The sequence below is a fragment of the Clarias gariepinus genome, chromosome 27, assembly GCF_024256425.1.
Source record: "Clarias gariepinus isolate MV-2021 ecotype Netherlands chromosome 27, CGAR_prim_01v2, whole genome shotgun sequence".
NCBI lineage: Eukaryota > Metazoa > Chordata > Actinopteri > Siluriformes > Clariidae > Clarias > Clarias gariepinus.
Window position 1 is genome coordinate 16,858,160 of NC_071126.1, and position 144,179 is coordinate 17,002,338.

Consider the following 144,179-nt stretch of genomic DNA (forward strand, 5'->3'; position numbering starts at 1 on the left):
GTGTGCATGGAGTTTGCATGTTCTCCCCGTGCTTGGTGGGTTTTCTCCAGGTATTTCGGTTTCCTCCCACAATCCAAAGACTTGCAGGTTAGGCTAATTGGTGTTCCCAAATTGCCCGTGTGTGCCCTGTGATGGATTGCCACCCTGTCAAGGGTGTACCCTGCCTAATGCCCAGAGCCTTGTAGGATAGGCTCCAGGCCCCCCTGGATCCAGGATAAAGCAGTATGATGAGTAAGTGCTTGAATATTAAGGTTTAGAAATCGAATTTATTGTTTTACTGGAAGCAATTTCCCTCTGGGATTAATAAAGGTATTTGAATCTTGAATTGAATTGAATTTTGAAAATAAAGTCATAGAACAAACATGTACAAACAAATTAGGTACTAAAATAATAGGGTGCCTAAGACGTACTGTTCTTAATTGTATATTTAAATGTGAGCATTTTGTGTGCTCTATAAACACATAAAAAGGTATATTATTAATAGTGGGTTGGAAATTCCATCACTAAAAGAAATGAAGATATTTTTAAAGAAATGCCAATGCTTCATGCATTGCTAAGGTTCCTGGATTCTGGATTGAGAACTTTTGCTTTAATAGATTAACTGCTGTTTCTTTCTGGAAGCCATATAGGACTCTCGGACCAACCCCTGGATGATTAAAAAAAAAAGATTTACTACATTTTACTAGCTTACTAGCTTGTTACTACTACAGTAGTAACTATGAAAACTGTAGATTCAACTAACTTGAATACAGTTTCCTTTAAGTACTCTAAAGTTAACGATCATCTTAACTGGTAGAGAGTGTGTTCAGTTTGATGCTCTGGTGGTAGCCTAGTCAATAACATGTCATCAGTGGGTATTGTGCCAAGCATAACCACGGGAGGATTACCTATGCTTAATTATTGAAGTTAATGATTAAAGTAAGCACTAAATGAATTAAAAAGAATGATTAACTTGGATGTTATTTTTACAGTCAGTTATTTTTGTTTTTCATTGATCCATCAGGACACAGATGAAGAGACATATAACACAAAAATGAAGCAATCTAAACTTAAGGTGGTAGTCTAAATTTAAGCTTAATTTCTTTTTTCCAGGTCTATTTTAAACAGTTAAACCGTATGTGACTTTTTGAATAGCATATCCTGATGTAGTACTCAGGAAACAGAGCTCCTGTTAACTAACGAACACAATATATTTCCTCTCCAGGTCTTTTTGCTGTCGTCTGCACCAACTACTGTTGAACCAAAACTGAAAAATGTAAAACAAACTCTATGTCAACATTTCCATGCTATCTTGGCTGTAGCCATCATCATAATTGCCAGTTAAATCAGTTTGTAGGATCATGCTCTATGGTTTGCACTTTTTCCTCTCTGGCTCCTGAGGACGAACACGATTTCGGCAAAACTGAATGGTTGAATTGTTTGAATTTATCCATATCTTAGAAGGTTATGATCCTTGTGTGATACTGTTGTAAGCCAACAGGGAAATTTGGAAAACATGACAAGTAAGACTTTGAACTTGGGCTCCTAAAAGCTCATCACTAAGAGTACCAAATTGAACAAAGGAAGCCTAATAACTATAAGTCAAATTGGAAACTTACACATTTGACTAGCAATTCAATTTAAAATTTATAATGGACTGGTGTCCCATCCAAGGTTTGTTCTACAACATAAGTCAATGCTTGAGAATCTGGGATTGTTACATGATTCATTTAGTTTTAGAAGGGGGGAAAATATTATTTTGCAGGTTGGCATTTGTCCTAATTATAGTTAGTTAGTTAGTTAGTTTAAATCTAGTCTCAAAACTCATCTGTTCAGCTATGCATTTATTCAATGAGCACTGTGCTACGTCCGAACTAACTGCACTATTTTATGTTTATCTAATACCCTAAGCTGTTTTATTTTTATTTTAAATTATGTTTTATATTAGTTTTAATAAGTCTTTTTTTTTTCATAAAATTTTAATTTGTTTAAAGTTTTGTTGCAAACTGTTTTTATTTTTATTTTAACTGAAATGTAAAAGTTTTCGTTAAAAAGTCTTATTGCTATTATCTTTTATTTCATTTCATGATTATTTTCTTTTCTTTTATGTAAAGCACTTTGAATTACCATTGTGTATGAAATGTGCTATACAAATAAACTTGCCTTGCCTTGCCTAGTTAAGACACACAGCTTGATAATTATCGGCATGGTGGCTTAGTGGTTACTTAGTGGTCACTGTCGCCTTGCACCTCCAGGGTCCAGGTTTATATCCCACCTCAGGTCTGTGTGCATGGAGTTTGCATCGCAGTCTCCCTGCGCTCGGTGGGTTTCCTCTGTGTCCTCCGGCTTCCTGTCTCAGTCTAAAGACTTGCAGATTAGTCTAACTGGCGTTCCCAAATTGCCGATGGAGTGTGATAGAGTGTGTAAATGTTGACCTGAGGTCTTACCACAATCAGAAAAATGGGAATACATACAATGGTCACCATTGGCCTCCACAGTCCCTAGTCGGACTACCGAGGTTACTAGATGGATGGATGGACAGTTTGATAATCAAAGCTGAAATCTTAGCAGTGATGCTTTGTTTTAATTATTGGTGTAACTTAAGGTGACAAAGGGGGCCAATATGCAAAATTTACTTTTTAGTTACTTTTTAGTAATAAAATATGGGACCTTTCATGTTACTGAACACTTTAAATAAGAAAGCAGTTTATGTGCCCAGCATCATTGCAAAGCCTTTCTAATTCAAGCATCCAGCCAGTTAAGCTTTATATCAATAACAATATGTATACCACTGGGCAGTGATTTCACCTTTAATTAATGATTCATGATATTTACACCTAGGATCCATTTATAATGATTCATGATCTGCATGATTTGGTGAGGTGAAGAGAAATCAGAGAACACAGACGAAACCCATCAGGACACAAAGGGAACATGTGAAAAGTGACTCAGACAGTAATCTGATCTCCGGATGAAACTCTGGACAGTATGCGTCAGTCATACACTGTCCCCAATTATTACAATCAACACTAAGAATGTCTTGGCTTGTCGGGAAAAGGAACATTTCGTGTGGTATTTTTTATTTTGTATTTATTTAGCTTTTTTTTTTTTTTCCCTTAAGTAGCAAAAGAAGTCATTAAAAACACAAAAGCAGTACACAGCTGATGTGCCAGGAATGTTGTGCATTTTATAGTCACACAAAGAGCTGGCAGTTTGCAAGCAATCCTCTGAGGCAGCAATGAATATGATGAATAATGGCAACTCATCAAGCTTAATAAACGCTACAAGATGCTCTTCAAATAGTTTGGATGAGCTTCTAAGAGCAAACTCTTCCTTAAATCAGGCCAGAGGAATTCCATTCAGGGAAGAAATGCCCCTTGAGACACAGACACACACACACACACACACACACACAACAGAGGCATGTGCATGCTGTGAATTTGAGTGCTGATAAATATATCACAGTCATTCATAGCAAAAAGATGTCTAGCAAATGTGGCAACTAAAAATACATTTTTCTTCTAATGGGTTACTAATTGTACTGTTTTGAAGGCCGGTCCAGTCGTTTGAGGTTTGCTGATATTAAATGAAAAGGGAAAAAAAGATCCTTGAGACAAAACAGAGAGAACGAGAACTGGTTATTAAGATTTACTCCAAACAGCAGGCTCACAGTTGGAATATATTCCTGAGGGAATTTTTAGACCACATCCATTGCATCCATGCAGATGTGCAGATGTGAACGTTGCACGTGATCTTGATCTAGTCAGTTTAGCACAAACAAACATCTGGAGCGAGTGATGGATATCGTGTTTGCGGGAAAGAAACACGCTGATTACTCACGTGGAACGGCCGACTTTAGGAAATCTAATCAAAATGGTTAATAAACATTTTTATTATGTTGTGGAACGCAAACTACACACACACTTGTCATATCAGTTCAGGTGACCTGACACGTGATCCAATGATTACACTTAACATCTGGAAGACATTCCGAACTAAGATTTCTACAAACATTTATCTGAGAATTAACCTAGATTACCGAATTGCCATAAATGCACCATGTCAATACGTCATCGTGCTGAAATATGCTGAAGTGTGTAACATCTGATAAGGTCAAGTTCTCTTCGCTGCCCTGTTAGGAGGTGGAGAAAAGGGTAGCGTTCAATTTGACTGTTAATTTCACTAGCATGTTGCCAGGCATGTGTTAAAGTGGAGGTTTAAACACTCCAATGTCTTGAAGCCCAGCAACTTACATCTGGCTGCCAAAACGGTCCATTTGGCTGACAAATGGAGTGTAAGTGGGTGAATAAATGCGTGATGTAATTTCCATAAAATGCTGGTCACGGTTATGTTGAAGCCAGAGACTTCTGTAAATGTACAAAAATTAAGCAAGCCCTTATTATTGCAATGCAGAATGATATTTTTCTTTAGATATACTACGATTACACAATATATAATATTATTAAGCCTTTAAAGCTTTTAATTCCTAAATATTTCATGAAGAAGTGTCATATAAATATAATTTTGTGTTATTGCAGGTGAATTTAATTACTGCTAAATTCAAGACACTTAAAGTCTATTACATTTCAAGAGGAAACAACAGTGTTGGACCAGCCAGTTTTGGACAGTTGTCAGTTTTCGACTTTATGTTTGTTAAAACTACTAATACTTTTCTAATTCTAACACAATTTCATTTCTATAGTACGGGGGATGTAGCAATAACTTCCAGCTGAGTTGCTGTAAAGTGAAAGTGTTGGCGATTGATTGTGTGTACAGTTCCTACAGACAGATGCGTCGCTTCTGCAACTTAACCGAGGATCAGGCGTTCCACTCGATGAATGTTTACAGGAATGACTGCAGGGTGTCACCTCGGTCCTGAACGTCATTCACATGTGTGTACAGTCTTCTTTAAAACTTTTGCACCATTTAAATGAAATTCTGATGTTAGGGGGCGTTAGTGTAGCAGGGGACTATATAGAGGAAAAAAACAGAGTTTTTACTCTCATAAATGTGTTCTGTTGTTCTGCACAATAAAAAGTCCCAGTCTGACCTGAACATCCATCACAGTTAAGTTGAGTCTTTTAATTTAAAGTTCATTTATTTTTGGTGCTTTGCCTTTCTGGCCCACCATAATTATCTTAGTCAAACATCCACCCACTCAAAAACTCTTACAGCAGTGGGGAGACGGGCGTAAGTAGAAGAAATGGGAGTGAGAAAATAAAACAAGCTAAAACCAGAAGAAATATTTTGTCAGCTTTAGCAAATGGCTAAAGTAATTCTGGAGCTCATGTTTTATGTTCATGGCATTTGGCAAACGCCATCATCCAGAATGATTTGTATTTGTAAGATAACATTTGAACAACTAAAATCATATTTAAATAAAATATATTGTTAATAAACAATCAATCAAGCCTCTTTTTTTTTTTTTTTTTGCTTGTCATCCAATTCATCATTGGTATTGTGAGTAAGGATTTTACAAGATCTTCTTTAAGGATGTAAAAAGAATAATATTATTTAACCCACACCCATGACCATGGACTTTATGTAAATACTGTATGTGTATGTTTCCCAGTGGGTAGTGGATGATGAGCTCCCTCTACTGAGAAATGGTTACTATTAAAGTTTCTTCTCCTATTTCAATCTTTTAAACTGCTTACACACTGAGGATTTCCATAAAAATGATAGGATCCCTTCTAATCTATTTTATTCTGGTATAAATGCATAGAACAGAAATTCCAGGCAGTATAACTGCATTACTATAACATATAAATATAATGCTCTCTCTTATGCGTGCTACATGTGTACAGGTTAGATTACTTATTAATGTTCGTACGGGATGTGATTACGTTTTATGCTCTTTGTCAGGTCTTTCTGCAGAAGTAAAATGATCATGACACAGTATAACCCTTAACAGTGAGCAGCCATGTTTGTTTTAAGTATGAAACACTGACATCTAGAGGATATGATGGGGAAATCTATCTATCTATCTATCTATCTATCTCAAAAGGAACCCATGTGGGCAAACTGATATTGGTCCAAAATCACTGTATTATTTATACACTCACCTAAAGGATTATTAGGAACACCATACTAATACGGTGTTTGACCCCCTTTCACCTTCAGAACTGCCTTAATTCTACATAGCATTAATTCAACAAGGTGCTGAAAGCATTCTTTAGAAATGTTGGCCCATATTGATAGGATAGCATCTTGCAGTTGATGGAGATTTGTGGGATGCACATCCAGGGCACGAAGCTCCCGTTCCACCACATCCCAAAGATGCTCTATTGGGTTGAGATCTGGTGACTGTAGGGGCCATTTTAGTACAGTGAACTCATTGTCATGTTCAAGAAACCAATTTGAAATGATTCGAGCTTTGTGACATGGTGCATTATCCTGCTCGAAGTAGCCATCAGAGGATGGGTACATGGTGGTCATAAAGGTGATCAGAAACAATGCTCAGGTAGCCCGTGGCATTTAAACGATGCCCAATTGGCACTAAGGGGCCTAAAGTGTGCCAAGAAAACATCCCCCACACCATTACACCACCACCACCAGCCTGCACAGTGGTAACAAGGCATGATGGATCCATGTTCTCATTCTGTTTACACCAAATTCTGACTCTACCATTTAAATGTCTCAACAGAAATCGAGACCCATCAGACCAGGCAACATTTTTCCAGTCTTCAACTGTCCAATTTTGGTGATCTCGTGCAAATTGTAGCCTCTTTTTCCTGTTTGTAGTGGAGATGAGTGGTACCCGGTGGGGTCTTCAGCTGTTGTAGCCCATCCGCCTCAAGGTTGTGCGTGTTGTGGCTTCACAAATGCTTTGCTGCATACCTCGGTTGTAACGAGTGGTTATTTCAGTCAAAGTTGGTCTTCTATCAGCTTGAATCAGTTGGCCCATTCTCCTCTGACCTCTAGCAGTTCAGGAGATTGTATTGACCAGGACCACACCCCTAAATGCATTGAAGCAACTGCCATGTGATTAGTTGATTAGATAATTGCATTAACGAGAAATTGAACAGGTGTTTCTAATAATCCTTTAGGTGAGTGTACATCACTGTATTATTTCCTCTTTCTAATTTTAATATACTGTATTGATCAGTCAACTTCCTGGAAGAACATGGGATTTTTTTATTGACTTATTTTATATTCTTTTATTTTATTTTTACTCAACATTGTCAGGATGAATCTAAAATAAAGTGACATTTACTTCCAGTGTGTTTTAAACTAAATTTCTCATTTACTTTTGCCTAAGTCATAAGTAATGTCTGAGTATTGTAAAGTCTCCAAAGGTTACCCCATATGTGAAAAGGAAGGAAAATGTATTTAAAAATGGTATTCTGACTTGAGTGAAAAGCTGGCATCTAATACCACACAGTATTAGTTAGTTTGTTTCACAGGGTGGAGTACACCCTGGATGGGATGCCAGCCACAGGGGCACAAGAACACACATAATGAGCAATAATGAAAACATGCAAACTCCACGCACACAGACCCAAAAGAAGGTGGGACTCAAACTCTTGACCATGAAGGTCAAGACCTCACCACTGTGCCACCATATCACCCTACAACACTTAGCTATCCAATAACACAACCAGAGTTTGACTTTTATTGTTTTAGGTAATCATTCAAGTTTTAAACATTTAAAAGCTTCTCTGATAAAAAAAAACAAAAAAAAAAAAACGCTGGTCTCAGATATTTTTTCCTAGCTCAAACTGCCTTAATTTCACTCCTCGTCCAAAAGTGCCATTTCACTGTTTATGTAAATGGGCCACACCCTTCCAGAAAACAGCAGAGCTTGGCAACAAGGGGTATCTTCTTATTTGAGGTCACATTAGAAGGAAAATTTAACTGGTTTGCCCCAGTCACTACAAAAATGTTATTAGGATAAAATTCAGTAAATAATTTTTTTTTGTCTCATGTTGTTTTGTCTGGAGACCAAAAAGGGACCAAAGAAATATTTTTTTGCATAATTAGTCCCCTTTAATCAGACTGTGTGTTTGTTAAATTGCATTTGCAGTTTCTGTTTGTTAAACATTTGCAGGAAGTCTAGGCAAGTATAAAGCTATTTTTTTCTTACAATACAGTACACTTGTACATGATACAAATGCAAAATTTTAGAAATAATTCTTTTACATTTATATATACACATATGTCCTTACTCTATTAAAGTGTGGGGCAAAGTTACAGTAGCTAAATGGTTAAGTTCAGTGTTTACAACCGGAAAGGAAAACATGATCAGTTCCGACAACAAAAATAGTGCTTGGCTGTAGTGAAAAACTGGTGACGTTACTGTTATTTTGCGACCAAAATAAATCTAATCAAACAGCTCATGCTATTTTAAACCACTGAAAGATGGATAACAAGGCTGAATAACAGCAGCCCGTTCTTCTTTCCTATTGCTGACAATAATGTTTGCAGACCTGTCCTTGACCAGACGTGTGTGACTGGTGTTTTGATAATTATATCTCTATGCTCCGGGTAGGCATGAGAGGATTTAACTTTGGGAACGCTAATATATTATTAAACCCTGAAGTAAAAACCTGTAAAATCCTGCATGGTTATTATATTTTAGCTCTGCATTAGACAACCCACACATGCACTTACATCATTACATAATGTTTTGGCACTCGAATTAGTGGAAGTGTGGCTGCACCATGTTGGAGAAACAAATAAGAGACTATTTGAGCAAGTCCTTGAGAGAGAAATTCATCCGGAATGAATGCATTCAATGTTTTTGTTGTGCAATCCAATTATACAAAGGTTCTTTGAGTGCCATGTTGTTCTGTTTATCTGTATGTTGGAGCTCAGGGTGAAAAAGAGGCATTCGGATAGTTTTGCCACTATAAGGTCCCTTTTTTTCCCCCAAAGTCAACATGTGCTCAAAAACAGGCTTTATCACCTCTGACTCACTGGCAGCTGTGGCTTTCTGACATTTTGGCCCTGTGAGATGCCTGACAAACAACTGGACCTACACATGACGAGTAATAACACACAAAGCAACCACCAGCTCCACTTGTCTACCCTAGCAAACCTGATAACCAAAATTCTAATCCATTGTCAGGATTAAACAGCACAGAATATAATTTTCATCATTATAAACAATGATTACATTACAGACTCTGGGGCATGAGTCACATGTTTATCAGAGGAAAAACTTCTTTGTGAGCTACAGTAAAGTGCAAATGTATCTTTACATATAAGAATGATAATAAAAATTTTTATGTAACTCATCAGTTAAAATGACGTTAAGCCATAAATTATGAGGGCATTTTATTAACAACTGCATTGCAGGTGTCAAACCACTAGCTGTCCGCTATGCATGCCTTTAGCTATAACATTAGCATATATGTTAGCATTAGCTACCATAGCATTTTAGCTAACCTAAAGCTAAGCTAGCTAGCTTGTGGTAACTGAAATAAGTTGTTGTGTTCCAACCAACAGCCAGGGTCTGTTTGCTAATTTGGGTTTTTGCAAAGTCATCTCCTGCCAAGATGGTGACAAAAGCTTCAAAAAACCTATGGGTGATATCACAGAGGGTTTGTCTAGTTTTTATACAGTCTGTACTGTATCTATTCATCATCACCATTCGCCTTCTCTGGCAGTTCATGAGCCCAAATCGACATTAGGACTGCCCCACTTGTCCATCTACATACATCTATAACCCACATCACATTCTTTAACCACAGCATCCCTTTACCGTCCTCAGAAACCAACATGAGGATCAGGTTTGACTCTCATCTTACATTCAATAGTCACATCAATCACTACTGCAGATCTTCCTCCATCAGAACAACACAGACTCTTATCTCACCCTCAGTCTTGCATATTCTGAAAAACTTCTCCATGTCTTTATCTCCTAGTGCCTGGACTAATGAAATTCTCTTTGGATAATAATAATAATAATAACAACAATAAATTACTATATAACTCCTGCATCATTAGAACTCATGCCCCACTAAATTTCATAGGAGTTCTCTAACCCATAACCCCAACTGTTGAGCATATAATAGTTGGTTCCTGTGTCTCTTCAGAGCAAGCTCTGAGCAGGGGGAGCATAGAGGTCTTGCTATGTCGCAATGCACTTGCAGTCCTCTCGGTATCACACTTCTGACTTGTCTGTCATCTGAAAAATATAAACTGTGAAATTTAAACATCACGATATAATCACAATGATCACACTCTCAGTTCCTGCATGCATCACACGCTTAGTTCCATCATAGACTATCTTTTATATTTTTGTTGTATACGCAATAAGAAAATCTTATTATTATTATTATTATTATTATTATTATTATTATTATTGCATTACAAATAATTACTGTGAATAATTAAAAATAAATAGAAATATGAGATAATAGCCTGGAATTATGACTTATCAAGAGATATGAAATGTATTAAATTAAAATAGAGACATAGCACTTCAACATGCCATTTGGGCTTCCTGAAGAAAGATATTTTCCATCACAGTGAAAAATGGCTGGAAAGCTGAACATCTGGACTCAGAGCTGCTTGGCATTAAAGTGCATGGAAATCAAGCCACTCATTTCCAGCCTGCATTTTATAACTGACATAAAGCCACAGTTTACACTTGTTTACACTGAATCCCTGGGCACTTTCCACACAGGATGGATTAGACACTTGTGCACTAGAAATGCAGATGTTATTCACTGTAAATGTATTTCACAGTCCAAGCTTAAGATCTGATTAAGTAGGCCAGCTGATGGGTCTCTGCTGATTCATTCCTTTATAATGTGAACACTTCAGCAGATTGAGCAACAACATGACTTTATCATTGCCGGTAAATAACTAGATGTTTTTATTCTGCTCAAGTTTGCTTTGGAACAGGGTTGCCAGATTATTTTAGATTTTTGTGCCCAGTTACAGTTTAAAGCCTTTTTATTCTTAATCAAGATAATGTCTCAATACTAAAGGGATTTCTATTCATTTTAACACACCAGATTCAGTTAGCGAAGGTCTTGCCTATTTGGTGATGACTTGAGTCATTATCACTGCTGAAAGATTCAGTTTAACCATCTACCAGTTTCCAAAGGACAGACCCAGCTGATCAAACTGGTACACCAGTATTACTAGGTTATAGATATTACTTTTGTCAACCAAGAAAAATCAAGATGAATTCATCTTGATTTCTGCTGAGGCACATAGATGGTACAGTCAGAATTTGGCACCAATAGCATAAATCCATGGAACTAACATGCCTTATGCCAGCAGTCTAGGCTGGTAGAGGTACTGTAATGGCGTGGAGAATGTTTTCCTGGCACACGTGATTTGCTAGAAACAGGAACAATCATTACTAAAATGTCACAACCTGTTTGACCATGTCAATACGCAAAAGTCATCCTAGACTGGTTTCATGAACATCCCAATGACATCTTTAATGCCATAAAATAAAAAATAAGTAATATCCTCCACGTTTTTGACCTTTGTAGAAACGGTAGAAGGCAGTTCACAGATTCTCCACATCCAGTCTGGCTGTGCTTTAAAGGGTCTGCCAGGAAAAATGGGAGAAACTGCCCAAATCTAAATGTGCAAAACTTGTAAAAACTTCCCCAGGAAAAAAGAAAGCTTTGGATCATCTGTTTAGAAAATTAGATTTTTTTATTTATTTTTTTATTCTCCCAAAAAAGTAAAATGCCTATGTTTTTATAATAATCTTTTTTCTGGGAAGAAGTTTCACAAGATTTTGGAGTATATCTTTAGAGATTTATTCTCCATTTAGCTACAAACATAAAGAAAGGGAAGAAGAAGCCTTTATTTACTACACATAATTTCTAGCATGATTTAATAAATTTTTCCATATGGCAAATACAACCACAGTAAGGTTGGGCATTGATTTGGGGTGAAGAAGCATGGATGCAGTCGGCTTTCCAGTTTATCTCAAAGGTATTTCGTGGTGTATAAAGCAAGGCTCTGTGCAGGACACTTTTGTTCTTCTACACCATGTCTTTATGGTCCTCGGTTTATGCACAGGGGTATCATCATACTGGAAAACGTTTGGGTCTCTTAGCTAAAGTAAAAAGAAAAGCATCCTCCTAAACTGTTTGCTTTCAACTTTGAGGCAACAGTTTAGGGAGAAGCACACATAGGTGTGATGTTCTGGTGTCCATATTAACTTGGCAATAGAGTGTACTGTACATATAAACCCATTCAGGACGTACCCCGCCTCATGCCCTGAGTACCTTGAGATAGGCTTCAGACCCTCTGTGACGCTATATCCTGAAAATACTGTAACACACACACCAAAAAGGTTTTTAATTTTAAATTAAGACAGAAAAGTCACACACTATGATTTCGCCTTCATCTTTGAGTAAAGCACACAGTATTGTGGTCAGTTCATGTGTGAAAATTGAATATTATGCTAATCGAATATGTTAAGCTTGTTGAAGGTCTTCCTGATCTCTTGTTGTCTTCCAGTAATGTTCTTTCGCTCTTGAAGCATGTGTCTCTCAAAACACCACGAACAACTCCTTGCAACATCGCTGTAAACTTGGCGAATAATTTCAAACATTTCTGTGGCAGATTTGCACAGTTTCATCGCGAATTTCATGTTTGCTCTACTTTTTTTTTGCCCAGACAGTGTATGTTGTTAATATGGGTTAGATGTATGACCTATTTTATATTACACTAAATCAATTTACAATAAACTGTGTTAAAGGAAAGTAAGATTTTAAAGCCATTTATATAAATTAAAAAAAGATTTTGTCTGTACATTGATTAGAACTCGCTCTTTCAATGATAACTTTATGTTTCTCAAAGCATGACACATCATGGCTTACTTTCTTCTTACTAAAAAGTAAGTAGACTATGAAAACTGGACCTTTAAAGATGAATGGACAGATCAATGTATGTTTATTTTTCCTATGAAAAGTTTAAAACTAGTTTGTCTCTATGTTCAGAAACTGTGGTGCTAATACAAAGCAATAATGTGAAGCGCCACTATGATATAAAACCACAGGTCGCTAGAGCACACATATCTGCAGCATGTAAAATACCTGAACAGAGAGCCCAGTGTTATGTGCTTAAATCACAATGTTAAGTAAAAGTGATGTTATGAACAGTTATGTGCCGGATTTAATAATCTACTTTAAATTAAGCTAGTAATTAAGCTACTTGCTCAATGTAAACAAACACCTGCACCATAGATATTAATTAGAAAAGCTAAACTGAATATTTTCACTACTGAAATAACAGTATAAATGGACTTGTTTTAAGACAAAACCTAATCTTTATCCGATCTACATTTTCGATTTCTCATCTGTGATTCAATCTCCGATTACTGAACAGGGAGTGTATTTGTCTGACAACGAAAGAAGTACGACTTAGCTTAAACAAGAAGTAAAATACCCAACTTTACAGAATGTGATTTAGAAAGACAGGCAGACATGTACAGTTTGTGGGCGTCAACCTAAAATAATAATATCGCTGATTAAATACTGTATCAGTGAGTTAACTTTTTAACTATTTCTATATCAACGTCTCTATTTCCCGTCATCAACGAGCACTTACACTGGTTGTTAGTGATGGGTCGTTTATGAACGTTTTGTTCTTTTTGAACGAATCTTTAACGTGACTCAGAAGAGTGAGTAGTCTCGAAGAGTGTTGCATGCGCAAATCTTTGCAAAACCTGTACAGGAAACAGAATTGAACGATTCTTTCTCAATTACTCTTTTAGTCCGAGTCATTCGTTTGTTTGTTTTTTGTCACGTGACTCTCATAGACGCTATACAGTGCAGTACACAGGAAACAGAATAACTGTTCTTTTTCAATGACTCTTCTACTCCGAGTCGTTCGTTCCTTTGTCACTTGACTCCCATAGACGATACGAAGTGCAATAGATTCAAAAGAACAAACGACTCGGACTGGAAGATATGAGAGATGAGCTACTCATTCTGTTTATTATAATATGTCCTTAGCTGCATTGTAATATTTTGATTACTGGAACTATTTTTTTTAACTAATTTGTTATGGTAGACTATCTGGAGTCTTTTTATTGAAAATGCAACATTTTATTTTATTTCTGTTTAAAAGAACGAAATGACATAATTGACTTAAAAAAATAGATTCGTTCCTAAAATGATTCAAACTTCCCATCACTACTAATTGTACTGTATATAATAAAAGGGAACTGAAGCCTATATACAAAGTCTAAACACAAAAGTAAAAATGTCCAACCTGGCAACCATTAGGCGGTGAAGAGAGAGAGAGAGAGAGAGAGAGAGAGAGATGGGGGCGCGTGACAGTTCTGGAAAAGTCCAGCAGTGCAGAAACAGGGGTGGGGTGCACATGGGCGGTTGGGGGGGGGGGTGCTTTCTCCCGCGCTGAATCACGTCGCCACCTCGTGGTATAAATAACAGAGCGCGCGCGCGGAGGGAAGCGGAGGACGCACGGATCCAGCTGCGCGACAGACGCCTCGGTAAGCGCGCCTGATCTTCCCGCATTCCAACTCTTGCAGTAATAATAATAATAATAATAATAATAATAATAATAATAGTAGTAGCATTGACACTAAACATTTTTCATAATAAATATAAGAATAATAAATTGTTAAGTTGCACGTTAAGATGGTGATGATGATGATGATGATGATGATACAGTGACACATTATTATGATATATTATAAGATATTGTCTTGAGCACTTTTGTTTTTCATATTGCATTCTTCTGTCATAAGAGCTAAGATCATACACATAAATAAGTTGCAGCTGTGCATGAGTGGGCGGGAATGTTTATGTCCTCAGTTTCTGCAGTGCCCCATAATGACTCCATTCATAAACAACATAAATGACACATTTAATTCTGGTAAAAATATTACTAGTAATAATAATAAAAATATAAGCAAGGCTTTTATTTGTTGCATATCCCACACCTGTATGACGTATAACTTTTATATTTCTCACACTCCCCCACCCTTTTTTTCTCGGTTTGCTATACTATATACAGTACTATGTCCTCTTGAGACCTGAATGTGAATATGAGGACACAAACTTCATTGTCTATATATATATATATATAGCCATATGACGTGATTATATATATATATATAGACATATTACGTGATATAGACGTGATTAGGATAGCATTTTGCAAATACGTTTGCAGGGAATAACACGTGTTTTTGTTTATGTTAATACTACTCCCTACTTATGCACTATGCATTATTATTATATCATTTATATTTTTAAAAAGTACCAAAACATGTATATTCTATTAATCCTAATCTAGTAAAATATTTATGTCTGCAGTAAAATGTTTTTTTTATTGAGATCTACAAAAGTAGATATTTTTAATCACATAATCACTTAATCTTTAACTCTTGCATTGTTGTGTAGTTGTTTAGCTACACACAGACGGTTGAACAGCGTGTCTGCTTGCTCACCCTCCCCGAGGTGAATGTGTATTGATTTTTTAGTGCTGAGGGGAATTTGACTCTCGGCTCCAAATCATGACATAGTGGAAGGGCAAAGCAGGTTCATGTCATTATGCTTTTTCTCTCACTCACTGCAGCCAGGTTCATCAGGACGCCTCCAGTCCGTCCGAGCTCATGCGGGGCCAACTGCGTCACCGAAAAAAAAAGAAAAGAAAAAGGGAGACAAGTTGCTAGGGATAATTTTTTCTGTATGTTTTTGAGGTCACTAAACAAAGGCGGCTAAAGCACTGACTGGAATTCCATGGAACACACACACACACACACACCGCACAATGAGGAGAGAAACAGCTAAGCCTGCCCTCCCATAATTTTTTTTTTCCCAGATGCATAAATGAGTAACATGTCTTGTAAGAAATGTGGCATATTTTTATATATTTTAATATGATATAAGGACCACATTAATAAAAACAAGTAAGAAAAACAGGTGGTTTAAAGCTTGATTAGTGCAGGCCCCACTTGGGTTCCCCTTGTACCACCAGGGTGGCTCTGGCCCCTCGGGGTGTGGCAGTGTAGGGCCTCTGGGGGTGTGCTGTGGTGTCTGGCACCGAAGCGCATTCTTTGGGTGCTCTGGGCTGCGGGGTGGGGCCTTTGTGGATCTGACTAGTTCGTCCAGATACTTCTATAGGAGCTCGATCAGACTGAGATCTGAGGAGGTTGCATCAACAACTAGACCTTGTTTATTATTAGTTTCAGACCAATTTGAGGCATCTGTTATACAAGTCACGTTGCTATAGTAACTATAGAGATGTATTAAAATAAGCACATCAACGTGAACCTGTGAATTAAATTACGGCCATAAATAGAAAACGAATCTGAACAATTGAGAATTCAGCATCGCTGTGGTAGAAGCCACACTAACACCTCACCTCGTCACACACACCTCTTAGGCCAGATGTGTGTGATTTGTATTTTCACTGTGGACTCTGCAGCCAGCAGCTTGCATTGTTCACATTTTTGTAAACAGTCGATGCAGAGAACTTGTGTGCTTCTTATGTAACACAGCTCTCTGCATCGATCTGGCAAAGGCTCGGAGGTCATCTGTGCTGCGACACAGTGAGCAAGCGTTCTCTCAGCATAACAGCACTCGCAGTGCACGCTGAGCGCCTGACTAATCCTCAGTTGCTCATCAAGATGGATTGTGAGTGGTGGCAGGGAAACGATAAGCGTCTTCTGCTGATACCGTTAGAAAAACAATTCACCGAGTACACCCAAAAGATTGATTGAAGATTAAGCTTCTGTACTTATTTCTGTCTGTTTAGAAATCAGAACAAAAACAAATCTAAGCCCTAATCCTTCAAATCCAATCTAAACAGAGGACACAGGTCATTTAAAGCTGGTGGATTTGGGCTATAATACAATGCAGAACAGTTATTAGATATTACACTACATGCTTGACTACTCCGCTGATGTTATAATTCCAGTACAGCACTAAAACTCCACAGAAATGACAGATCACCTACAGTTTCCCTAGCTTCATACTGTTAATTTGCTTAAGTAGTGTAGAGCAATGTTATAATCAATGGAGTATGTATGGCGATGCATGGAGATCATGTATCATACAGGTATAAAAGACGATGATAATAATAGATGTCATCACAAACAGTAGACACCTGTTCCCTAAATCTAGCTAGTTATTATCTGGATATTAGCTATATTAGATTAAGCTAGACTCAACAGAACATTATAGCTAGATAAAGTAGATTAGTTTATCTAGTTAATTACCTGAATAGCTACCATGAATTCTAGTAATCGAATCATATAAGGTGTGTATATATATATATATATATATATATATATATATATATATATTAGAGGCGTTCAAGTCATACCAGGACGTTTAATTGAGCAGAATAACAACAAGGTTATGAGAGAGAAAAAAAAATCCCTGTGTGGCAATAACTTCCAGCGGAGTTCCTGCAACATGCAAGCGGATTTTCAAGGATTAGGCGTTCCACTCGCTGAATGTTCACAGGAACAACTGCAATGGGCTCGGAGCCAGCTCGACATTCATGAACATGTTGCCGTCTTTCTATGTTTTACTTTGGCTTTTTAGGATAGCATGATGTTTTTATACTATAGGAACATTCAACAAGTGGTTTAAAAGACTACAGCATGATTAGTGCAGGCACCACACACCAATCAGCCATAACCACCTATGTTTTTAGGTTTGCTCTAATAACAACCTGTTATCACTAATAAATATGTCTAAAGTGATCTATGACTACATATGAAATACAGTTTATTAAGTACATTAGTGTATTACGTAAGCTGGTGATACATTGACCTACATGCTAACTATAATCACTCTCATTTTTAAGAGCATTAAAAATGTTTTATTTATCTATGTTTATTTTGAGGATACCATTAGAGGCTGCACAGTAGCTTAGTGTTGGTTAGCCTAGCGTGGCCTCGCACATCCAGGGTGCGGGATCAATTCCCACTTCTGGGTCTGTGTGCATGGAGTTTGCATGTTCTCCCTGTGCTTGGTGGGTTTCCTCCTGGTTCTCTGGTTTCCTCCCACATTTCAAAGACATGCAGGTTAGAGTAATTAGCCTTCCCAAATTGCCCGTCGTGTGAGATATATGAGTATAGACAATGAGAGGATTTATCCTTTTTCTGATTACGATTAATCTCTTTTCCTTATCTGCTATGGAGAGCATCACCAATGAGAAGTTTTCTATATCCATGAATATACTGTGAGGTCATGTTACATCTCTCTCTCTCTCCTACCTTAAGTGTGTTTCCTGCATCTGAAAACTTGCTGAAGATGAGGGTAGGTTGGTCTTTGCTGGGCCTTTGGCTCTTCTACATCTCCGCTGAATGTATTCTTCTCCCCTCCAAGGACGACCTCAAACGTGAGTATAACCGGCGTCGTCTCTGTGCAGTTAAAATAGTGATCTGTTAGAGCCAGTGCTTGATAGTAGCTGTGCGTCTACAGATATCTCTCAGCTTGGGGAGAAATATGTGCATAAGGAGATAGAAAATGCCATTGATGGTGTAAAAGAGATGAAGACAGTGATGGAGAGGTCAGAGCAAGATCACGATAACTTCCTGTCAACGCTGGAGGAAACAAAGAAGCAGAAAGAGGTTCGAGGAGATGTTCAGACTGGCTCTGATTTTATGTAGATTGTAACAGTTTGGAGATTTGCTAGACCTCCCGGTTTATCGTGTGCATTAGGATGCTCTAAAGGCCGCCCAGGAGATGGAGGAGAAGCTGAACGAGGAGGAGTCGGTGTGTGACGAAACCACGCGAGCCCTGTGGGAGGAGTGTAAGCCGTGCCTGAAGAACACGTGCATTAGATATTACTCTCGAACCTGCAGCAGCGGCTCTGGGCTGGTGGGTCGACAGGTGAGATCTGATGAAGAAATGTGATCAAAATAATAAACATCATAATTGGAGATCACTTATGCAAAAAAAAAAAAAAAACATAAACTATAGAAACCATAGGAATGTTTAATAGTGAAAGTGAGAGCATTTACAGGATTGGGACTAATCAGTTGTGTGTTCATAAAAAAACACTTATTACTGATACTCATCAGGGAAAAGCCTCAATTTTTGGCTGAAATCAAAGCTAAAGCTAAAAAAATTTTTCCCCCGTTGTGTATTAAGTAATAGAAACCAGGACTACGTATAATTACTGGAAGCTGTATATTTAAATTAGAAAATTAGGAATCTATATACATAAATCCAATTCGAAATAAAAAAAATTCTATTTATTAATTAATATACCATATTTAAATATTATATATAAGAAATGTATTATAATTGCTTTAAAAGACCAAAGAAAACCAAATAGACTATATTTTATGGTCCGTTAGACAAGTTAGTTCTTTTTACCACACAAGTTAAAAACAACATGAAAAAGTGAAAGTTTTTCTTCCGTAAATTCAGAGGTGGCAAAAAGAAATTACTTCCAGTCACATATTGTGATTCTTTAGTGTGACAGTTTATTTTAATATAAAATCTATGGTAAAATGTTGCAGTTCCAGTTATAATCCAACAGGGGGTGCACTATAAACAATTCACACATTTGGCAGCACAGCATCCTGTGTGGTAGGAGCTGCTTATTTAAATTTGTTTAGAATTGTAACAAAATTGAAAAAGAAAAAATTATATAAAATTATGACATTTATAAAAATCGTGATGCAGCATCACAATACAAAGCAAATCGGCACCTATCGTAATACCTAATCAGCTGGTCCCTGGTTATCCTCATCCTTATAAATTCATAAATAATAGATAAAGTCCTCACTTTAAGAATTCCATATGTACATTTGCCTTGTTATATACCCGCGCACGTCATGCTTCCCTTATTATCATTCTTGTACAGGATTTTGCTACAGAAACAACTCATTTATATAAACCTGCGATTTGTCTTGCAAACCATCAGAGCTGTTGTTATAGAAACCAGCACCTTCAGACTTCAATGGTGCATTAGTATAAGACAGAGTAACACCTACATATTGTCTGTATACCTTTTGTCTCAGCTGGAAGAGTTCCTGAACCGGTCCTCGCCTTTCTCCATCTGGATAAACGGTCAGAACATAGAGACTCTGGAGAAAGAGGACAACCAGCAGAAGCAGCACTTCGAGGACTTGGAGCGGCGCTACACTGACGTGTCTGACGGTGTGGACAGTATCTTCATGGACAGCATGAGAGTATTTGACCATATGCGCTCCCTGCACCAGCCCACGTGGTTCCGCAGGCCCTCGCGCATCTACAGGTCTCTCTTCCATGACCCGCTGTTCCCTGGCTTCCACAGCATGTTCCAGCCGATGATGCAGATGACTCAAGAGGCCTTCGGATCACTCATGGGCGGTGATTTGAACTTTCCCTCTCAAGGTAAACAAGCTGTAAAGTTACTGTGCTAGTGGGAATTTGAAAGTTGCACTGCCTACTGCCTAATTTTTAATGATGCACTTGAATAGTGCACGATTCATAAGAAGAGTTGGGTGTTATTTATGATGTACATCCTGTTGCTTTTGGGCAGACGGCAACGTGAGCGAAGATGTCATCGTAACCAAGCCGTTCGGGAACGATAAAATGACCTGCAGGGAGATTCGCCGCAACTCCGCCGGCTGCGTCAAACTCCGGGAGGAGTGTGAGAAGTGCAAGGAGATCCAGCACATAGGTGAGCTCAGTGTCACAACATTTCCTATTCATATTTAAGACATGTGTATCAGGCTAACCTTTCTTTCATGTATAATAAGTGTAATAAAAAAAATGTAAAGTTTAATAAATCGAGGAAGAAATTCTGACGCACGGTGGTGTAGTGGTTAGCACAGTCGCTTTGCACCTCCAGGGTCCTGGTTTGATTCCCGGCCAGGCTTGATTCCCATCTTTGTGTGCATGGAGTTTGGATGTTCTCCCCATGTTTGGTGGGTTTCCTCCCACATTCAAAAGACATGTAGATTAGGCTAATTGGCGTTACCAAATTGCCCATAGTGTGTGTGTGCCCTGCGATGGATTGGCACCCTGTCCAGGGTGTACCCTGCCTCGTGCCCTAAGCCTCCTGGGATAGGCTCCAAGTCCCCATGACCCAGAATACAGGATAAAACGGTATAGAAGGTGAGTCTTAATGTCTTTGGAATAATTCTTTTGATTGTGTAAAGCTGCTTTGGGACAATGCCAATTGTTAAAAGCGCTATACAAATAAAATTGATTTGATTGTTTGACTTAGCAGTTGTTAACCCCTCTACGGGAAACACGATGCAAATGCATTTTTTTTTTATTCCACAAATAGCTATTTGAAACATGTATTTGACCCTAAAAATCAATAAGTGGTTTTATTTCCTGAACTCTGATCATTGACCCATTTCTTTGGTTGGATGTCATTTATAATTGAGTTTGATTTATTAGAAATGCACCGTCTACATGAATCAGATTTTCAATGTTATTGACAGATCTTTTGTTCTGGAATAATTTCTAGTTGTAAAACAAATTATTACCTACGTTAACCAAGTGGTTAAGAAAACGTGCAATCGGTTGATTTAAAATGCATCATGAAAACATTCAAGTTTGTATAAACCACAAAACCACAATACGCATGCAGAAATACTAAGATGGGGCAGCAGAGACTGCAGCATCACTCTTACAGTTGACGTCTGGTGTCATTTTGGTTAAACAGCCAACAAAACATGCCCTGTGAACTTCCTGTTTACTCCACCACCGTGCGTGTTTGTCGATAAGCTTGGCTTGCCAGACAGGCTGCCTGAAGCTTTTTGCAGTTATTGGTAAGAGCACTGCTGACGGAGCATAACGCGGACTTAAGACGGCCCGTGTTAGACTCTCATTTGCAATCTGCAGTTGCGCTGGTTTTTAATCAGTCTCTCAGGAAATAAGCCTCTTTTTAAATCCAGCTAAGCTGCTCAAGCAGCAGCAAACAGTTGATTATTTCTGAAGCAATGCAGCAACATGACACTGAGAACAAATATAAATCTGAACCTGATATATTTAAGAGCCAAATCGAAATTTTAGAAGCCAAAATGTAACTGTTCTCATAACATAACCAGACAACCTCATGTAGCAACACAGATTTAAACTGGCGCTATGCGTACAAGAAACCTGCGATTTGCTAGTATTGTCTGATGATGATGATGATGATGATGATGAAGTCCAGCTGGGATGACTGTACCTGAGGATTTTAACTGCTTAACTCTGTCTCTCTATTGCTGGCATGTGATGTGGATGATGCAGGGTTTAGATGGGCAGGAAGCGAGAAAACTTCAAAGAATTTTCATTTGGCTGTTTCGATTTCTTCTCAGTTATCAACGTTCTTGCATTCTTCTGACATTGGTAAACTTTGGCTAGCTAGCCAGCTCAACTAAGACAAATGTTGGGTTGCATGGCACTGGGCGGGTTTCAAAAGCTACCAAAAAAAAATAAAAAATTTTATTAAAAAAAGAGAAATGGAAATTCTTAACGTCATTACGATAAATTTAACAACGGTCGAAAAATGTAGTACATTTACTGTGGACGCATGTTTGAGTCTATAAGAGCGAATGTGATGAAAGGGGACAGAAGGGCTGCGTTTAATAACAAGAGCGCTAGCAAAATGTTCGCAGGCATATGAGAGTTGAATCATTGTTGAACGTAGCCCTGCTGACAGACGGAGCAGAGGATAGAGAGTCGATCACAGGGATAAAGATCAATGCATTTTTTTGCAGCAGACTGTCACCACTGGATAAAACTGCTACATTTTGCCACATCCTTCTATCCCAATGCTAAACATGGTTCTCTTGTCTAGACTGTTCCGGGAAGAAACCTCTGGAAGGTCCACTCAAGAAGGACCTGGAACAGGCTCTGGCTTTGGCCGAGAGATTCACAAAGGAGTACAACAACCTCCTGAGGAACTTTGAGGAGGAGATGTTCAATACCTCGAAGCTGCTGGATACACTGAGGAATCAGTTCAGCTGGGTGTCCTCGCTCGCCAACCACACGACCAATGACGAGGACATCTTCAAAATCCAAACGGTGAGTCCCGACATCGATGCCATCTTACTTCAGACTCGATCAGCGTCATATCTACATTGGATGTAATCCCATGTTCTGCTTTCATAAAGATCATCTGTAAGGATACCGAGACCCCTGAGAAGCCAAGTGACACCAAGGTATCCGTTAAACTGTTTGACGAGCCAGAAATGAGCTTCACCGTGCCAGGAGAAATCCCCTGGACCGACCCCAAGTTCTCAGAGGTGGTGGCTCAGGAGGCTCTGGATCGATACAAACAGAACACCGTGTGAGTACTTCGGCACAAATGGTTCCAGAACATTTCTCTCCTCCAGGCTTTATTCGCTGCATCACTTGACTGTTGCACTATTCAAAATCTGTTTCTTTTTCTTTTATTACAGTGTTGCTAAGTAATCATGAAGGAGGACGGGTGGAACGTCCCGTGGAAGAATCGACCCAATAAACATCACATAAATACAGTTAAAAGCTCTTCCTGCATTTATCTCACAAAGTACCAATAGCTGTTGTACTACTTAGCTGGGTGTTCTCTATCTAGCATAATTCCTGCTGTATCATCCTGTGCCTAGGCATCACAAGATCCTGAGGCTTCCGATTTCTCTGTAATCAACTGGTGAAATGACAATAAAATGTATAAATAAACCAGCTAATTTTATGTTTCGCTTTATATGCAAATGATGTCATGACCTTGCTTTTTTTTTTTAACAGGTAACTCAGGAAATACAGCTGCTCTCACAGTCCCCTCACTATATATACAGTATATATATAATCACACACAGAGTACATAAAATACTTATCTGGAAGCCTTGACATTCAAGCGCTTGAACGAGTGCAAAATGTAAATGTAAAACATTCTTAATTAGCATATTATTATTTCTCGGTAATAGAAACAACTGAAAAACAACAATAAAAACAAGTAAACATGTGCACCTGGGATATTTCTTTGACTATGTGACCCATTTTCAATTTTTTTTGTTCAGTCATGGTTTGGGTTAAAATGAACCAAAATTCAGTTCATCATCTTGTTCATCACCTACTTCGTGCTGAAAAAAAGGATGCGTCGCTCTACGCTGCACAATCCTGAGCCCTGTATATGTACAGTACAGTTGTGTTCGAAATAATAGCAGTGTGTTGAAAAAAAGTGAGTAAAGCTCCATATCCATATAATAACTTTTAATTTAAATCACACGAATGCATCGGACACCCTGCACGTTCTATTCTGAATCACAACATGAAGAAAAATGTGCTAAATGTATTATGAGTTTAAAAAAAAAATAATAGCCTGTTCGAAAAAATAGCAGTGTCATCACTCATCTTAAAAAAAGTGTGTTTGGGGTCGAATTTACAGTTTAAACAAAAATGCTTGAAGTTTAATCTTTCTTGTGCATTTCTAAACGAATATTTAGTTGTATAACCATGCTTTCTGAGAACTGCTTCACATCTGTGACAATTGTACTACAGGCTACAATTCCTCTGCATTTTTTGCTTTTGCATCAGGAACAGCATTATTTAATGTCAGCCCACAAGTTTTCTATTGGATTAAGGTCTGGGGATTGGGCTGGCCACTCCATAACAACAATCTTGTTGGTCATTGTCTTCTTAAAACACCCATCTCAAGGGCATGGTGCCCTTTGACAAAAGGTTTGGTGGTCCCCTGACAAACTGTCTGAGGCCTCTAGACCCAAAAAGAACAATCTTGCTTTCATCAGTCTACGAAATATTGCCCCATTTCTCTTTAGGCCCGTCAATGTGTTTTTTGGCAAACTGTAACCTCGTCAGCACGTCTTTTTTTCCCCAACAATGGGACTTTTTGCTGATAGCTTGGCTTTACATAGTCGTCTTCTAATAGTAACAGTACTAACAGGTAACTTTAGATGTTCTTTTGATCAGTGGCTGAGTCAATTTGCCAATATTGTTATTCTTCGATCCATTCAAATGGTAGTTTTCCTTTTACTTCCACGTCTTTCTGGTTTTGGTCTCCATTTTTAAGCATTTGATATGCTTAAACAAACTTTTTGTATGTTTTTCCATCTCTTTTTTTCATCAAAGTACGCTGTTCTTCTGCACAATGTCTGAAAAGACCCATTTTATTTTCAGAGAGAAATGCACAGGACAACCTTTTTTACATTTATCCTTAAATAAGGGGAACTTGTTTGACACCTGTTTTTCACGGAATAATTTACCTCTCTAATTGAACTCCACACTACTATTATTTTGAACACGCCCATTTTTAATTAATGATTCAATTACACAGAATCAAGTGCATGTACTGTAAGTCATGACTCTTGGGTCTGTTGGTTTTCTATTACTCCACTACACCTACAAGTAAATTATTTACTATGAAGAAATATAATTTCTCTTGAAAATAATTATTGATCTAGTTACTGGTGCTGGACTGCTATTATTTTGAACACAACTGTATATAATAAAAAAATTCAGCAAAACAAATAATGACTAAAATGCTCAGAGCTTTAAGGGCCACGACACAAAGGTCAGCTGTTCTTGAACAGTTCTCGTGAAAACAGTATGGTCAAGTGCATTTGCAAAACAAATTAAGCACCATGATAAAACTGGCTCTCATGAAGACTTTCGCAGGAAAGCAAGACCAAATCTTACCTCTGATGCTGAGAAGTTGTTCATTTAGAGTTAAAAGCTTTAGAAATCACAAATTAACAAACAGCACCTCAGATTTGAAGCGTTATGAAGGATTTACAGAGCAGAAGTAGCAGATACATGTCAAAACTGTTCAAATGAGATTATTGTGTATTTTGGATAAACATCTTCAGCATTGTTTTAGAATGAAATAGAAATCAGATAAGACCATGGAATTGGAGGCGTGTTCAAACTTTTTTTTTGCTGGAATTGTGTGATTAATAAAGTTTTGCAATGGTGCTCGTCGTGGTGCCTGTGCTTCACAGGCAGGCGACAATCATTTTGTTGACTGAAAGTTAAGGAAAAGATTGGAGGGGGAAACAAGGCTCCATCTTTCCACTAGTGGGCAACCTTTAGCAAAAAAAAAAAAAAAATCTGAGCAAATCAGTTCAACTACACATAAAAAAGGCTAAAGGGCTAATGATTATTTTGTGACCAATATGCTATAACCACACATCTGCAAAAGAAATAATTTATGGGCTTTTTACCTATACCCAGAAAAATCACACACCAGTGCTTCTACACACCAGTGCTGATCTTTTAAATAAAATCAAAAGCAAGATTTGTGAACACTAAGCGCTTGCAGTTGTACTTGTATCTGCATCCAGCCAACATAAATCGAATTTTTTTTTTTTTTTAATCACCTGTTTTCAAAATCACGACAAAGGAAAAAGTTATTAAAATATTGTGCCATTTTTATTTTGTGTAAAAATCACACAGCTGCTAGTTCATTCTGCAGAGATACATCCATGCAGTTAAACATCTATGATCCCACAGCCATAATATAAGCAATTAAATAGAATATTTGCTATTAGTCAGCAATTAATGCAAATTTACATATGAGATCAAAAGGTGTGTATCATACAATATACAACAAACCCCTTATACAGTACATTGACCTGAACAGCAGGAGGAAAAAAAAAGGGCTCACACTGATTCAACATTTGGGGGGTAGTAGATATTAGTGTAAAATCCTGAATGAAAGGAGCAAAGCTTTGGGGAAGGGGGGAGGGATAAACAGAACGAGAAACTAACTCAACACTTAGGACATTAAGTTTGAGAAAGTATGTAAAACTCTAGTATTAGTTAAGATAATAGACGTACAAATCAAGTGGTTGGATTTTAAGAGCTGTTTTAGATCAAATAAGAATAGGAACGACATGCACAGTGTACAGGGTAAAATACAGACAAACAAAGGAAAGCCAGAAAGGAAGAAAGTGCAGTTTCAGGTCGCTCTCTCTTTTTTGTTCTGATGGAACAGGAAAAAAAACGATTCACTCGGGTTCTGTGCCATACAGGAAATGCTTTTATGAGTGCGGGAGTCGTGAAAAGAAAAGATCCGTTATACAGGGTCAATGACTGTACAAGGTAGAAAAACATTATACTACCACAGATGTTAAAAGAAGAAAACAGAGCGGACTTGGATGCATTATTCCAGTGTTTCTCAACTCCACTCATGGCGACATTTTACACTCTGCTGACACACACATCTTTAATCATCATTATCATCATCATATGCTGAGCAGTAACCTTTAGGGCCGGAGCTGAGAAACTCTGTGTTTATACGCCTTATATTTATTAACCATCACTCACACATACATACACACACACACACGTGCGCACACAAACACGTATATTGGTGTTGGCCAAGGGCATGTTTGGGAGCTTACAAGAACATGAACGAGTGTCTAGCAATCATTCTTGAACGTACTTCTAAAACAGAGCGTGATCTCCCCCAAAATAATCGGTCCTCCCCTGCACTCGCATGATTATCAGCCCACATCTGCCGGGGGGCGTCATCACCTTCCCATCAACCTCCAGGAACATATACTCCCATGATAGCAGAGCAAACCGTGTGCTGCACAGGCAGAGGACTGACATTTCTATTTAACTCACACCCTGCTTCTTCAAAGTGCCAAAATGTTACATTTTCCTACCCCCCGGCTGTGAGGACAGTCTCTCTAACAGAGCAGGATGGGGTGTGTGAGAGCGTTATGGAGGAAGCAGCAGAGTCTTTCCTCATACAGCCAGACGAGGAGCAGGAAGAGTGCCGACATGAGCGTCCTCCCGGAGGATCTGTCAAACCTTTCCTGTCGCTTTTCATGACTTTTTTTTTTTGTTGTTGTTTTTCACACTCTTACAAATGGGAGAAAGGTCTCAGCTGCTCCAGTTGAACTTCCAACGATATCCTTTCCTCTAACAAGTCCTACAACAAAAAATTAAAGAAAAACCTTAAATCTGTAAGCAGAAATTACACACTCATTTCTTAGTCGGAAATTCCTAACTTTGAGCTGTAGAGAAATGTGAGGGTTAAATCTTAGCAGTGAATAAAGTGGGGGAAAAAAATTCAAACTATTAACTATTTGTAAAGTACAGTGAAATTTCGGATTACGAGTAACGCGGGTTACGGGTTGCAAGTGTTCCGCAAGACGATCAAAGATTTTAAAACATTTTGACCTAAAAAACAGACAAGTCTTGGTTTACGAGTACCGGGTGTCATGTATCACGCATGCGCTTCTTGTTGCGACACCAAGCGTCGCGTTTTCACAACTGAGCCAATGGTTTTTCTCTTTCTTGTGCTGCAGAATTGTGGGTAATCGTCTCCCCTGTTGGGTCTTAGTGCTCATCTCTCACTGGTATAATCAATATCCGTGTACGTGTGTATTGTTTACTATAACACTGTGACCACGTGTGTGCGCGTAAAACATTTTATTTTGTGTTTGTAGCGTGTGTGTACAGCACGTGTGAAGCAAAAAAGCAAGTCTCATTAGAGAGGTTAAAGACCCATTTTCTCTCCCTGTTCAGGGCTTAGCCTGCTCTTAGTGTCTGCACGCACGCACACACACACTCACCTACCTCTCTGCTCTACACAGAAACACTGCTCTGTAAAGGTAAAGTGCAGCTTAATTTGAGTGGAGGAAAGGTAACTGTATAAGACTAAAAAGGGGGAGGGGCTCCTTACTTTAAATTCACATGACGCACGCACACAAACGGAAACACTTATCTGTCAGGATTTATTTTGTACGGAAGCTCATTGCATTCACAAAAGAAGAAAAAAATCACGGGACTTGTGTCATAACTATGACTTAATATCTCATAATTATGAGATCCTGATGACACTGCACAGGTATCTAAAGTGCTTAGACCTGGTTAGGAAGAAAAACACATTCTGTCCTTCAAGAAGTGGCTCTCTTCCTTCAGGAGCAGCTAAACCTGTAACGATGTGGGTCTTATGAGGGGCAGAACCACCCATAAATACTCTGCAATATTCTGAACGGGCAGGTCCGCAGAAAAGAGAGACAAACAGACAGACAAAGTAAGCTGTTCAGAGACAGAGGCAAAGCCCCAGCCTCTGCCTCTCTGAGACGCCGGCGAGAGTGAGAGAGAAAGAGGGAGTGGCACGCATCAGTCCAGCGCGCGCACTCAGGTTAAATACAGTATGAAAGTACAAAAAAGACACAAACCCCCCTCTCTCTTATAAATCCTCGGTAAGGGCGAATGCTCCAAGAGGACCTAAAGTGTATTTTTATTTTCCCGAGCACCGTCCGTTCTCGCGTACGGCGGAGCTCTGTTCATTTTGTGTTTTCAGTTTCAGTACAAGTTCCTAATTAATAATCCCCTGCTATTTACAAACGGAAAGGCCTTCCCGTGTGTATCATAAGCACTCTCACAACAACTCCTATTTCACTGATCCCCTCTAAAGACCTGCGTTAGGGCTCTCATACACATAACACTTTGTGGTGCGGCTCTCCATACTGCCCCACGTAACAAAACCAATATGGAATGCTTCATGGATACAAAATCATGCATTTAAAACGCATCCAAACTGGCTTTGTGGTATCTCGGAGAATCATCTGGCACTTACTTAAAATTCTGGATCCTCGTTTCCGAGCAAAAGGATGCAGTAACTTTCGTTTCCGATGTCATGCGCTAAAATGCCCCCTTCCACAAACTGCCTCTCCTCATCTCATAATTATGAGATAGTAAGCCATAATTATGAGATAATTATCTCAATTATGAGATAGTCAGTCATAATTATGAGATAGTAAGTCATAATTATGAGATAATATCTCATAATTATGAGTTAGTAAGTCATAATTATGAGATCAGGATCTCATAATTATGAGATATTAAGTCATAATTATGACATAATTCCTAAGATTTTTTTTCTTTTGTAAATGCAATGCACTTCCGTAATTTTGACTTTTTTTTTTAAAGGTAGTTTTATTTTCGGCCTGTGGAACAAATAATTTAAGTTTCTATTATTTCTTATGGGAAAATTCAATCTGGTTTAAGAATGTTTTGGAACGAATTAAGCTCGTAATCCAAGGTTCCACTGTACATTGACTAAGTGATCTTCGGCACAGTCATTATCTTTTTTCTTTTTTTTAATCATCTTTGCCTTGCTTTGTTTGCTTCTTCAGCTGTTTTTCACACTGCAGCAAAAGAGGCAGTCATTTAATCTGTTACTGTTCTCAACATCTCACTGGAACCTTAAACATGATGGTGTTTTTTTTTTTTTATCTGTCCTTGGTTATATTATTGCTGGGTAACTTTACTTATAAGTTTCTTTCATTGTTATAGTTGGAAAAAAAAAACAGATATACAAGTGGTGTAGTTTCAGTTAGAAATGTTAAATTAGTTTCTCTATCCTAGTTTAATTGCCCCCTCCAGCTCAGGGCTAACACGGTCACCTGGCCGTCCATTTCACTATATGAAATCACGCTATACAGTACACATTCAGTACGAGTGTTATCGTCCTAACACACACCTTTAACTGCTGCTGTAATTCACTGTTGAGTCTGGCCAGGACCGTGTTCGTCTCTTTGTTTCTTCTAATGGAAGCTTGGATTGCCTTTTTATCCTTTCCAACAGACCTAAATTGGACAGAAAAGATTAGGCAAGACATACAGTCAGGGCAAACTAGAGCAGACTAAGACTAAGCCGAAAGACTTACAACAATAGTCAGGTCCATACATTTTGGGATAATTGGGAAAGTTTTTTTTGGCATGTGTCCTCTGTGTGTGTGTGTTTGTGTACCGTTGTATAGAAGGTTGCGTGGCAAGTACAGTGGCAACAATGTTAGACTTTTGAGGGTGCTCTTCTTCAGGTCTGAGCTCATCTTCGGACTTCAGTCTTCGCCGGACAGGTTTGGGAGGAGGGGCCAGCGGAGTCGATCCTTTGGCCTGCGAGAAAATACAAGGTTTCGAAGAAAATCGTGATTTGCTTATCTATCAGGTGTGCATTGCACTGTAACAGTATCCTGTTAAGGTTGGAGACAAGCGAGATTTAAATAAATAAATAAAAACTTTTTTTTTTTTTTTGCCAAAATAGTGATGAGACTGAACAGGATTGGGACATTTGATTGACTTTATCTCAATGTATTTTGTATTGCTGCTTCATATATACAGGACATTCTCTAATAAAAGCACAAGGTGAAATGTGCTGTACTATATCCACATTACTAGTGTTTAAGACCAGGAAGTTCTGTTAGGTCTCCACATTAATTTATATCATATGTTTTATTATTATTAGAAACATCATTTTGTATCAAAATCAATTTATAATTCTTTTTCAGCATGTGTGCACGTGTGTGTGTGAGCGACAAAGAGGGAGAAACCTACAGAGTTCACAGTGGTCGCAGGCCGTTCCTCCGGCTGAGTTTCATTCTTCACTGCTCTTATAGGTACAGCAGTCTCTGCACATTTCTCTACCTGCATGAAAACAAAAGCAATAACTTTGAAACCTGAGACTCAAACAGAAGCGCTGCAACTAAATGACTATTTTGATAAATTATTCATCTCTTGATCATTGAAACGGTTAATCAGATCACAAGTAGCACAATTTCTCAATAGCACTTATTTAACAATCAGCTTTTAACTTTTCCTTGAGGTTGTTTTGTGAATGTGGTAGCTCACAATCAAAATAATAATAGTGAATACTTCATTAAATAATGACTATATAATAACTATTGATTATAGCTTAAAGGTGGTAGATGGCAATTATGGCAGTTGAGTTGAAATGCTAAAGAAACTGAGCTTAAGTCTATGGGGTAATGGGCGTGGTCTATTGTTAAGGGCAGGGTCAAGCGAAGAAAAGTGCCAAGAGACCAAGAGTGAGATAAGTGGGAAAAGAAAACACACTTGAGGCTGAGATTATAGCTAATTAGTCTGTGTGTGTGTGTGCGTGTGTGTCTGGGGTTGGTTGTCAGCTGAAGAAAAGTGCATTATATGTATACAATATAGATGTAAATTAGACTGGGAGGAAGGGAAGGAAATCAGATCAGGGTGATAAAAATACTGGACTAAAACCATGACCCCTGGTATAACTTATCCCCACTTATTGCATTTACAATTCTGCATAAAGGCAGATACTAAACATTACATTTGCAATTGCCGAACATTAAAAACATGTTTAACTGCTGATATGATGACTCTCTCTAATTTATTAGAGATTTATTAAAAATTTATAACAGACAAGTTCTCAAGCAGTTTTCGTTTTGTGGTTTCTCAGGAACATGGCGAGATTCTTGTTAATTTAAATTTAAGTAAATTTTAACGGTATGACAAAAGAGAACCTGGTGAAAACATGGTAAATAAAAAAAAACTTGATTTACCATTTATAATGCATAGGATTGAGAAATTGCTGTGGTAAAAGTGGAATAAAACACTTTTTGGATGTGAGAGATTCAATGTGAGGACGTTTCCTTCCTAAATCATTTATACTTGTTTATTTAAAGCTACACACACTAGGCATGTAACACTAACTGAAGGACATCACATGGCCAATTTGACAGGACTGCTTCTCTCCATGTCAATTATATCTTATATACTTAAAATCTAAAAACTGTGATACAAAAAGTTAAGAAAGCCTGATCCTTAAACAGCAAATGGAGTATGAAGCTCTCTTGCATCCCCACCTGTCCAGTTTCCTGCTGTTTCTCGCCTTCATCTGCCGGCTGCTCCACAGCAAACGCCTGGAACTGGCTGAAATCTGCAAAGTTGGGCTGTTCAGGTATCTGCTGCGGCGAAGTGCTAGAATGTGCTGGAAGACCATCACCATCTACTGAACGGTGCCCGTGTGGGACTGATGTCTGAGGCAAAAAAACAACGTGCAGGGCAGAATGATACCCGATAAAATAATGTTCAATAATAGAGGAGAAATTATTATTATTATTATTTTTTAAATGGTTATATTGATCAGTCTATATTTCTTCAAATGTTCTGCAATAAGACTGGCTATGAAAAATATTAAATGCTCAATATTAACAAGTGACTAGGTTATTCACCAGCTGAATATTGAATCTTGAATGCTGAAGTAACCTATCACACTGAAATTTGACCATGACAATTCAAATATGATTCACGTTTTTTTTGGGGGGATGTGTAATAAAATAACGTGTACCTGTGTAGCCAGTGGCCGAGGAGGCACTGCAGGAGGAAAAGCCACCACTCCAGCTTGCGGCTGAGCCCCTAGAGGAATTAAACATTTCGAGTCTGAGTTTCATATTTGTCATGAACATAGAAAAGCTGGCTGCCCTCAGTAGAGGTGTACTCGAGTGTGATGTGTACCTGCAGTGACGGTCGCAAAGTTCCGGTTCATGTCTAGAGAGGAAGAGCGTGAATGAGCTTGAGGGCGGGGAGGAGGAGGGGGAGGGGCCACGACCTTCAGACCTTCAGGAGAGGTCCCGGAGTAAGACCTGTAAAACACACTAGTGTTCAAAACAAGCAAGACACATCTTTGCGAGCATAAAAGTACTGTAGAACCTTTTTCCAAATGCCTGCCCAATTTCATCAGCTGTGTCATGGTGCTACACATTTTTGTTTATTATACATGAATGAAATATAGTGCTAAGAAAGTAGACTAGGAAAACAAAAAAGTCGAAAACAACAGTGACCTAAAATTTATGACATAATCAATACAGTACATATTGAATGCTCAAATTGTATAAGCAAATTATGTCTCTACCTGGCGTCAAAGTTTTTAAGTAAAAATAAATTTCATAAAATAGTAAATTGTTTATAAACATTTTCCAACTATTCAATTCAATTCCTCAAATATCAACACTAATATTCTGGACTTGATTGATCACCCTATAAGGATCATTTATGGCATCTGTCAGATTTTACATTTATCTCTTTACACATATGAGCTGGGTTAAAAGCCTTGCTCAAGAGGCCTGAGACTTTCCAATCAGCAGTCCAATACCTTAACCACTAAGCTACCACTGCAACGTGGTTATGAAGGCTATGTAAAATAATCATTATGTGACCCATCTGGCAAAATCAGATTGAAAAGTAAACAAGTGAGTTTGAAAAGGAAAGGAAAAAAAAAGGATGAAATCGTTCAGGGCTGAAATCAATCAAATTTTAAATGAACCGCTGGATAAAGAGAAACTGTTCTCCTACTGTGGAAATAAGTTATGAAGGAAAAAAAATTATATAAAACTAAAACACTGATGTTCATTACCTCTGTCTGGTTGCAGCACATGAAATAGGCTCTTGATCTGATGTAAACGAATCAGAGCTGCTATACCCGTCACCTGCATGACAATACAATGTTTAATGTTAATCTAAAAATGTCTACACTTCTAAAAAACCAAGCTGAGCTCATCGTGGTGTTGAACAACTTACCTACAGCGCTGCCAGAGAATTTAATTGCTGCTAGCTTTTTCTCCTCTGAGAGTTCAGGAGGTTTAGCGATTAATGGACTTGTTGGATGTGTATGGTCTGGAGAACCAAAAGAGAGAGAGCATTTATCATTTGTTTGGATGGAAAAGTCTCTGCAGTTCAGGACAGCAGTGTGTACAGCTAAAAAAGACAGATTTACTTCAAACAAGTCAGGGAATTGCTTCATGCTGGGCTTGGGAAAGAGGATCAGTGGCTCCTGTGTAGTGCAAGAGCCAAAAGTCTGCACCAAAATGGCTCAACGCTGACAGACATCACATTTCCTAATTTAAAAAAATGCTTGCGTCTTTTTTTTTTTTGGCTGGGGGGGATTTAATTACCCCTGAATGACCACTTACTGATGAATGCAAAGTAAAATGAAAGTAGTTTGTGCAAACTAAACATTTCTCCCATTACATTCTTAGAGTGTTCTGATCTTAATGTGAATGAATGCAACACAACTAAATCCTAATAAACATTATAGGTTTGACATAAGTTGCCCTAAATTTTCCTATAGATATTATAATTCCTTTAAAGGAACACATTTTTTATTTGATTTCTTGCTATTAAATAAACCTAAATAGATTTTTTTAATAACAAGACCAAAATATCATTATAAATTTTGTTATAAAAAAATTACATGGGCTGAAATTGGGAGTTACTTTTGCTATACTGAAATTTATGTAAGGAATAAAACTCAACAGAGCATGCAGTTATACCTTCAATACAAAGCAGAGTAATACTTCCTATCCCGAAGATTTTTAAAGCATGACTAAAAGTGTTTTATTCTGCAATAAATAAATGTGGAACATCTGTGGGACAAGTTGTGTCCTGTACACACAGGTACAATCATTAAACAATCATTAGTTTTAATAAATGAAAATCGAGTCACAGAAATAAGACCATAATTGTGTAAGAATGTAAAGTCATGTCCAAAAGTCCCCTCTTTTAATTTGTGTGTAAAAACAACTACATTTTTTTTCTGATTGTAGCAACTTTTTTTTTTTTTTTTTTAACAGTGCCAATATTTATTTAACAGAAATAAAGCCAAAAAGAAAAAAAACATGGAGCCAATACCAAGTACCCCCATTACTGCTTCCATAGGATTAAGCTGTAGCCAGGTGCTGCTATTCATCAGCCCTTGATTAATTGAACCTCAGCAGGTGTCCAAACCTCTATAAGTGCAGAAGTTTGCTGGTATGGAGAATTCAGGTGTTTGTCATCAGGATCAGTTTAATTTGAACGCCGCTCGAACAATGAAGCAAAAACAATTATAATTGCCAACGATACGTTTTTCATAAAAAATTTCTTTAAAACGTTTGGTTGCCGACACCTTCCTGCAAGTCAAGAACCAAATCATCATCATTAAGCACTAGCACAAGTTCTTCATTACAAAATACAGAGAATTTTCTTTACCACTTCCAGTCCTCTTCAGCTCCATCTCCTGCATGTGTATCTTGCTAGGCGTCATACGGATGGGTACAGGATGTACGATGGCCGTGTCCTGTAAAATATTAATGCGTCATTCCTTACTGCAGTGTTAAGTATCTTACTTTACTCTGCATGGAATGCAACAGCCATTTATTTAGCCCTAGCCCAAAAATGTGTCAAAAAAACTAAACTCAAAAACTGACAATTCGGTAGAGCTAGAGGTAGAGCGGTGTTTTTGTGGTTTTGTTTCTGAGTCAGATTCACTTTATTACCCATGTTAATTCTCACACAAGAGGATTAGAAATGCAAAGTCCTCACACACTGAATTTGAATTTAAGTTTGCTGAATCAGCAGGTGTAAATCGTTCAATCATTAAATCTTTTATTTAATATGTTTAATGTAGTTTTCGCCCACGCTGTGACATATTACTGAGTGAAACAGTATATTCTGCAGCGCTGGAGGAAGAAATACTGCTTGCGTGGTGCAAGATAGCCAAATGAGAAATAAAAAGAAAACGAGGCCCCGTGAGTAAGGTTGATAATTATCCAAGCTCGTACATGCAGCTGGGAGTAGAGGAAAGTTTACAGTTCGAGATTTAGACTGCCTCTATAAGCAATTTAAATTTATTTTTAAAAAAGCAAGAGATTGGAAAATAAAATGCCTTTTCAAAGAAAGAATTCTGTCTTTCAAGGAATTAGTACAATCATGCAGTTTTAAAAAGTTCAGTTATGATGCCAGGTTATTTTTTAAGTTCCACCAGTTAAGTTTAAACCCAAGAAATCACATGCTTATATTTAACAAGTTGAAAATTAGCAATGCAGCTGCAATAAATAAAATTTCTCAAAGAACACATATGACTGTCAATTAAAAAAAAAAACATTTAAAACCATCACTCAGCTCCATCATTGTTTTTGTTTTGTATTTATAAAGAATTTTACAAAACTGTCAGTAGTTACCACCTAGTCCGAGTTATGTGAACAGAGTGAGCAAATCAACAATTCATAGGCACAGCAAGCAAAACTTTAAATAAATAAATAAAACAAAATTAAATAATATTTTATTGGCTGCTGCTGCAGATGAATTAGCAATGAAAACATGCAATTTCTTTTCAGACAGATTCCAAGGATTAATGAAAAATCATTAATTATGAAATAGCACTAGGTGATTGACTTACAGGGTCAGCTGGTGCAATGTTAGAATCAAATTGGGTCAGAGTTTGTGAGCTTGAAGAGCGTTCGCTAAAAGTCTCCCACTGCTGGAGAGACAGAGCAGAGACATGGAGACATGTCAGCAGGGTGCACACGCCGGACTCGTGTCCGGCTCGACACGACAGCACCAGTGAGCCTGCAGTAGAACTACAGCTGCCACTCCCCCAACACAATAAATCAACAGAGAATAAGAGAAATAAATGTGCAACAGCAACTCAACACCACCCACCCCAACCGCCAACCAAAATATCGATCTACTGGCAATAAATATCTTTATGTCTTTAAAGTAATGGACAGAAAGTATAGGATCTCACACAAATTTACTGAACAAAGCACAAACAGCGCCCACACTTTCACAATAAACAAAGACTAGAACACTTACTCTTTATATAAAATATAAACATTAAAGAAATTAATGCAGTCCATCAGGCAAGACATGTTTGTTGTTTTTGTTTTTTTCTTCCTAGTAGATTAAATTCTAATGCAGCTCTGGGCACCAGTTTAGCATTGTGCAACATGCATTCCCATATCACCACACCCCAACTTCAAACGGCCATGCCTGGCTCAATAATATCATTTTCATTAGCCATTTTATAAACAGAGCCATAAAGCACATAGCCAGGTCTATTAGAGATTAATGGATTAATAGACGTGTGATGATGTAGACATGCACAGTCATGATGCTAAACTTATGGGACTTGCTAATACATTAGCCGTATAGGAAATGAAATTAACACATTAAAGGAAAAATCTTATGTAAACATGAATTAGTCAAGCTGAAACTGAGATTAATTTAACCACCATTCAAATGATGTGTGTGTGTCTTATACTTAATTAATTAAATTTGTGTCTAAAGTTTTTTCAGTATGTGACAAATTAATTGAGTCATCCTTCTGAGCACTTTGGATTGGTCAAATACATTTTTACAACTTTCTCTAGTCAATATTAGTACATTTATAATTTTTTTATTAGTTTGTCTACAAGTATAATTTTAAACTCAGTCGATTTCATTTCAGACAAATTGTAGAAATGCGCAATCATAATGAGCTATGTAATAAATGTATGATTTGTCCAATTCTGTTTAAAAAACAACAACAACATGTCTTTGCTGATCGACTACATTTGGAATAAACATCATTATACTGTAAATTTTTCAAAAATGAACAGCTATATTAAATGCTAATCTGTTTGACTCTCCGCTAGGTGAGAAGTTCAGACCAAACCTCATTGCTCTGGTTGAGCTCGGGCCAGTTCTGGTTTAAGGAAGGCATGGAGGGAGACTTATTAGGCGTCACCTCCACTGGGGAACCGGAGAAGCCCACCTCCGATGCAGGCTCTGAGACTCCTAAAACATACAGGCGTATAAAGAGATGAACAGAGTGACCGGCAGATCAATATCATCTATCTGACATGCTCTTCTGCAATCTACACGCTGATTCTACGTTCTGAAACATTACATTACTTCCTTTATCACTTCGATTACACATTCCTTCTCTTCGGTTTCTATACCTGCTGAGTCATCCAGGTCAATAAGCTTTGGCATTAAGCTCTCCGGAAGCTTCTCAGGAAGGTCGTAACCGTTCTTTCTGGCAACCACGAGATGAAACGCTGCACAGAACTCGTCTAGGGTCAGTGCACCATCTTTATCGAAATCCGATAACTCCCTGTAGAAGAAAAAAAAAAGATAATAATGAAGATAAAAATAAAATAATGTCTTATCTTATTGATTTAGATGTACATGAAATAAGACACACTAAATGCATTGCGGGAATGTAAGGAATCGGTTACAACGCGGACATAGCAAACTTGCATTTTATGCTTTGAAATGTGCATGAACTGCGACATTGCACAAAATTTGAACTAATAGCTCAATATAATTTTAGGTGCACTTAAGATGGATAAAAAAAAAAATAACAATGAAAAAAAAAAAATAAATTTCAGGTATTTTATCAGTAGTATTATCAGGTGTAGTATTATTAGGTATAGTATTATCTTATTACAGTATAAGTTGTACAGCATATTTTACTAGTTAATTTTTTTTTACGCATTTCTTTCATTCATATTTCTTATGTAAGCTTTTACCATTTTTTTTTTAAGGTCACTGGCAGTCGTATAAGCATTTCACTGCATATCGTACTGTGTATGACTGTGTATGTGACAAATAAAATTTGAAATTGAGTAAGTATGTAAACTTTACTGAAGTATTATGATAAGCCCTAGTCATGTAACTAAGTACAACCTTTTGAAAAAAAGGTTTATATATAAACTCTCAATTCATTTATTTAGTTGGAATTTGTCATGTCATACAATTAACTTGTATATTTAAATTAAATAATGAGCATTTAAGCATCCGGGCAATAAAATGGCTAATACTGTCATCCTCGACTCGCTCATCATTGACAAACTGATCATTTTGATTTATAAATAATTTTTTGATCTGTAAAGCTGTTTTGCGACAACAATGTTAATAGCAATATACATAAATAAAATGTTATTTAATTTAATTAAACGCTTGACAGGATCCTGTATGGTAAAATATAAGCTGCATACACAAATATTATCAAGTCAATTTTTAAGAAACGTTCGACACAAAAACCATCGCTGTGTACCATGTGGTTTCCTCCAGGAAACTGACTTCCTCTTACAACCATGACTAGGGCAATTTAGTGTGGCTAGATCACAGAGCGAGAACACCAGCAAGAATGTCAGTGTCACAGAAACGCCCTAAAAACAGCAACTTTATATTTACACTAAAATTATTTAAATGTACAATACCAGTCAAATGTTTGTACACATCAGCTAATTCAACGATCTTTCCTGATTTTTATTTCTTTCTGTATTATAAAAACAATCCTGAAGGCATCCAAAACATACAATAATCTCCTCTGAACAGTTGATATTAAGATGCTTATCCTGTGTTAAGCCTTCGTAACGGCTCTAATCTGAGGTGCTGTTTGTTAATTTGTGATTTCTGAGTCTGGTAACTTTTCTGCAGCAGAGATAACGTTTGGTCTTGCCTTCCAACTAATTGTTGTTGTTACTTAATAACTTAATGCCATGGGTGTTATTTCACAGTTATGAAATCTCCAGTATTGTCCTAAAATATACAAAATAAATTACAAAACATGGAATTAGAAGGTGTGTACAAACTTTTGACTGATACTGTATATCAGGTATAAAAAGGTGTTCGCATTAAAATGAGAATATACTGGACAAGCAGATTTTGTGCCCATGCATCGATACTTAATCACTATATGATAATAATAATAGTAATATAATCATAATTGTACTATTAATACGGTTTGATAATCTTTCTTTTTTTTTTTTTTTTTTACCCTGAGGTGACCTCATGGCTAAAATCTATTTGAAGAAAAAAATGAAGAAAGCTCTTTCCTGAGCAGGTATGCCCAACATTTCGCCTGGCAGTGCATGTTTGTTTTTTAAACAGGCTTTTACAAGGTCACCCAAGACAAACTCAAAACACACTAATCTCAGTAAAGCAGCTTACCAAATGTGAGACAATTCTAAAATAGGCAGCTTCGACTTAGTAAAAAATTCTTTTGCAGCAGAGCCTGTGATAAAAGAAAAGGAAAAACAAAACTCAGTATATCACAGTGAATATGAAATATTAAAAAAAGAAAAATGTTAGACATTCACTAGATGTACGTACCTGGGATAAAACCTGTGAGATCAGGTTGAATAGTTTTGAATTGATTAATGTAATACTGTCTTTGTTCATCAGTGATTTTCCAGGGGTCGTCATAACCACTGGCCTGTCTTTGGATCTCGTTAGTAGTAGCAGCAGATGCAACTGTTCGTACTGTTGTGCTCTCCTATGGTACACAGTGGCAGATGTAACCGCAGTTAGAAATAGGCACAAAAGCAACTTTAAACAGCATGGAAAATGAAGAGAAACAATGCAGTTAGAGCAACAAGTCCAAGATCTCAGGGAAAATGTATATATTATTTATACAATTTTCCCCTGTAGTCTAAATGACATGTTTAATGTTGGACATGTTCATCAGTTTTGTACTAGAATTACTGTTTTTTTTCTTCCTTTTTTAACGCCATGCCATTCTCTATGGCTATATTCATGGCAAGAGTAAATTTTTGTTATTCAATATTTAAACTAGATAGGATGTTTAAGATTCATTTTGTCTAAGAACATTTAAACTAAATTTGGATTTACTTGTTTAAAAACTATGTTTGAAAAGTGTCAATAAAATTAAAACAAGTTCCTCACAGGAGTAAAAGAATGGCAAGTCCAAAATCCAAAAAAAAAAAAAAAAGTGTTTTGATGGACAGAAGGAATTTACATGATGAACATTGTGGTAAATTTTATCTTGATAGTAAGAATGTGTGTGTAGCTTTTGAGTCTAAATTCTGAGCTTGGTTGATTATTAAAGGGAAATATGTTTTGTTCCAACATCAGGATTTATTTCATGTAGTTTGTTATTTAGACATTAATGGACTAGAGTTGACCCAAACGTTTGTGGACATGTGATCCTAACACACATACGAGGTTGTTGAACATCCCATGACAAATTTATATTCACTATACAGTGGAACCTCGGATTACGAGCTTAATTCGTTCCGGAAGTGGGCTCGTATTCCAAAACACTCGTAAACCAAATTTAATTTTTCCATAGGAAATAATGGAAACTTAAATTATTCGTTCTACAGCCCAAAAAAATAAATACATAAATATAATTAATACAAAATATAAAGTAAAAATAAAACAAATTAACCTGTACTTTACCTTATGCTTATTCCTTATGTTTGTGCATGCAGAGTGTGTGTGTGTAAAATGTGCGCGCGCGCACACACACACACATTAACGGATAGACCGTTTTTAAAACCATTTAAAAATTAGCAAGGAACATTCCTAGTCACACTCACGTGAGCGCATACTAACAGGATCACTGCTGTAAGTAAAACAACAACAACAAAAAAACAAATTAAACAGCTCCTCACCTTTAAAAACAATCGCGACAGAGAGAGTTTTGTGTGTTTATTTGGCAACCTGAGAGGAGGGGGGATGAAGGGGGGCTCGCTCGCGTTTACGGCCCCCTTCTCTCAGGTTGCCAAATAAACACACAAACTCTCTGCCTTACACAGACCTAAACACACACGCGCACTCAAAAACACTGCAGGCACTAAGACCCAGCAGGGGAGACGATAGGTCTCGGCTTTACAGCTCCCCTACTCTCAGGCTGCCAAATAAACACACAAACTTCTCTCTGTCGCGACTGTTTTCAAAGGTGAGGAGCTGTTTAATTTTTGTTGTTGTTTTACTTTACAGTAGTAATCCTGTTAGTATGCACTCACGCGAGAGTTACTAGCGATGTTCCTTTCTAATTTTTAAACGGTTTTAAAAACGGTCTCTCCGTTAATGTGTGTGTGTGTGTGTGTGTGTGTGTGTGTGTGTGTGTGTGTGTGCGCGCACGCACATCTCACACACACACACACACACACACACACACACACAGCGCGTGTGTGTATTCACCCAGCAGGAGAGACGATTACCTACAATTCGGCTGCAAGAGAGAGAAAAACCGTTGGCTCACTTGTGATGACGTAACGCTCGTTGTTAAAACAAGAAGCGCATGCGTGAAACATGATACTCGGTGCTCGTTAACTAAGACAATGCTCGTTTTTCAAGTAAGAATTTATTAAAAATTGTTGCTCGTCTTGCAAAACACTCGTAAACCATGTTACTTGTAATCCGAGGTTCCACTGTACTTCACTGTTCTAATTAAATTTTTTTTGGAACGGTTTACATTAGTTCTTGTAAAGGACCCTACAGGTCTTCCTCTCCAAGGCCGAACTGTGTTCATTCAGTTCAGCTCAGTCTTTATTCGTCAAATTTACGGAATGCGGGAAAATATAGAGTAGTGAAACTCGCGCAAACTTTGAGTTTGTCGACGGAAAAGGAAGTTGTGTTGTGCATTTGTTGTTGGAAACGGGTCTCTCGACAGAGGAAAAAGTATTTATAGTCGAGTATCATTTCAAATCATACGGAAGCAGTCGTGAAAGGGGACGTTTAAAAAAAAGGTGGCAGAACAATTCCTTCCCTTTCCTCCAATCTTACACCACCCATGTGAAATAAGAACTGCCTAGAAAGACAATTTAAAAATCGGTTGCTTACATAACTTCAGCAGCAACCTCATTTCCCTTCTCATCTGTTTCAACCACTTATCAGCAGTATACTTAATCAACAGCCTGATCATCGGTTATCATCTGCACCCTTATCTCACTGGTTATTGCAATAACTTTTTTTTTTTAAGCTTGAATGATTCATAGGTCCCTGTGTGGCTTAACAAACAAACAAACATTTCTCTGTAACTGCGAGAGCCAGTCCTTCAGACAACTCCTAAATACAACATTAAATATACAAGAACGTCTGACTATTTGAAAGCAAAGAAATAAAGAAATGTGGGGGTGGCTCCAAACTTTTAAACAGTACCGTACACATTAAACTCTCCAATATCTCTTGCTTATCAAATACTCGATGGGGACTGCAAATATACTAGACACAGGAAGCTGAAACTACACTACAACAGCACAGTAACGCAGTAACCCCTACTGTTTTGGTAATGGAAAATAAATATAGCAGAACAATGGATTCAAATCAAATGACAAGGGCAAATATATAAACTGTAAACATTTTCCTGGCTCCCATGGATACCTGCTTTGTTTGCTGCAGGTGTTTGGTAATGAGGTTCTACTGTGTGTGGGCTCGACTACATTAAAACAGGCCCGTGCTTAACGTAACATCGTCATGACGGAAGCTTTATAAACAGCATCCATTACAAGCTCGGCAAACAAAAGCGTTATTGAAACCACAGGTTGAGAGACGTGGACGGCGCAGTACCTGAGCTGAAGAGGGATGCATCGCTGGAAGTGTGCTGGAGGGAGGAGTGTCTGTAAAACTGACCCAGTTTTCCTGAACAGGAGGAGGAGAGTGAGCAGACCACATCCCGTCACCTGCTACTGAACCTTTAATGGTGAACAGTATTGAGAGAGAAAGGCAGGGGATGAGGAAGATGGGGTTAGAGACCCAACACGCACATTCTAAACAAGATCTGCAGCTGTTCTTTGGGGTATCTTTGAGGCCTTTATTTATTTAGGTCTGTTACATGATTTGTGTAGGTCATTGACATATTTGTGTTAAAAACTCTTCTCCGCTCCCAAAGGATAACGTTCCTGGAAAAGGAGGGTGAATAAAAATAAAATAAAAGATGAAAATGAAACTAGACATTCTCATGACTTTTTTCACAACAAAATACAGAAAATACAATTTTAAAGCCTAGCAACACAGCCAACATTAAAATGTTAACAAAATGTGTAAAAACTAACTTAAGTTTAATGTTTTACATGCAATTCTGTGTTGCTATGCAACAGAACCTTAAAGATGAGCAGTACGATAAGCGTCTTGTTTTCAGTGATGAGGTCACATTTAATACGAATGGCAAAGTCAACAAGTATAATGTTCGCATTTGGGAGGAAGAAAATCCCCACTCTACAGTTGAGCACATGAGGGACTCGCCAAAAGTAAACGTGTTGAAGCAGGAACACCGGCTTGACACATGTCATGTCACATGAGTGAACATTTGTGAAGCTTTGTGAAATTGGTTGTACAGTAAAATCTATATCCATTTGAATATGTTGTCCTTTAATTTTTTGAACAAGAAGACTATTTAATATCGTTTGCCTAGGACATGTTGTTACTCAAATATCCATATCTCAAATGATGACAATTTTTTGACACGTCCTGTGCCCAAAAAATGTTTTAATTCAATAAAATTTAATTATTTTCTGCCCATTTTTAATGTAGGGTGCCATTAATTCTGACAGAATCCTTTACAGTTGGCAGGTACCTATTATAGATACCACCCGAGTCCCTGTAGGTAATTATGTGCAGATCTACAAGAGAGTGCTTGGAACTAGGAGGAGTCCGGTGTCGGATGCAGGCTTGTTCACAATAAATAAATGCAGCTTTTTGCAACAGAGAGAAAAAAAAAAGCAGTGAAGGCAGATAACATTTACAGCATTCAGTTAAAAAGACTAAATAAAAGAAAACTTTGATTTTGAGACTTTCTTTCACAGCCTATAACAGGACAGCTGTTCAACACTGTGAAGAGTACACATTATCTCAGAGAGGAAGTGACTCAAAGATCTTATGATAAAATGTATTCCGCTTTTTTGAAAAACAAAATCACATGATCAGCCCAAGTAAAAAAAAAAAGGAGAAAAAAAGAAACAGTCAATGAATCTATTAAGCTGTTGATTTTATTTGTTTATGAAAAATAATGATGTACCTGATTGTGCTTCTCTGAACGCAGGCCACCCGGCTCCAGCCACCACGGCCTGCCGTTCCGTGCCGCCACCACTGGCTTGGCGCTTGTGCTTCCTCCATGCGGGAGGTGAGGTGGGCGGAGACTGGTGAGGGGACACTACGGGAGACGTGGTATCTGGCTGGGGTCAGAAGACATGCAACATAAATTTTTTACCTACATGTTTAAGTCGTCCGTAGTATACAGTGCTGTGGAAAAATTATTTAGAAAAAACAACAATAATTTTATTATTAGTCAAAGCTTAGTTAAAGTCCGAACTTAAGTCCGATTGAGATGCTTACACAGGCTGTTCATGCCTAAATATCCACTAATGTGGTCGAATTTAAAACAATTCTGTAAATAAGAGTCGGACAAAATTCCTTCACAGCGACAAGACTCTTCGCCAGTTATCACAAACGCTTGATTGTAGTTTTTGTGGCACAATCAATGATCAGGTCTAGGGGGCAGTTACTTTTTCACATAAAGCCAGGCAGATTTAAAAAGCCCCCGACCTCTTAACAAATGAAATAATCATTTAAAAAATGAATATATTTAAATATATCTTTGTGTGATTTAAAACTTTTTAAAATTAGGAAGGAGCAAATACTTTTTCACAGAAGCGTAACTAGGAAAATTGATAAACATTGCTGAAAAAGGATAAACATTAAAGGGAAATGTGTACGAACTTCCCCACACTTGATGTGCAGTTGATTAGCCAAACACACACACACAGAAACAACACTTGTGCTATTTACTGTTTGTGCATAAACAGTGTTAACCTGTGTTAATAAAACAATACACACCTGAAACTATTTTACTCCAGACCTAAACAAGACCTGGGCTGACAAACACCCAAGTGTGTATGTGCCAAGCTTCAAGATGGGTACTCTGACTTTAAGTCCTCCTTTTTCCTCTTTTAACAAGTGAATGTGTAACAGTGTCGGAAATCACGTAGCGTACTTGCCTGTTGGAGGTTAACACATCTTAACTGATTGACTATCGTTCGAGTAAGGTGAGTACATTTACCAGAAAACATTCATATAAACACAGCTTCATATGAATGTTTACAGATCGTACGTTTAGATTTACAAGACAAAGACGGAGAAAACTCTGAGGCGATCAAGAAGAAGAAAAGCTCGAGAGGAACCGCATGCAAAAGGGAACTCACATTACTGATGATTAACAGCAGATAGCTGGCTTATGAATCATTACCATGCAGACATTACAGTAAGCACGTCTACATATTTGTATACAAACAACTGAAAAAATATGTACCGAGTTAACTGTGAAGGATAAATATGTCTGCATTTAAACTATTTCTTTACCAGCGGGAATCATAAAAGCGATCAGGACGAGAGCAGGACACTGACCTGGGCATCGACAGGGGGTGCGCAGGGCTGTATCACTTCGTGCGTGGACACTTTTTTGGTTGGAACCCGGCCAGGGGGTCTGGGGATCACACTGGAGTACGGCCCCTGGTTCTCTGCGTCCGGGTACACAGCCGCGTGCCTGGCCTCCTGTTCGTTCTTAGCCAATACAAAGCGAGGGAGGGGCAGGTCTTTGACTGCAAAATCAAATACAGACTTTTACTTCGTGAAAGATTCAAAAAAAGAAAAGAAAAAATATCATGTAGGAATACATTTCTCAACACCGGTGAGCCAAGGGTCGGTGTTTTCTCAAGTTGACAACTTTGGGTCTTTCATGCAAACAGGATTTATACACATGCTTAAAAAAAATAAATGCAGGATGTTAAATAACATTTCGGACACGACTTTGACAATATGTTACCCTCTGAGCTAAAGCAGTGGGTGTCAGGTGTGAGCATCTGGTCTGTGAGGGTAAAAGTACAGATCAGTGTGGTGCTTCACAAGTTCAAACCATATAATAAAAAAACTTAAACTAATTCTGTTATTGAACCCTAACCGATTACGCTAAAACAGACAAGCTACCTGAACTATGATTGGTGAGCTAGTAATCCATTTAAATGCATAAATATAAACAAAAATAAATGACCAAGTAAAAAAAAAAAAAAAAAAAAAAAAACACAGACTTTCTGGTCAGAATTTCTGACTTATGACTAGGAAACATCAAATTAATTCATACTTGTAAGCTTGAGACGTTCACTTTAACTCCGATTACATCATGACCAACACTTATGTTAAGTGTACGTTGGTTCCACGTGAGATTTTGAGTTTATTTAAACCAGCTGTGGCTGGATCGTGGTAATACAACATCAAATGATCACAAACGATCTTAAGCAATATCTCACAAGAGGGAGCGCTGTTGTGCTGTATATCTGTACAACGACGATATTTAGCATAACAGCATGATGTGTGATATTGCTTTAATACAACAGTTTCACAAAGACAATTCATCATCAACAGAAAACAAGTCGCGTTAAATAAAAAGCTAGTGAGCTATGTAGGGTGTACAACGACTTGTTCTACACACCCCTGGTGCCCTTGATAAGTGGTTAGAGAGGGATTTGTTATTTAGCCTTGTGTTAGGAGCTAGTTAGCTTTGTTAGCCATGAATAAAAGAACACAGATACTTCAGATATGATTCTAAATGACTTGAAAGAAATTAGCTTCTTTTAATTATGTTAGTGAACCGTTCTAACCGTTATTAGGACACTTGTCATGCATCCCCAGTGCTGTTACACTCTATTACCACCACTGGTGGAATGCTTGTGCAATCCAATTACTCGGATGGAAATAACTGTTGTATAAATTGGTTTAAATTAAATAACAATGACATCAAATTTTAATGAGAAACCAATTACAAAATTTTTACATAAAAAAAACCACTATAATTACACTTTATACGCTATATCTTACATCTGACGGACCGATCGACCTTTATGAACAATAAAAAAAAACTTGCTTCTGTGTATTGCTTTGATTAATAGCATTTCCCTGAAAAATTTATCAAATTTTAATGGATTGTGATGTGGACCGGGTTTGACCAAAAGCACATATTGCCATGGTAACTCAGCAGCACTTATGATTTGCTAACTGAATTTGACATAAAATAGCTTGGCTTGTTGAAATGAGCCTGGTCAACTTGGTGGAATAAATGGACAAATGTCACTGTAACCCTATAAATAAAAATCCTCATTTAGTGCACGGCAAATACTTTTCAATTAGTGAATGTGATATGTAGAATAATTAAAGGTTATTTGTTTATATACAACAAATTATACCTTTTAAAAAAACACCCTATATTACAGTTATAGCAACAACCTTGATGCTGCAGAACAAAGTTTTTTCAAACTGTATCTCTGCTTTATAGTTTCATTTATTGTGATTTCCTGTTGACTCGTTTTCTATTCTCTTACAGTATCTTCTGGCGTACAAGGGATGCCCTTATTTCCTGCTCTAAAAAAAAAAAAAAAAAAAACACCTCTATCCGCTTTTTATTCATTTTTCATCTATGAAACCGGTCATTTCCTGAACTCTAATACAGGAGCTTGAGCTTTCAGGCTTGAAACTGACAACCTGTAGATTTTAGGATTTTGGTAACAGAAAGAGATTGAACACTGTGGTGTAGAGTTTAATCTGTGAAGTGGGATAAAACGTAATAGTAATAAAAAGAAAATGGTCAATTTAAGTGGACTCACATAAGCCTTGTTTATGGAATAAAAACAGTCATCCACAGAAGTCGATGCATTTGTAGGTTTTTTCCCCCCAAATACATGACTATTACTTAAAGTCTACTTCTGCTTACCGGTGTTTAGGCTCTCAACGCGAAGCGGCAGTCCGGACTGAGCTATTGCAATAAGTTTCAAAGCGATGTAAAACTGGCTCCTTCCAAAGTGACCAAGACGAGTCGCACCGCACAGCTCTGTTATCTGAAACAACACAACAAAAACAGAAATTATGCTGCATTACTAAAACCTTTATTAATTAAGTATCCACCATGACTAAGCACTTCTGTAACGTTACAGATTAGGTAATGCATCTTGTCTTCCTTTTTTTCTGCCAGCTTTTTTTTAGTAACAAAGTGGAGTGTAAACAACTCTGGCCATCTCTGATCATCAAGATCAAACACAAAGCCTGGTGAAAAAGTGAAAAGCTCTGCACCACAGATTGACACGCCCCTCCGCATACAGGTTTGTCGCTCGGCACGCTGGATCCTCGGTGCTGAAACGATGAGGGAGCGAAACTCCTCGTCTGATGACTCACCACAAAATGGGGTTTTTGGCTTGAAGTGTTTCACAACTATTCAAGGCAAGCGACAGTGTTCGTGGCCTTGATCTGACTTCTGAGAAATCAAAGGCACAAACACTGTATCAAAAACAAACACGAGTTTTATATGTAAAAGAAATTAACGTGTTTACATTTAGTCTTTCTGAGAAAACGTGTCAAGAGGTCCTTTAAGATCTAAAAGCAAAAACAATACTTTTTATCCAGCCTGTTCGTCCCTAGGGAACAAAGAAACAATTCTGGAGAGAAAGACTGAGTCGTACATATTGCCTGTGTGTTTAGTGAAGACTTCACACCTACGAAGAATAAGTATCTGTGACAAGCAAAAAAGTTTCCATACAGACTTCACTTGTACACACAGTTTATAAAAATATGACAATAGCCTTTTAATATCTATCTATGTAAAATAAATATACAGTGTTCTACATGTTCATGAAAATTAAAAACATCATCATTAGCTTGTGACGATGTGCTATTGATATAAAAATATGTCAAATCATAATTTTATAACTTAGTACTACAAAAAAAAAAAAATCAACAGGGCTTTATAAGCAAATACAGCTAGTCCCCCTCTTACGAACATTTGAGTTCTGAATTTCCGCACATATGAACGGACTGTGGATCATGGAAGTAGCTCATGTGTATTGTACAAAAAACAGACAGATACCAATTATATACAATATTTTCAGTGTGTAAGTGAATGTACAAAATGTCTAAAGTCCAGTAGTGACTAAAGCTGTCCCGATGGTGAATAATCCTAATTTCAGAAAATTATTAACAAAAAAAAAGAAGAAAAAAAAAAAAAAAGTTCAGTCTAATACAGTGGAAAACAGCTCTGAGACAAAATGTCATCCGATGGGATGTGGATTGGTATGCTTTACTTTGTATAATTATGTCAAAGGTGTATAAGACTCACTTTTTCAGACTTAGGAACAAATCCGACTTACAAACGTGCTTCCGGAAGTAAACTCGTTCAGTATCTGTATTTAACTAAAAGATGCATTACTGTCATTCTTTCAGCAAGTCACTGTACAAGCTAACTACTGATAAAATTCTGACATTCTCCTAAAAAATAAAAACCAGTACAGACCTGCTCTAAACCTTAAATTCTGTTTAATAAACTCTCCTCAAATCTTATATATATTTAAATCTTCTAAGCTTGGAAATGTGTTTAATCCAACAACTTATGGACAATTGTAGAAGCTCAGGTTACATTTATTATTATATTTTCCTATTTTCCTCTTGTTCACTCAAGAGCTAAATAAGAAGAATATCGGTTTCCTCGGTTTTAAAAAAGGCAGTTAATGAGTTGACTATTCATGTCAAGAAAATTGACCAAGACAACAGAAAGATTCCCTCAGGTCCTGGAGTGATCTAGTCAATGGATCGCACTGGCAAAAAAAAAAAAAAAGAAAGAAAAGGAAACGTGCCCGGTCCGATACAGCATCTATCTATCTAACCATCAAGCGAAAAAAAAAAAAGTACAGCTGTAATTACTCAAGCAATTTGTTTACAATGGCTGGTTCACACAGATTAGTTAATCTTGTCTAAACATTTAATCTGGTTTTCTGTGCAGGAGAGATAAAGTCAGTTCAACACAATACAAGGAGACAGCTGCAAACATTTTATTAAAAACGAACTACAAGATTGTGAGATTACACAATATAAATCTTGCTCATTATTTTATATACACTGCCTGGTCAAATTATTGGCCTGCATCAATCAAATGATGGAAATGAGAAGATTTTAAATGACTGGTATTGGGTTCAGAATTCTTAAACGCATTATCAAAACTGTGACGAATAGGTCCTGGGAAAAACAGGGATAAATTTATAAAATGTCTCACAAGAGGGTAAAACGTCTGGTGTGATTGTATAGTAAAAAAATATAAAAAATAAAATTATATATATGAGAAATCAGCATTTCGATACACACACAATGTGACAAGAACTCACAGGATTGGGACTAAACAGGTGTGTGACCATAAGAAAACTCATCTGGAAATAAAAATTATTTTAGAAAGCATAAAGATTGGACTTTGAAGCGATGGAAAAAGGTCATGTGATCTGATTTAGGGAAGTGATGCACCCATCATGCATTGTGTCCACTGTACAAGCCTCTGGAGGAATTTTTATTATTTGGGGATGCTTCAGTAACTTGGGTCTAGGCTCAGCAATATTACATGGCAATAAAATACAGTCAGCTGTCAACCTGAACGTACTGAATGACCAGGTTTTTACATCTACAGAGTTTTTTTTCCCTTCCCCTGATAGCACAACCATATTCCAGGACTCAAATCATTAAATACTAGTTCCTCAATTTTTACATAGAAATTGGCCGCCACATTATGCTCTGTAATCAAAGTTAAAATGTCAGTACAAATTTTAGCATGTGTTAGCAAAGTATAATAGAGGACATATGACAAATACCCAACTGATAGTAGACACCTAATTATCACATCCATCTGTGGGCTGTCCCCAAAACTGTTGCACACAAAGTCCTGTGTGTGCTGTAGCATGCAATTTTCCCGCACTAGAACTAAGAGGCCCAAATGTGATCAAGCATGACAATGCACTTGTGCACAAACCGAGCATCATGAAGAAATAGTTTGCACAGAGTCATGACCTCAAGCCCACTAAACAATTTTGAGCTAAACTAAATTCCAGGATGATTTTACTAATGCTCTCGCGGCTGAATGAACACCAATCAACACGTCTAAGATCATAAATCTAGGAGAAAAACATCCCAGAAAAGCAGGAACTAAACCTTGGATGAGTGTCAGGTTTAATATAAAGCCATATTAAGTTCAGAAAGTCAGGAACCAACACGAGTTAAACTTTACAGACATAAGTGTGCTCTTATTATTTATTGACACTTTGGCACCCCGGCTTCACTGAATGGCGGACTGTGGTCTGGACCCTGATGCTTTTCTGATAAATGAGAAATAAATATACCATTAATCTAGTGCTTCTCCCTCAAGGTGGGCGTGGCTATACGAGTCACTGAACAGAGCCAATCAACAGAGCCAATCAACGCAATAGTTTACAGTGAATAGACAGTTAAAACCAGTTTGTCTCGTATGTTGTAAAATCCATGGCGATGATAAAAAGCAGTACTGTAATGTTATAAGACAAAACACGGGCCGTTTGAGCAAACGTATTCCGAGTCCAGCCACGTGCAAATGTAGATTGACTAAAGAATAATTAAAGATCATGCTGTTTGTATTCCATACAAGTACAAGAAAATATACAAGGCCATCCAAGTTCAAACTGTCCACGTTAATATTGTTAAAATGCTATGAAATTTTTTTTATTGCTTTTTTTTTTTTTTTTAGACTTAGTGACTGCATATATAAGGACCTGAATTCTAACACAAACATAAAATCAGACCTCAGCTTGAAGAAAATTTTATTGACCAGCCCTCATAAAATTTTAATTCAGTACCCCTTCGATAAGAGTAAAAAGCAACATGGTGCAAGTAGCAACAAAATAAATAGTTCCATCACAGTATATAATACAGGATAATATACTTAGGGTGGCTGGAAACATGGACGGTCTCATATCAAACAATGTCTTGTATGCATCTACATCCTTCTTTCACAATTCAGCATTACTTTATCTGTATATACTCCATATCTGGTGCTTTAAAATTATGCACACTGTCACAAAAAAGCCTAACAGAAATAATATTAATTTATACATTTATGGCTGTCATATCGATTTATTGCTAACAAGCTCGACAAAGTCAAGGAAAAACTGCCTAACATGGCACAAGTAAGAAACTTTGGAACAAATCACATGATGATAATGAATGGATTGTGTTTCACTACTCATAAGCAGGGTGTCTCATAAGTCCCCATATAAAAAAAACGATAATACTTATAACACATTATTCATGTGATTTCTTAAAAAAAAAAAAAAAACACTCACAATTGTCTCTCCCATTCTCAATGAACTTGTCCTAACACATCTGTTATGTCCAAGTAATTGCTTAAAGATGGTAATTTTTCTTGTGCATTAAGAGTTTCAGGACCTGCTGAATTACAACCTTGTCAGTTTCAGTAACGTTAAAAAACTCAATATTAGAGATATTAGAAAATGTTTCAGGTATGAAATTCTTGTGTGGAGATTCACGTATCACCAGATTGACTCCAAAATCAATAATTAAAAAATAATAAACTTTTTACATTTATAATAAAGATGACCCAGTTGATCGGCAAGTGACCAGAATTGGCTGGTTTTCAGTTTGACTCGCAGTGACCGATAATCGGCCATTGAGCCTCAAATATAAACACGTTTGTACAGGGTCACATTATCAAAAATCTCGCACATTAAAATCCACTGATCTGACTTTTCCTTTAAACGCTGTGAGCAAATTAGTCTCAGACATGGTAAAAACACCACAAGCACTAATTAGTCCAAAACCATGTGCATTGGAAGCCCAGCGTGCCCATGTTAAAAGCTGCACAGCCCTTCTAGCCGCGAAATCCCTGTCACGTTGAGTTTTAAGACTTTGGCGGTGTTTGAGGAGGTAAAATATCGCCGTTTCTTTATAATCCCACAGTTAGTACACTTTCTACCATTTGCACATTTTCATCCCGTGTGGTAGGAGCGAATTATTTGCCAATTTTGCTACAAAAGTTATAATATTGGCAAAGGATAAGTTAAATATCCTTCTGACACTTAAATATCACTCTGACACTTTAAGACATTTCAATGCCACTTTAAAACACTTGTTTTTTAAAAATGTGTATATATATATATATATATATATATATATATATATATATATATATATATATTTCCCCCCATATTCATATATTCTATTATTTTTACATGCCCTTATTTGTACAGTTGTTAATTTTACTAGTTACATTTATTTTCCTTTGTATTTTATGTTATTTATTTTATTAATATTTATTCCTTATATATAGTTTTTTTTATTTTCTTTCTAAGGTCACCGGCGGTCGTATAAGCATTTCACTGCATATCGTACTGTGTATGTATCCAAGTGAGAAAATACAATGTTATGAGGAACAGGCTACAATTAATCAGTCATAATCAGGCTTAAACTTGTAAGAAAATCAGGGGGGAAACTAAATATCGGATTGGGATATTTATAAAAGACTGTGATATCAGTTATATATAATCGTAATATTAATTGAATCAGCACCGGGGTATTATGATATCATATTATTAGGTGACTGGCGATTCCCATCCCTGTCAAATACGGCCATGAATATGTGATGTGCATTGTTGAAGTATCACTATATGACATTGTTGGAATATCCTACATCTTATTAACAGGTCGTGTTCAAAAGTAATGGCACACACGTACTGTACATACATAACAGCAAGCTAGCTAGGAGTACTAGTGATGGGAAGCTTGAATCATTTTAGTGACTCCGTTCTTTGAATCTCGTTCATCAAAATGAACGAATTTTTTTGTTTATTTGATCAGAAATAAAATAAAATGTTGCATATTCAATTAAAAAAAGACTCCCAATACATCTACATACACACATTTTTGGCTATGGCTGCAGTAATGAAAATATTACAATGCAGCTAAGGACATATTATAATAAACAGAATGAGCAGCTCACCTCTCATATCTTCTCGTCCGAGTCATTCATTCTTTTAAATCTATTGCACTGCGCAGCGTCTATGGGAGTCACGTGACAAAGAAACGAACGACTCAGAGTAGAAGAGTCATTGCGAAAGAATCGCTCAATTCTGTTTCCTGTACATAACCTACGGGGGTTTTGCGATGATTTGCGCATGCGCGCCCAGTAGCAAATCAACGAATCACTATCCGAGACAACTCGTTCATTTGAGTCACGTTGAAGACTCGTTCAAAAAGAACGAATCGTTCACGAACGACCCATCACTAATGGGTACTAACTTGACGAGGGAACACACCCTCTTCCATTAATGCACCCCAATGTGTTATTGTTCTTGTTAGTTCCTTTTACCTAATCACTAGGTGTAGAGAGAGTATGCTGACATGCACATGTACACACACACACAAAGCTGAAAATACATTTCTTTGGAGAGTAATAGCAGACTTTATTGCTCTGTAGCTGCTCGACTCGAGCTGGGTTACCTGCAGCACCACGTCGTTGGAAAGCTGGGCCGCCCGGAACAGCTCCAGCACCTTGCCGTTGGAGGCGACTTTTTTCGTGTTGTCCACGTCGCAGTACACAAACAAATCCGAGTAGTATTTCTGCTCGACGTCGCTCAGGGTTAAACTCTCCATTGTGGCATATAGGCTAAGTTATTAGCGGCGATGCTAACGCTTAGCTGGCTAAACACCAATATCTATCTATCTGTATGAATAAAACCCAGACTGCGAGTGTCAACCAGGCAGAATAAACCGGTTAACCAGGCCTCGAGTGCTATCCCTGTCCCCCTTTCAGTGTGATAAGCTCAAGCGGTTGACTAGTGCAGCGACCGCTCTAACGTTAGCTTCCGTGCTAACGCAGGTAAAGTTACAAGTAATAAGTTAGCTTGCTAGCTTTAGCGAGCTTCAACCCGCAGCCGGACTTCACGCTCAGCCTCGCCAGAGCTCTGCGTGAGGTTTAACTCTGTCCTCGGCGGCTGAAACGGTGCGGTGTGTGCCCTCCTCGACCCGCAGAGCGTGAGTGTGTGCTGTGGAGTAAAGTTTTCTGGCTCTTCAGGCTCCCTCCCTCACACAGACAGACGGCGCCGCCATTCCTGCACTCGTGACGTCATCGTCCAGTCTCTAGCGCGTGGCTGTGCGAAAGCAGAAAGACCCGGATGTTCAATTCAATTAGAATTTAACCAAATCCCATTGAGCACTTAACACTGAACTCGTGCTAAAAAAAAAACGTTTTGTGCAAAAATAAGAGAATACACACACACTATATTGACAAACGTATCCGCTCGCCTCCCTTCACATAAACCATCCAATTCTTAATTTATAGGGGTTTAATATGATGTTGGCCCACCCTGTGCTGCTATAACATCATCAACTTTTCTGTGAAGGCTTTCCACAAGATTTAGGAGAGTGTTAATGGGAATTTTTAACTATTCTTCTAGAAGCGCATTTGTAAGCTCAGACACAAAGTTCTTAGTGTGGAAGAACTTGACCGCCCTTGCACAAAGCCCTGACCTCAACCCGACAGAACACCTTAGGGATGAATTAGAGCGGGAACTGTTAGCCAGGTCTTCTCATCCCAGATCAGTGTCTGACCACACAACTTTCTGGAAGAATGGTTAAAAATTCCCATAAACACACTCCCAAATTTGTGGGAAGCCTTCCCAGATGAGTTGAAGCTGTTATATCATATGGCCTATTAAACCCTATGGAGAGTGAATACTTTTGGCAATATAGTGTATATTCTCATATATACAGTATATATAACCATCTGCCTAATATTAATTAGCTTCCCCCTTTTGCCACTATTACAGTGATGCACTGTGTGCTCTGACACTATCACAACCAGCATTAACCTTTTCATCAATTTGATCTACACTAGCACTTCTCTTGGATTGGACTACACGGGCCAGACTTCACTCCCCATGTGCATCAGCGAGCCTCGGCCACGCATGACCATGTCGCCAGGTTACCAATTTACCTTTCTTGGATCAGTTTTGGTATGTCCTGACCTGCAGCCTGGGAATGTCCCACAAGAACAAGAACAGTTTTGGAGTTGCTCTGACCCAGTTGTCCAGCTATTACAATTTGGCCCATCTCACAGTAGCTACATCGTCAATATCTCATTACAATGGCGGCTTGAAGTGGGTGGGATATATTAGGCAGCAAGTGAACCTTTTTTCCTGAAATAGATGTAGGAAGCAGGAAGCAGAAACAATGGGCAAGTATAAAGATTTGAGTGACTTTGACAAGGGAGGGGGAGGTGCATCAGTAAACTGATCCAATATAAGAGCTAGTGCAGATCAAACTGATGAAAAGGTTAATGTTGGTTGTGATAAAAAGCTGTCAGAACATAGGGAGGACTAAACATGACATAATTATATAACGTGTGCTAACGGTCTCTTGTTGGCAGCTATTTGCATAGTAAGTTTCAGATAACTAAAAAGCTCCTCTGAGGTGCCCTGCGGCCCAATCCCGGTTTTGACTAAGACTGGGACCACCTACCTAATCAGCATACAGCGACAAAGAAATGTAGAAATGTAAAAATGCAGAAATAAAGAAATGTGGAAATGCAGAAATAAATAAATGTAGAAATGTGGAAATTTAGAAATAAATAAATGTGGAAATGCAGAAATAAATAAATGAAGAAATGTGAAAATTCAGAAATAAATAATTCTTGAAATATGTTAATAAACAAAAGTAGGAATATATTTAGAAATTTTCATTGTATTTATGCATTTATTCATTTTTATATTTACTTATTTATTCACACATTTATTTATTTATAATTATGTCATGTTTAGTTCTCCATAAGAACACACAGTGCATCACTGTAGCAAAAGGGGAGACCTACTCAATATTAAGCAGGTGGTCACAATATTATGGCTGATAGGTATATATACCTATATGTCAAAATTAGCATGTTAACGCATGCGATTAATTTGAAATATTTAACGCATTAAAAAAATTTAACGCAATTAACACGGTTGCAGTTTTTTTTATTTCCTGTTGTGGCCGACATGTGTTCAACGTGCAAAGAAGTATGGATAAGACCAAGGAAGGACTTTTAGACTAAAAGTTTCAGTATAAAACTCTGCCGGATGGTTCTGTGGATAAAACAAAAGTAATCTGTACATTTTGCAAAGTCAAATTTAAATACCACAGAGGTAATTCGTCTTTGACATATCACTTAAAAGCAAAACACCCCACTGAAACAATCTCTACAGGGCCTCGCCAATGTAAATTGCATTGATTGTTTTGAAATTCAAATGACACAAATGGCACATACCTGTGTTTTTATTTCTGTAATAAATATGGCTTTCAAGCCAACAGTTAATTTGGAGGATATGAATGGTAAATAGTTTCATTGTCTTGAGTTTACATTAATTATTTACATTCACATATCCAAAAAGTTTCAGTCTTTTAATTGTGATTAATCGCGATTAATTGCAAAAAAAAGTGCGATTAATTAGTTAATTTTTTTTAATCGATTGACAGCACTAATATATATATATATATATATATATATATATATATATATATATATATATATATATATAAAACACATTATACATATGTTTTAGATACCGTTCTTTGGCATATTAAGAAGATCCTCACAAAGGTTAAAGGACATTATTAAGTTGCAGCGCTTTTATCAGTCATCCCATAATTAAGCAATATCACAGTGCTGTACTGCTGAATAAAGCATAGGCATGAGTGTGCAGCCTGTCCAGCCATATATCCAGGAATAAGGCATGACCTTGAGTGTTATAGTTCTTCTACACAACAGTTCCATTTATTAACACAATTTATTATCATTATAACAAATTATGATCTATTATTATGATATTATCTTAATATTTTAATATCCTAAACCCCAACAATAAACTTCACAGCTCCACCACCACCCCCATGAATCAAATCCACCTTGTCCAGCAACAACAGTGTGTCCTCTACTCCCCACACCCCTCTCTGTTTTAAAAAGTCAGGGGATGAGGCAGCTGGAGAGACTGAATCAAAACAAGGCTGCAGGTCCTGATGATATCAGCAGCAGAGCACCTGTTTAACATCAGCATGACTCAGGAGAAGGTTCCCACACTGTGGAAAACATCCTGCCTTTTAGTCACAAAGAAGTCACCTCTATCCACCCTGACCATCCAGACTAGTTGCCCTTACGTCCCATGTAATAAAGGTTTTGGAGAGGATGGTCCTGGTTCATACTGTATAAGACCTCAGGTTATCACCTTCCAAGACTCACTGCAGTTTGCCTACTGTCCTCAGGTTGGTGTGGACGATGTTGTCATTTATCTTTTTCAGCTAACTCTTTCTCTCCTGAGTAAAGCAGGCACCTCTGTCGTACTGTAAGTAGTGTAGTAAGAAAAGCAGGCAGCAGGCATACTGTATAAGCCTATTTATTGTAAATAAAAGTAGCTTTAAATTCTTGTCAGTGCTATGTAACCAAAAAGTGAGGAAAATAAACCATGAAGATGGTGAACAGTCCTGTAAATCTCATAAGTTTATTTTTGAATTTTCACTTATTCTTCTTCCGAATATCAGTTATATAAACTTCTCGGGTCCGAGGTTAAATCCCAAATAGCGTAAATGACAACCTAGGTCACAACGTTGTACAACCACTTGGCACACACAACAAATAAGGCCCTTTATTAGAGGTTGGAGAGCTATTTTAGAATTCAGCCTTGTCTCAAGACCTAGTTAGCTGTGTTGCCGTAAATAAAAGAACACTGGCCGAACGACTTAGAATCAACTACTAAGGACGAAGCATTTAGGATGACATAACCTTATCAGATGTGTTTTCTTGCTGAAGGTGTTTTTACTGCTCTCTCCACAGTACTAAGGACCATACAGACCTACTTTCACCAATTAATAGTTAGTGTAATTAATGACTGTAGAACACATTGGATGTGGAGTGGTTAAATATATAAAGGCTTGAGTTTGTTAGGGGAGTTTGGAGCAATGAAAAAAGGTATAGTCTCATATGGTCTGATGAGTCCAGACTGACCCTATTCCAGAGCGATAGGGTTCAGGTCTCGAGACAAACTTGGCCACTGACAAACACATGAATTGAGTTATTTTTAGAGGACAGTAAATCTATACTGTGTATACAAGACATAGACTACTCTAAAATATATCCAAGTTTAATTTCTATACTATTGTCCTTTGAAAAGATATACTAAAATGCTTGCTGTTATTAGAGGGGTGTACTCACTTTTGTGTACCTACGCTTGCAGTCTTTCCACTTGCACGTTTTGTGAACAAAAAGCAACTATGTTGTATTCTGATCAATCACTTAATAGTCGACCATGTGTTTATTGTGCGATTTATTGTACATCTCCCTTGTTTTTAAAAATCGGCACCGATACACTTCTCCTCTATTCCTCTGGAATCCTCTCACTCTCCAAGATCTTGTTAAACAAACTAGTCAGAAACTCTGCTGCCACCTCTCCTAAGCACTTTTATACCTCCACAGGTATGTCATCAGGACCAACAGCCTTTCCACTCTTCATCCTCTTCAACGCCCTTCTCACCTCACTTTACTAATATTTGCTACTTCCTGTTCTACAATAGTCACCTCTTCTACTCTTCGTTCTCTTTCGTCTTCCTCATTCATCAACTCTTTAAAGTACCCCTTCCACTAAATTATTATTATTATTATTATTATTATTATTTTTACATTTTCATGTTTGTGCTTTAGTACTTTTAGTACGTACACTTGTACACTTTTAGCTTTTTGGTACACTTGGTATAAGCTTTACTATCTTCCACTCTAAAAGAGCATCAGGTGTTTGTGGTTTATCACTGCAGGGTTCTCAAACCCCTGGTGGTGGTGTAGCAGTCAGGATGGCCGAGCGGTCTAAGGCGCTGCGTTCAGGTCGCAGTCTCCCCTGGAGGCGTGGGTTCGAATCCCACTTCTGACAAAGCTAAACTATTTTGCAAAAATTCTTTCGTTGTACTCCAATCAGTCACGGATGGATTGTCGACAATGTGTTTACTGTGCAGTCCTTAGTACTGATGTAAACGCACTGCTAATCCTGTCCATTCTTGTCACTCCCTATACCTATCTGTCACATATCACTCCTGCTACTCTTCTCCAGACATTCCACCCTAATTGCACTCTCTTCTTCACTTCTATACAGTATTACATACTGCTGATTTTATAATAAAGCAACAATACATTACTAGTATATACCTAGTTTTATATAATAGAAACAACGACGAAAACACCTCAGAAGGAATACAACTACTGTACTTGCAGTATAAAAACGAGTGTATGGAGTCTATGGGGAATGTGCGCCCTCTGTTTGTGATACTTGGGATCTTCGACATAGAAAACGTGTATTATGGGCGAGTGATCAGCAGTCAGGATGGCCGAGCGGTCTAAGGCGCTGCGTTCAGGTCGCAGTCTCCCCTGGAGGCGTGGGTTCGAATCCCACTTCTGACAAAGCTGTAATTATTGTTTCTTTCTTTCGTTGTACTCCGGTTAATCACTAGACAGTGGACCATGTGTTTACATACTCTGAAGGAGACTCAGAATGTCAGAATCTGTGGAAATCAACATCATAAACAAACTTTAGAATATATGTCATCAGGTGTTCAATGTAAAGAATAAAAACACACCTATGTTGGGAAAAGAAATTACATCTTAAAAAGTATTCAAAAACTTTTTTCTTTTGAGTTTTATCTTATTTCGCTTAATAAAATTGTGTATACGTGATAAAATAAAAACTTTAATGCTTTTGGGACTGTGAAGGTGAGAAATTAAAGAAGCGATTAAAAAGACATATTTTTAAGCATTTATTGTTAGAGAATTTGACATGTACAAATAATATACAATAAATATTTTAATAATCAAACATTTAGCAATTAAATAATTTTATATTCTCTGATCTAAAAAAGACAAATATGTGTTGTGACCCTGAACACTTATATATAAATATCTAAATATATATATATATATATATATATATATATATATATATATATTTTTTTTTTTAGAAAATTAAATTTTCAAATGTAAGAAATAAATTATACATTAAAAATACTTACATTTTTTAAAGCATTAATTTTAGGAGGATTTGTTATGCTTTACAAACGATGGAAACGAAATATTTAATAAATGATTATACGATTTTTTTTTTGTACACCAGTGGTTCAGTACTTTTTGTAAACTTACACAACTTTTAACAATGCTTCAATATTGCATCAAATGTTTGTTTGAAAAGTGCGCCCTCTCACACGGTTACAGAAACATGCAGTCAGGATGGCCGAGCGGTCTAAGGCGCTGCGTTCAGGTCGCAGTCTCCCCTGGAGGCGTGGGTTCGAATCCCACTTCTGACATGTGCTTCTTTTTGTGACCAAGAGATTCGGAATTTGGAGTTAAGGAAAAGGTAGACCATTAGTGCTCAGCTACTGAGATAATTACTAGCATTTATTTTCATCCACTGAGATTATGCATAATCCAATTAATCAAGAAAAAATGAGTGCACTGACATTATTGCTTTTACAATCTTTTATCTTGTAGAATCCTTTGCCTGTATAATATCTTCTGCTGTCTGTAAAATAACACAATGTTTTGGCTCTTTAGCCAAAAAGGCAGGAACATTAAGCAGATCGGTAAAATATCTTTACGTAAACTGACATCCTGTTATTTAATGGTTGTGAAAATTGCCACCTTGAAAAAAATAATTACTCCAATGACTAACAATACTGTCATAAAAATTATTATGTGCCAGAACAAAATGCAATCACACCAGTGAAAAAAATAATAAAGAACTACAACACTGCTTCTCTTAACAAAATACTAAAACACACTACTCTTAAAAAGCAAATGCTTCACTACATTAACCTCTCCATCTCTTTAATGAAAACTCGAAAGATGGGGTTTACATGCCAGGAATCATATGCTGAACTTGTGTCAGAAGTATGCTGCTTTTTAAACAGATTTAAAAGTCTTCAAGATCTTCAGAATATCTGATAAATTTCTTTTAGCTCTAAATGAACCAACCAATTTATTGTGTATATTTAAGAGTTTTTGGTTATGATGATGTGACTAAAACACAACTTAGAGCTGAGGAAGGGTTGGCAAGTCATTAATAGTTACCCACAAACCTACCCAGCATTTTTATGGAAAAAAAAACCCAAACAGACAGAAGATGTAGCTCCTCTTTAAAATTTTATCCCAAATACAAACTATTGTTAACAAAATTAGCCCCATGTTATCTCTATATTCAATGAAGAGCTTAACAAAAATAATAACTGTAATGTAGCAACACAATAGTTGAGTCACAGACAATCAGAGTAGATTCTCACTTGGGCTTTAATGTTTTTCCAAAACCAGCTTGGAATTATCTCTCATTGAGAAGGCAGTCAGATGTGAAATGTTTAACATTCACACATGCAGCTTTGTGAATAGCTATCAGAGCATTTCCACTGCAACAAACCACAGACACTACTACTTCACTCGGAAATGAATACGGTGGTGATTTCTGGACATTAATTTTAAAGAAAAGATATGCACATTTGATATAACAAAATGGGGAGATATTTGTTTGTTTTTTTGTTTGCTTGCATGCACACATGACTTAAAGGCCTGTCCATAAATGAAAACTTTTAAATGTATTTTTTTTTAGATTTTGTTCATCCCATTTTTTTTATTTTATAATTGTAATTTTTTTTTTCTTTGTCCAATTTTTTTTCTATTGCAGTAAAATCTTTCTATTCTATCCTGTCTTTCTCTATATAGGTCACAAACAGTCATATAAACAGTCATTTCACTGCATAATATATCGTGCATGGTTGTGTCTGTTTTTTTTTATAGAATTGTACAGTAAACTGTAGAATTGCTTTGGTCATTGCTGAAGCTGACTGATTTTCCCAATTATTACTAAAACATGATAAAGGTGATCTTATAACAAATCTTCTCACAACTTAAAGTAGATGTTACAATACTTCAGCAGTTTGGTTTGCTAACAGTGATGAAAATGATTTGAAGATTTATTAGTGACATTCTTGCTTGTTCTGTAGCCATGTTTTTCAATTCACCTGTGTAATATGAATTTTGTTCTCTCATGAACTCCTCTACATATACCACATGACTCAAAACTTAAAAAATAAACTAATTCTCTAAATTATTTGCTAATAAAAAAGAAAAGAAAAAAGAAAAACTGGCAACTTATTAAAAGTCAGACTTAGTCAAATGTAGTCTATTTTCATGGGTTCGAATCCCACTTCCGACAAGGTTAATATTTTTTTTTAATCTGGCTTTCCAAGTCCGTGAACCATGTGGAGAAACTATGAGTGAAAAAAATAAATATTTATCATAATACTAAGCGTAAAAAAAGATCATTTTGATTTGTACATATTTTCTCATACATCTCTCTAGTTCTCTTGACAATGACCATTGTTATAAGCAGTATAAAAATAAAATTGAATTAAATTGGATTTAATGTACAATCGTGACACAACTTATCTCATGGCTTTAGTAAACATTTTTAAAAATGGGTTCAATATTAATCTAAATAGGTCTAAATATGCAGGAAGGATAGTGAAAAAATATTTAGTATTTAAAATGCTATAATTTTATATACTAATATACACCAAATCTAATGAGACGCATAAAATAATTAAAAAAAAAATTCTGACTTTTTGGTCGAAAATAAAATAAAATTAATGTTGAAAATTTTTTAATTATTACTATTATTATTATCTGTTTTCCCAATATTTTTCTATGAAATGAAAATGTCTGTCTTTGTTTTGAAGTCAGTATGTATACCTGTTTTAACACGCTATGACTTTAAATATCCACAAGAGGGAGCTGCTGTCCATAAATGCCCACAAGTTCCACACGTTCAGTAAACTGGTATCAATGGCATGACAATGAAATACAATACTTAGGAGAAAAACTAAGTATATGGTTTTGTCGTGTTTACCCTTCTCTGTATACACTTACAATTTTCATTAATGTGCAGAAATGATCATTTATTCATTTATTCCCTCTTCAGTGGGAGTAAACACTTGATCCTGGAATTGGAGTCTACTTAAGGAACACTAAGTGCAGGTTAGGAGGGACATTAGTCTGTTACAGAGCACACACTTATTCACACACAAGACGACTTTGATTATCCGGACCACCTGTGTGTGTGTGTGTGTGTGTGTGTGTGTGTGTGTATCTCTAAGAGGTGAGAGGAAACTGGAGAACCTGGAAGAACTCTGCTTAAACATGGGGAAAAGATGTGACACTCCATACAAACAGCAAGAACAGAAGTAGGCTTTAACTATAAAAATTTAAATATAAAGAGGTAAATATTACATAATGAAATATTTCCATATGATAAAGCTTTTTGATGGGAAATGTCACCGACGATATTCGGGAAATGTGACTATATAGACATTTGCTTATCAAACCAGAATCGATGATCACATACTAATCTCCAGATTTTCTGAGTGAAGGCTTGATTCAGGTATGACCGTACATCAGGTAACAGGAAATGTCAACGGATAATGACTCACAGACTGCTTTTAGTCACAAGTAAAATAAAAGACCACCTCTTATATAGCCATTGGAGATAATAGCATTAATAAGACGACAGATTTGAATATGGACAGGCTAAACAGTAGTGTTTGTTAAAGTGTTCATAATGTTAACTCATAGGATGTGAATAAAATGTTTATTTAAGTATTCATTGTTAATAAAGACCATTCGTGGAATATAGTATTCATTAAAGTGTTAGGAGTGAGTACAGAAACATGAAGAGGGTAAAGTGTTTGTTAAGGTGTTAACAGTACATAAAGAAATACAGAAAGATAATAGGTTTATTTAAACACCTTGATAAGAGTATATATAAAGATATAAAGACCAAGATAACATGTTTATTAAACTTTTAAAAGTTTAAATAAAGACATGCAGAGATAAAGTTCTATGTGTTTAAGTGTTTTATAAAAGCTAAAGAGTGTATAAAAGGAGATGAACAGAGATCTGGTAATATGATTAATAAGGTATTTATTGTGTACAAGTGTTGAGTGTATACAAAAATAAACATTGACAATAACATTACGATAACCGACAAGAAAACTGTACACCATGTACAACAACTGTACAAGTTAACTGGTAACAGGATTATGGGCACCCGAGGCTCATTTATTCTTGCGGGGAGCAAACGCCAGCCCATCCAGTCCGATCCCACAGAAATCAGGCAAAAAAGATGAAGCTGTTCGGACAGAAAGGCACCAGAACACCCAGTACACCACAGCCTGGTGTGCATGACGACCATCAGGAAAAAATGGCCAAGACTGCTGGCTTCACTAGATCCGAATCTGATCCAGTACAGGACAAATAATTCGGATTCACAGAGGCCCGACATGACAACCTACAGCATTTAAAGGTGATGTCGCTAACATCCCAGTGCCAGATACCAGGCATGTGATGTATTACAATGTCTTACAAGCAGGGTTTTAAAAAGTGGTATTTTTTTCCAACTATTTCTGATCAATGCATTCTTATTGGCTAGGAAAATGCACTTCAACAAAATGGCTTTTTAGGAGCAGTTAATTTAAAGCTTTAAAGCATGTGGAAAAATGAGTGAAAGGGAGGAACATTCATGCCGTGACACCTGTGGCACAAGTGGAATCCAAAACCTAGGTGATTTTAATGTTAATGTTTTTAATGTTATGGCTGATCAGTGTGTAAAGCCACACAGAGAGACATTGTGTGTTTATTAAAGTGTTGGGAAAGAGATAAGGTGTTTATATTCACAAGTGTTTATAAAAAGAGACAGAACAGTTTAGTGTTAATTAAAAATGGATACATGAATAAAAAATGTATGTGGTGTTAGCAAATTAGTCTAGAGTTCATTGAAGCAAAGAAGTTAGTCTTAATCTTAGTCAGTGCTGGCTACACAGCGTGACGATTAAAAAATATACATGTGCTTTTATAGAAGCCTTTCTGGTGTGTGATAACGGGGAGGCTTCAGATTTCAGACTAACTGTTTATTTGGGTTTTCGGATATGTCAGGTAGAACGAAAAAATTATCATTTCTTTTTTTTTTTATAAAGGATAAAATTTACCACTACTACCAGAATATATCACAAAAATAAAAAATAACTCTCAAAATGAGCATATTATTATTATTATTATTAGTAGTAGTAGTAGTAGTAGTAGTAATAGTATGGTCATAGAAACAACCAAAAACAGCAATAAAAACACATGATAATTTTTATCTGTGCTATATATATATTTTTTGCCTATGTGACCCTTTTATTTATTTATTATTTATTATTTATATATTTATGCTTTTGCTCAGTTATGTTTATTATGTTGGTTAAAAAATGAAATAAAATTCAGTTCATCATATTGCCTATTTTGGATGACATTTTTTACTGGACAATCCCGAACTCTATATACATGTTTATTAAAAAAGCAAGCAAGCAAACAAACAAACAAACAAAAAAACAGCAAAACAAATAATGTGTAAAATGCTGTGGGGATTTAAGAGCTGCATCAGCTTGACCTGAACCCCGACCTGTGTGCATGACTTTTGCTGAACACTTCTATCAAATCGACATCGATGTAGCAGAAAGACTTCCGGTGTTCGGACACTTTTATGCATTTGTGTGTTGATCGATCTGAGGAGTTTCACGCGACGCTACATTGTAACACAGCGCTGTGAGTCGACACTAAGAGCCGCCCTCCTGCGCTCGCGCTCCGCCGCTCCGACATCGCCAAGCCGCTCGCGCGCGCTGTTCTGCCTCAGGCTCTCCGCGCGCACCCCGACGTCACGTCCGTACTTGAACTTGAATTCCAGTCTTTATTCTTTTGAGTCTGAGGCAACCCCCCTGACCACACACACACACACACACACACATATGCACATGCACACACACACACACACACACGCATGCACAAGTACAGGCGCGCACAGGGTGGGTCCTGTCCTCCCTCCCTCTCTCCGTCCCTCCCTCCCTCCTTGGTGAAGAGCCCCGACGTAAAACGCGAGACGTAATTAATGACTCGGCCTGTGGGTCGCTTTTTGAGAGGCGGCTCAGTCTCGTGCGCCGTGAGTTGCCGTTGCCGCGCGTGTACGCCGGGCAGGATGGAGCGCGAGCTTTCCGTCACCTGTCAGAACCACTTCGGAAGGAATTGGGATTTGCGCGTTTTTTGACACGAGCGTGCAACTAATAATACTCACAACAACAGAAGAGAAAAGAAGAGGGAGCCAATATTTACAGGCAACTTTTAGGTTGGAGAGGTAGCCCAGGTGCACACTGTATGCACAGGAGCTATTCGGCATTAGAGCAGAAATCAGGTGAATAGTTTGAGCACAGAAAAATCTCTTTCTCTATATATATATATATTTTCTTTTTCTCCACTGCTCTTCTGATTATTTGAACCGTGCACACCGGAGACTTCACCCGTCCGCCCTGGGCACCGGGGACTGAAGAGACGAACAGAAAGTTTGCACAGAGAAAGAGGAAGAGGAAGAAGAGGACCGCGCGTGCCTCACGGACTGCTTTAATTCCTCTGCGCTGAGTGTGTGTGAGATGCCGGGCGATGTCCCGCCGCAAGCAGGGCAACCCGCAGCACCTGTCCGTGAGCCAGAGGGAGAGCGTGCAGCGTGAGTACTCCCACACACACACACACACGCACACACGTGCATGTACGATCTTAATCAATAGGCCTAATCATTTCACATCGCATTGTCAATAGCAATCTTACACACACTCTCACTAACTCTGGAGCACCATTCTTCATGCAATTCAGTGCTAAATATTTTATAACTCAAGTTTTATAACTAGAGATTTTTTTTTTTTTTTTTTTTTTTTAAATCTGACCCTTTAAAGAGCTTCTCATTACTCCTGGTTATAAGTACACACCTCGATCTGGTCTCTGGAATAGATCATTTTTTGATCCATATTTTTGGACGCAATAAAAGGACCCTCAGTCTGGCTAAACTCCAGACTTCCCATTAAAGTCTTCAATAATAAGTTTCATGTCCTTTAACACTTTTTTTTCCTGGCTAATAAATATTCCTAGAAGTTTTTTTTATTTTATTTTATTTTATTTCCAGATTGCTTCACCTTTGAAAGTGTAACCTTGTTTTAAACATTCTGTAAACTCACAGTAAGCATGTCCTTAGTCGCAAAACTATCAAACCTCGATTTTAGTTTTTTTTTCAATCCTAATTTCTATTATTTAATTTTTCGTTTTTTGTAGAGCATGTGAGACGATTTTTATCAAAAGGCTACATTGAGTGTTCGCCCGAGTGTGTAGCTTACACTTGAATTTTTCGAGCTGCTTCATGTTCCACGGGAAATATAATCTTAATTTGGGTGATTTATTTCTATACATAATTTTTCGGAAACTTTGAATCACATTGTTCTTTCTTTTGCTGTAACAAATCACTGAAACAAAACAATACTAATTAAAAAACGAGAGCGAGGGAGCGAGAGCGTGAGATAAGCATCTAGATAAACATGGGTTCTGAAATAAACTGATGCGTTAGCCTTTAGAACAATTTTGAGTGGAAAGCAGGAGAGGAAAGCACAATCATACGGAACTGTTGTGTTTACGTTATTTTTTTTTTCTTTCCACAAAGTAGCTTTGTATAAACACTTTTTACTACTGAATTGAGGATGTCTTTCTCAAACAAGTACACACACACACACACACACATGCACATCAAAAGAATCTTTATACATATATACACATCATAAAAAAAATCACTAATCAAATTTGTGGAACGGTAATACGTGATGTAATTCACACATTCCTTAACATCTTTAATAATATGTCTTATATTTACCTTAACTCGCAAATCAACACATAGCTATAAGTGAAACCGTGCCTCTCTTATTTTACAGCTCAATCATCATCGTCATCGTCATCATCATCACTTCACAATAATCCGACATTACCTCAATTACAGCTTAAAAAGACTTCACATGCGCATGGACTCAAAATCATATTCGATTCATGTCGTTTCGCCCTCTTTTTTATCAGATGTGAAAAGAGATAAACAAGTAACACCCTGAGTTCCTGTCTACAGTTCAACAGCAGCTTAATCAGCGTAATTCATTCAGCCTGTTTCCTCTCCCCGAGCTAAAAGTACTCGTTTATAGCCACCTACGGATGAAGCTAGATTTCCGTGTGTGTTGAAAAGAATCCGCGTGTCATACTGGGATTCTTGAGATGATGTGCTGGAGGACGTGAGTGTGCTGGTAGCGTCAGCATCTTGGTCAGGCCTGTGAAAATCCTTCCTGACCTTTAACCTGTATATCTGTCTGAATGCTCCGGTTTTAAAAACGAGGAAAGTTTGACTCCTGGATGACGAACTCTGTGCTGTGTACGGTTCGGATTGTAGAGTAAACGTAATCTCCTGTTTGTAGGACATGTTGTTACAGCACGTGCACGTTTATGAGACCGTTCCTTAATTCCTATTCAAGATGAGAGGATTTATTTACGCGCGATACACGTTAAGAGCTCTGAGCAGTGAGTGTAATATTAAATCAATCTACATACAAATACGTACTCAAATAAATCATACTCAAGACTACTACATATGTGTTAGTGAGTGTGAGTTCGAGTGTGCGAGAGGAAGCACCGGATGACCTTTGAGCCGACTGGTGTCTTTCAAAAACTCGAAACTTTCAGCTGCTCCAGGGCTTCTTCTCCTTTAGCACGCCGTACATCCATGAAGCTGATGCACACACAGTGTAGAGTGAGTTTATGATAGACTTACTGAAAGCATGCCAATAACTTGTTGCACATGTGTGTATGTGTGTGGTTGTGTGCAAGCGCGCGTGCAAACGCGTTGACGTCTTAGTGGATATGTTTGAAGTGAATAATGAGATTATGACTCATATAAAATGGTTTGTTTGTGCACGATGCATGTCCAAGAAAAAGTGTGCACGTTGTGTGTGTGTGTGTGTGTGCATGTGCGTGTGTTTGTATGTCTTGAAAAATTCATGCCAGAGGTATTAATCTTTACCAAAGGTCAAACGCAAGGGAGGGGAAAAAAAAAAAAAAACCCAGGACGGCCTCATTTGGATAAGCTAACTCTCTTGGAGCAGGACGTGTCGGTTGAGACGGTTGATCAGTGCAGGTAGAGGGAACCTAAGGTGGTGAGAGCTATAGGTAAAAAAAAAAACAAAAAAAACAAAAAAGGGTGTGCAAACAGGAGAATCCACATATTTCACGGTGTAAAATAAATGCAGGCGTGAGCTGCTATATGCAGGATATATGAGCCGGATGGTTGAAGAGAAAGGATGCAGCTTTAATGTTTACGACGACTCAAATCGACTGTGTGTAGCTGACAGATAAAATCAGCACAATATTACAATACATATATATTTATACACATGTAGTAATGAGATGTCATTAACTTTAATTTGTTTGTGTGTGTGTAAAAATGTTAGCGGCGCATTATTTAAAGTACGGAATGATTAATGAATGTTTATATTATGAAGTTAAATATAGTTTACCGCAAGTGTGTATATATATATATATATATATATATATATATATATATATATATATATATATATGTGTGTGTGTGTGTGTGTGTGCGTGCATATTTTATTATTTTGCTGTGAAGCAAATGCCGCCACAATTTTAGGAATATTACTGTTGGGACATTTTTATAATTAAATTTTTTTCCCCCATGAAATTGCATATTTTATTACAAATTTATTTATTTATTTTTTTAATTCTGAAGTTGTCTTTTTCGTTTGGACAGGTATAAAATACCATTAATGATCTGCGCTAATAGTTATCTCAAAGCCAACTTCAGTGAGACAACTGTGTGTGTGTGTGTGTGTGTGTGTGTGTGTGTGTGTGTGTGGGCATGTGTGTGTGGGTGTTATGTGTTCAGTAGTGCCCTTCTGTACACTTTTGCCATTTTTTAAAAATTTTTTTTACAAAAAACATGAGTCAATGCATGAAGGTTACATATATTTGTGTGTAGGAGGGGGCTGTCCATCTTGGACCGGTGGTTCTTTTGAGTGTGCTTGAGAATGCACGCTGTTTCAAAATGATTGCGTGGACGCGCACACGCAAAAGCACATGCCGTTTCCATTGCGCGCACTGTACAAGAGTGACCACCGTGTCTACTTTGTTGTTCCTCTGATGAGGTGTTGGGCAAAAAAAAAGGAATCGTCTCACGGGCGCACGTGGCTCTGGGTCCGTCGATCCGTCTGGAGCCAGGACTTGACGTTCACACCTACGTTAGCCATCACCATAGTGTGTGTGTGTGTGTGTGTGTGTGTGTGAAGCGTGTGCAGGAGGGTACGGTCGGTTTAGAAGCATCGATCTGTTCGATCCATGAGTATCTGTGTGTGTGTGTGACTTCTCCTAAGAGTCAATAGTCAATAGTGTGACTGATAGGGGGTGCTGTAAGTCTTTAGGAGCTTTGTGCAGTTGTGAAGATTAAACCCCCCACTCCCTCCACCCGACACCCTCCCTCCCTCACCCCCCCTCTAGTCCTGTTTCTTTTGTGTGTCTGTGTGTGTGTGAATATGCTTCTTCGGAATTCGTCCTTCCCTCTGATTATAGCCTTCAGGAATAATGTGTGATAAGTGTATTTATCGTGTACACGTCCCCCCATGTGGCTACCTGTCATCCCAGGAGTATCGTTCCCCATCCGCGTTTGCTTCCAACCCCTTATCTTAAGCTGGATATAATTCATTCACTTTATTGTCTGTCAATTTTTCCCCTGAGGAACGTGTATGAAATTGCTGCTTTGTGTGTGTATATATATATATATATATATATGTGTGTGTGTGTGTGTGTGTGTGTGTCTGTATATATGTGTTTTTTTTTAGAGCGATCGAGAGAGTTTGTCACTAAACAATAAATATAATTGAATAAAGTTATGATACTTGGATGCTCAAAAACATTTCGTGAAGCGTGTAGTAATTCCAGAGCATTAAAACGTCGTGTGCGTGTTTAGTTTTTTTTTTTTTTTTCCTTCCCTTTTTTTTTTTTTTTCCCCACCCGGCCTGCAGGAGTTTCACACAGCCTTACCGGGAACGTGCGATTCTCTGGAAACGCAGGTGGTGAGGTTTGCTGATGGTTCGATGGTTAAACAGTTTCTATTTATTTATTTATTTATTTATTTATTTATTTGGCTCTTCATGCTCGTGTCACGATCGTGTGAACGAGACGCTTTTGTCACACCAACCCAGGCGCACGATTTGGAGTGAACACAGTTACTCTTTTTAAAACGTTTATTAATTTTGACTGGTCATTATAAAAAAAAAAAAAACAACAACAACACAATTGAAGTTCTTTTTTTTTTTTTCCTTTTATTATGATTATTGATTTCTGGGATAATTAGTAAATAATAATAACAACAACATTTTAACTTGATTAATGATGACTACTAAAAGTCAGATTATTATTATTTATATTATTTATATTATTATTATTATTTTTAAAATGTATATTTGATTTCTAATTTAATTTAAAATTTGTGTGTGTGTGTGTGTGTGTGTGTGTGCAGCCCCACCTGCATTTTTTTCCACCATGCCCCGTAGCTGTGATGGGCGTTTTTTTTTTGGTGTTTTCTCGGGGGCGAGGGTGCTGCTGAACGAGCTCCTGTCCGCCATTCCTGCGGCGTTGGGATCTTTGCCAACTCCATGACATTTATGTTCCTCCTCCGGCGATCTTACTCAACCGTGTGTGAACAAACAGGCTGATGCCTCTTTCATCTCACACCGAGAACCGAGTACAGATGGCCAGGTGTGTGTCGGCGACACGGCTTCAGAGTCGCTCCGCTGTTAACGTTCAGGCTGCCGTCTCGCAGCAACGTTCGCCTGGACGAACACGGAGGGCTTGATGGACGCCAGGGGCGCGTTTAGAGCTCCGTAATATTTTTACAGACACATCAGATCAGATGCTGTTCCATGCTAGAAGATCTCGGGCCCGTTAACAGGGTTATTAGTGTGAGCGTGTGATGAGAGACGAGATAAACGATGGAGAGGAGAATGTTACGATTGTGAATTTTGTAGAATTTCAGCTGTTTGTTTAATCCACAGCCACGTTAGGACTTCTCTCAACCGCCTTTAATTTAAATAATGTTTAAACAGCATGCATTATTTAAAAGTAGGCATACAGCACAAGGAGCAAGTGATAGCGTGACAGAGCACAAATATTCACACAGGAGGTGGTTGTTTGTCGAGTATCCTTAACCGATCCTTTCCCGAAGTGCACCTGCGAGGCGGCCTGCGGGCTCTCGCGCCCTGTTTGCGGCTTCAGCAAGCGCTCCTCGGCTTCTACCTGTACAGTGCATGTGCACGTCTCCAGCATCCGGTCCAGCGTGCAGAGAAGTAGACCGGAAATAGACATAGCACTGCAGGATCTTGCTATTGCACGGTTGTGACACACACACACACACACACACACACACGCGCGCACACACACACACGAACATACCTTGTCTGATCTCAGTTTGTAGTTCACAGGTGTTCTGCTTCGCTTTTCTTTTTGCGGTGTGAAGAAAGAGAAAGGCATTTTGTAACTGCAAGACACTACTTGTGCGTTATAGCAAGCGTGCACTATCAGGATCACGCGGCGAGGTCAGCTCGAGGCTGAGTTTGTGCCCTGAAGCCGAGGACCTGGTATTCGTTAGCATCAAGCTCATTTTCTCTCTCTTTTTTTTTTTTTATTTCTTTTTTTTTTTTTAACAAGAACATGTCACGCCGTCGAATGAAATCAAAGATGAAATAAAATCGAAGAATAGCAACAATTCAGTATTTTGATAAAAAGAAATCTAATCTAGCGTTCGTTCAGATATATGCAGTGCTTCTGGTCTGACTTATTTTCTTTGTTGAGTTATAAGGATTGTAAAGCTCACTGCTAATAAATATCCATCGGACCTAACGTATTTTTTTTTTGTCTACCTCTGCACATAACTACATCCAGCTCTTCAATCATGAGCTTTAGGACACAGTGTGACTTGGTGTAATCTGTAAACAATAAGAAAATGCTGGGATAGCTGGAATCGTGGATAATAATGATAATAATAATAATAATAATAATTGGAATAATTAAATTTCCCACAGTAAGAGGAATTCATCTCACTTTTAACCTAGGTCTTAAGCTCTTTTTTGCCTGCTTTTCACCAAAGCTCCCCTTTAACATCTTAATAACAATGTTAAACGTTTGAATTAAGACCCTGTCTCATATGTCCTATTCCTCCCCCCCCCCCCCCTTCAGCAGCCGAGGCCAACCATGAAATGGGCGTCGAGCCGCGTTCACCAGGGGTGTGTCCTCCCAGTCCGATGGGCAACGCTGGAGAAAGAGACCTGCTGACCTGCGGCCAGTGTCAGACCAACTTCCCTCTGGGAGACATCTTGGCCTTCATCGAGCACAAGCGGAGGCTGTGCCGCAGGGCCGGAGCCTGCTACGAGAAACCGGGCGAAGGCGGCGCCACGTCATCATCGCCCGGTGCTCTGCGGGCAGAACTCGCCAGGAGACCCCGCCCCGTGGAGATCGGCATCCAGGTCACACCGGGCGAGGAAGAGGAGGAAGAGAAGCGTCTAACGCCCGCCAGAGGAATCTGCCCCAAGCAAGAGAGTGTACCGACAGGTACGAGGGTGGAGGGGAGGGGGAGGGCTTACAGAGAAGTGTGTTGGACATGCTTGCACATATGTTAACCCGTAGGTGTGTGGAGAGGCGGAGCTTAGCAAAGAATAACCGGTCAGGAAGTACCCAAGGGTTGGGGTGTGCATTACGTTTTGGCAGCGCATCTGTGCTTTCATGCTTAAAAAGGCCAATCTTAATCACTTTCGCACACATACACACCCACACAAACATGCAGGCGTGCCTCACCTGCTTTTAACGTACAGTGTGTCTGGATATAGATATGTATACATAAATACGCACATACATGTATACCTATATACTGTACATACATACATATTTTTTTTCTTTCATTTTATTACCCTGAAAACCGTTTTGCCGTGTTACTTCGTAAGGGTGTGTTCACACTTATTGAGGTGCATTCTGAAACTATCAGCCATAGCGAGTAGCAGCTACAGTAACTAACTACCTTAATTTAGATATTATAAGATAAGATAAGATAAGATAAGATAAAATAAATCTTTTTTAATCCCAAGGGAGTTTGCAGTTCTGCAGCAGCTCAGACAAAAGCACAGACTAAAACATACACAAGTACTTACGACAATACAATAAAATATAATAGACCAAGTACATTTAGATGTGTTATTATGAGAAATAACAATGACATAAAGATTTCACCGTAGTGAGGGCTGTGTTTGTTTTTCGTTGTGGCTTCGGGGGCAGAATATTAAGAGATGAGGCGCCGCTTGGGGGTCAGTTTGAATCTCGGTTGAAATGTTGCTTCGCATATTCGGACGGAATCAACTCCATATTTGTGCCGTTTCAGTCCACGCGAGAGCCGTTTCCAAAAACAGACAGGTTATTATTTTTAGTTACATTGCAGCATGAAATATTTCCAATTCAACATGTCATGGATCTCATTACTGTATGTGCGCTCACTTGCAAGACTTTTCCACCAGAACTTCCTTGCAGTCTTCCATCGTTGTTCTTATCGCTCGCCCCTCTTGGTCAGGATGCCAAAAGCTCTTGACATCACTCTTTTTTTTTTTTTACTTTCTTTCATTTTTCCAAGTTCTGATCTGTGCTGTGACTGAAAAATGGCAACGTGATGGTTTTCCTTTATAAAAGACGTTGCGTTCCTTCCAACTTGTCGCGTCTAAAACTAGCATAACATTTAAAAAAAAGCGTGAAAGCACCCCTGGGACGAGCATAAGAAAAAAGATGCGAAAATGGGCAAGAGTACAGGAGTATAAGGAAAAAACTTGAAATGTATCTAGCTAAGTTAGCTAATCAGCTCAATCAGACGTCCATATTAGGCTCCGCTTGGGGTAAATGAGCAGATATTCAACAGCTGTATTACATATTTAGCGCCTCATTTTCCCCAACATGGTCTCGCATTTAGAAACTTGATTGACGTTACTAAGGTTAAGGGTTGGGGATATAGTGTTTATATCATTTCTGATTTGTAAGAAATTCAATGAAATCACATCATACGTGCTTGTCTTTTTTTTTTTCTTCTTTTCCTTCACTTGAGTTCAGGTTATTTTTTGGTACCAGGTTTTAATCAATGGTTTTGTCGAAAGGAACTGAAAGCACACACTTTGCTACAGAAGTCTCTGCCAGTGTTGGGTTGTTGTTTCTATTAAGTCTCATTAGCAGGTCACCACTTGACGTATTCTACACATTTAGATGTGGATCCAAAACATTTCCAGGTGTTTTAACTGTCTTGAGCTCTTCGGCGTTGAAATGAAACTCGGTCGGTCCAAGATGACATCAAACAAGCGCATGACAAACGAATGAGAATACGTACTACGGAACACGCTTGCTCTTCTTCTCTCTTCCCCTTCTTTCTTTCTCTCTCTCTCTCTCTCTCTTTTTCTTTCTGGTTTGTAATAAAACATCCCCTTGCAGCCCGAAGCACTTTGCCAGCTGAAACCAATTTTCTATTAAAGAGAAAAAAAGAAGAAAAAAAAAAAAGAACCCTGAACCTTAGCCTACATGTTGGGGGGATTTAATATATTATGAGAAAAAAGGTTAGGGAAGCTCATTAAAATACAATGGCTCTAAGAAATAGGAAGGTATTATTTATTATTGCTGTTTAGTCGGATGCAAGAGAAAGCAGAGCTGCAGGAGAACATGTTTAATACGATCAACATGAGCACGAGAGCAGCTAATGTACTGTACGTTACACACACACACACACACACACACACACACACACACACACACACACACAGGGCTCAACTACTGGATGTTTGGGGGATTTCCATTGAGGTAGCTAGTCTAGACCTAGCATAACCCCGGCCCTAAGGTTAAACTTAACCTCAGTACTCAACAAAAAAACAGCTTTTTTCTTTTTTTTCTCTTTCTCAAATATGAGCATAAGACAGATGCTGGTCCATTCTACAAGGTCAAAACCAAGGGTGATTTGGTTCTCAGAAAGAGCACACACACCACAACACACAAACACCACAAAGACACTGTTCTCACACCTTTGCATGCAATTCTCTCACTTGTAGACTAGCACAAATCTGTAGTGCATTCAAGCGTTTTACAGTGTACAAAAAAAAACAACAAAACAAAAAAAAACACAGCTCTTAAAATAATTCTTCGGTTGTGAGTTAGGATGGGCGGTCGAAGATCACGCAACGTACCGCTCAGCGAAGGTCGATTTAGTGCAGTTGTGATAACTGATGGTCAAATCAGAGAGTGACTGCTGCTACGATGCTCATTTAAAAAAAAGAAAAAAAGAAAGGAAGAAGACAGAACTGCTACATAGGCAGTAACGGCTATGATGAAACATGAATGAAACATCTAATGAACAGGAAATAAACCGTATCTTTATTCCTTTTGACTCACTTTTGAAAATGTGTCTTTTCTGGACAAGCTTTCCGGATCACGCTGACTGATAACGTAAGCATGATGTAAAAATGTCCTTCATTACAGCTCTATCGTTAGAGGATCTCCATGGTAAAATTTTTGACCGAGCAAACACGTTTAACACAAGGACTGTTAAAGGATCTCGTACGACGTGAAGATTCATCATTTTAAAAGTCTATATTGCAAATCTGGCCTAAGACTGACCTGTGAGCAGGTTTATTTTGAATTATTTATGATTGTCATAATTTGGTTTTACTGAGATTAAAAAAATAAACCATAAAAACAACAGTGGGAATGGAATGAAAACAGTGATTTATATTTTATTGTTTGAAAATCAGTTCCCCAGTTAAATAATTGTCCCCATGGAGTCGGTAGACATCGTAACCGGCTTGAGTCATGGCATAAATTTTAGACTTTGTTTTGGTCATGGTTCTGATCGACATATCATTAACCTCCTGAATATTATTTTTGAATCCATTTCCAGTCCATATGTTTATGTAGAACAAATTAGCTCATTGTAATAGTTCAGCCATTAAAGCTATTAGTTATAGAATTGTTTAACAATAACTTTACATGAACAGTGCTGCGCAAAAGTCTTGATTCACCCATCATTTAATTAAATTGAATGAAATATGAAGGAATGAGGGGTGAATCAAGACTTTTGCACAGTACCGTATATGTAACATTATCAGTAAACAATTATATAACTAATAATATAATTGATACTAGACATAAAAACATCAACTTATTACACTTTATGAAATAAATCTCAGCAGCGACCTCATTTCCCCTCTTGTCTACAATACAGAATACAGTACTACTCATAGGCCTGATCGATTTAGTTAGATGTTTTTATGCTTGAATGATTCATAGGTCACTGTGTGGCTTATCAAACAAAAAACATTCCTTTGAAACTGATCAGGTCTCTGTACTAGACTGAAAATAAACTGGAAAGTAACAAGACGTGGCATGATGTATTACAATGATGACATCATTTTATTATATTGTGCATCACTTTAGATAGGTATTATACTTCTTATTTATGGACTATGCTTACACTCAGGATTTCTACATCACCAAAGGGTTGTTTCATTCGTAATTCTGATCAGAAGGTGTTGATTAATTGTCTTTAACTGCAGCTTGGACAGTTATTCTGGCTGAAAGGCAAATCACATATTTATATTTATGTTCTTCTTTTAATACTTTTGGTTTTTGAAGTGACAACAATATCGCAGTCCTGTACAGTGGATACTCTACAATAACCTAAGTCTAATATCAAACATTCACACTCGCTCATCGTCTATACTGCTTTATCCTGTATACAAGGTCAGAGGGGGCCTAGAGCCGATCCCAGGGGACTTAGGGCACGAGGCGGGGTACAGCCTAGACTGGGTGCCAATCCATCCAAACTAATTTGAAACAGATTTATTAAAAAAAAAATAATAATAATCTGCTTAAATGACCATAATTGTTAATATGGTGACGTAGACATTTATTAGATATTTATGAAAGTGCTTTGTACAATAATATTCCGTACAAGTTTGTTCACTCCAGGAAAGTCTTTAGTTTCTGGGTGACATTTTTTTGCTGGTAAGGGAATAGCGATAACAGGAGCTAACCCACCCGGAGTTAAATGTCGCTAGAAATGGATAAAAAGTGATTGTTGTTGTGAAAATGTAATGCCATCATTGTATTTACTGTGATGTAAAAGGGATGAAACACTGAGGAGTGCTACTCCAGAAAATAATTTCAGCATGATATCAGCTTGATGTGAAGCAAAGTTACTTTTGGAACTGGCTTTTGATTGTTTCCCTACAACAGCACATTACACGTTATTTTATTCCTCACTTAGAAGTGTCAGGGAAAAGCAGGTTATCTGTCGACATGCAGGGTAGAGAGGACCTCGAGGGCAAAACTGCAGTTTCCCAAAGCGTGAAAAATTTGCTTATCAAATTGAAGACAGCGCCGCTTTATGTGTATCTTTGGTGTGGAGGGATGTACGATTCCTGATTGCTCAAGGTTAGAGTTTGATGAGTACACAACGTTAACCGCTCAGGTCCGAACTATTCACGTCTTTCTACTGACAGCGGTTTGCTATAGGCATAAAAAGATTAGCGGCAGAAAACTATGAAAGGGAAAGTGGCCTTCATTTATGTCCATAACCTCTCCTGCTAAGGATGGACTGAGTGTGTAGAGATATGTCCCTCTGTCCAGTGCAGTCCCACAGGGTCGATCCCGGCACGCTGGCGGAACTCGATTACAGCCTTGGCCGTCACTTGAACTCATTTCCTCCGCCCGACATCACGTTCCCGCTGGGGTAGTTTGACAGCATGGCTGGCTCTGGCGTGTGCAAGTTATCCCTGACCTCCAGCTTAAAGGATCAGTGCCACTAAATTTTTACAGAGATCAGCTGTCCTTGTTATCTCAGTGCGGAAAGTTACTTCTAAGAAGCTGAAGTAGCTGTCAGACCAGACATTTGACTCACAGTTTCATTTGAGCAAAAATCAGGTGCTTCTAAAAAAAAGTTTTTTTTTTTTTTAGGTAATCCGAGCTTGCTAAGACAAGACTGAGAAATGATTAGTAATTACTCAGGAGATAACTCCATAGTTTCAGAGATAGTTCCGGTTTAGCACTCCTAGAGGTAAATTAAATCCAACATGGCCATCAAGGGGATGATGAGTTAGATAGTTGAGCAGAAGGGAAATGGACTTTCTAGGTTTGGGCCCTTGGTGGATAGAGGGCGAGTCTCGTCTCAGGAGACCTCAAGGGAAACTCCTTGGAGTTGAACTTAAAGGAGTTCCTATTTGCATCACCAGCTGTTTCCGCCAATACCATCACGTCAATGTAATATAAAGAATTCATTATCTACAAAATCACAATGATCATGGTTTAAAAACGTTTGTGGTATAGGTTGAATGTGAGCAGCTGAGCTGCCATCAGTCGTATAATAACACTCAATCACGTTGTTTTGTCCTCAGGAGCAGATTTCATGTAAACCCCATTGTATTATATTTATTATTAATATCGTCTTATTATCTGTCCACCATAGTCTCTTCCCAAATTCTCATAGCATGTTGGGATAGTTTGGGCCACGAATGTTGTCAGGGTTAAGAATGCCGCGTTTGATGGAGCCTTCTAAATGGGACAGGGTCAGTCGTGACGCTGTGACGTAATTTTTTTAAAGGACGCAGCCCCCTGAAATGAGACACACCTGTAGTGTTACAGGTGTTTCAAAATGGCCGCCAATGTGAAGTGTCCATAGGACACAAAAGGTAAGCTCCAAAATTTATTCACACGTCCTCCAAAAATATTTATAGTTTTATATTCATACATATATAAAAAAAAAAGAAAAGAAAAAAAGAAACCCAACAGGTTTATTTTTTTAGGTTTCATTAATTTGTGTGGTTAAAGTTCGCATATATCCAAAGCAAAAATAATAATAATAATAATAATAGTAATAAAATAAAGTGAAAGTAGTCAGCCTTAATTTTTTGCCTGTTTTTTTTTTTTTTTTTTTCAAAAATTAATTCCTACAACAAGAAAATTTACTTATTTTTTTTTTCTGATACCCTTTTGATACCATCGTGTCAGTGTTTCCTCCTCTCTCCATTTTGGTGCCTGCCATGTGTCGTAAAGCAAGTGGAATGTCACATTTTAACGTTAAACAGCTACTGAGCGAATCAGTGCTATATTGAGGTTTCACAATTTCACAGATGATCTAACTCCTCATCTCCAATACAGGACTGTTTTGTTAGCTAACTAACATTAAATAACTTGTTAACTAGCTTTTATTTATAACGTAGCCCAGCAATAAGTGGCATTAAGGAATTTTAATAACCTTGCTTCATGGAGGTTCATCAGTTAGTGAGTGTTTTTTATTTTATTTGGGATAACCTTGTCCTTTTGTTTTATAAAAAGCAGAAGTAATCAAATCAAAATGCTTACAAAATAGTTTCGGAACGTTAATAAAGTTTTAAAATGGAACTTTGTAACTTGTAAGTTTTCTCTCATTGTTTCCAAAAATGCATCAAGCACACAAAAATGGTCGAAGGTAGTCTTCATATCCAGAGTTATTCTTATTAATGTAAAGTTATTAAAAAACATTAACAAAAATGTTTGTGCATGTATCTCTATCGTGGGCCAAAACTAACACTTTTTGAATTTAATTTCACATAACATTCCACTATTTCTACAGCACTGAATCAAATAGCTTTATATTACATTGTATTATATTAGTATTGTACTGAAACAGGTAACGGTTGAATCAAACTCAATTATCGGCAGCTTTAAATCTTAAAATAAAACATAAAAGGAATATTTATTACTAATGTTGATTTAGAAGTACGTATGATCTAAAAAGTGTTTCTCAAAATGGTTGAAGCATAGTCAGGAAGGGTTTTTTCTTTTTTTTTTTTAAGTGTGTGTGTGTGTGTATTAGAAGTCACCAGACGTTAATATATTTATTATTGCATCCTTTTAGTCATTAGCCTGTCTAATTTAAATCTAATTAAATTAATTTACACTTTAATAACTAAAAAAAAAAAAACAAGTACAACTATAAATAATTGAATTAGTTCTGTAAGTAGTAAGTTCAGGAATAATACTAATCAGAATAAAGAAAATAAAACAAAAACAAGTGGCTCTAATAAATAGAGGAAATATTACTGTACACATTGAATTAATGCAGTGGATGGATTAGAATCAGAAGGGGTTGGAATATATTTATTTGAGTGTCAGATCACAAATGTGTGAGTATAGATGGAGTATTCAAGAAGCTTCTCGTTATAAAAAAAAAAAAAAAAAAAAAGGAAGTGGACAATTTTTAGCGTTTTCAGTCGTAGTTTGTTGACCTTCATTTCCAGTGCAATGGCAGGAAGAGCAGGAATATTTCCAGTTTCTAACATTTCAACCCATTTCTTTGTGTTTTTTAAAGTTGGTACCTGAAGGACTTTTTTTGAAGTGACTAATTTGAGTTGAATCAGTGCAGTGCAGCGTTTATGCCACGGCGCATGACACAGCTTCCAGATGTGAGCGTAATCACTGGCGAGTGAGAACGCTTCGTCAAACCTTTGAGGTTTGTCTTGTCTAAATGTTCGCTCCACGAGGCCCGAACCCTGATCAAGAGTTCTCCAAGAGCTCTTTTGTTTCCCCGCTGCAGATGGTGGTCTGCACAACATGTATGCGAGTGTGTAAGATATATGGGATTGTAAACAAGACCAGAGTGTCACGGTCGAACTGGAAACCTACCGGCTTCGATTACGCTACGTCTCTCACTATATAAGGCGCTACCTGTGTGTGTTTTTTTTTTTTTTTTTTTTTTTTGCAATACAAATGCCATCAATTTTCCCCTCGTTTGCAAAACCCGTTCAGACAACACCTACCTACACCGTGCTTATTGCAGCCTGAATATATATTTTTTTTCCTCTCTTTTTTTTTTATTCTTTTTTTTAAATCTCCCTAAGCAAGCACACGTCCTCGCACGCTGGCCCTTTGCAATGTTCGTCTAATCACCGAGTGTGCTCTCATTTAAATATTAGAGTAGTCTTTAATCATGGAAAGTAATCAGTGTCATGCATATTCATATGGTCCCGGTCTAACAGTCTCATTGTCTCGCTTCAGTGCCAAATCATCTCCGCCAGTCTCTCAGCTGCCTGCTCTGATAGCGAGAGCCTGGTGCCGTGCCAAAAATACAAAAAAAAAAAAAAGAAGCTCACCATCTCAAGTTTGAAAGAAGTTCTCTCGCATTTATATGTCGTCCCTGAAGAGAGAGGTGTGAGCGTGCACGTGTGTGCGAGCATGCGTGTCTGCGTATGTGTGTGTGTGTGTGTGTGCATCCGTGGGTGTGTTTGTGTGTCAGGAGAGACAGAGAGAGAGGAGAGAGGAGAGATTTTCGAAAGATGGCGAGACTGATCCCTGTTCCGAGCGATGAATATTTGCGCAGGGGCTCAAGGAAAACTCCATTTGCATAATGACTTTGTAGTTCTGCATTAATTAAATTTGCATATGAAACTGCGTTAATTACCTCTGATCATCTGGTTTCGACTCCGCTGCATTTGATGTCCAGCCTTCAGGGTTGTGGTTAGAGGTTACAGTGGCATTTTGTGTGTGTGTGTGTGTGTGTGTGTGTGTGTGTCTGCAGGATAGGTGTGTGTGTGTCAGTTTAGTTAGTGGCAAGAGATTGTTAGCGGATATGAAAGCCATTTTCTCACACCGTCACTCAGAGTACACAGGATGAGTAAACTGTATCTGTGTATCTTCTATACAAATCTAAATATAAAGCAGCTTAATGTCATTTTTTTTGTTTTTATGCATCATGATATTTTAGATTTTAAATCATTAAATTAGGGTTTGGTAAAATGCTCGTTTTAAATGGCAACCTGTCTATAAAAGCCACATGCAGAATGATGCGTCCATAAAATGCAATAATGATTTATGAAAATGCATCATGGTTTATAATAATGTTTATACATTTACAAGCAGTGTTTAGAACATACAGTACCACCGAGCATGCGCTCTGTTTATGTTATACATTTTCATAATAAGGTAATAAGCTGTTGGTCTCTCGGTGGAATTCGTTTATTAAAGAAAATAAATCAGGATCGTTATACGCTAAAACAAATAGGATTCGGTATTCGTGATATAACGTCGTATGAACTTACAATGCACCAGGTTAAACGTTCATAATGAGCTATAAAGTGTAATGCATTATACATAGATAATTATAACAATATGTATAAATTCATACGATGTCATCATGTGCTCATGGTTTATTAAGGAAAAGTTTTCCTGAAAGATTTTCATTCAATCAGTGTAAAACAAATTGTCTGCTATTGTGAACAATTTGTGGAATATTGTGGCAAGCGTGGTATTACACTGCATTAGATCATGATGTGCACTCTTATAACATTATGTGTATTATGTTATAAATAGACTCCAACATTTAATCTAATCTAATCTAATCGAATTTGTTGACCATAGCTTTAGTGTTCGCTCAGACTAAAGTAATTTTATCCTGGACTGAGAGAAGGTCCAAAAAAAAAAAAAAAAAAAAAAAAAATCAAGGGCAAGTATGACTGAACAATACAAATATGCTTTAATGTGTAGTATATTCTGTAACTGTAATTTATTTTGTGCAGCTGTTAGACGAGGATTTTAGGATGAGACGTGCATATGTGAGGACATCTTCCTAAATCTGTTCTCATGTACAGTAGTTTAATTTTTTTCACATTATTGGAGCAATAATTCGTTCCAGTTTGGCTTTCAAAAAGGTTTCCCGTCACATTATATATATATATTAACATATATATATGTTTGGACACACCCTCTAATGCCATGGTCTTTCCTGATGTTTATTTCTTTCTACACTGTAAAACAATACTGAAGGCGTTTCTCCAAAATACACAATAATCTCATTTGAACATTTCATATTGATGAAGGATTGAAGGATGATTATGCAGGATTTTACTTTAGCTCTGTAAACCCTTCATAACGGCTCTAATCTGAGGTGCTGTTTGAGGTTAATTGGTGATTTCTGAGGCTTGTAACTCTAAACGAACTTCTCCTCTGCAGCAGAGGTAAGGTTTGGGTCCGGCTCCTCTGCGAAGATCTTCACGAGAGCCGGTCTCATCATGGTGCTTGATGGGTTTCGCAAATGCACTTGACGATACTGTTCTTGCAAAAGCTGTTGCGGAACAGCTGACCTTCGTGTCTTAAAATAACAAACTGACTTGTTGTTGTTGTTAGAAAACTACCCAATTCCAGATGTGTTATTTCATAGTTTAAAATATTTTTTTTTAAAAATCAAGTATTGTTCTAGAATGTAGAAATCAAAAACCATCGGACTAGAAGGTGCGTCCAAACAATTGACTAGTGTGTGGGTGTGTGTGCGTGGGTGTGTGTCTGTGAGTGTGTGAGTGCGTGCCTACTGGCGAGAGCATCCACCTTTTCTCATGAAGTGAGTCACATTTGGGGAAAAAAAAAAAAAAGGTTTGCAGTACAAACACACACTCTACTGGCTTGTGAAATCCCCAGGAGGTTTGCACTGCCCCAAAGACTTCTGGGATGGGGATCGGAGGCGTGGCTTTTGGGGCTGGCCCAGACCGCCCGATGGAAGGCTGATTGGTTTCTCGACCCTGCTCCATGCTGGATCGGTTAAAGTGTGGCAGAAAAGAGCGACACGCCATGTGCTTTCCACTCGCCGCCCTGTAAGGAGTTAAAGTCTCCCACATGAAGGCATCAAACGCTCCACATACCGCTTTATGGTAGTCATATGGCAACCGATTTGATATTTTTCCTACCACAGCAGGGAATAAAACTCGCCACTAATTTAGGCTGCAAGCGCCGCCGCTAAATTTCAGCATGTGCTGACGGTGTTCGCCAGATGTTTTCCTTTTGGTCCCTCTCGCTTTTCAGCCCTCGTGCTGTCTCTCTCTCTCTCTCTCTCTCTCTGGACTTGCCTAATGTTCTCTCACGTTTTGTGAGAAGCTGCCTGGCTGTGGCAAAACTTTGGAAAACAGAGACTAAGTTTTTATTATAATTATTAAAAACATCATTGCTCTGGTTATAGTTTTCAGCTCGTGAGGAATCACGTCCCTCTGGATCCGTCAGCGGCAGCCCAGTTCTCATCGTGTCTCTACGGGCTAACCGCATCTCTGACGCCCAGATGCGACCCTCTATTTTTCTGTTTCTGCTTCCTGGATGACGTTGGCCGTGTTACACTGAGATATAGGACATCGCTCTATCGTGACACGCACGCGTACACACCCTCGCACATTTTTCGCATATTCTGTCGGCTCTCTCGCATCCCCTCGGGTAGGTATTAAGGTGAAAAGCGCAGGTTCAAAACGTCGCACGCACTGATCTCTTTGGAAAAAAAAAAAAGAAGAAGAAACGCTCCTTCCTGCTTCTCCTAAATCCCTAAAGGTTTAGGCCGCTGTCTATTAGCACTCAGACTAACATGTTTGTCAAGCGGAGGACTAGCTTAGCCGAAGAAGTAAGAGAGATCTGAAGCTGCGGCCGTCTAAAACAAACACTTTTCCTCCGCAGACATCACAACGTCTCACGTCGACGGCGAGATCCCGTTGCCCGAGCTTAATTCGGTGGTAAAGTGTGGTGTCGGCTTGAGCATTACCAGCTCAGTTACAGCGCCGTTATTCCCGTTGCCGTTCTGGGTGGCATTATAAAAACGCGACCGCTTTTAAACACCAAAGTTCTCATACGTTTTTTTTCTTTTTTTCTTTTTTTCACGTCTGTCTTATTCACTCCCCCCTCGCCGAAACTGTCTGTCTCTTTCCCTGGCGCTGATTTTGATCTGTCTTGATGTGATAAATGCCGCGTGCTGACCATGACTGGGCCATATGCCGCCGCTTTGCTGTGGATACTATTTTCACTGCGCGGCAAACACAAGCCAGACCTCGCCTCGAGAAGCGAAGCGCGCTCGTACGCTGTACTCTCTCACGGCTGGAGAGTTGATCGTTGGCAATTCCACCTGGCTGGATGACATCTCTCTGTAAATTGAAACCGGTTTAGCTTCGCCTCGGGCTAAGCCCTAGTCTGTTTCGCTCTCTGAAATGCAGCACCTTTTCTTAGATCACAATAGGAAAAAAAAAACCAAACAAAAAAAAAAACACTTTTGCTGTGTCATGCTAATAAGAGCTCATGCCGTTACAGTACAGTGTAGGTTTAACTACACGAAGGACACCGTGTTACCCTAAGCACCCTTCGTCGTCTCTGTGGGAGCCCCTGCGAAATGAAATGAGGCCCCGATCTTATCAGATTTTGTTCGTGCCAGCACAGGCTTGTCCCGACGCGCTTGCTGAGTTAGCCATGGCCCTGGCGCTACAGGCGCTGCCGAGATGAAAGAGCCTCCTTAACCATAAGCTATGTAGGGAACCGGGCCAGGGATTGAAATGCATCGGCGTGATAACAGCCAAGGGAAAAACGAATCTCCTCTTGTTTATTTCCCCCACGGCTCCAGCCAGGAGAAGGGTACATGAAGGATTGGATGGGGGGGTGAGAGAGGGTGGGGGGAGGGCGCTTTGCTGGGTGACGTGGCCATTTTTGTTCGAACCTGAGCGGCAGGATGGAGTTTACTGTGATTTATTTGCTTGTTCGCGTTTGCTTTCTGGTTTGGTTGAGTTTAGCTTAGCGGTATCTTAATCTTATCTGTATCGTGATAACTCTTCATTTGTTTAGTCGTTTTTTTCCCGTTTGTTTGTTTTTTTTACTTCTCTTCTCTAATCTACATGTACTGAACCTTTTAGCTAAAACCCCTTCTCAGTGTTTGCTTCTGATTGTGCGATCTAGAAATCTAGAAATGTACTTGTTTACTAAATCCCGAACCCACACACACACACACACACACACACACAGATCTGTAATATGGTCAGCACTCGGGCTCGGTGCCAGCAGGCACGGCGGCAATAAGGTGGCTGGCATGTGTGGCGGCTTCTTATGCCATCATAAGGGCCGAGAAGCATCTGAGGAGCCGTTTTATAGCACACACGCACGCACACACACACACACACACACTGATTATAGCAGCCTGATTGCTTTGGAAGGCACTCTAAGGGTCTGCTGAGTTTTTACAGTGGCCTTTAAATGGGTCTAGATGCCTGCGCTCAGCTGGGGACCATTATGGGGTACGTTATCCCAAAAAATGGCGGGGCAATTATTTCCCATACGGGACTGTTTCTCCGTGCCATTTAGCTCGCACACACATGCAGAGGTGCATGCACACACACACACACACATAAGACATGGTATAGTTCTTTTTTTTTGGAATCCACTTATGGATTCCAGGCTTCCTTCTGCAGAATTGAGGAGATCAATACACACCTCCCACAGTCATGATGAAGATGTCGGAGTATCGTTGGCGACAGTCAGATCTACCTGCGCTCACTCTGATCTGCATGCTGCTTCTCTCAGTCTTATGTGTGTGTGTGTGTGTGTGTTTGAGAAAGAGAAAGAGAGAGAGAGAGAGAAAGTGTAAAGCCTGTGGGTGTGTGGGTGGGAGATGGTGCCCATCCAGGAGAAGACTGACGAGATGCATAGCGCCCAGCTCACGTTCCCTTTGATCTCGTTCCTCTCGCTTGCTTTTTTTTCTCTCCCCTTCCTGCACGGCGGTCTGCGTCTCCCTTCAACCACAAGCTCGAGTGTCATTCATCAAACCCCTCGAGCCCTTCGCCATCGCTGGCACATGCCAGCCGGGTCTTAGCGTAGCGACACATACTGGGGCGTGTGCCCGAACCATGATTCAGGCTTGCTGCGATGCCACGAAAAATCTTAACCAGTGCACTCTGTATCACTGCGGCCAGGCCAGGAGTCATAGCTCTTATTGACAGAGATGTCTTTCCACTTATTTTTCACTGTCTGCTCCAGCCTCTGGCACAGGATCCCCCCCTCATGCTCCCCTCATGTCTATCTGATGATGGCACACCGCTCAGGCCCAGTATGTGTTTTCAATTAGCTGCTTGTGTACCCTAGCCAGCACTGGGAGACGACGGAGGTGTAGCAAAATGTCTAGCTTATAAAGAGAGGCTCATTTATCTCTCTCTCTCTCTCTCTCTCTCACACACACACACACACACTCACACCACCTGCTGGAAAGTGGGCATCTAGCCAAGCCAAGATTCATGTCAGAGTGTGTGTAAGAGGTGAGGGAAGCATTTATGTCCAGTTTTTTTTCCTTTTCTTATTTTGAGTGTGTGTGTGTGTGTGTGTGTGTGTGTGTGCTCTACAGCTACACCTCTCCTCGGTCATCCTGCAGGTGGAGCCACAACTGGTCAGCTTCTAACATTTAGTGTTGCTTAGTTGCTCCACACACACACACACACACACACACACACACACACACTCTTCCACTTCAGATCGGAATGAGAGGCACTAGAATATAAGCATGCACCCCAGTAGTTTAGGCTTAAACGAATCCTTTTAATATAATATCTACACACACACGTAAAGTACGACATCAGCACTTACGCTTTTTATTCCAATGTCAGGTAGTTCAACTCCGCCCTCATTCTGTATCTTTTCTGAATATCAAAGCAAGGGTCAGCCTTAGTCCATCTCCATCCAGATTGCGCTCTCGTTTTTCAGCCCCTTCTCTTTTTTTTTTTTGCAAACATGAAACTTTTTTTTTTCAAACAGAAAGCATTTCACACGCAGGTCCTGAATCACTGCCGATGACATGTCAAGGCTGGTTTAAACTTCGGTGTATTTGCGAATTTGTGTCACAACGTGACAAAGTAGTGGTTTATAGGAAAGCACGGCATGCACAGACACACCACGTGCAAACGTGCAAAACATCCTAACAGGGTCGAGTGTGTGTATCTAATGCTGATTGGTTGATAAACAGCTTACTTCTTCTGCGTGCTTCTTCGATTCATTGAAGTTGACCCACTAAATCGTGTTTATTTTTTTGTCATGCTTAGGCGGTCAGATGAGTCTCAGGTATGTAAGAATAAATAAAAAAACACAAAATTTTTTTAATAAAATTCTTATATTGATCTGGGCTTGAACAAGCCGGATAGATTTTTTTCGCCTTTTTATATTGTGATGTCTTATAAGAACATCACCCCTTGCTTGTTTTTAAGTCTGTAGCTTCGTTACACAGACACTAAAACGTCTGCACGATTTGATCAGATGAAATCACATTACCATGGTTTTGACACATATTGTAATTGTGATTTAAACTGTGATAAATATAAAAATGAAAATCTACCACTTTGTAGTCTATCATGTTTTTCTAAGCTAACGGCAAATAATTTGATCAAATCATCTCGGTTAAAAAAATGCTTGCCAATATTTATTTATCAACTCAAAATTATATATAAAAATGCTTAAATTATTGATAAACTCTGCATAAAGTCCTGATAATTTGTATATCTTTTTTTTATTATTAAATAATTGCACTCAATAAAATTGCTTTTTATTGTTCTTTTGTTTTTATTGTTTTTTTATTAATTTTTTTATTAATAAAAAAATTATTGATTGCAAAATATTGCAATCAATAAATGGGTTGAGTTCATTTTTATTCATATAGGGCTTTTTACAACGATCATTGTGGCAAAGCATGACCTCTGAGACTTAGCTTGACTTGTTAAAGAAATAACAAATACCTTTAAACGAACTCAACATACCAAGTTAAATTACTTAAAAAATGTGTGTCAGTTCATGTTAGTTAGCTATCAAATGCTTTAGTTACAATATGCATTTAGGAAAGTGTGCAAGTCAAAAAAAAAAAACTGTGACTCTGGCATAGTGTGCTATATACATGTTGTAATATTTTTTATTCTAACCTATAAGGAATTTTACTATGGTATACCGTGCACTAAAATAATTATCGTGTTATAATTGTGGAACCTTCGATCTTAAAATGCTTTCCATCATAAGACTTGACAGAGCACCAGGGTAGAGTGTAGATACTATGGCACAACAGTAGTACTATAGCGTGTACCACACTACTTTGGTGAATACCATGGCATTTATTGCAGCAGGTATCTGATATTGTATGTTTTAGACATATTCTAGTATGATGTAGTACAAGTAGTACCGTATTAGATATTTGCTGAACAAGTACCATGATATTCACCAAAGCATTGTATATTAACCTTTGGAGAGTACCAAAACAGTTCAATGTAACTACTACCACTATTTTACTACCATAAATACTCCCGTACCATCACCCTTATAATACATAAACATGTATAAAGTAGTTTTAACAGTTTTAACAGTACACTTCGTCCATAAGTTATTGCACCCACACCTCTCCTACCTCTCATTCTATTCATTCTACACTAAAGCACCCATACCCAACCTTACATAATCACAAATATGCACACACATGTTGGATGCACAGTCGAACCCAAGCCATATGGCTGTGACAGTGAAGCAGGTGTGAATATATTAGCCCAAATAGGCACCACATCTAGGTGGTCTAGTACAATGGGTTCGAAAGAAATCAGCCCTAGCCCCTACCTCTTACTCTTTGGTGTATTTCTGTTTAGAACTATTTAACCTTGGCTTTAACAAACATAACTAATATCCCCATGTGTACACAGCCCATGTGTACCAGACGGCCCTGATCCACAGCATTGTAATGTATGTGCAATTACAACGGACAAGAAGTTTGAGATATTTCCCTGTACCGAAACCTGTTTACCCGAAATGCAATTATAATGGAAGCCTAAGGGCAGTGCATTATTCTAAAAAATGAAGTTGGGTAAATGGATGATACAGTACAGCCGGTTAACACTGACAACTCGAAGTAAACATGGTCCTGCTTCAAATGTAGATCCGCAGTTATCGTTACAGTGCAAGAGCTTTGGTTATTGTCTTCATATTGGTGTGGTTTGTATGTTTATGGACTGCTGCACATGGACAGCCATTGTAGGTGTTGAGAAACCATTTTCTTTAATCCTGGGACTTGAACTCACAACCTTCTGGTCATGACAAGTCTAAAAATGTAGCCGATAATCTCCAGGGTGTTTTCCTGACAAACCCGATGGATTAGCATTCAAATTATATACCCCAGCTGGCACAAAATACCCAGAATGCCCTGTGGCATGCCCTGTGTGATGTTTCAAATATACAAATCCGTTGCACTGCACCGTGTTTTAAGAATGACTATAAATATTTAATGGACAGACTCCTGTGTGATAAAGACATATTGAGGTTATCAACATTTTTAAAGAGACGTAGCAACAGTCTCGTGAGGTCTCTCAGACAGCGGAAGCAAGTTTCTGCAGCGGTGGCAGCATGTTCCACACCACCATGCATGTGTGTATGTACGTGTATGCGGATACGTGTGTGTATGTGTGTGTGATTTGCATGCCAGTCTGGCCTCTTGATTAGCCGCCATCATCTGAAACAAGACATCAGCGATGCGAGGTGAGGCCCCGTGGGCGCCCGCGAGCTGCAGATCACAGCCATGCTAATGCGGGCACCGTGCCAGGTGTCACACGGTGGGTGACAGGTTCTCAGAGGGGGCGTGGGCGCCGATGGGGGGGTGTCACACACGGCGCGTTATCACCTCGTCCTTTGTTCTCTATGCAAATCTACCTTCGTAGCGTCCTCCACTGCTAGGAATGTGACACATCCTGGAAGCTGAGCTCCCAGAAGTGCATGGCATAAGACTTACAAACACACACACACACACACACACACACACAAATTACTCTGGCTGGAAACGTCTCTCTCTGATCACTGAACATGGATTGGTGCTGCTGGGGTGCTCGAGGTGTTAGAGCTAGCAACCATCTTAGCATCTTCTATTCTCGAGACATGAGGCTTATAACCTTTCTTAGAGATAATTAAATATCACTCACCCTCCTTTACCATCACACACATGCTAATCGCCTCAAAAAGGCTAAATATCCTCGTTTTAAATGAGAGCTAAACCCTGAGACGTTCTCTCAGGCTTAATTGGCTGCCTATTTTCGTAACACCAAACTGCATGAGGGTGGGGAACTTTAATGCCGGACCACCTCTAATACACACACGCACACACGCGTCATTAATCAGACACACAAAGACACAATGTGACGGAAAGCGAGCCCCTCCTCAACGATTAGCGCTGCGAGTTTGGCTAGCATGGAAATGCTGCACAGCCTGGCATATCTTATAACGGCCGTGACTCAACTTAACCCTTTAACCTGTAATCTCTACATTATTTATGGAAGAGTGAGGGGCGGGCGGAAACGAGGCCATTAGGCTCTCACTACCAACACCCTGAGAGCGGAGAAGGTGCTCTGCTAACTGCTAGTTGACCTCCACGGCCCACAGCGAGAGTTTTTTTTTTTTTTTTTTTAGCACGGACCAGCGTAATTGCTGCAAATTGAATCACAGAGCGAGTGGCAATGATTCTTTAATGAGCACTTTTATTGGCTGGAGCAGCGCGGTGTGGCACAGCCCTGCCCGCTGCCATGCGGCGCGACCCAATGGGCCATGATCAGATGGAGATTTGTGATCCTGAGGTGGCTGATGGGTAATTTCACACCATCACACCACACAAGCTGCCGTTGCAAGACACGACTCTCTGATGGGTCATTAGCATATTTTAACTTATTCATGATGGGCTCCTCTCATTCTCTCCCTCGCTCTCTCTCTCTCCCTCCCTCTCAAGCTTGTTTTGAAAGTTGATGAAATTTGTCTTTGGTCGTCATTAGGCCTGCCTGTCTGTTAGCTGACACGCTCCTTTGGCAACATATGGCTCTTTCTGTAAGAAGTGATAAGATGCAAATTGCCAGAGCTTGAGCGCACATTTATGGCACACACTCATAAAGAGACCCACACACACACATTCAGCAAGTCCCTTTCCTCACACCCCCTCTCTATCACTCTCCCTGTCTGTCTCACTGTCATCTCCCACCTCTCTATTTAGAAAAATCCAGTTCGGCACTAAGCAGTCACTTGAGGAATGTGTGATCTTGACGAGGCGTCGTTAGAACTCACGGGGGGACATCAATTACGTCCACTCCTGATCCACACTTCAGCTCCGGGCTGCGTTCCATGTACGCTGAGAAGGGAAAGGAGCAGGCACGTTTATATTTTAGTATCAAACCATCCCCCTCCTTCCCTTCCTGCTCCCTCCTGTCAGCCATGTGTGTGAAGGCCGGCCAAACCAAACACGGACATCAGGCCTCCACACTTCTCTCCTCGTCTCCAACAGAGCAGCACCAGTGGGACTCTGGCCATGCCATACAAGCCCCTGGCCATGGCCCCAATAACACCCTTTGGCCCCTGTCAGCCACAGAGACAACATCACACTCCGATTAGCACATAGCAACCACACACACACACACACACACACAGATGCACACACACCTCAGACAAAATCGAGCCACTATCTCTATCTGAACTGAGCTGGAAATCTGTTTTATATAAAACAATTTCCCATTGACTATAAAGCTCTTAAAAACTATTAAACCATTGAAAGCTCACCTTCACTGTCAAATGTTTAGCCTGTATTTTTGTCATGTATTTACATTCTTATTCCACACATGCCTTACTTTTATGTATAATATATGGACGCATATGTGATTATAATACAATTTTATGAGTCTGGGTAAAACTGATCACCGTCTCCCTTGCATTTACTACATGCTTATTCCCATATGGAAATAGCAAACGTGTGTATGTATGTGTGTGTGTGTGTCAGCACTGGAATTGAGCTGTATATTAAAGCCTGTCTGGCATTAGCATTAGCATAATGCGTTGAGGCCTTCAGGCTGTACCTGCCATCTGCATAAGGCTCCAGCCCTCAGGGAGTCTCAGGGAGACGCTCACATGCCAACCCTCCACCCTCAGGCCCTTGATCCTTACCCAGTCACGTACAGACACATCCCCTCCACTGAGGGTTTAGCGAACAGCAGGCACCGCAAGGCCACTGATAACCTGGCAGAGTATCAGCCGATTCGGCTCTCCCACTTACAGCGATGCAATTTTCATTTTGTCTCATAAAATGGCTGTCACCAGAGTGCGGTGAGATGCAGCTCACATGTTGCCTGTTTAATTTTTAAAGTGAAATGATCCATGAACCTCATCATAGAGAACTCTTCCCTTTGATTACACCCAAAGCCATTGCCGCGAACAAACAGATGCAAGAATGACATGAAAATCTATTAAAGCGTGTCATCAGAGCCTCTCCTAGGAGTGTGTTGCAGAGTTAAGCGCTAATATTTATGCATTCATTCACACCATGTACCCTTTGTGTCTTCCAGGGAAAGATGAGCCCTCTAGCTACATCTGCACCACATGCAAGCAGACCTTCACCAGCGCCTGGTTCCTGTTGCAGCATGCTCAGAACACGCATGGCATCCGTATCTACCTGGACAACCACCCTTCCAGCTGCTCTCTTACACCTCGAATGGCGTTGCCCCCTCCCCTGGGAGCAGATGCCCTGCCTCGCTCACCGCTTGCTAGTTTTCTGGGAGACAACAGCAATCCGTTCCACTTGCTCCGCATGGCAGCACCTCTTCTACGCGAGCCGCAGCCTGCTGGATACATGGAGACCCGCTTGCCATCTACACCACCATTTGTAAGCCCACCTCCACCACCGCGTCATCCCCTTGAGCGTCTGGGCCCAGAGGAGATGGGCATTCTCACCCAGCATCCCAGTGCCTTCGAGCGGGTGATGCGCCTAGCCCCAATGCCCATGGAACCACCATCCATGGATTTCTCCCGCCGCCTCCGTGAGTTGGCCAGCAACAACAACAACAATGGTGGGCCCACACCTCCTCTCTCACCCAACCGTGTGCCCCCTGTGCACAGGCTTCTCAGCCCCACGCTCTTTCAGCCTGGTGCCAAGCCAGCACCATTCCTGGGAACGCCAACACAGCCACTTCCAGCTGCTCCCAGGTCCAGCTCTTCACCAACCCTGGGTAAGCTCAAGTCCTGTGAGTTCTGTGGAAAGACCTTTAAGTTTCAAAGCAATCTGATAGTACACCGGCGCAGTCACACTGGTGAGAGGCCTTATAAGTGCCACTTGTGTGATCATGCCTGCTCTCAGGCCAGCAAGCTGAAACGGCACATGAAGACCCATTTACAGAAGTCAGGTTCATTGAGTAGCTCGCCAGATCGGGGCAGGCGTGACTCTACAGGAGAGGAGCAAAAGAGCAGGGATGGTAGGGAAATACTAGACAATGATGAGGAAGAGGAAGAAGATGAGGAGGAGGACGAGGAGGAGGAAGAGGAGATAGAAGAGCAACAGAATGGCAGTAGCAGGCCTGCGTCTAATCTCAGTATGGACTCTGAATTCAGCAGAAGCCGGGAGAACGAGCCCCAGTCTTTGATGACCGAGAAACCACTCTCCATTGACCGAGGGAAGGAAAGCCAATATAATGACATCGACAATCACCTGAGACTGCCTTTAGGCAACAGGCCTAGGGTAGAGGCAGACATAGATTCATCAGCCAGAGAATCAGATGCACAGGGTCGACCCATGGTCAACGGCAGGGGCTGTGGACCTGAGGACTCCATGACGGGTTTGTTTCAGCAGAAGCCTGCACCTCTCTCTAGCCCCAACCTCTCTGGCTCCTCAGCCAAGAGGATCAAAATAGAGAAGGACATGGAGCTTCCATCCCTGCCACTCATTTCTTCTGAAAATGTGTACTCTCAGCTATTGGCTGGCTACGCTGCTTCCCGCCACTACATCAGGGAGCCCTTTCTGGGCTTTGGCGACTCCCGGCAGTCGCCTTTCGCCACGTCCTCTGAGCATTCATCATCAGAGACAGGCAGTCTTCGCTTCTCTACGCCCCCTGGGGAGCTGCTGGAAGGTGGAGTGTTGTCAGGACGGAGCGGCAGCAGCACACCACACCTCCAACTCCGAGGTCCAGGCCCTGGCAGGCCTCCTGGCTCTAAGGAGAGTCGGAGGAGTGACACATGCGAGTACTGTGGCAAGGTGTTCAAGAACTGCAGTAACCTGACAGTGCATCGGCGCAGCCACACGGGCGAGAGGCCGTACAAGTGCGACCTGTGCAGCTATGCTTGCGCACAGAGCAGCAAGCTCACGCGCCACATGAAGACCCATGGCCAGTTTGGCAAGGAGGTGTATCGCTGTGACATCTGCCACATGCCCTTCAGCGTCTACAGCACCCTGGAAAAACACATGAAGAAGTGGCATGGTGAACACTTGATGAGCAACGATGTCAAACTTGAGCAGGCGGATCGGGCCTAAGCTATGTGTTCTAAAGCACATGCTTCTGACAGTCTGATGAGTTTAGCTGGATAATCTTTTGAATAAATCTAATTATAGAGTTTTTGGAATGATTTGGTGTGTTTTTTTTTTGTTTGTTTTTTGTTTTGTGTTTTTTTTTTTTTTCCTAGTGCCACCTGAGAAATACGAACGTTAGTAAATGTTTGTGGATGGATTTGAAAAAGCCCTGCTGGCATTCCCAGCAACCACCAGGAATTTGTCCATTATGAATCCATGGAGCCTTTCTACTGTGCAATAATTTCTGTATTTATTGGATCATTTCTTGATGATACATGGCATGTGCAGGTATATTATGGCATGGGGTTTTAATGCATTCCTTTGTTACAATATTATTTTCAGACACCATTATAAGATATGACACATACTGAGATTTCGGCGTTCCGCCACTGTTTCATTCGAGGGATTTCCTGAAAGGAAAGAAGTAACTGTCCTGCTAAATTCTGAAGAAGTTGTACTTCTAAAAAAAAAAAAAAAAAAAGAGAGAGAGAGAGATTTTCTTGTGTACTACTGCTGGTTGCAGTCACACCAGGCATGGGTGATATATTAAAACATAAAGCACTGAATGTCAACTTGACAATAAATATGAAACAAATTCGAGAGATATGGAATACCAGGGACGTCTCAGGCAGCTGGATGACAGTTTGACTGTATTTTAATGATGCCCATTTGACCAGCGTCCAGCTGAAAATATGTTCTAGATACGACTTTTATGATTTCAGCTGTCAAGCTTAATTAAAAGAAATTCTTCCCTACAACAATACACTCGTTTAGACGTTGTCGAATTTATTGTATTCTTCATGAAGCTGGTAATGCGACATAGCCTGTATTTTTGTGATCCAAATGTTTTCATTACCACAAATAGTGAATCAAAATATACCGCAAAGTGTATAGTTTAATAACGTACATGCTGATAGGTCTACCTTACCAATTTGCTTATTTTATAGTATGCGGAATGAAAAGAAATGTTTCGCTGATGACAACTGTAATATGTTATTACCATACTGGGGTCCAAAGTGTTAAAGACGATTTTAACGAAACCTCAGCCAGGACCATTCATTTACCAAGTCTCGCAGTATTACAGATGTATTATTTACAAAATTGTTTTTTTTTTTTTTAAATTTGGTTTGTTGTGCTAACACGCAAGTGTCCTGACCGGCTGCTTAATCTCCAGAGCATTGTGGAACGAACCAACGACGTCGGAGGCCTCCTCGCCTTCAATTTTTTTCGCACTTCACCATGTCATGGCTTTAACAAATGACCACTCTTCCCTCAAATCTTAGAAATCTCAGGCTGCTGCTTTTCTTAAGACTACAGGCAATTTATTTTCAGTACTATTTTCATTCCAAATTAAGCTTATAATCAGCACTTAATAAAGACATGGAAAGACACCATAAGAACAACATTCCTTACGTGACCTTCAAGCCTAGCTTACCACGTGGATCTCTGTATTCGTCTTTCGCGTAGCATAACTTAAAAACTTAGGTAACTTCAATGGCATTTTAAATCTATGAAAACATTATTTAAGATATTTGGACCCAGATACACACGTTTGTGTTTCACTCGCGTTCAATCCGGCACGCACATAAACGATTATGCCGTGTAAAAATCTCAAGATATCACAAAGAAGAGGTGAAATATTTTTGCCTTTGATGTGCGTACGTGTACTACCTTGCAGAATCTAATTTGAACGCACAAGTTTATCCGAGACCACCAAGCCATCGAGTTCTTCACTGATACACACGGCTGGATCTTCACCAGCTCGGATGGAAAAAAATGAAAGAAAAACAAAATGACACTCTGTCTTTAAAATAATGTTTACAGTGTTGAGTACAAGAATAACGAATTCCTGTGTAAATGTGTTTAAAAAGAGAATAATCTCATGTTCTTTCTACCATTTTCTTTTTTCATTGAATGCCATAGCAGGGTTGTTTGTTTGTTTGTTTGTTTGTTTATTTGTTTAATATTTAATTTTGGTTTCGGTGCAGGGTTCCCCCCCCCCCCCATAAATTTCAATGGATATATTCGTATATGTTTCGTTCACTGTTAAAATACACAGTGTATTTGTATACCAGTGGCATTTTATGAAATGATGCAAAAAAAAAAAAATCTTTATATTTTGCAGTCCATTATAAAATTGTGAGTCTATCTAAATGTTTTTTTTTTTTTTTTTTTTTTCTCTATACCTGTTAATAATTTTGGTAAATCCATCCTTGTGAGGATGTAAAAAAAAAAAAGGAAAATAAAAAGGAATGAAAATTCAACTTGTTTAATGAATCAATGTTTAATGTTAAGCATGTAATTGCTGAATGATATATATATATATATATATATATATATATATATATATATATAAACTGGGCTGTTAAAAGGAGGGTGTCATTTTCATAATGAAGAACTATTGTAAAATAAATGAATAAATAAATAAATAGTTGAGAATAATAAATTTACAAGACGATTAAAATTTCAACGTAATTTACATTTTAATACCATAACAATAACTATGCAGAAATGAAAGTGAGTTGCATCACTTCTCCAGATTGATGCTCTTTCTGTATCGTTCCATAAATATCTATATATTCCATGACAGAAGATTCTTTTCTTCTGCTCCTAAATCCAGATCTGAACTGCTTCCATAACCTCATCATCAGACATTACCCCGTGTCCCCGCGTAGATCCCGTAAGTGGACCTGAGACACGATAGTCGCATGGTCTCAGAGGGCCGCGAAAGGGACGAGGAAGGCTTTCAAACCGCAGCTATCGCATTGCCTTCCCTGTTGTGGCCGCTGCATTGTCATGAAGCAGCAAGTTTTTGATACCTTTCCTCTTCTTTTGCTGCGAATTTCAGGTTTCTCTGTAAGAATATCACAGATTATTAATTATTTATTAATCCCAAACGTCCTAAAAGAAGGACATTAGTTTTTTTTTTTCTTTTTTTCTTTTTTGGCACTGGGCTGTTCTTTCCTGGAGAAGAATGTATTGCGTGAGTGCGACATGATTCATCTCATTGCTTCCAGGTTCCCACTTAAAACATAAGTTTCAATTTAATTTATCATTGTTTGCAAATAAATAAATAAATAAATAAATAAATAAACAGTGCCATAATTAGTGCACTGCAGACATTTCTCCTCAGCAACCAGGTTTTTACGCCAGGCTTTTACGATTCATGTTTCGATGGCCGACTGGTAAGTGCAGCTACTTAAAAGCTCCACTAAATCTCATTCAGTGTTTCAAACATACTGAGCCTCCAGACAGCAGTACTGCTTACTGCATGACCCTTGACCTTAGGGCTTCACTATTTTGTTTGAGCCCTTCCTTTACACTGCACCTGCGTGCCCTTCTCCGCAGTGAGAGATGCTCGGAACACAATGACCCGTCTGACCCGTCCTGACCCCATCAATGTCGCTCCATCCCTTCGTCCCTCGCGAGACAGGTGGGCTTTTGTATCCCTAACAATGTTGCGTGTAAGGGAAGGGAAACTATTTAAAAGCCCCTCATTGCCTATTTACGCATGGCCAATTATGGTGCTGAATGAGGCTCTCATGACTTGCACAGTAAGGTATCTTAGCCAGACCTTTTCTGAGAGACCTTCTGTATTTGTACCAACAAACAATTAAACCGTAGTCTCTGCAACTTGAAACGTCTTCTGGTGCTAGATGTTGACGTGACTGTCTGCTCAAAGAGCTAGGCATGGATGTGGTTAGACTGACCCTGGACATCTGGGATGCATCTTCAGTCCTGAAACAGCCCATTCCCAGCAAGACTCTGAATAAGATTAAAAGAGAGTAGATTCCCAAAGTCTCTCTCATGGCACCACGTTCCCTTGAGGTCTCACCATTTTCCCATTCTAATTACGCGACTCAGCCACACCGATGCATCGCTAGGCCGTTTTGACCACCGCTCCACACAGTGGAGTGTCATAGTTCGCATCTGACATGTGATTTAAAGTCCCTTTTAAGCCTGGGTAATGGGAGGTCCCCGTTTGTGCCGTGTGGCCGATGCCACGGGAAGAAAATGGGCCGTCATTTACTCGGCCGAAACGTCTAGAACGTGAATGGGTCACACACAAGGAGACTTTAGGAAATGACGGCTTTTGGTAAAGCCACAGCCTCGGAGAACAGGGTGTCAGCAGGGGCTGTGGTTGGGGCCTTGACCACACAGACTGACCACAGAATCTTTTATTTTTTAAATAGGATTGCAGGGGCCAAACCCCACCGGGTCTCAGTGTCTGTGTGTCTATATCCAGTTAGAAATCTCTATTCCCTGACCAAGGCGAAAGGAAATGGCACCCAGCGAGCAGGCTTTACCCCCAAGGCAGAGGAGCAGACAACCAGAGCAAATCCGACCCATATGGACAGGGCTGGGAACGTGGACGGAGCACAGAGCAGTTTTGGAAAACAAAAACAAAACAAAAAAATGAATGGGCAGAGACGAAAAGGAGTGTGGTCGATGTGGATCTTTTTTTTTTTTTCCAAGGAGATCTGACCCAGAGGAACAAAGGCGTTGTGGTGCCACAGAACATATCTGTAAGGCGAAGGGAATGCATGCTCCCTGACTGAAGAGGACAAAGGAAAAAAAAGGTTCATTGTGCCTTTGTTACATCGATGAACTCCTGAAGAGCTCAAAATGCAACTTTAAAACCTTCCTTTCTAAAGCATAAATAAATTGTCAGAAGGTGTTGATTAATTTGTTTATTACAGCAGCGCTGTCAGTAGCACCACATGGATTATAATAAGAGATTTACATTCGCAAGTTACAGTTATTATAGTAACTATTTACTTACACAGAAACTTGGCAAACACTCAATATAAACATGTTTAGAAATGTGAGTAATTATCGATGTGGAGAAATTTTCTGTTGTATGTTTATTCTGCATTTACAGAAGAAGACTCCAATGTCACCACTTTTTTTTTTTTTTTATTCAGAGGAAAAAAGTCTCCCACCACAGGAAAGTCAAGACGGAGAGCTCTGCGGTTTCTCTATAACATAACGAGCTGCCTTTTTTTTTTTTTTGTCTTATGAACTTCAAGCGAGGGAGAAAAAGAGAGGCTTGTCAGGGAACAACTATTTATAGCTACTATAACAATATGCGATACGTGTTCGCAAGAACTAACTTGTTTTGCAGCAAGTTAGTTCCTGGAAGTTCCAGTTAGTTCAAGTGAACTTATACAACATGAAATGTGATCAAATAAAAAATTAAGTATTAAGTATGTTGTAAAAAAAATATATATATATATACATGATAAAAATGTGGAGTATGATGTGCATGAACTGAAAAATAATCTGGGGCCACATCATTGGCCCATCCCCAAGCATACTCATACTATCCAATCATTTGGGGGGGGGGACGACAACTTTTATAATTATTTTACTTAATAGTTAAGAAAACAAAAACAGCTTACGGCCAAAACATGATATTGGTGCCAAAAGGTGTCTCAACTAGGTGAATTTTTTTTTTTTTTTAGATAGGATCATATTACACCATTTTCCATAACACTTAATGCTTCTTATCTTCCAATCCATGCTTCATGTTTTTGTAAATATACATACACATTTATATTTTTATCAGATAAAAAGAAACACATTTGCTAAATACAATTTAATTCCCTTTTATGTTTTAGTGTCCGGAACATTTTTTAAAAATTCAAATCTTTCAACGATCTTAACTGTCATTCAGATGAAACTTGGCCAATTTAGATTTCACATGAAAAGACATAAACGTAAAAAGGTTATTTTATTAAAAAAAAAAAAAAATTGTTAAAATATTGCATGAATTTGACAGGGTTACGGACACTACAGATTTTGGACTTTTTCAGCTTTTACCAAAAAAACTATTTAAGCAACAATTTTTACAGGTCATATGCTTTAAGAAGCTTAAACCAATGTTAGTATCAATACTAATCCAGAAATATGGATAACTATTATTGTTTGAAGCGAGAAAAATGTCCATTTTGGGGCACATCTCTCAAAATCATCTCTCCAAAACGACGTAATTTTTAGTGAAGCAGGATTGGTCCCTTCCATGTTGCATAAACTTCAGAAGTAGCTTCTTTGGCATTTAAAAATTTTCTGTATTATATGTATAACATAAAAAAATAAAGCCATACCAATACTGTGTTTTGGCTGTCAATTGACTGTATGAAGATTTAAACAAACGTTTCTTCGAAAAGATTTTTGGTCAGATGTCTGATACTTCCAGGCAAAACTAGCTGTAGTGCAAAGCTAAAGAAGCATCAAACATGTCTTGGTGGATGAACTAAAGGGAAACATATAGACAGTACATGTGATTTTGTCTGAACCACTCCGCCTTCTCAGATCAAAACACGGTGCGGTTTCTGTGATAAAGCAAAAGTAAAAAAAAACAACAACAACAACAAAAGAATATAACGAATCCGCAGCCAGAACGTGAATAATTACCTCTAGTATCTCCAAGCTGGAGTCATTTGGCTTCTTAAAGCCAGACCTCCCTGAAGCAGATGTAAAATTAGGAATCTTTCTGAGCCGCCAGGGCTGTTACCTCGAGGGGGTCGCTGTAATTGTTGATATTGGACTCTGCTCTTGTCCCAGAGAAATATTAAATCTTCTCATTTGATTTCGAAGCGTAATTATGTCGTAAAAGTAAACTGGCTGCGAGACGGCGGGCTCCGCCAGTCGAATTTGCTTTCATCAAGTATGGACTGGCTTAATTACAGAGCACATCACCGTCCGTCTTTTCACTGCGCAGCCACACTTAGACGCTCGTCTCCCCGAGTCATCGCTCTCTCATGTTCACAGCTGATCACAAAGTGACTGAGGCGGTTTGACACTTGATCACGCACACGCACACACACACACACACACACACGCACAGCGAGAACCTTCAAATTGACACTTTTCCACTTATTAGGTAGCGTATTCAGTGTTGGGTTACAGATCCAACAAACACTGGGTCTAACCAGAGCATGAGAGAGAAGAGCGCTCATAAATCAAGACAAACGATGAAATGCGAGGCGCAAAATTCGACTTTAATCTGTTTAACACGTTAGCGGCGTATGTCAGATAGATGGGTACAAATAGGCACACAAAAAGAAAGAGGTGGATAAACAGAAAGACAGATATACAGAAAAGTAAAGGGATTGCCAGTGAGACAGTTATATGTAATAGGACGGGCAAACAAGATGGATGGACAGATAGATAGATACTGTACGTAGATGGAAGGAGAGATCCATAGACATGTAACCTGAGCGACAGACAGATAGATAGATAGATAGATAGATAGATAGATAGATAGATGGATGGATAGATAGATAGATAGACTTTAATTCAAATACATTTAACAATAGTGATTGTCTCTTTACTTTACAGAATAAAAAAACTTTACAGAATAAAAAAAAGGAAAGTTGTTCAAAAATTTTTTGAGAAAATATTTATAAATATCTATTAGTTATTATTATCAGTTTGTCAAATAGATAGATAGATAAATAGATAGATAGATAGATAGTGTGTGTGTGTGTGTGTGTGTGTGTGAGTGTGAGAATGAGCACGAGTGGTGTCCTTATTAGCGGATAACTAGCTCCTCTGGCTCGTATATCTGCACGTTTATGGGGAGCATCGTCTCGAGAAATGTTTGCTCAGCACTGGGCTTGTTACAGTGATAAGTGAAGACAGAGCTTCTCTCCCTCAAACGCTCCATCAGGATGACACACACTCCTGGCAGCGGTTTATACACACCAACTCGGCAGAGCTCTGCACTGTGTGGGGAGAAAGAAAAAAAACTTTATCACTCAGCACAGACGAGTTAAAGTCCATGCAGATTATCTGTTTCATCAGTTCGTTCTGTTTGCATCACGTTCGAGCGACGTCAAGATGACTGAACATCGCACTCAAGACCTCCGTGTTACAGACTGGAAAAAGTCTTGGCACTGTGCCTCGGCAAACTGAGGAGTGCGTGTGTGTGTGTGTGTGTGTGTGTGTGTGTGTCTGTGCATGTGTGTTTTATATCTTGGTTGGGTCTAATATGCCATCGAGGGCTAGAATGAATTTCTGCTTTGACATTGTGGGGACCTTTGACTGTGTACATCATAGTGTAAACTGCATTTGTTTTGTGTATATATGTTTGTTTGTTTGTTTCAGCATTTATGTTTTTTCAATTTTTTTATAATCTAAATAAAAAAAAAAAAAAGGTTAGATTTAGATATACATATAGCATTAGTTGGTTGCATTGATATATTTTTTCAATAAAAGGTCCTCATTAGGATGGTATGACAAATGTGTGTGTGTGGGTGGGTGGGTGGGTGTATGTGTGTATGTGTGTGTGTTTTATATTTTGGTGGGAGTCAAATGTGCCATCAAGGGCTAGAATTTCTGCTAAAACTATTGTGGGTCCTCACAATGTAAACTGCATTTGTTTTGTGTGTGTGTATTTGTTTTTCAGAAAGTTAAGCTTTTATTTAAATTTTTTCATTATAAAAAAATGCATATTTACCTTCTAAGCTTAGGGTTATATTTGGGTATAAGTATGGCATTAGATAGCTGTATTTATATATTTTTTTTCAGTAAAAAGTCCTCACAAGGTTGGTATGACGAATGAGTGTGTTTGTCTATTGAGCTCCATTTCTGACACTAAGTACCTGTAAGTGTCTCTTTGATTTAAAAAACGAGTGTCTTTATGTTAAAAAGATAGGAACTAGTTTGTCTGATACATAATGAATTTAGAAGCCCGTTCTTTAATAAGTTAAAAACAGACTTTAACTTATTTTTGGAAAGGTTCAACTTTCATTTCGAGTGAATTTGTTAGATGAGTTAGATGGAAGCTGAAGGATTTTTTCAATGACTCATACAAAGAGTTGAGACGTGCCTTTCTTTGTCTGTTGCGGAGACCTTTGTGGCTTCGGAGCGGAAGAACAGGTCACTGTCACGGACATTCAGATCTCAAAACTGCACTTTTTTCCCCCTACGCTTACGGTCAGCATGCTCATCCTGTCAGATAATGTTCTGTTATGGAAGTGTACCATGACTATCATGGTGACCCTGAGTTATTAAAGCACATCTGGCTGGTAGCTTCCAAAAATCACATACTTTTAGGATGGACCTCAACCCCGACATGAGCTCAGCGGGTGAGTTCTGTCATATAGTCGCCTTTCCATCCAGTCATATTGCGTAATGATTTTTCAGTGATTCATTAAACCTCAACACGATTCCCGCTTAATAGTTAGATTTTCATAAGCTGCAAATTTCCTTCCTTGGGTAAATGATGTAGCATTTTGGGGAGGTTCTTTAGACATACAATGAACTAACAGCACTCGAAGACATTTTCTGTCACTACAGAGGAGACAATACATTCTTGTGTCAGACAGTGTTGATAAATTAAAATGAATGCTATGTTATTCAAATTGTGCTTTGAATCATCAAATATATATGGATAGCATTTACATTTACGCATTTGGCAGACGCTCTTATCCAGAGCAACTTACATTTTATCTCATTACACATCTGAGCAGTTGAGGGTTAAGGGCCTCGCTCAAGGGCCCAACAGTGGCAACTTTGAGGTTGTGGGGTTCGAACCTGAAACCTTCCGAACCGTAGTCCAATGCCTTAACCACTGAGCTACACCTGGCCCCAAATTTTCTTTTACAATATATATTATAAAAAAGGAAATATGTTGATGAGGGCGTAAACTGGGATGACTGTACTTTACATCATCCAATGGTAATCCTATAATAGCATGCCTTTGTGTGTTTCACCTCTCTTTCAACTTATTCGTCTAGAAATTGTATTTTGTGAATATGCATTAAAATGTAATGTGGAAAAAAAAAACCCACCATGGCTTATACGGTATGAAGACAATGAAATGCACCGTTCCAATGCTGGCTAGATTTACATTTTCCTATCGTGGAGTATTTTAAGAATTTCGGATGCTAAATTGTTAATCCTCCTGAGCAGTCTGTCTTATCATTGACCCCTTTTAAATGGTCTGAAAGAGAAAATAGTTCTTCTTTTCTGCATTCCTCTATTCCGAAAATCCAATTAATCACTTGTGTTTGTTGCCATGTCTTCTGGACCGGGGCAATTTCCTGACACTCGAGGTCTCTTTCCTGACACTCATTAGCTTGGTATTATGTAGCTTGATATTTTTCCTCCCGTGAAGCCTTCATCTGGGCTGCGGTGTTTGGTCGTGGACCACCAGCTGGAGCCACTTATCCTCCCCCGGTTCAGATGTCCTGCGTCCAAGGGAATCGGCGTCATTAGCCTGATTTAACGTGATCACTTTGCTCAGGTTGTTTGAATGATCCCATCATCGCGAATTAAGCTTCTCTATAGCACATGGAGGCTGTAGTTTACATAAACCCGTGACAGTGTGCTGCTTGGCAGAAACTGCCCGCGCTGTTTAGGGCTTCGGCACCCTCCAGGTAACGGCGCGCCGGCCAAGTGTGATCACTCAGGCAATTTGAATGATTTTCAACGGGCGCCCGGAAAGTAGCGTGGGGGATAAAGACAAGCACGACCACAAGCAATGCACACACATACGCATGCACACACACACATACACACACACACACACACCAAACCAAACACGGGCGCTGAAATTTGCATGGTGCTCAGTAATACATTAGTGAACATCACTTGGCAATCTGTTCATACCAGCTTAATTGGATTTTAATACCGCCTCTGATCTTGTTTTCTAATTAATGGCGGTGGCTGGCAACCAAGCAGAACCGTGCACTGAACTACACCTTTGATCCTGGCCATATGGAGCTCCTCCAAGCATGGCTGCGATGGAGAAATCCGTCACCTCAGCGCTGGGTGTAAAGGTGCAGGGGCGAGATGGGGGGGGTTTAGGGGGCACACGTAGGGGGGTGGTTTGTGAACATGGCACAAACTGCAGCCTCCCTGGTGCCATCCCTATTGATGAATTTCCCTCACGATCGGTTGTGATCACAGATAAATAAAACATGAGCCAGTGAACTGATGCAAATAAGCCCTTGCATGCTTTAGGGAAATGTCAATTGCTTCTCCAATCTGTTTATTCCCCCCCCCCCTTCCACAGCCCCCCCCCCCCCCCACCCCCCCATGGCCTTTTTGATGAGCGCCGACTAAAAAAATTTTCCATTCTTCCTACTGGCAAGGTAAGAGCTGCATTTCTACATTTCGCTCTTTGTTTCGTAATTGAATGGCATTTGATAAAGGGGTTGAGAAAAACAAACGATCCATACAGTCCATACGTGCGCGTGATGTGGTGGTCTAGGACGTTCGTTTTGATTTCAAAGATGCGAGGAATGCAACGCAGCGAATGGCCTTCCAGTGAACAAGCTATTGAAGTGCATCTACATGGCCTCATTCACGCCATGCATGGCCCCATACGAAGGTTTATTATTGAAAAGGTGTTTGCCCTTCACGAGGTAATTAATTTAAATAATGTTCATTACCTTTAAGCTGAATGCCTAATATCCACTTGCTTTTCTCACTGTGCTTCAGTATAACGATGACAGACAGGCAGATGACTGAAATCAATTAACTCTAGAGGAAAGTCAAGTGTGGATATTCAGGGAAGGTCTCTGTCTCATTTAAGAGTTCAAGTGCACATCAAAGAATAAAAAAAAAATGTCTATATGCTCAAGTGCCTCCACGTATGTGATTCTTCTCAATGCGAGCGTGGATGTTGTTTTCGTCAAAGTTATTCCGCTTTGTGTTCGTGCAGCACAACTTCAATGTCAAAATGTCTCTCTTCAATCAAGGAAGAGATTAATGAATAACAAGAAGCCGCCAGGTGAATACAGTGTATCACTTTATATAAGACATGAAAGACATCAAGACACCATGACGCGATCATTGATCATGAACCTTCTACATGAGTAGTGTGATAAAGGACTGTAGCACGATTCTTCGTATTATCACTAGATATATACACAGATTTATTTTGTAATACTGTAAACAGACCCAAAATTTATATATAGAAATCTTTTATTTATTTATGTTTTATAAATAAATAATTAATTAATTTGTTCACGGATTTTCTTCATAGGTGCAAACCTTATCATGAGTGTCCAACACAAGGCACCATGCACACACACACACACACACACACACACACACACACACACACACACACACACACACACACACACACATTCACAGTTGGGGTCAAATTAAGAGTATATAGCTCTTCACCTACCCGATATAAAAATCCCTACACTCATTGTGAGAACGCAGGAAGTAACCTGAGCCCAAAGACCCAGGAGCTGTGAGGTGCGTCTGCTTCACACAGCACCACCACGACACCTTTAATAATAAGCTGATTATTAACACACAAGAGCTCAAAATCCTGAGCCACCTCTTATTTCTTTATATTATCAGAAATTACATTAAATTAATAGGGAAAAAAAAGTGCAAAGTGTCTAAAGCTACCATTTTAAAACTGTAAACTTGTTTAGCAGCGACTTCATTTCCCCTCTCGTCTGTTCCAATCCCTCAGCATTCAGCATCACTAATCACTGGCCTGATCATCTGTCATCATCTGCACTTGTTTCTCACTGGTTCCTGCCTTAAGTTAGATTTTTTTTTCTTTTGCATGAATGAATCATAGGTCACTCTGTGGCTAAACATAAAAAAAAAAAACATCAAAAAGGCATTAACAATGTTGTACTCTTTGAAAGCAAAATATAAAGAAATGAGGGGTGGTGAATAAAAATCCCCTGACCTCTTAAATCTTAAAAAAAAAGAACAAAGAAAAAAAAAAACCCATCTCTGTGCTTATAAGTCCCATATAGAACACTGACAGTGTTGTCATTTTTTTCTTCCAGATATAACCCTTGCAGAAAGCGATTATATAAGATTCAGCATGTTAAGAGGAGATATTGGTTCACCGAGATGTATCAGAATGAGAATTGTGTTGACTGATATTGCTCGGTGCTACTGTACAACTCGAGCTTATTTAGATGTGAGTAATGTTTGCACGTAATGTCGCTCGCCAGCCTGATTAACTAGCTTGAATTCTCACATTTAGATGTCTATTTAGAGTGGGGCTTCAATATGGTTGTCTGTTTTTCATCTGCCTGAAGGATTTATTGAAAACATACCCAACTTTTAACCAATTCTTAGAGTTTGCACAGAAAATAAAAAACAGTGGTTAACACCAGCAGCACAAACTTTATGATCATGTGAGCACATGCTGAACTAATGTGTTAGAATTTAAAATGATTTTTACTTAGATGTGTTATATTTATCGAAAGAAGTCAAAGATCGGGGCGAAAATAGTAATCTTGCTTTGGAGTAGGTAGCTCAGTGGTTAAGGCGTTGGACTATGGTTCAAAAGGTCACAGGTTCACACCCCTGAACCACCCAGTTGGGCCCTTGAGCGAGGCCCTTAACAGTCAACTGCTCGGATGTATAAAGAGATAAAAAATGTAAGTAGCTATGGATAAGGATTGAACGATTGATAATTGGACTAAATGTGACATTAAGAAATGTAATTGAATGTAAGATTAGGACATTTATCCAAACACAATGTTAACAAATGCAAGATTAACTAAACATCAAGGCTTGAAAAAACATGTTTAAATACACACCTAGACGATTAAAGTTATCTAAACCAGGGCTTGAAATGTAACTAAACAGCGGGTTAACAATGTTAACTTAAGCACCATGTCATCTAAAAATTTGACTAAAAAAATGTGTTAACAAATTTGACCGAACACAATTTGCCTAAACATCCACGACAAGCCAAGCATTTGCATAATGTGTCGTCGTATTCAAGGGTGTTATAAAGGACAAGGTTACCTAACCGTTTGCTTCAGGCCACTGGCAAACCCTTAATACTCCGCCATTATTTAAAAAAAATAAAAAATAAAAAAATCACTCAACACTATTCCCTCTGGCCACAGAGCAGTTTTAAAGTTAGTGTGATGAGCTTTGGGTTCATCTCCAAAGGTGTCAGTCAAGTTGGAAAAAGTAATAAAGAGCACCTGGCATAAGTCAGCTAAGATCGCATAATGATTCATTTTTTACTTCCTGTTTTGTTTTATGAGTGTGTGTGCGTGCGTGTAAGGAAAAAAGGGTCAAAAGAAAGAGAATACAAATTAATATAAATTAACGGCCATAGATCATCTGCTCAATGACCAGACGCCTCCAAGTACACGAGCTAATAATTGAAGCGTATTTAAATAATTGAGATTGCTAAGGGCAAGGTGTTTTTCACGTTTCCCCGATAATACCTTTAAGAGCCGTGCCGAGCTACTGAAGCGACTTGTGTGCTTCTCTTCAGGGCAGTTGGTTATGGGAAAGTTTAAGTCGGGGTTCAAAATTTTGCTGACATGCTCACAGTTCAAAATAAAATGCCAGCTGAAGTTGCACTGATTTGGTGCTGGAAATGAGATCAGCGTTCAATCCAGAGAACACGTAATTAGCTGATATGAGTCAGGTATGTTACAGCGGTAGAACCACAAAGCTTTTCAGAGCACACGGTGGCAATGACTGGAATAAAGAACCACACATTAGCATAACATTTTGCCCAAGCCAACCAGGGAGGTCTGTTCTGACAGTCTGATCACGTGAAATAGAGTCATGCCCACCCACCAATTTCATATCATTTGAAATTTGGGATGCTGACAACTTTTTTCGGTGACAATATTTAACTTATGTGTTTTTGTGTCACAGAGTGGAAGTGGGATTTTTTTTTAAATTTTTTATCATTACTCACTCTCACTCATTTTCTATACATGTACAGGGTCATGGTAGGCCACTGCAGGGCACACAAGCAACGGGGAATTTGGAAATGGCAAACCTTTTTTTTTAACCTGCATGTGGGAGGAACCTCGGACGAAACCCTCCAACACGCAAACAAAGATCTGAAGGAGGGAAATCAAACCCTGGAGGTGCAACACGACTGCGCTAACCACTACGCCTCCATGCGACTCTTTATTATAAGAAGCCGGAAATCCAGATAGCTAATTTTGAAGCTTGTCCCCAAATAAGTTTGATAGGATAAGAGGTAACCAATTTTGTGGGTCATTATTGGACTGTGGAGCTTCCACCAGTCCATGGAGAGCTAGCTAGAATTAATTAATTAATTTATTATCATTAAGTGAATATATGGATACCAATATGGAGCCATTTCCAGGAACACTGGATGCGAATAATTAGATAGAATTATTACTCTCAAATTAATAAATCATTTTCTATCTACAGTGACTTCACTGTTAAACTGTGAGACTCAGACCAATAGAAGACGCATCATTGTCACATCACGGTGAACACCGAACACTGTGGCATGAAGATTAAACAGTCAAATGTTTTTAAAAATGGTTTATTCTCTCTGGGAATTACTCACTATGGAAGCATTATTATAGCTGCTGGTGTACAATCCCCATAAATATGAAAGATCAGACAAATTCATTTGGATGTCCAAGTTTTATTTATGACTGTTGTAGAAATTAGCTTCACTGGAAACACAGTGCTATCATCACAGACTGTGATATTTCTCAAAAACGATGAGATCATGTTCACAAGTTGTTATTGCCCAAGCATAAAGTGAATATATGCGAGCTGTGTGATAGCAAATTAAGCTGGTTGTGAATGCTCAGTCTGACTGCACATAACAATGATCTTCAGCAGGAAATGAGCAGAAAAGTACACTCTTTATCAACTTTTTTTTCGTTTTCTTCTTTTTTTTTTGAAGTGTGACATTTGCCAGCCAAGTTTAGTTCAGCCAAGCTGCCTGAAGTTTCCTTTTTTAGTTTTTCCATTGAAACCACGACATTAACATATTGTAGCAAATAAGGCATAAACTTTTAAAATGCAGCTCAAAATGCAGTACTTTCCAATATTAAGTCAATGTTATGGAAAAACATCTACGATTGCCAAAAATAAAATAGTAATATGAATAAATAATATGATCAATGTTATCATCACCCAAATGTGGTTGAGTTTCCTTTCGAGTCCGGTTCCTCTTAAAGTTGCTTCCTCATGTCGTCTCAGGGAGTTTTCCCTTTACCGCCATCGCCTCTGGCTTGCTTGAGTGACAATCCTAAAAACGTATGGATTTTTCAATTCATGTCCAGAATTTTAATTCCCATAAAGCCGCTTCATGATGATGTTCACTGTTAAAATAAATTGGAATTAAATATTAGTGCGACAAACAAGCTGTTTGTTTAATTGCCATTAAAAGCTAGTTTAATAGTTTGACTGTCACATGAGTGTCAAAACACTTCATTTGGATAATTAGTAACATTTATAGAGTGAATATTTTGACTATCCGTGTATTGTCTTATCCTGTGTGGGGTTGCGGGGGGTCTGGAGCCTATCCCAGGAAACTAGGGGGGTACACCCTGGATGGGGTGCCAACCATTGCAGGGCACAAACACACACATACACACACACACACACACACACACTACAGGCAATTTGGAAACAACAACCAGCCTGCATTGCATGTCTTTAGACTGCGAGGAAAAAACCTGGAATACCTGGAAACATGCACATGCACGCACCAGAGGTGAGATTTGAACCCTCAACCCTGGAGGTGATAAGCACTAAGAATGTTTTTTGACTATCCAGTACAAGGCAAAAGCTTTTTTGATTGATTTTCTACATCCTAGAATAGTACTGGGGATTTCAAAACTATGTAATAACACATCTGCAATGGATTGGCACCCTGTCCCAAAGTCTTCTGGGTTAGGATCCAGGCCCCTCCACGACCCTGTTCAGGATAAGATGTATTTAAAATAAATGAATGGAAAGAAAAAAACAGATATAGTATTAGGTAATAATGTAACAACAAAATGACAACTAACTGTTCTTGTCAAGACACAAACCTCAGCTATTCTTCCAAGTTCTTCCAAGAACAGTATTGTCAGAGGTATTAAAAAAACCCATCAAGCACCATGATGAAAACTGGCTCTCATGAAAACCATCCCCGGAAAACTAGACCAAAACTTTTAAACCAATTAACAAACAGCACCTCATATTAGAGCCGTTATGAAGGCTTTACAGAGCAGAACATCTCAATATGTTCAAAGGAGGTTATTGCATATTTCAAAAGGCTGCAGCATTGTTTTACAGTGTAGAAAAGAAATAAAAATCAGAAGAGGATCATGAAATTAGAAGGTTTATCAAAACGTGGGATTGGTAGTTCATTATAGTAAAATGTTAATAAATAAATACAATTCTAGGTCACCGCCCCTACCAAAGCCTGAGTGATACCAAAACTCTGATATGGTACAGAGGGGGATAAAATGATTCTGTTTCAAGATTGCTGCTAGTACCATTTCAAATCTGCAAACTTTTTGTTTTATTGATTTTAATAGATAACAATGCCACACTGGGGTATAAACCACATACAGTAAACAAGTCTGTTTGAGACACACCGTGCCATTTGCTTGGAGTTAACCCGTAACCCATTAGCTTCCTGTACTTTCTTGCTCTTGTGCATAACTAAAAACTCAAGAAGCAAACCTCAGACACAAAGCATGTCTGGGCTAGATGGACCACACTTGCGGAAAATTCCACTTTTGACCACACTATGATAAGTTATGATTCTGTAGCTCTCCTAATACCTTCCGTGTACAGTATATCGCTAACCATATGCATGTAGATCTTTGCTGCATGATTATCAGACCATTAAATGTTATTAAGTCTTGTATTAACTCTACTCCCCAGTCATCAGTTCAGCTTGGCTGAAAATAATATTCCTGAGAGTCTTTAGTTGAAGCTCTGCCCCGCCGTCCTTGTCCAAGCCTGCTGTGTGCACAGGGAGAAATCTCAGACTGTCTGTGGGAGTGCTGCCGTGAGTCACATGTCAGTTCACTCCTTCCTCAGTTTAGACGAGATTAACTTGTCAAACAACTGGTCCTTTGCCAGTCTGCTCTTTCCAAGCGGATCTGGGACTCTGATCCTTTCTTGGACTGATAGTTGAGGCTTAACAGAACGCAGGGCCAGCGAGAAGCGCAGAATAAGCGGCTGTGGATTTAAGACCACTTTACCTGGATTCTGTGGTGCAGGATGGTGGGATTAGCTGCTTGGGTCTGGCGGCATAATAGTCTGTTTAGCTTAAGGTAAACAGTGTCGTTCTGTGTACACACACATACCCAACTCTGAGACTGCAAACAGGATTTTTTTTTTTTTTTTTAAGACTTTTGAAGTTTCTATAGTTAAGGGCCCTTACACATCATCCTGAATAATGACCTTCGTTCAAATGGTTGACCATTGGGTAGAGGATTTGTAGTCGGTTCTGTGTTAGCGATATTAACCTACCCATATAGAAGTTTAACGGTAATTGATATTACCATGATAGCACTGGGAGAAATTGCTAATTGATTCGGGATTTATCAGTTATAGACCATTTAAATTCCTAGCAGGATATTTGGTAGCTAAGGGCATTGGTGGCTTAGTGGTACTGTAGGTTCGCCTGCCATGTGAAAACCCTTGGTTCAATTCGGCCACTGAAAGCAGTGCTGGTCCCAAGTCTAAATAAAATGGGAGGGTTGCATCAGGAAGGGCATCCGGCATAAAACCCTGTGCCAAGTTGTATGTGGATTGGCTGATCCGCTGTTGCGGGACCATGTGGGACCTCGATGGAAGCGGTTCCTTTGGCCGTGTTCTAATCTACATACCACTGGACTAAACATACCTAATACACACCTAATCATAACACTCACCTGTGCTTTCTGAGCATTCATTCCAGATGTAGACCCCCTTAGCTGTTATAAACACCTGCACACTCCTGACCATGCATTCCCACATCCATGAAAGTGAAAAAATGCCTGGTTCTAGACTTTGTCAATAGGTCCTGTAGGATTGAAATAATGCAAAAGTCTGCAAAATACACAATATGCCCAAAGGTTTATGGACACCTGACAATACCGGTAATAGGTGAGCCATCCTCAAAGCCCTGTGGCAAAGGTGACTGTTTTTACATACTAGAAAAACCAGAACAATTAAAAACCCAGCCCTTATCCTAAACCTAACCTGTTAGATCATGCTGGTTTGATGTGACACAAGAACCCATGCTGCCATACGTATGAATCTATAGAACTCGGAACAGTAGACCTAACGCTCTTGTTTCTCAGCCAGCTACCTGACGCCGTTCATCCTCTCAGCTCTAATTGGTAATTATTTTTTGAGGTTAATGCCTTTATTCAGGTTGTCACCATGTGGCAAGGAGTGAAGGATTATGAACCTCATGGGGGGAAGCGGCATGAGATGAGACCCTGGCACAGGCAGAACTGATCATTTTTGTGCAGGCAGAGACGGAGGACAGCTCATCTTTGATCCACTGGGGTCTTCGCAGGCCAGAGGGGTGACAGCTGCACTTTCTTTAGCCCCACATTTGAATTTGAATTCTATCTTATGATGCAGCTATGCGCCGACTTGGCAGGCCAGTGGGGTAATCTGTTCCGCGCAAAACGCAGAGCCTTTCTTCCTGTGTGCCCTCACAGAGATTTGAGTAATTAAAGTTAAATGGAATGCATTAGAAAAAAAAAAAAACCCTCACTTGTACCGGTGGCTGTCTAGCGTGTGCCAAGCGTGAATAGTCAGGGCTGTCCTTCGCTCTCTAATCCCTCGTACTATTTCTGCCCCTGTGACTTTGGCTGCTGCGGCACTGGAAGCTCAGCTCTCTTCACAAGCCTTCTTTGCAAGCTGAAAAGTGGAACTTCTGAACTGGTGACAGTTATTTGGAATAAACATCTGTGTTGGTGTTGCTTTTTGGCCCTTACTGTGGTACTCTGAGCGAGAGACTCGGGAAACTTAAATGTTCTACATCATGCATTAACATTTGAGAAAAAAAACAAGACACATCCTGTGATATAGAGATTATTCTTGCTAATAGTTTTTACTGTGTTACATCATTAAAGGGAAGCTCCACACTGAAATATATTTAATATCTTTAGAAGGAAACAATTGTGATGCAATTATTGACGTGATTGTGGTGCTTAGTTGTTGGTTGATACTGTATTTTATTTCTCTGTGAGAAGTTAGCAAGTACATGCAACACCATTTATATAGATAGACATTGCTAATGGAGCTTGTGTTGAGTGATGTTTATCCATCCATCCATCCATCCATCCATCCATCCATCCATCCATCCACACATCCATCCATCCAATTACCTGAAAGACCAGTGACAAACTGGCTATGTGACAATGGATTTTCAGCCATGGCCTGGGTCATCTCCAGAACTAAGCCTAATAGAAAACTCTTGTACGATGTTGAAGGCAGTCAAGAAACCATCTTCTATACATGATCTTCAGGAAGCAATCAAGCAGGCATGGATTGAATAAGAACATGATAGATGGAATATGACAGATGTCTCTATGCACAGCCGACTCCAACAGGCTTTGAAGAATAAAGTACTTCTAAATATTGATTGCTATATATCAATTCTGTTGCATAAAATAACAAATTATAATTATTTTCAATGTTAATTATTTTTTATTTTTTTTACGTTTGAGAATATAATCAAAACATTAAATTTCATACCTTTAGCCAATTTGGAACCAACAATGTCTTTGGTCTTCTTTTCCTGTTTACCTGCGTTAAACCCACCAAAAACATGCAATCTCTACGCTTAAAGATCAGAGGACAGTTGCAATCCCCCAATCCTCGATGAAGACAGTGCTTACCATTTAAAATTGTTAAATGGATTAATATTGTACCCTGTGTCCAGAGGTGGCAGAAGTACACAAACTCAATACTCAATTAAAAATACAAATACTTGTCTAAAAATGTATTCCACTACTAGTAGAAGTACCACTACAAATTTCTACTCAGGGACGTCTACTACAGTAAGTATAGTATATGCTCTTAAACATACTTTGGAACAAAAGTGCAAGTACTCCACAAAGTAACAGATTTTTCTTTATATCTATCTGACTGTGTTAATGAAACAGTATTTTAAACACAATTAAAGTTGATGCTGTTTATAGCTGTAGTAGTAAACAAGGCGTAAGATACTCAACCGTATATATTTGATTTCTTTGCATTAATACGTAAGTTAGACAGACAGTTCTGCCGTACAGAAAGACATGCGGACATGTACGGGCTTTAACCTTGAAATCATAATATCACTGATTACAATATCATCTGATTGTTTTTTAGGTTTAACCTTTTAATTATTTCTACAAACTCTTTTCCTGCCAATGATGCTAGTTTTAAATAATAAATGTACAATTCATATGATTTGTTTAGGTGCCTTACAAGTTCATGAAAGGATTAAAGAAAGAAAGAAATGTTTAAGTTAAGCTAATCATTTTTTATCTTTTTATTTAGACATGGTCGAACAAAGAACATTACATCTACAGTAGGATGTTGAATAACTTCCAGTATTAATGGGTTTTATAGATAAAGAAGAGACAACCATACAACAGTGCAAGCTGCCACTCTGCCGTGATTGTAGTTTCATTTCAAGGCAGCTGTGAATTCAGATGCTAACAAGAATTTTGATTATCTTATAATAAATAAAAAGAAATAAAGGATTCAGCCTGTAATAGTCAGTGCTGTAGTGGTTTGCAGTATGCCTTAAAATAATAATATAAAAAAATACAACAAGAAATGATAAAAAAAATACAACAGAGATTAATAAGTTACTGATACTAATGAAATTGCGGCACTAAATATGATGCCACGACATTAATTAAAAAAGGTCCGAGCAGCGTTGTTAGCATATTTCATAACTTGCTAGTTCCAATCATCCCCACCCTGTATTTTGACAGTCATCTACGCAATTAACGTTGGGCATACTGCAAGCATACAGAAAGAATATGCTTAAAGAAAATGACAAGAATTCATAAGCCTGTTAAAAATTAATACCAAACTCATGAGTTCACAACTCTTTTGCTCAGTATGTTAGCTAGTTAGCTAAACAGCTTCTAATCTTACCTTAACAAGTGTTCCATATGGGATGCTTGAAAAAGGACCAAGTGGGCGGGGTTGCTGCCCAGGGAACCGTCAATCATTTTGGTTTACTAACCAATCTACCTCTCGTTTAATCTATGTTCATATATATATATATATATATATATATATATATATATAGCCTATAAATAATCAATGCACTTCAGTGTTATCGCCAATGGAAAATTAATAGGTCTGTGTTTTAAATGTAGGGAGTAAAAGTAAAAAGTATCACATACAGAATATGGAAACTACTCAAGTAAGAAACAGATACTGTATACAAAAAAAAACCTTAAAACAGTAATACAATATTTGTACTTTGTTACTTGCTTACTGTTTTTGTGACGTAACTGATATCCGGAACAATCCGGATCCTCCCACAGCAGCTAAACCATGTTATTGTTTGTTAATAAACATGTTTATTAACATAGCTACATTTGTATCAACCATGAGAATTAACGAACTATTACAGTCTGCTACAGTGCTAGGTTAGCATGTGCTAGCTAGTTTGTTTTCAATTGCTAGGTTGATTAACAAACATAAAAAAACGAATAAAAAACAACAGGAAAGCGTTTGAAAGCTCTAAACACAATTAGCCCCGCCCACACTACATAAAAGGAATAGATGTTTATATCAGAAGGTTTATATCACAGGTTCTCCTGCGTAGTGCATGTTGTTTATGTGCACAGATTTAGTTCCTGTGAATGTAAACAATCATATCAGAAGTAACCGCATTCTTACTATACTGCGTCAATGCAGGGAACAAATGAACAAACTGGAAACTCATACGTTCAGGAGTAAAATAAGTAGATTTCTTGTGAATTAGGCTTTTTTTAAACTTTCGATTTGGCAAAAAAAAAAGAAAAAAAAGAAAAATTATTGCTGTGCTAGACAGTTTCATTAGTGTCACTTTAAAAAGTAAGAGGGTGGGGGAAGCTGAGAGACAAACACTTTTGCTTTGAGCTACGATACTCAAATGATAAAAGGGACAGCCCCAAAACATAAAGGAGTCCTAAACTGAGTCGAACAGTTCCTGTGTTGCATAAAAGACATTAAGTTGTGACTGACAGGTCAGTATACAGTACATTTAAAGCAGGAGGAAATGCTCTGTCTACATTCATGTCTCAAATTGTAGCGTCTACAAAAAAAAAAAAGTTCAAACGGATTGCAAGTCTGCAGACGTTCTCAAGCCTTTGGGTTTCCAAGAGTTCAAACGAGAACCATATTAAAAAACATATTCATTGCGTCTATTGAACATTTGTAAGTAGTGAACAGCAAAAGAGGGAGCAGTTCATGCCTGAACAGTTCATGATCAGTTCAAATTAAACCTCCCTATTTATGAGTTCCATACCATAATATTCTCCATGAGGCTTTTTGTCTATGTTCATGGAATTACATAGTGTTCATCAGTTATGTCATTATGACCACCTGCCTAATTCTGAGTAGAAGAAGAAGATTCAATTATTTGTCACATGTACTTTACAGCACAGTGAAATGTCTTCTTCGCATATCCCAATTAGGAAACTGGGGTCAGAGCGCAGGGTCAGTCAGCTTACAGCGCCCCTGGAGCAGATAGGGTTAAGAGCCTTGCTCAAGGGCCTGACAGTGGCAACTTGGCGATGCTGGGGCTCGAACCCCCGACCTTCCGATCAGTAACCCAGTAACCCACAGCCTTAACCGACTGAGCCACCAAATCAATGATGCGCTGTGTGTTCTGAGATCTTTCTATCAAAACCACCATTAATCTTTTCAGACTATACACACCCCATGTGGATCAGTGAGTCTTGGCCACCCTTGATCTTGTTGTCAATTCACTAGTTTTTCTTCCTATTTTGGTATGAACATCCCACAAGAGCTGGAGATTTGGTGTTGTTCTGACCCAGTCATCCAGCCATTACAATCTGGCCTTAGTCAAACTCACTTAAATCCTTACGCTTGCCCATTTTTACTGCTTCCAACACATCAACTTCAGAAAAAAAAAGTTCACTTGCTGGCTAATATACTGTATGCCGCCCACTTCCACTCCATCGTAGCAAGATATTGAAAATGTATCTACAGTTAGAAGGGTCAAATTATAATGGATAAAGGACTAGATCAGAGCAATTGAATAGAGGAACGGTTCTTCAGGCTTCCTGAAGGACTTTTTATTTTCGAAGACGGATGATTAGGTTGGAATGAGAGACGAGAGGGGAAATGAGTTTGCTGCTGAGGCTGCAACATAATTGTTTACTTGTATATTTAGTCCCTTTGCAGCCTGTCGCAGTAAAAAATATTTTCCCATTTCTTTCATTTACATCTACATCATTTAATTTACTTTAATATGAAGAAATGAGGTGTGTCTCACGACTTTTGCACAGTACTGTATAACATTAAATACACAGCATGAACATTAAGTCATTAGGCTCACAGGAACTGTAAGCCCATCTGAGAACGATGTTAAATTTCACATGACAGAAGTCACACATCAGGCTAGAGACACAAAAGTTATTTCGACTCATGTGAATTTATGTGAATTCACAAATTATGAGATCTTGGTTCTCAAGCACGAGGTGACATATGGTAAAATTAAACTAAGACCAAACATAATTACGATCGCGAAATAAATTTGCATGTCATTCCGAAAAAATGTGTCTAATTACACAGGTTTTTAAGAAGCAAACACAGGAGCGAAGTGCGGCAGCCAAGTTCTGGCTCATCCCTTATTAAAAAAAATTTTTTGGGATCTTAGGTATAATACCCGTCAAATTGGATGCCGGTGTTTTTTTTTCCAGACGGATGAAGATGGAGACAGAGGATACAACACGACCATTGTAATGGTCTTTGGCTGGATGTGTGATGATCTCCCTGCCACTTGATAAACTGGGAAGAAAGTGAGGTCCAAGTTTACTCGGGCTCCCATCGCAGGCGCCATGAGACAGACTCCACATCAAAGTCGGCGTTAAAAAAAAAAAAAAAAAAAACTCCCTGGGCAATCTGTTACAACACACACCTGAGACGAAAAAGCAAATTGATTACTCCTTAACCTACAGTGCTAACCAAGGTAACCCTCTGATATGATTGTGAAATAATTATAACCTGCAGTTCTCAGTGGGCATTACTTCTGTATGTATATTTTCATTGACTTATGTGAAGACCTCCAAGGTCTGGACGAAAAGAAAAAAAAAAAAAAAAAAACTACTTTAATAGCTACCTGTCAAGTGTAATTAAGTGTGTTTTTCCTTTTCTATGCTTTTCCCATAGCCTGCAGGGAGACGGTTCTCTTAGCCGTGTCTGCCTCAGCGCCTCTGCCACCCAAAGCTTGGAGACAGTTTTAATTGCAACACGACGACCACAAGAAAAGACCAGAATCCCCATAAAAGCGCAGCAAAGCTGGCTGCAGGCCCGCGAAGGAGAGCAAGACACACCGTAATTACAGGTAAGCGACCTCGCTTTTCCTCAGTCTGCTCTGACTGAGTGAGTGAGAGGAATGTATTATATTTTATCATTTCAGATCTCATCACACCTTTGAGCGATCATGGTGTATCAGAACATCCTGACCAGACTGTCTGGTCTTTCCTTTTCTTTCACATTGGTCCGACTAAAACTAAAAGGTTTTGTCTGATATATATATATATATATATATACTCTTTATTGGCGAACACAACGTTTAACAATGAACAATTGTCAAATTAGTCTTGATTCAAGTAGTCTTCAGATACGATGATGGAGGACTTGGTCTATAGTTCTATTCAAATGCGTTAAAAAAAGCAGCTTTCTGAACCATTTTTTTTAATGCAGACTTAAAACTTGAGAAAGATATACTGTATATAGGAAAAGAACCAACTATGGTTAATTAATGACATGATGTAGCTTAAAAGAAAAGGTGGAAACCCACCAAGCATGGTGGAGAACATGCAAACTCTATGCGCACAGACCTGAGGCATGAATCCAACATAGAGCCTCGTGGTGTAAACAATGTGGTAACACACACACACACACACACACACACACACGTGTGCACGTACCCCAGGATCACAACACCCTTTGAGAGCAGTCCTCTCTGTTTAGGCTTCAGCTTGTTAATAAGCGTCTCACTGTAACGAGCACTGTTGATTGTCGAACCTTTTCCTGATGATGTTCCAATACTTCTGACCCTTGAGAATTTTCCAGCTGATGGTCGACTTTTGAACGTTTTCTCGGTCGGAGATTAAAGATGTTTCCGTTCCATACTCCGCTGTTTACTCTCACGCTCGTCACCAGTAATGATTCTCTTTACGGAACGTTCACCTTCTTTAGAGTATCAGTTCAAATTTGCATAGACACTGAAATGGTGCATTGGCAGGAGGGGTGAAATAATAGTAGTTTAAGGCATAAAAATGTGTTACGTGAAGGATATTTCAGCTGGAGTGCTAACAGATATGTTTGGGGTGAAACCTGGGGTAACTTTTTGAAAAAAAAAAAAAAAAAATTTCAAATCAGGGACATTTAAATCTTAATTAAAAACTGATCTTTCTCTTCTGCTCCATCTCCGTCTTTGTCTTCTGTCACTGGCCTTTTTCTCTTTAATTACTCATTTATTCTCTTCTTCATCATTGTTTTTTTTTATTGTTCTTTTTTTTTTAGTTTGTGTGTGTTGTGGTTCAATGTCTTCTTTTCATACTACATATGCACTATGGTCTTTGTCTTTTGAAGAACCAAATATAAAAAATAAAAAAAAAACATATTCTTGTCTGTTTTTGTTTATCAAGTTCAGGGCCGTGTTGCTTTTCCATTAACCACTGGAATAAATATGAGACACACCACAGAGTCCTATCCCTCATGGAACATCACACACAGCCCTACCGAAACTGGACAACTAAAGATGGGAAAAAGGGTATGTTTGTATAATTTTTTAAGTAAGTTTGTGGTTTGGGTGACGCCGTGCCCACTGTAGCCTCAGATTCTTGTTCTTGGCTGAAAGTATACAAATCCAATATTGTCTTCAGCTGTTGTACCCCATCGACCTCAAGAATTCAGCATGCTTTGTTTTCTGAGATGCTTTTCTGCTCGTCATGATTGTAAACAGTGGTTATTCGAGTTACTGTACACATCTGGTCACCTCAAACATGCCTGCCCATTCTCATCTGGTTTCTCTTGTCAATAAGACATTTCCAGTTGTAGAACTGAATCATTTTTTGTTTGTGTTTTTTTTTGTTAATACTGTATCCCAGGAGATCCTCAGTTTATGGAATATTAAACATTTTCTATAAATGTGGCCTTTAAAACTGTGACGTACAGATACCAACACTTTGTATGACACCACCTTATGGTGCATGTTGAAAGCTCATAATTGTATGCATTCTTTACAAATGCAGTAAGTGTACCTCAAACGGGTAATATGAAAATCCCTCAGGAGTCAACAGCTTGTTCGAATCTGTTTTATATAAAAAGTGATTATATACTGTAGTTGCCTTTTTGCATCCATAGTTGGAGCACTGCCTCAATTTCACCTCCTACACTCATTGATTTAATTCTCCATTTTCCTTCCAAGTGGTTCAGCAAGTGGCCTGTCAGGACGATCACCGCATAAAGCTGAAGACAGGAGTGACTGCATGCAGCTGGTGTTTATTAAAATATTGACTTTCATGAGACTGCCATTGTTTCTTTCTGTCATAGCCAGAGCACTTAAGGCGAGCATGTGCCATGATCAATGAGACAGAGAAAAGGCTGCTGTTAGCTCCTTGTCAGGATGGATGAAGCTCTTCAGTTGTCCATGTCCATTTCAATGTCTGGCCTTAGTAAGTCAAAACAACTGGACTTAAAGATTTTCCCCCCAACTCACAGCTCATTCAGTCTAGCGCGTTCAAAGCGATCCAGAGGGACCGCCAGGCGGACACGTATCACTTCGTTCTAACCCGACCCACCCAGCTCAGGGCAAAAGCAAAAAATATAGGTTGTCATCTCTACTGTTTGGAGGATTGAGCTGAGAATAACTGCCACATTAATTGTAAGTCTGGTAGCTTTGATTTGCTGATGTCTGCCATTTTATTTTTATCTATTGATATGATGGACACTTTTATCCAACGCAAATTCAATCTGAAATAGAGTCAAAGCACACAGTGCGGATTAGGGCCCAACCGTGGTTTGTTCTGTCATCGTCCTGGAATTTGAACTCGTACTCTGACTTATAGGGCTAAGCCCATCCAAGATTGACAGTTCTTTCGGGGAAAGAAGCAAATGCATGCTCAAAAAGTCACCAGAGTGCTGGTAATTCACCAATGAGGTCACTGACTCATTTGCATATTAATTAATTGATAATTATATGCATTTCAAAATATAACAATATGAAGAGAGGATTTTCTGAGTACAATCAGGACACAACAGAAAATAATAGATTTCTACCTATTCATGAAGAAGTAAAACTTCTTTTATTTATTGTAATGGAATAATAATCCATAACTTACAGTATGTGCACATTTACAAAACTCTATTGCAAGGTGTGTTCAAGTCAAACCGGGACTTTTGGTTTTGATTATGAAAGTGAAACCTCCCTTTATTTCTCTATATAATGCCCTGCCACACTGATGCACTTATCCCAGTGTTTCACTAGCGCTTAGATACCTTCCAGGTAGAAAGTTGCCTCCTTTACGTCTGAAACGCTGGCCTCCCAGGAACTCCATTAATTGCTTAAACATGTGGAAATGACTTGAGTGAGGTCAGGACCGTACTGTATGCGGCAGGTGGCTCTAAACCCCAGCCGAGTTCCTATAATGTGCAAGTGTTAGTGAATGATTGTGTGTACAGTCCCCACAGACAGATGCGTCTCCTCCACAAGTTGGTGACAAATTATGTGCTTAAGAATTTTCAAGAGTTCCACTCACTGAACGTTCAGAGGAACAACTGCAGCAGGATTGCCTTGAACGCTCCTTATATAGCTTTAAAATATTAAAAAGTGTTTAGAAATTTTCTTGATTAACTTAGGTTTGAAAAAAAAAAAGTAAAAATAAATCACGAACGACTTTAAATGTCACTACATTTTTATACAATTGGCAACACTGAAATATCAATTTCGTCTAAATAAATATTTTTTGCGGATTTTATTCTTTGCTATAAGCAGATAGCTTTTTATTACCAAGATTTACTTCAAAAATACACAGAAATGTAGATTAATGCATCCTTTCTATCAGTGACAGTCAGGGATGATTACATTTTGTGAAATGCAGCCGGGGTTTTGTGTGCAATGCGGATGATGTCTTTACAGGCCCTTCACTGGCGCGTCCATAAAACGTCATGAGTACTCACTCAGATGGCACATGTGATAGACAATTGAACATGGAAGTACAATGAAAGGGAAGGATTATTTTCTCAAAGACAGATTTTTTTCAAACTGAAGGTAAATTGACTAAATCCAATCAAGTTCAAATTACACAAAGAAACAAATAAATGCCAGAAGAAGAGATTTGTGTGGTTTTGAATGAAAGAGTCGGCTAAGAGTAAGCGCAGCATGCTCGCCCCATAGTATAATAGAAATAAAATGTTTTTCTATAAGGTTTTACCTTTTTATAATAGTGTTTTCATAACAGTAAATGATGTATACAAGTCCACCTAACCCTAATCATCTATGCTGGACGATATGGTGGACATGGTGATGTGAGACAATGCTCGTGATGCCACACGTCTTCACTTCCTCCATGGTAACATCGGCCGTTATATACTGATAGCGAGAAACCAAATGAGACGACGGCAACTTTTTGCCATTGCCTTGTTTCCTCAAATCAAGAGTCCTCCCTCTCAGTAGGGACCACGAGAAGCCAAGAGCAGCACGCTGAAACGTGTCCCTCGCTGCTTCTTTCACTGTCTGCATAATAACCATCTACGCAGGGATTCTCTCTAAGAAAGAGCGTTCCTCGTAAGTAGAGCAGCCAAGCTTCTCCGGAGACAGACAGAGACTCCAGCAGGAGAGGGGAAATCAAAAGTTAAATTATAAAAAGAAACAAAAACAGCAGAGGCTTGCTGGTTTAATGATAATTTCAGGAACTGTTCAAAAGGATGCTCGCACAATCACATAACAAGGGGCCGAGGAGGAAAGACAGAATTATTTAATTACCTCCTAGGAGTAATACATTTGACTTTTTTTTTGTGCCCTACTTTAATGAAGATCTCATTCAAGTTATCATTTATTTATTTATTTATTTATTTATTTTTTCATGCAGTTCCTTTCTATTTGGGCAGGCATTGTTAGAAAGAATAGAGAAATAGGAGAATACTACACATATGTAGGGAACAGTAGCAGACTATTTAGGACCAAATATGGCCAAGTTTAGACACACAAGGTCCAGTTATAGCAGTGGCAAGTGGCAAAAAAAAAAAAAAAAAACGCGCCAAAAGTGGCCTAACTTTACGCAGCCATATTTAAGGTTTTTGCAGTATTTGCAATCAAAGCCAAAAACGTCTCGAATGCAACCAACCATATCTAATGCATGTGCTGCATTTCAATTTTAAGCCAAAAATGGCCCAAGTGTAAGTTCTGCTCCATATCGTGCCTGAAATACGGTCTCATCAAGGCTGAGTTGTGGCTGTGTTCTGGCAGCCAGATCCGGATGAGTTCATAGCCGTCATTCCGAGGTGGTATGCGGGCCAGATGAAAATAGGAAACACTGGGCCAACACTGGGCCATCATTCATCTACTGGGCCATCATAAATGTGACTGACAGGATGATTTAAAAATGGTTTTTATAAGAGATAATCATAAGTGCTTGTTTATTTTATTCATTTGTTCATCTTTAATAAAAGTTTTAGTAGACACAGATCGTATCCTGGGATAAATGTGTATGAGATGCTAATACACCCTCAATGGGACGCCAGTCTCTCCCACTACACACATTAACACCTAGAGGCAATGTGGAGTACCTACACTACAGGAAAACCCAGAAGGACATCAAGCAGGCACCGTGAAAACATGCAAAACTCCATAGAACCTAGTTTCGCTATCCCGCAGTGCCACCTTAATACCCACTCTGCTGCTTATTATCAACATTTAATAAATACATTTAAAAAAGTATTTAGTACATGACAGAACTGAGAAATATTAATAATGCTTTAAGTGTGATAACTCTTTACTGATCTGACATAATCATAGCATCTCGTCTCTGCTCGATTTCATACTGGATTCTTAAAGTGATATGTGATTGTGATGGATGCTCTAAGCTTTATGTAATTATTGTAAGTAGTTATCGTTGTCAGAACTGAAGGTTTATATCACTTTTATCACGGTGTCCACCTCTGTAGAACTATGATTAATAGCCACGGTTCTGGGAACACATTAAGGACGCATTTGCGACGGAAAACTGTTCAGTTTATAAAAACCTAAAGATGTTAGAACACAATATATAAACATGCGTAAATGATTCTAATTAATAGAAATAATAATTAAGCTTTATCAGAGGACTACCATTAACTTTTTTTATTTATTTTTTTTTATTAAAACAATTTTATGTAATTATATTTCTTAAATAATTATGGCATTCCTACAGTAAGTAATATTTTTACGCATTCGTTTATTTTTAGTAATCCATCAAACATTCACACCCCTGCACCCCTAGAAGCAATTTACAGTAGATCTCTATCTATTTGTCATTCTTTAAATCTATTTGCCATTCTTTTTGAAGGAACCTGGAGAACATGATGACACCCCACATGGACATCATAATTGACTGAAGAACCGAGGAAGTGTGAGACAAAAACCTGTTACTCACTGTACCCAAGAATATAAAATTCCATCCATCCATCCATCCATTCATCCATCCATCCATCCATCCATCCATCCATCCATCCATCCATCATCTATACCGCTTAGTTCGATTCAGGGTTGTGGTGGTAGAGATGCCCAACCATGCCTTTCTCCCGGAAATTCTAGTTAAATGTATTTGCCTGACTTTAGAATTATTAAGAAATAATATATTTAAAATATTATATTAAACCAAATCTTAAATACATTTTATGTTGGGATAAATGGTAATATCCTATATATAGGTTATAGACACTATTTCTTATGGAAATTGAAATATTTTTATGCCAGTTTTATCATTTCGTTTTGATACTGGACATAGATCCAAGTATATATTAACTATTACCATATATATACACACACAGATATATGCTGATATACACTGACAGTTTCAAGTGTATGCAATCTGTCCTGTCTTCAGAAGCAACCTTGAGCTGTTGATGGAGATGACAGAACATACCGCCGCTCCTCAGTGACCTTGCTGAGACGTAAACACACCAGCTGGCCTGCAGTGACGACTCTTAGATACAGTATCTGACATCTTCATTTGTCTTATCCATTTTCCTTCCACGATGGTGGTGTGACAAAGCATTCAAAAGATCCTCATAGCTTGCTTGTTATCTGATCCCATCAATTACTGTCGGCGCTTCCATCCGGCCCCGTCTTATGTCTCTCTTTGTCATCTTTGGAGATAAGGTGTCACATCCGCAATCGAGGGGGATATTAAAGCACACAGGCCTTCCCCACTCGCTCCACAGAGACCAGCTGAGATGTTTGTCCCTTTTTCATGAGGTCATATGGTCACTCTTTAGAGTGACTAGTAATGAAACCCTATTTGACAAGGTTAAAAGACCATTCTCGTTCTCTGGGCCTGGTTTTGAACGAGGGTGAAAGATCTCTCGTTTTGGTGCTTAAATTTTGTTCCAGTGTTCTGGGTTCTTTTGCATCATTTTGACATTTGGTTTGTTCAGCTGACAATTTCACCCAAAGCTGCAAAATGCACCTGAGGTTTAATGATCATAGTAGTAGGATCTGAAATCACAGCTTGTCAATCAGTAGACATATACAGCAATTCGGGTGAGTTAAATATCATTGATTATAAATTTTATACCAGTAAATTGGTGACAGGATAATAGGCACCCAAGGCTGTGGGAACCAATAGCCAGACTGTCTGGTCCAATCCCACAGAAAAGCCAATGAAGCAAAAAGTTCAAGGTTATTGACCCAGCCTCCAAATTCCACAGTTAATAATCCTACTGAGCATCCATGGAAGGTGCTCGATAACCAAGTCTGATCCATGGAGGCCCCACCTTGCCACTTACAGCATTCAAAGGCTCTGCTGCTAACATCCCAGTGCCAAAACACAAGCACACCCCAGAGGTTTTGGAGACATGTCTTAAGGCATAAGTGCTGCCAGAGCTGCCCCAGCAGCCCAAGGGCAACCCACCCAGTATTGGGCCCATACATCTATAAAAATATTTGTTTTGGTTTTACTATGACTGATTGGTGTACGTAACCCACTAATCCTCCAGGTTGATTAAACTTCAGTCTTAAAACGAGCCTCTTTATCAGTCAAGGTTCTAATGCTTATACAAAGTAACTACAACACTTTGAAAAAAGAAGGTAACTCAAGGGATCTTTTCTTCATAAGATTCTCACTTCAGACCATATTAGTATTTGAAGGGATCCAACGTTTAGGGTTTAAAGGTTCCCCTTTTAGGATTCACGCTCTTTATTAGTGTATGGTTACAATATGATGTTTACTACCATTTTGGAAATTTATTTTTATTATGGGCAAGCTGGACCTTCTCTGGATGCCTTAGGATCTTCGCAGGGTTGGCCTTTGTCTAGTGGAGCTGGCATAATCTCCAGATGCCTCGGGATGGGTAGAAAAATCAGTTAACAGTTACATAAACATTATTTATTATCAATAGAATATAATTTCTTACGTAACTTAACCAGTTTTTTTGCTCCAGCAACACACATCCTTTCGTGACCGGCAGAACTAACTAACTGCGACTTAAAAGGTGCTGGCGACCAAAAATAGTGTAATTAACAGGGGTGAAAGTACTTTTAAATTCTTCAAGGTACTAGGTTGCCAAAAGATGTTTATGGTATTTATATATGTTGTATATATTTATATATGTTTTTTAAATGGGTAAAAAAGTGTCATATGTGTTACATTACAGTAAGAACCGTCATCGCTGGTATGAGTTAAGACTTCTTTCTAATAAAAGCAGGTACAGACATGTTTATGTCTTATGTAAATGAAATACAGGTCCTGTTTATGGCAGTTAACATTCCTGTTTTTTTTTTTTCTTCTCCCATACAATAACCTACAACCAGTTGAACATCTCCAAGCAAAGCTCCAGGGAATCCTTTCAATCAGGTTTCTTAGAATTATGTTCTTACTCTACTCCAGCTTTGACCTTTTCTCTCAGTTACCCTACAAGCAGTCCTACAGGTCACGTAGTTGTTCAAAAGAGCTTTGTTTTAAAGTTCAGTTTGTTTTGTGGTTAGAGATATCTGTGATCCTTATACACGGCTATAAATGGCCCCCAGTCTGAGTGAGAAAATCACTGTGGGAGAATGGGAGAAAAGGAAAAAAGGCAGTTTATCAAAGCCAGCTGGCAATGTGTGGACCATCAGAGGGACGCCTGTTAACACTTACCTTGTTGTCCTTCTTCACGCATATGCGCACCGTCTCCACTGTTTGGGCTGGCTGTCCTCCACTGCATTTTCAACACCGACCAAATAAATAAAGAATAATAGCCGCAGACCAAGTGTATGAAGTACAGCAGATGTCAGTGCCTGAAATCAGAGCTCTATCTGTTACACCTGTATTATGTGTATTTTTCTCTACAGACATGCATACGGCGGGAACGGACACCGTGTCTTGAGGAACATGCCGCAAAATGGACATTATAAATGGAATTAAGTGACCAGCTGACAGACTAGAGTTTCAGGGATTTTGCTTTTGAAAGAAACAAACTAACATAACTGTACATCTGAAAGTGAATCAGTGTGACTCTGATACTAGTTTTGCAGCAGCATTTCTCCTGTAGCATTTCATAGGAAGGCGTATGGAATAAATGGAAAGTTCACATAATACAGCAACTTAGTGGCAAAAATGCATAATTATTGCTCTGGGTAAGGCTTCTGTTCCATCCGTCTAGGAACTTTTCTAGTCCAACTACAGTAGAGAACGTGGAGGCCAATGGGACTTTGTATTTATTCCTATTGTATGACTGTGGTAGGATCTCCAGAGGAAACCCACCAAGCACAGAGGAAAGTACCCGGAGGAAACCCACCAAGCACGGGGGAGAACATGCAAAGTCCATGCAAGCAGACCCCGAGGCGGGAATCGAACTAGAACCCTGGAGGTGCAAGGCGATGCTGCTAAAGTCTTTTGGTGGGACATGTTCATGCAATGTTACAGAAGGAGACGCCACAAACAGTTTTACAAGATTTCCACCACAGTTAGGTCTTCAGGACAATCGGCTTTGTGCTTTTACTGGTTTCTGCAAGTTTTTTTTTTAATTACTGTACTATTAATTTCAATAGAATGAGTGTTTATAGCCACAACAATATAACATTTTCTTTGGATGTTCTACCACACTTACTCTCACACACTCATCATCTATACCACTTTATCCTGAATATAGCTTCATGGGGGGCCTGGACCCTATGCCAGGAGACTTAGGGCACAAGGCGGGGTACACCCTGGACGGGGTGCCAGTCCATTGCAGGGCACACATCCATACACTCACACCCTCCGAGTAATTTGGAAATGTCAATCAGCCTAATCAACCCCTGGACTGTGGGAGGAAACCGGAGAACCTGGAGGAAACCATCTTATCATGGAGTTTTCATGTTCAAGAGAACATAAAAATGATATGCATACAGAGACGGGAATCAAACCCGGACCCTGGAGGTGCAAGGCGACAGTGCTAACCACTAAGCCACCGTGCTGCCTGCGTCTCTTTTGCAGTCTACCTTTCTAACACTTGTTTGTACAACTTGGCTGAGATGATGCCCTGTTTTACACTATGCGTATTGTCGTTTGAAATTGTAGTGCTGTTCCTCACCCAGGACTACTTCCTGTTTACTACCCCATGCCCCACCCCCACCGCATGTTTCCTTTGCACTCTGTACAGTAAAAATTACAAACCTCATACTCTTCTGAAAAGTTTTAGGATTCCAGATGTTTCTTTTAAGTTCTTCTCCGAGGCACTTGAGATTGAAAGGTCACATTCTCACCAAGTTATACTTCTTCTCTTCATTTTTTACAAATTTTACTTCCATGCTACCACAAACTAACAGACAGACAAATATCATGATATCTTCACATTTCAGTTCAGATGGTTGCTTCTCCACCCTGCAGTGTGTAACCCTGCCCCATTGGCTTTGACTGTGTGCCGCTGCCGCCACTGCTATTGAACTCCAAACCTTTCAAAAGACTTCTTTATCCAGGCCGTACAAAAAAAACGAAAAAAAAAAAAAAAAAAGTCTGCCCCACCGCAGCCGAACTTCCCATCCTTAAGCCCCTGGACACCCAACCAGCCCCCATTACTCCCCTACAAAACATTTTCAACCCATTTAAAGCAGCAGACAGCCTCCATGTCCACATTTCTCCCTGCTGGTTTGCTCTGTCAACGCCGTCCAAACAAAAGACGTGCAAAAAAGATTGACCAGCAGCTTTTAAACCTTGTTACACATGCAGGCACAAAGAAACCTGGGGGGGAGAACAGACGCACACCTGCGCCTTTATGTCGCCGACTCTCCGTTGGCCCATGGCGCATAAGAAATATGAGAGGACGGATAACACTCTGGGACATGAACGAGATGTTCGGCGAAGTGTTTGTCATTATGATACACCCGCCCTGATTTCCCTAATGAGTATATGTGTGTACGGTATCATTTCGGAACATCATTACAGAGAGAGACGGCCTGAGGCATCTCATCACCACTCGACTCTATCGCAGGCCATTTACACTCATACTATACAGGTATGAAGTAACGCATCTGAAAGGAAATATACTTCATTGTGTTGCCTTCAGGAGCCGAAAGTATGATTTATGCCCGAGAGTCTAATCAGCACCTGGAATGTGTGTGTGTATGTGTGTGTATGTGTGTGAGAGGGCGTGAGATAATCACTAGACCACAGCTTCTGCTCTGGAACTGGCTTGGTCAGTCAGCAAAAGAAGAAAAAAAGAAAGTGTGGGGAAGGAGAGAGAGAGAGAGAGAAAAAAGAAAAAAAGAAACAGAACGGATCAAGCCTCCTATAGTTTTGACTTCGCTTGAAAGGCTGCATTTTCCCATGTACACAAGAGAAAACCTGTCCCGCTCCTGGACGCCTGCCAACTCAACATGCTGAGACCAACTGTGATCTGTGTTACATTTCGGCATTAACTGCACTCCCACCGGCTTTGCCAACTATTGATAGCATATCATTGTATAATTATGGAGAATGCCAGACATATCTACTAACTTTGATTTATGCTGGTAAAAAAAAAAAAAAAAAAAAAAAAGCACCACGTCGTATACAACTGTGTTGTGTGATTTGATATTTCGCTGCCCCTGAATATGTCGAGGCTTGCCATTAACTAGCAAATATGTGCATGATGCTAACTGGAATTCGGACCAGCATATGATAGGGGTTATATTATACGGGTGCGTGCACACTACGTTAGTCTAGCTGTGTGTCTGAACAAAGAGATTCTTTTATTTATTTTTCTAGGACCTGCTCATCTGATGCTCATATTCACTCGAAATAGTTCATAGTAGATAAAGACGGAGAATCTCGCTTGAAAGTGGCGCAGGGATTTGAAATCACAACCGTCTGATCGGCAGCCCAAAACAAAGCCGTGACCGCTGAGCCGCCAGTTGACCGCTAATGGAAGTGTGTGAGCAGTGCTATCCCCCCCTTGTGGCTCACAGCTTTCGTTCCAGCATCTTTCCAGCATCTCAAAACTGAAAGACTTTTAAAAATATATTTTATCTTGCTTTACACTAGTGAGAGTGTAACTCATTGTATGCGTTCATGCTGAAAGAAATGCAGTATGTGTTCATTTTTTTGGGGGTGGGTGTAAATAAAAATATGACTTTTTTTTTTTTAGACATGTGTTTTTTTAGGTGATGTTTCACCAAAGAGTACAAAAAACATTAATTTACCTGGTAAAATATGTATTAAACCATCTCATGATAACAAACTCCGTGCACACAGGACCCGAGGCGCGGCTCGAACCCTTGACCCTGGAGGTCAAGCATTAAAAAATGAAGAGGTTAGATTAATTTAAGTAAGGATAATTTACTTATGCTGGATTTTGGTTACATAGTTGTAAAGGAAGTTCATCAGTAGCACTTTATCATTAAAAATAATAATATAAGAGCAGTTAACTAACTTTTCTTCTTCCACTGACATTCAGAGGAAATTTGGATAATCAGCTTCCTGCATTTGTTCCTGTAGATGTTTCAAGTATGACATTTATTCACATATGAATACACAAATTGTTAAAATATTATATAACTATTCAAGAAATTTTAATGATCGAATTTAAACATAAAGTCTAGCTATAGTGTCCTGGAAAAGACCGATGCTGTTTTACAAATCCTATAATTAGATTATTAATGTGTTTATTAAAGAAATCTGAAAGATGAACACAGGTTTGTTTCCCAGTACATGACATAAAATGTACAGTAGAACTGTAATCTCACTGGGACACACCCTGATTGTAGAATCACTAACATCTGAGTGTAAAAGGTATGGAGTGGTTACCAAACTAACCACAGCAAAGTGAAATTCCGAATCCAGTGATTTCACACGCCGATCTCCCACAATTACTGTACACAAAAACACTGCATTAAAGCACATTCCTTCTGTCTCTAAGTGGGACAGTGGGATCTTTTATGCTTTCAGTCTGACACGGGTTTAATTCGGTTCTTGCGCTGGCTTTGTCCAGTGAAGAACTCTTTCATGAAAAACTGAAATTTCACATCCCAATAAACAAGATCAATCAAGACATGGCTGGTGTCTAAAATTAGCACTAAAACTCTGAGGATAATATAGAAAACATTCCTTAAATTAAGCTTCTGAGAGACACAATTCTTCTTTCCTTCCTTCCTTTTTATCCTTTATGTTCTTTCTTGCCTTTCCATCCTTTACTCCTTCTCATCCTTCGATCCTTCCTTCTCATTTTTACTTCATTCTCATCCTTCCTTCTCTTTCTTCTTATCCTTTATGTCCTTTCTTCTTTCTTTTCCTCCTTCTCATCCTTCCTTCCTTCTTTCCTTCCTTCCCATCCTTTATGTTCTTTCTTGCCTTTTCTTCCTTTCCTCCTTCTCATCCTTCATTCTTTCCTTCTCATTTTTTCTTCATTCTCTTTCTTCTTATCCTTTATGTCCTACCGTCTTTCTTTTCCTCCTTCTCATCCTTCATTCCTTTTTTCTTGCCTTTTCTTCCTTTCCTTCTTCTCATCCCTCATTCCTCCCTCCTCATCTTTCCTTCCTTCTCATCCTTCCGTCTTATCCTTTATGTCTTTCCTTCCTTCCCTCCTCATCCTTTGTTCCTTCCTTTTCATCCTTCCTTCTTTCCTTCCTTCCCTCCTCATCCTTCCTTCCTTCCTTCCCACCCTTTATGTTCTTCCCTGCCCATGTTGTTTTCTTCCTTCCTTTCTTCCTTCCCTTCTTTTCCTCACCCTTATTCTGCTCACGATTGGTGTGGATTTAGACTGAGTTTACATCACAATCCACATTGCTCAATTCCAATTTTTTGGTCAGATTGGATTTGCATGTCATGATGGTTCACATTCATAATTACAAGTGACTTTTATCTGACTCTAATGTGGACGCGTCTGTCCTCTGAAAAGCACATCGATAAGTCTTTGCTCGCGCCATCTGGGTTAAAACACATCATGAATTTGTGCAACCACTCATTTATTTCAAACAACTGATGCAATTTTAGCAACAAATATGCTTAGGATGATGCTCTGGAGCACGGCAAGCAGTTAGTCGTCTGCAGTCCAGAGGAAGAAAGAAAGCCAGATGTCTCGCTTCAGCCGTTTCAGGAGCTATCGCCGCTATGAAATCCCGATCAGCGAGCGGCCCCACGCATATGCAGAGGCACAAAAGTCGATCTGCCTGTTCTCGTTCAAGTCGCATGACCACATATCGGATATGCATCCAATCTAGGACATATGAAAGATTTGCGCATTCAGACGGCCCTAAAAAATCTGATCTGTGTCCCATTAGGCTATGAAATAGGAATTGAGCCACTTCAGGCTGGTAATTTGAACTTAGTCTTAGAGTCTATTATAGGAACGCTGGGTGTGAGGCAGGAAATCATCCCAGATGGGAGTTAGCCCATACCAAATCGAGTCCATTTCACACCTAGGGGCAATATAGAGTAGCCAATCTACCTATTAGCGTGGTTCTGCAGTTGGAGGAAATTGGAGAACCTGGAAGAAAGCTACACAGGCAAGAGCAGAACATGGGAAACTCCACACAGACACGCAAACCAGAGCTCAGGATCAAACAAAACGTCTACGATTCACCAGAATCTCCAAACATAATGTCATCATACTGTGGAATTAAGGAGGCAGCCATCTTGGAAAATTCACTTGGTTCTTCGGCATCATTCCGGGCTTCAAAAGGCAGAACTGTACAATTAGTGTTACATACAAACTCATTCTGTTTAAGAGTGAGATTACAAAGCAAGAAACTAATTTGACTACAATAAGCTACCATTAGCTCAAGTGCGCAACTAAAAAAGCAAAATGTCACACACACCACACACGTCTTTGCTGATTGACATTTGCTTTAATGACACAATTTGGTAAATTGGGTTGTTGTTTTTTCTCTTGTTTTGTGAACCCTCCCTTTAAGTGTGTTGTGTGTGTTTGAGTCAGAGGGTGTATAGTGCGTCAAGGCATCAGCTCTCCGCCGGAAAAAAAACGTGCCTCATTTACACGCAATCTTTTCGGCGTTACAACTCTGACATACAAAACAGTCCGTGAATTACAGTAAATGTGTTTGCATTGGATGCTGGAGCTGTAAAAACACACACACGCGCACATACAGTGTACACACACACACACACACACACACACGGCACCAGACCACCTCTAAAGTCAGGACCACCTCAATGTTTTTCCGTCGGAGGCTCACAGAAGTTCTGGAGCTGTAATGCTTTAATTGCTATGGGACTGGAAGGCTAATAAGCTTTCTAAATCGGGCTGCTTTTATTTGTTTTGTTTTTGACTCGCGGCTAGAAGGGAAAATGCAGCCGCTCTAATTGGAACGCTGTCATTAAGAGATATTCGGTATTAAAGTTTCTTCCTCCAGTAATAGTTTTGCGGATTTCTTTATTACCGACTCGCGTTCCCCTTGTCGAAGCGACTTCAAGGAGGAAGTTATTTAAACCCAATATAAAAGTGTCATAAAACGCAGTCGTTGCTCACCAGTGTCCGGATTCTGAGAGATGTGGTAATGAAATGGGGCCCTCCATTTTCTTACTCCATCACTGATACCTACTGCTGGAGTTTGTGTTTAATCAACTTTTGGGAGAGTCAGTGGCTTTCGTAATAGGGACCAGATGACCTTTCTTGTAACATAATAAGCATTTCGGGTTCTGTCTCCCCCTCTTTTTTTTTTTTCCCCTCATCTTGAATTTTCCTAACACTAATGTGTCCTTCATGCTTTATGCTTCATGCTTACTCACCAAGCCTCAGTGTTTGTTAGTTAGTTAGTAAGAAATTAATGCAGTACGCACGGCGTGCACTCATTATATCAAGCAGCTCAATGAGGATGTTTACATGTACAGAACAAAATACTCTAATAGCGGAATAAACTCGGATTCTGGCAAATACTTAATCACATTCACAACGGGCCTTTTTTAAGTAACATGATAATGTGCAAACTGCCAGTCAATCAACAGTCGCGTTTCTTTTTCCACAGCAAACCTGCCAATAAACCCACTATAAAAAAAGAAAATCAAAACATGACATTCAAACTTCTTGGCGAGGATTCTTTTTTTTTTTTTTTTTATCATGTTACTTATTTATTTATTTTTTATTTCTTGTGATATAAAAAGTGTTCTGTTGCAGAGCCCTGGAGAGAAATAATGTAGAACTGTAACCGAGATGTAACTAAATATGAATAAATTATACAGATAATACAAGTTTCAGACTAGAGATATCACCAGGACTGGGGGAAAAAAAACGAGTGGGAGGATTTTACCTTTATGCAGATGCTCGCGGGACAAACAACTGCCATGAATATGCAGCATTGTACTGTACAAATCATTAAGGTTATTTCTTTATTTATCCGTCCTTAGTCCCTGTCTAGTGAGGGTCAAGATATGAATCAGGCTCTGGGTTACTGATCGGAAGGCTGATGGTTCGAGCCCTAGTTCTGACAGGTTGCCACTGCTGGGCCCTTGAGCAAGGCCCTTAACCCTGTTTGCTCCAGGGGTGCCATTAATGGCTGACCCTGCACTTTAACAGCAGCCTACTCTTAAAGCAAGGATATGAGAAGATTAAATTTTTTTTTACTTTGCAGTAATGTATATTGAGGCTTAAGGTTAGCACTGTCGACTCGCACCTCCAGGTTCTGAGTTCGATTCCCACCTTGGGGTGTATGTGCATGGAGACTGCATGGTGGGTTTTCTCCGGGTACTCCGGATTCCTCCCAGACATGCAGGTTAGCGTTCCCGAATTGCCTGTAGTGTGTGAATGAGCGTGTGAACCACACTTGCAAAAGATAAGATAAAATAAGATTTTCATTAATCCCGAAGGACATTGTTTCTCCAGTGGCTGCATATTTAAAAGATACAAATACAATATGATAAGGAAAAAAAGAGAGAGAGAAATAAAATATAATATAAACAGATATAAATAGAATAAAAAAATATAACAAAAATAATTAAAAAAAAACTGGAATAAATACACAATGGTCCCTAGTTGGACTACAGAGGTTCTTAGATGGATGAATGGAAGTAATGTATACTACAGTATATGTGACAAACAAAAGACAGATCTGAACTCAACTGTTATTTCATCATGTTTGGCTACAGGATATTTAGATACAGGCAAATGCTAAAGTGCAGAACGTCTTTAAACAACATCATGCTGAACAAGAACGATGAACATGAACTAATCACTAACATTTGAAAAACACCACAAACGCCAGACAAAAATACTGTAGCCTGAAAACTGGAACTTAAATAGTCCACTTTATAAGACAGAGAAGAGGAAAAAAGGTAAAATGTGATCAGAGTGCTGTGATGTGCAGGGGCTGATGGGAAATGTAGTTTAGTGCCACACTGCACTGCCATGAAAGCTACTAATATTTCAGGGAATACAACCATATCATGTGTAGGCGAAAGACAATTTTATAACTCCATTAGTGGGATTAAACGAACAGTCCCACATATCTTTCTTGTTACGGAAAGATTATGATCTGCAGTGATGAAGCTGCAGTTGAGGTTTGAGGTTCAGCTTAAATTTCTTTTAATTATTGTTTTGTTTTGTTTTCCTAATTCCCAGTGGTTTCCAGACTTTTTTTTCTGTGTGATTGGTTCCATCACTGATCATTTGAAAAAAAATGTGATCTCATGAAGAAAAAACTACATCCCAGCAGGAACATCAAGATGAGATAGCCATTGTAATATCCATATTAATTCATATTGTTTTTGAAAGTTAAAATGACTTTAATAAAATGACATTGAGATAATGTTGAATGCCAAACACAAACACAACTTTGCAAATACAATTTTGTTGCACTAACTCACTCACTCACTTACACATCATCTATACCATTTTATTCTCTTTACAGGGATGAAGGGAGGCTTGGAGCCTATCCATTAGGACATGAGGCGAGGTACATCCTGGATGGGGTACCAAATTTTTTTTTATACTAGTGCATCTTAGCCTTCCAGCTACCCTGCTGTAATATAGTGCTTGAACAGCCACCAAACTGCATTATGTCCACTTTTACAAAAAAAAGAGCTCGTATTTCAAGACATCTGTACTTTTACCAAAGTAACCTCACCATGATGTTTTGAGAACCAAAAGTTCCTGCTGGGACTCTCCGTTCATCACAGTCGCTCATATGCACTTATGCCTTGCAGAATATGGTTATACTTGAATTAAAGGAGAGGACAATAATCCTAAATAAAATAATAAAATGATTATTTTTAATCACGTGAAATCAGAAATTAAAAGAAAATTAAGAGAAAAATAAATTGTGCAGAAATATTATGGTATACTATACTTAAGTCCTGGAATATGGCCGTGCCATCAGAGAAGAAAAACTCCAAAGATGTGATAACCTGGTCATTCAGTACAATCAGGTCGTCGGCTGACTTCATTTTATTGCCACATAACATTGCTAGAGTCTAGACCTGAGCAACTAAAGCAACCACAGGACATAACAGTGTCTCCAGAGGATTGTACAGTGGACACTACGCTTGTTGTGTGTATTACTTCTTGATCCAAAGTCTACATTTTTGAAAAATGTAACTTCACCAAAAGTGGGGATCAGGGGTCAGCTCTACGGGCGTACGGTTCAGAATGTCCCAGGTTGAAACCCCACAACCACCAAGTTGCCACTGTTTGGTCTTTGAGCAAGGCCTATCACTTTCTGCTCGAACGTATAGTGAGATAAAATCGTAAGTCACTTTGGATGTCTGCTAAATGTCAGAATGTCTTGATGTAGACCATTCTGAAATGGTGAATCAATTAAGTTGAACGAAACACCTAAATATTATTGTTTCATCTCCAAAGTTCTGTATTTCTTATCTGGTCTAGATCTAGTTATGTTCACTGACATACTTTATGTAAATAAAGAAAAAAATGTTATATCAGATTTAATGTAATACATTTACTGAACACGCAGATTGTTGGGTTAAATTTCACTCGAGTGATTTGTTACCACAGCTACATATCTGCATTTGTCATTTGACTATATCACCTCCTGAGCCGATGCCGGAAATCAGACGGAAGGAAGATCTAACACTCAGAGTGTCCAACTCCAACAAGCTCTACTGCGTTCCTTCTTAATTGAATTTGCAGCAATTAGCATGGAAAGGAAGTGTGACGTGTTAGCGATATCGTTCGCAGGTAAAAAAGTTTTGTCGTCGACACTCGAGAGAGGTCCAGATCCTCTCACCTGTTTCCTAACACAATGGCATCGAATCTCAATTTACACCTTCTGCCTGTATATGAGATGTCAGGGGACGGCACATCTGCACAACAAGACCTCAATCAACACGGTGTCACCCGCAAGTGAGAATGAAAGACGTTCGTCTCGCTCAGCTCCTTTTTTCCGAAGAGACTTTAACACGTTTCATTTTAATTGGAACAGTTCTGATGTCATCTTCCTGCACGGTGCGATATGTAACAGGAGTTTTGATCGATCGTATTGTTGGGAAAGATTTCCACAAGGCCCCGACTCCTTCATGATTGAGAAATTTTCTTTTTGTTTTTATTTTTTTCTAAATTGATGATGAAAACAAATCTGACAAACCTTTCCTAGATCTTTACTTTCGCTTAGTATCTGTTTGATATTTTACCTGCTCCAGAAAATCCCCGCTTCAGTTTTCATCTTTGGTTCTTCCATCTGAACCTGCTCTCATTGATGAGCCAGAGTCGGGGAAAGCGCAGGGCCCGAATAAAAAGCGAGCCTGACAATGATTGATGGGTGAGCTCTCTCCCTGATTCGCTGATTAAACCCATCAATCTATATGCAGAGGAGTTGTCCAATGCAAATGGATCCAATCTGCTGAAACAGAGTGGTATTGTCTGCGCTTTATGGAGAGTGCCAAAGTTAGACGCGGCAGGATTGGCAGCTCGGGCTCGTCTCTGGGAAATAGCGCAGCGGGACTCCGCCGTCAAAGGTTGTCCGGCGCTAATGGACAAACTATTACACATGATGATATTCATCCACGGCGGGGTCATTAATTATTTGCAGTTTTGCAGCAAGGAAAATGCGCTCTCCAACAGAATAATGAAGGCAAATCGGTTCCTGTTATGGTAAACTCCATTATCGTGCTCCTTTATGGCCTTCATGCTGGGTAGACTATTAGGTCAGGGGTATTATTCTGTCTAAAACTCAAACCTTAGCAATCTGCAACTTCTTATTTCTACGTCTGGATGCATTCACTTCATTCAGTCGTGACACCGTGTTGCAAATCGTTTTCAATATTACGAAAAAGGGGACATTGTGATGAGGTTAGGCTCACATGTATAACTCCTGGGAATAAAACGGTTCTTGATGGACATGTCCAAAATATTTTGTTCGTATTCGTCGTCTTTCCGACACAGAGAACACAAAACCGATTACGACATGTCTGTATGTGTATGCCGAAGACATT

General features: G+C 38.9%; 3 protein-coding genes and 3 non-coding genes across 8 annotated transcripts; 5 read left to right on the forward strand and 1 right to left on the reverse strand.

The window, feature by feature from the left end:
* Positions 1–14,299: 14,299 nt before the first annotated feature.
* Positions 14,300–23,568, forward strand: clu (clusterin). Its single transcript, XM_053489382.1, has 9 exons — positions 14,300–14,419; positions 18,170–18,288; positions 18,372–18,520; positions 18,612–18,782; positions 19,922–20,276; positions 20,425–20,565; positions 22,681–22,907; positions 22,997–23,172; positions 23,285–23,568. Exons 2-9 carry the CDS (start codon positions 18,201–18,203, stop codon positions 23,295–23,297), a joined length of 1,320 nt encoding a protein of 439 aa, XP_053345357.1. The 5' UTR covers positions 14,300–14,419; positions 18,170–18,200; the 3' UTR covers positions 23,298–23,568.
* A 2,659-nt stretch (positions 23,569–26,227) lies between these two features.
* On the reverse strand, positions 26,228–56,124 carry reps1 (RALBP1 associated Eps domain containing 1). 2 transcript variants are annotated; one of them, XM_053489025.1, is made up of 20 exons: positions 55,502–56,124; positions 48,921–49,044; positions 46,565–46,758; positions 45,180–45,336; positions 43,733–43,857; positions 40,529–40,691; positions 40,367–40,430; positions 38,368–38,522; positions 38,082–38,203; positions 36,825–36,905; positions 35,636–35,723; positions 34,187–34,282; positions 34,023–34,095; positions 33,125–33,252; positions 32,958–33,025; positions 32,473–32,646; positions 31,178–31,267; positions 30,594–30,739; positions 30,325–30,430; positions 26,228–27,759 (listed from the first exon to the last, which is right to left on the reverse strand). In XM_053489025.1, the coding sequence occupies exons 1-20, from the start codon at positions 55,652–55,654 to the stop codon at positions 27,691–27,693; spliced, it is 2,376 nt and encodes a 791-aa protein (XP_053345000.1). In that variant the 5' UTR covers positions 55,655–56,124; the 3' UTR covers positions 26,228–27,690. The 2 variants fall into 2 exon arrangements, with proteins under 2 accessions (XP_053345000.1, XP_053345001.1); XM_053489026.1 differs by lacking the exon at positions 36,825–36,905.
* Positions 56,125–60,868: 4,744 nt separating this feature from the next.
* On the forward strand, positions 60,869–60,951 carry trnal-cag (transfer RNA leucine (anticodon CAG)). The gene has a single exon. It is a non-coding gene; the product is annotated as a tRNA-Leu (tRNA).
* A 441-nt stretch (positions 60,952–61,392) lies between these two features.
* trnal-cag (transfer RNA leucine (anticodon CAG)) lies at positions 61,393–61,475 on the forward strand. Its single transcript has one exon. It is a non-coding gene; the product is annotated as a tRNA-Leu (tRNA).
* Positions 61,476–62,288: 813 nt separating this feature from the next.
* Positions 62,289–62,371, forward strand: trnal-cag (transfer RNA leucine (anticodon CAG)). The gene has a single exon. It is a non-coding gene; the product is annotated as a tRNA-Leu (tRNA).
* Positions 62,372–67,951: 5,580 nt separating this feature from the next.
* On the forward strand, positions 67,952–100,364 carry bcl11bb (BCL11 transcription factor B b). 2 transcript variants are annotated; one of them, XM_053489123.1, is made up of 3 exons: positions 67,952–68,643; positions 75,246–75,614; positions 96,209–100,364. In XM_053489123.1, the coding sequence occupies exons 1-3, from the start codon at positions 68,580–68,582 to the stop codon at positions 98,161–98,163; spliced, it is 2,388 nt and encodes a 795-aa protein (XP_053345098.1). In that variant the 5' UTR covers positions 67,952–68,579; the 3' UTR covers positions 98,164–100,364. The 2 variants fall into 2 exon arrangements, with proteins under 2 accessions (XP_053345098.1, XP_053345097.1); XM_053489122.1 differs by having other exon boundaries at positions 67,954–68,643; positions 75,243–75,614.
* Positions 100,365–144,179: the final 43,815 nt, after the last annotated feature.

What these genes read in the sequence shown, in the direction of transcription:
- clu (XM_053489382.1), top strand. Translation starts at nt 18,201, where the DNA reads ATGAGGGTAGGTTGGTCTTTGCTGGGCCTTTGGCTCTTCTACATCTCC. An exon ending in CAAGGAGATCCAGCACATAG is followed by an intron (nt 20,566 to 22,680) that starts GTGAGCTCAGTG and finishes TCTCTTGTCTAG; the next exon opens with ACTGTTCCGGGAAGAAACCT. An exon ending in ACATCTTCAAAATCCAAACG is followed by an intron (nt 22,908 to 22,996) that starts GTGAGTCCCGAC and finishes GCTTTCATAAAG; the next exon opens with ATCATCTGTAAGGATACCGA.
- reps1 (XM_053489025.1), bottom strand. Translation starts at nt 55,654, where the DNA reads ATGGAGAGTTTAACCCTGAGCGACGTCGAGCAGAAATACTACTCGGAT. An exon ending in AGCTCAACCAGAGCAATGAG is followed by an intron (nt 36,906 to 38,081) that starts GTTTGGTCTGAA and finishes CTGTCTCTCCAG; the next exon opens with CAGTGGGAGACTTTTAGCGA. An exon ending in TGTGCTGCAACCAGACAGAG is followed by an intron (nt 33,253 to 34,022) that starts GTAATGAACATC and finishes TGTGTTTTACAG; the next exon opens with GTCTTACTCCGGGACCTCTC.
- bcl11bb (XM_053489122.1), top strand. Translation starts at nt 68,580, where the DNA reads ATGTCCCGCCGCAAGCAGGGCAACCCGCAGCACCTGTCCGTGAGCCAG. An exon ending in CCAGAGGGAGAGCGTGCAGC is followed by an intron (nt 68,644 to 75,242) that starts GTGAGTACTCCC and finishes CCCCCCCTTCAG; the next exon opens with CAGCCGAGGCCAACCATGAA. An exon ending in GCAAGAGAGTGTACCGACAG is followed by an intron (nt 75,615 to 96,208) that starts GTACGAGGGTGG and finishes TGTGTCTTCCAG; the next exon opens with GGAAAGATGAGCCCTCTAGC.